Raw genomic sequence first — 136,682 nt, 5'->3', positions numbered from 1 at the left:
TCTGCCTGGTCTACTGGCCCCCTGCCGCCCCCCCCCGTCTGCTGTCCCCCCAGCAGACCAGGGAGACTCCGAGCAATGCTGCAGGGAGCAAAGCCACTCCGCGTCTCCCTGGTCCGCTGGGGGGAACCCCCAGCGGACCAGGGAGACGCGGAGCGTACTTTCTCGCTGCGGCATTGCTCTGCCTCTCCCTGGTCTCCTGGGGGAGGTTTTTCCAAAGGCAGCATTGGCAAGCCGCCGCTTTTTTTCATTTTCATTTTCCTTTATTTATTTTTTTATTTTTTTTTAAATCAGGAACGGGAGTGAGGGCTCGGAAGAGCAGAGGCAAAGACAAAAAGACTGTGGGGAGAGGGGGCGGAGCCTGTCTGCAGATGAGCCCCGGGGGCTGCCGGGAAGGGAGGAAGGCAGGAGGGAGGGAGGGAGGAGAGCTGGGCGCCGCCCAGAGGGACCCCGGCGCCCCACCACCACCTGGGCCTCCCTGGGGCGAGGGAGGGTAGGCCGGAAGAGGCACGCGGGGTGGGTGAGTCGGTCGGTCTTGCTCCGGTCGCCGTGAGCCAGGAGAGGGTGGCGGACGGTGAGCGAGCGGGCGGGACTTAGAAAATTTCTATTCCCCCGCGCTGGGGGGTGTCTTGGGAGGGGGAGAGTACGTCTGTGTGCGCCGTAAGGTGAGGTAAGCTCGAGTGTAGTATCCGCCCGGGGTCCTGTTTGAAGATCGCCTGATTAAGCAACCGCCTGGGATCGAATCCTTTGCTCCCTGGGACCCGGTCTGATCCAGCCCTTTTTAGGGCTTCTGACACCAAAACTCTGCAATCAACAGCCTTATTTCTAGGCCCCTTGGAAACCGCTTCGGAGCCTTAAAGGCTCCAGTTGTGTGCGGTTTCTTTTTTTTAGCCTGGAAGGGATTTAAACCCCTACCGCGGTTTTTCTGCCGGCCGCTCTACAGCTGATCTGCAATCAGCTGTTCAGGCCCCGCCCAGGCACGTCCTTTGAGACTGCCTATTGGCGGAGGCTCTTCTGTTGCCTTAAAGCAACAGCTGCTCTTTCCTTTTTGCTGCACTGGATCCTCTGCTATCGGCTGTGGATCTGCTCCGTTGGATCTGGATCTGGATCTGGACATTTGCTCTGCGTCTGCCTGGTCTACTGGCCCCCTGCCGCCCCCCCCCCCGTCTGCTGCCCCCCCCAGCAGACCAGGGAGACTCCGAGCAATGCTGCAGGGAGCAAAGCCACTCCGCGTCTCCCTGGTCCGCTGGGGGGAACCCCCAGCGGACCAGGGAGACGCGGAGCGTACTTTCTCGCTGCGGCATTGCTCTGCCTCTCCCTGGTCTCCTGGGGGAGGTTTTTCCAAAGGCAGCATTGGCAAGCCGCCGCTTTTTTTCATTTTCATTTTCCTTTTTTTTTTTTTTTTTTTTTTTAAATCAGGAACGGGAGTGAGGGCTCGGAAGAGCAGAGTCAAAGACAAAAAGACTGTGGGGAGAGGGGGCGGAGCCTGTCTGCAGATGAGCCCCGGGGGCTGCCGGGAAGGGAGGAAGGCAGGAGGGAGGGAGGGAGGAGAGCTGGGCGCCGCCCAGAGGGACCCCGGCGCCCCACCACCACCTGGGCCTCCCTGGGGCGAGGGAGGGTAGGCCGGAAGAGGCACGCGGGGTGGGTGAGTCGGTCGGTCTTGCTCCGGTCGCCGTGAGCCAGGAGAGGGTGGCGGACGGTGAGCGAGCGGGCGGGACTTAGAAAATTTCTATTCCCCCGCGCTGGGGGGTGTCTTGGGAGGGGGAGAGTACGTCTGTGTGCGCCGTAAGGTGAGGTAAGCTCGAGTGTAGTATCCGCCCGGGGTCCTGTTTGAAGATCGCCTGATTAAGCAACCGCCTGGGATCGAATCCTTTGCTCCCTGGGACCCGGTCTGATCCAGCCCTTTTTAGGGCTTCTGACACCAAAACTCTGCAATCAACAGCCTTATTTCTAGGCCCCTTGGAAACCGCTCCGGAGCCTTAAAGGCTCCAGTTGTGTGCGGTTTCTTTTTTTTAGCCTGGAAGGGATTTAAACCCCTACCGCGGTTTTTCTGCCGGCCGCTCTACAGCTGATCTGCAATCAGCTGTTCAGGCCCCGCCCAGGCACGTCCTTTGAGACTGCCTATTGGCGGAGGCTCTTCTGTTGCCTTAAAGCAACAGCTGCTCTTTCCTTTTTGCTGCACTGGATCCTCTGCTATCGGCTGTGGATCTGCTCCGTTGGATCTGGATCTGGATCTGGATCTGGACATTTGCTCTGCGTCTGCCTGGTCTACTGGCCCCCTGCCGCCCCCCCCCCCGTCTGCTGCCCCCCCAGCAGACCAGGGAGACTCCGAGCAATGCTGCAGGGAGCAAAGCCACTCCGCGTCTCCCTGGTCCGCTGGGGGGAACCCCCAGCGGACCAGGGAGACGCGGAGCGTACTTTCTCGCTGCAGCATTGCTCTGCCTCTCCCTGGTCTCCTGGGGGAGGTTTTTCCAAAGGCAGCATTGGCAAGCCGCCGCTTTTTTTCATTTTCATTTTCCTTTTTTTTTTTTTAAAAATCAGGAACGGGAGTGAGGGCTCGGAAGAGCAGAGGCAAAGACAAAAAGACTGTGGGGAGAGGGGGCGGAGCCTGTCTGCAGATGAGCCCAGGGGCGGCCGGGAAGGGAGGAAGGCAGGAGGGAGGGAGGGAGGAGAGCTGGGCGCCGCCCAGAGGGACCCCGGCGCCCCACCACCACCTGGGCCTCCCTGGGGCGAGGGAGGGTAGGCCGGAAGAGGCACGCGGGGTGGGTGAGTCGGTCGGTCTTGCTCCGGTCGCCGTGAGCCAGGAGAGGGTGGCGGACGGTGAGCGAGCGGGCGGGACTTAGAAAATTTCTATTCCCCCGCGCTGGGGGGTGTCTTGGGAGGGGGAGAGTACGTCTGTGTGCGCCGTAAGGTGAGGTAAGCTCGAGTGTAGTATCCGCCCGGGGTCCTGTTTGAAGATCGCCTGATTAAGCAACCGCCTGGGATCGAATCCTTTGCTCCCTGGGACCCGGTCTGATCCAGCCCTTTTTAGGGCTTCTGACACCAAAACTCTGCAATCAACAGCCTTATTTCTAGGCCCCTTGGAAACCGCTCCGGAGCCTTAAAGGCTCCAGTTGTGTGCGGTTTCTTTTTTTTAGCCTGGAAGGGATTTAAACCCCTACCGCGGTTTTTCTGCCGGCCGCTCTACAGCTGATCTGCAATCAGCTGTTCAGGCCCCGCCCAGGCACGTCCTTTGAGACTGCCTATTGGCGGAGGCTCTTCTGTTGCCTTAAAGCAACAGCTGCTCTTTCCTTTTTGCTGCACTGGATCCTCTGCTATCGGCTGTGGATCTGCTCCGTTGGATCTGGATCTGGATCTGGATCTGGACATTTGCTCTGCGTCTGCCTGGTCTACTGGCCCCCTGCCGCCCCCCCCCCCCCCGTCTGCTGCCCCCCCAGCAGACCAGGGAGACTCCGAGCAATGCTGCAGGGAGCAAAGCCACTCCGCGTCTCCCTGGTCCGCTGGGGGGAACCCCCAGCGGACCAGGGAGACGCGGAGCGTACTTTCTCGCTGCGGCATTGCTCTGCCTCTCCCTGGTCTCCTGGGGGAGGTTTTTCCAAAGGCAGCATTGGCAAGCCGCCGCTTTTTTTCATTTTCATTTTCCTTTTTTTTTTTTTTTTTTTTTTTTTAAATCAGGAACGGGAGTGAGGGCTCGGAAGAGCAGAGGCAAAGACAAAAAGACTGTGGGGAGAGGGGGCGGAGCCTGTCTGCAGATGAGCCCCGGGGGCTGCCGGGAAGGGAGGAAGGCAGGAGGGAGGGAGGGAGGAGAGCTGGGCGCCGCCCAGAGGGACCCCGGCGCCCCACCACCACCTGGGCCTCCCTGGGGCGAGGGAGGGTAGGCCGGAAGAGGCACGCGGGGTGGGTGAGTCGGTCGGTCTTGCTCCGGTCGCCGTGAGCCAGGAGAGGGTGGCGGACGGTGAGCGAGCGGGCGGGACTTAGAAAATTTCTATTCCCCCGCGCTGGGGGGTGTCTTGGGAGGGGGAGAGTACGTCTGTGTGCGCCGTAAGGTGAGGTAAGCTCGAGTGTAGTATCCGCCCGGGGTCCTGTTTGAAGATCGCCTGATTAAGCAACCGCCTGGGATCGAATCCTTTGCTCCCTGGGACCCGGTCTGATCCAGCCCTTTTTAGGGCTTCTGACACCAAAACTCTGCAATCAACAGCCTTATTTCTAGGCCCCTTGGAAACCGCTCCGGAGCCTTAAAGGCTCCAGTTGGGTGCGGTTTCTTTTTTTTAGCCTGGAAGGGATTTAAACCCCTACCGCGGTTTTTCTGCCGGCCGCTCTACAGCTGATCTGCAATCAGCTGTTCAGGCCCCGCCCAGGCACGTCCTTTGAGACTGCCTATTGGCGGAGGCTCTTCTGTTGCCTTAAAGCAACAGCTGCTCTTTCCTTTTTGCTGCACTGGATCCTCTGCTATCGGCTGTGGATCTGCTCCGTTGGATCTGGATCTGGATCTGGATCTGGACATTTGCTCTGCGTCTGCCTGGTCTACTGGCCCCCTGCCGCCCCCCCCCCCCCCGTCTGCTGCCCCCCCAGCAGACCAGGGAGACTCCGAGCAATGCTGCAGGGAGCAAAGCCACTCCGCGTCTCCCTGGTCCGCTGGGGGGAACCCCCAGCGGACCAGGGAGACGCGGAGCGTACTTTCTCGCTGCGGCATTGCTCTGCCTCTCCCTGGTCTCCTGGGGGAGGTTTTTCCAAAGGCAGCATTGGCAAGCCGCCGCTTTTTTTCATTTTCATTTTCCTTTATTTTTTTTTTTTTTTTAAATCAGGAACGGGAGTGAGGGCTCGGAAGAGCAGAGGCAAAGACAAAAAGACTGTGGGGAGAGGGGGCGGAGCCTGTCTGCAGATGAGCCCCGGGGGCTGCCGGGAAGGGAGGAAGGCAGGAGGGAGGGAGGGAGGAGAGCTGGGCGCCGCCCAGAGGGACCCCGGCGCCCCACCACCACCTGGGCCTCCCTGGGGCGAGGGAGGGTAGGCCGGAAGAGGCACGCGGGGTGGGTGAGTCGGTCGGTCTTGCTCCGGTCGCCGTGAGCCAGGAGAGGGTGGCGGACGGTGAGCGAGCGGGCGGGACTTAGAAAATTTCTATTCCCCCGCGCTGGGGGGTGTCTTGGGAGGGGGAGAGTACGTCTGTGTGCGCCATAAGGTGAGGTAAGCTCGAGTGTAGTATCCGCCCGGGGTCCTGTTTGAAGATCGCCTGATTAAGCAACCGCCTGGGATCGAATCCTTTGCTCCCTGGGACCCGGTCTGATCCAGCCCTTTTTAGGGCTTCTGACACCAAAACTCTGCAATCAACAGCCTTATTTCTAGGCCCCTTGGAAACCGCTCCGGAGCCTTAAAGGCTCCAGTTGTGTGCGGTTTCTTTTTTTTAGCCTGGAAGGGATTTAAACCCCTACCGCGGTTTTTCTGCCGGCCGCTCTACAGCTGATCTGCAATCAGCTGTTCAGGCCCCGCCCAGGCACGTCCTTTGAGACTGCCTATTGGCGGAGGCTCTTCTGTTGCCTTAAAGCAACAGCTGCTCTTTCCTTTTTGCTGCACTGGATCCTCTGCTATCGGCTGTGGATCTGCTCCGTTGGATCTGGATCTGGATCTGGATCTGGACATTTGCTCTGCGTCTGCCTGGTCTACTGGCCCCCTGCCGCCCCCCCCTCCCCCGTCTGCTGCCCCCCCAGCAGACCAGGGAGACTCCGAGCAATGCTGCAGGGAGCAAAGCCACTCCGCGTCTCCCTGGTCCGCTGGGGGGAACCCCCAGCGGACCAGGGAGACGCGGAGCGTACTTTCTCGCTGCGGCATTGCTCTGCCTCTCCCTGGTCTCCTGGGGGAGGTTTTTCCAAAGGCAGCATTGGCAAGCCGCCGCTTTTTTTCATTTTCATTTTCCTTTTTTTTTTTTTTTTTTTTTTTTAAATCAGGAACGGGAGTGAGGGCTCGGAAGAGCAGAGGCAAAGACAAAAAGACTGTGGGGAGAGGGGGCGGAGCCTGTCTGCAGATGAGCCCCGGGGGCTGCCGGGAAGGGAGGAAGGCAGGAGGGAGGGAGGGAGGAGAGCTGGGCGCCGCCCAGAGGGACCCCGGCGCCCCACCACCACCTGGGCCTCCCTGGGGCGAGGGAGGGTAGGCCGGAAGAGGCACGCGGGGTGGGTGAGTCGGTCGGTCTTGCTCCGGTCGCCGTGAGCCAGGAGAGGGTGGCGGACGGTGAGCGAGCGGGCGGGACTTAGAAAATTTCTATTCCCCCGCGCTGGGGGGTGTCTTGGGAGGGGGAGAGTACGTCTGTGTGCGCCGTAAGGTGAGGTAAGCTCGAGTGTAGTATCCGCCCGGGGTCCTGTTTGAAGATCGCCTGATTAAGCAACCGCCTGGGATCGAATCCTTTGCTCCCTGGGACCCGGTCTGATCCAGCCCTTTTTAGGGCTTCTGACACCAAAACTCTGCAATCAACAGCCTTATTTCTAGGCCCCTTGGAAACCGCTCCGGAGCCTTAAAGGCTCCAGTTGTGTGCGGTTTCTTTTTTTTAGCCTGGAAGGGATTTAAACCCCTACCGCGGTTTTTCTGCCGGCCGCTCTACAGCTGATCTGCAATCAGCTGTTCAGGCCCTGCCCAGGCACGTCCTTTGAGACTGCCTATTGGCTGTTGCCTTAAAGCAACAGCTGCTCTTTCCTTTTGCTGCACTGGATCCTCTGCTATCGGCTGTGGATCTGCTCCGTTGGATCTGGATCTGGATCTGGACATTTGCTCTGCGTCTGCCTGGTCTACTGGCCCCCTGCCGCCCCCCCCCCCCCGTCTGCTGCCCCCCCAGCAGACCAGGGAGACTCCGAGCAATGCTGCAGGGAGCAAAGCCACTCCGCGTCTCCCTGGTCCGCTGGGGGGAACCCCCAGCGGACCAGGGAGACGCGGAGCGTACTTTCTCGCTGCGGCATTGCTCTGCCTCTCCCTGGTCTCCTAGGGGAGGTTTTTCCAAAGGCAGCATTGGCAAGCCGCCGCTTTTTTTCATTTTCATTTTCATTTTCCTTTTTTTTTTTTTTTTTTTTTTTTTTAAATCAGGAACGGGAGTGAGGGCTCGGAAGAGCAGAGGCAAAGACAAAAAGACTGTGGGGAGAGGGGGCGGAGCCTGTCTGCAGATGAGCCCCGGGGGCTGCCGGGAAGGGAGGAAGGCAGGAGGGAGGGAGGGAGGAGAGCTGGGCGCCGCCCAGAGGGACCCCGGCGCCCCACCACCACCTGGGCCTCCCTGGGGCGAGGGAGGGTAGGCCGGAAGAGGCACGCGGGGTGGGTGAGTCGGTCGGTCTTGCTCCGGTCGCCGTGAGCCAGGAGAGGGTGGCGGACGGTGAGCGAGCGGGCGGGACTTAGAAAATTTCTATTCCCCCGCGCTGGGGGGTGTCTTGGGAGGGGGAGAGTACGTCTGTGTGCGCCGTAAGGTGAGGTAAGCTCGAGTGTAGTATCCGCCCGGGGTCCTGTTTGAAGATCGCCTGATTAAGCAACCGCCTGGGATCGAATCCTTTGCTCCCTGGGACCCGGTCTGATCCAGCCCTTTTTAGGGCTTCTGACACCAAAACTCTGCAATCAACAGCCTTATTTCTAGGCCCCTTGGAAACCGCTCCGGAGCCTTAAAGGCTCCAGTTGTGTGCGGTTTCTTTTTTTTAGCCTGGAAGGGATTTAAACCCCTACCGCGGTTTTTCTGCCGGCCGCTCTACAGCTGATCTGCAATCAGCTGTTCAGGCCCCGCCCAGGCACGTCCTTTGAGACTGCCTATTGGCGGAGGCTCTTCTGTTGCCTTAAAGCAACAGCTGCTCTTTCCTTTTTGCTGCACTGGATCCTCTGCTATCGGCTGTGGATCTGCTCCATTGGATCTGGATCTGGATCTGGATCTGGACATTTGCTCTGCGTCTGCCTGGTCTACTGGCCCCCTGCCGCCCCCCCCCCCCGTCTGCTGCCCCCCCAGCAGACCAGGGAGACTCCGAGCAATGCTGCAGGGAGCAAAGCCACTCCGCGTCTCCCTGGTCCGCTGGGGGGAACCCCCAGCGGACCAGGGAGACGCGGAGCGTACTTTCTCGCTGCGGCATTGCTCTGCCTCTCCCTGGTCTCCTGGGGGAGGTTTTTCCAAAGGCAGCATTGGCAAGCCGCCGCTTTTTTTCATTTTCCTTTTCCTTTTTTTTTTTTTTTTTTTTTTTTTAAATCAGGAACGGGAGTGAGGGCTCGGAAGAGCAGAGGCAAAGACAAAAAGACTGTGGGGAGAGGGGGCGGAGCCTGTCTGCAGATGAGCCCCGGGGGCTGCCGGGAAGGGAGGAAGGCAGGAGGGAGGGAGGGAGGAGAGCTGGGCGCCGCCCAGAGGGACCCCGGCGCCCCACCACCACCTGGGCCTCCCTGGGGTGAGGGAGGGTAGGCCGGAAGAGGCACGCGGGGTGGGTGAGTCGGTCGGTCTTGCTCCGGTCGCCGTGAGCCAGGAGAGGGTGGCGGACGGTGAGCGAGCGGGCGGGACTTAGAAAATTTCTATTCCCCCGCGCTGGGGGGTGTCTTGGGAGGGGGAGAGTACGTCTGTGTGCGCCGTAAGGTGAGGTAAGCTCGAGTGTAGTATCCGCCCGGGGTCCTGTTTGAAGATCGCCTGATTAAGCAACCGCCTGGGATCGAATCCTTTGCTCCCTGGGACCCGGTCTGATCCAGCCCTTTTTAAGGCTTCTGACACCAAAACTCTGCAATCAACAGCCTTATTTCTAGGCCCCTTGGAAACCGCTCCGGAGCCTTAAAGGCTCCAGTTGTGTGCGGTTTCTTTTTTTTAGCCTGGAAGGGATTTAAACCCCTACCGCGGTTTTTCTGCCGGCCGCTCTACAGCTGATCTGCAATCAGCTGTTCAGGCCCCGCCCAGGCACGTCCTTTGAGACTGCCTATTGGCGGAGGCTCTTCTGTTGCCTTAAAGCAACAGCTGCTCTTTCCTTTTTGCTGCACTGGATCCTCTGCTATCGGCTGTGGATCTGCTCCGTTGGATCTGGATCTGGATCTGGATCTGGACATTTGCTCTGCGTCTGCCTGGTCTACTGGCCCCCTGCCGCCCCCCCCCCCCGTCTGCTGCCCCCCCAGCAGACCAGGGAGACTCCGAGCAATGCTGCAGGGAGCAAAGCCACTCCGCGTCTCCCTGGTCCGCTGGGGGGAACCCCCAGCGGACCAGGGAGACGCGGAGCGTACTTTCTCGCTGCGGCATTGCTCTGCCTCTCCCTGGTCTCCTGGGGGAGGTTTTTCCAAAGGCAGCATTGGCAAGCCGCCGCTTTTTTTCATTTTCATTTTCCTTTTTTTTTAAATCAGGAACGGGAGTGAGGGCTCGGAAGAGCAGAGGCAAAGACAAAAAGACTGTGGGGAGAGGGGGCGGAGCCTGTCTGCAGATGAGCCCCGGGGGCTGCCGGGAAGGGAGGAAGGCGGGAGGGAGGGAGGGAGGAGAGCTGGGCGCCGCCCAGAGGGACCCCGGCGCCCCACCACCACCTGGGCCTCCCTGGGGCGAGGGAGGGTAGGCCGGAAGAGGCACGCGGGGTGGGTGAGTCGGTCGGTCTTGCTCCGGTCGCCGTGAGCCAGGAGAGGGTGGCGGACGGTGAGCGAGCGGGCGGGACTTAGAAAATTTCTATTCCCCCGCACTGGGGGGTGTCTTGGGAGGGGGAGAGTACGTCTGTGTGCGCCGTAAGGTGAGGTAAGCTCGAGTGTAGTATCCGCCCGGGGTCCTGTTTGAAGATCGCCTGATTAAGCGACCGCCTGGGATCGAATCCTTTGCTCCCTGGGACCCGGTCTGATCCAGCCCTTTTTAGGGCTTCTGACACCAAAACTCTGCAATCAACAGCCTTATTTCTAGGCCCCTTGGAAACCGCTCCGGAGCCTTAAAGGCTCCAGTTGTGTGCGGTTTCTTTTTTTTAGCCTGGAAGGGATTTAAACCCCTACCGCGGTTTTTCTGCCGGCCGCTCTACAGCTGATCTGCAATCAGCTGTTCAGGCCCCGCCCAGGCACGTCCTTTGAGACTGCCTATTGGCGGAGGCTCTTCTGTTGCCTTAAAGCAACAGCTGCTCTTTCCTTTTTGCTGCACTGGATCCTCTGCTATCGGCTGTGGATCTGCTCCGTTGGATCTGGATCTGGATCTGGATCTGGACATTTGCTCTGCGTCTGCCTGGTCTACTGGCCCCCTGCCACCCCACCCCCCGTCTGCTGCCCCCCCAGCAGACCAGGGAGACTCCGAGCAATGCTGCAGGGAGCAAAGCCACTCCGCGTCTCCCTGGTCCGCTGGGGGGAACCCCCAGCGGACCAGGGAGACGCGGAGCGTACTTTCTCGCTGCGGCATTGCTCTGCCTCTCCCTGGTCTCCTGGGGGAGGTTTTTCCAAAGGCAGCATTGGCAAGCCGCCGCTTTTTTTCATTTTCATTTTCCTTTTTTTTTAAATCAGGAACGGGAGTGAGGGCTCGGAAGAGCAGAGGCAAAGACAAAAAGACTGTGGGGAGAGGGGGCGGAGCCTGTCTGCAGATGAGCCCCGGGGGCTGCCGGGAAGGGAGGAAGGCAGGAGGGAGGGAGGGAGGAGAGCTGGGCGCCGCCCAGAGGGACCCCGGCGCCCCACCACCACCTGGGCCTCCCTGGGGCGAGGGAGGGTAGGCCGGAAGAGGCACGCGGGGTGGGTGAGTCGGTCGGTCTTGCTCCGGTCGCCGTGAGCCAGGAGAGGGTGGCGGACGGTGAGCGAGCGGGCGGGACTTAGAAAATTTCTATTCCCCCGCGCTGGGGGGTGTCTTGGGAGGGGGAGAGTACGTCTGTGTGCGCCGTAAGGTGAGGTAAGCTCGAGTGTAGTATCCGCCCGGGGTCCTGTTTGAAGATCGCCTGATTAAGCAACCGCCTGGGATCGAATCCTTTGCTCCCTGGGACCCGGTCTGATCCAGCCCTTTTTAGGGCTTCTGACACCAAAACTCTGCAATCAACAGCCTTATTTCTAGGCCCCTTGGAAACCGCTCCGGAGCCTTAAAGGCTCCAGTTGTGTGCGGTTTCTTTTTTTTAGCCTGGAAGAGATTTAAACCCCTACCGGGGTTTTTCTGCCGGCCGCTCTACAGCTGATCTGCAATCAGCTGTTCAGGCCCCGCCCAGGCACGTCCTTTGAGACTGCCTATTGGCGGAGGCTCTTCTGTTGCCTTAAAGCAACAGCTGCTCTTTCCTTTTGCTGCACTGGATCCTCTGCTATCGGCTGTGGATCTGCTCCGTTGGATCTGGATCTGGATCTGGATCTGGACATTTGCTCTGCGTCTGCCTGGTCTACTGGCCCCCTGCCGCCCCCCCCCCCCCGTCTGCTGCCCCCCCAGCAGACCAGGGAGACTCCGAGCAATGCTGCAGGGAGCAAAGCCACTCCGCGTCTCCCTGGTCCGCTGGGGGGAACCCCCAGCGGACCAGGGAGACGCGGAGCGTACTTTCTCGCTGCGGCATTGCTCTGCCTCTCCCTGGTCTCCTGGGGGAGGTTTTTCCAAAGGCAGCATTGGCAAGCCGCCGCTTTTTTTCATTTTCATTTTCCTTTTTTTTTAAATCAGGAACGGGAGTGAGGGCTCGGAAGAGCAGAGGCAAAGACAAAAAGACTGTGGGGAGAGGGGGCGGAGCCTGTCTGCAGATGAGCCCCGGGGGCTGCCGGGAAGGGAGGAAGGCAGGAGGGAGGGAGGGAGGAGAGCTGGGCGCCGCCCAGAGGGACCCCGGCGCCCCACCACCACCTGGGCCTCCCTGGGGCGAGGGAGGGTAGGCCGGAAGAGGCACGCGGGGTGGGTGAGTCGGTCGGTCTTGCTCCGGTCGCCGTGAGCCAGGAGAGGGTGGCGGACGGTGAGCGAGCGGGCGGGACTTAGAAAATTTCTATTCCCCCGCGCTGGGGGGTGTCTTGGGAGGGGGAGAGTACGTCTGTGTGCGCCGTAAGGTGAGGTAAGCTCGAGTGTAGTATCCGCCCGGGGTCCTGTTTGAAGATCGCCTGATTAAGCAACCGCCTGGGATCGAATCCTTTGCTCCCTGGGACCCGGTCTGATCCAGCCCTTTTTAGGGCTTCTGACACCAAAACTCTGCAATCAACAGCCTTATTTCTAGGCCCCTTGGAAACCGCTCCGGAGCCTTAAAGGCTCCAGTTGTGTGCGGTTTCTTTTTTTTAGCCTGGAAGGGATTTAAACCCCTACCGCGGTTTTTCTGCCGGCCGCTCTACAGCTGATCTGCAATCAGCTGTTCAGGCCCCGCCCAGGCACGTCCTTTGAGACTGCCTATTGGCGGAGGCTCTTCTGTTGCCTTAAAGCAACAGCTGCTCTTTCCTTTTTGCTGCACTGGATCCTCTGCTATCGGCTGTGGATCTGCTCCGTTGGATCTGGATCTGGATCTGGATCTGGACATTTGCTCTGCGTCTGCCTGGTCTACTGGCCCCCTGCCGCCCCCCCCCGTCTGCTGCCCCCCCAGCAGACCAGGGAGACTCCGAGCAATGCTGCAGGGAGCAAAGCCACTCCGCGTCTCCCTGGTCCGCTGGGGGGAACCCCCAGCGGACCAGGGAGACGCGGAGCGTACTTTCTCGCTGCGGCATTGCTCTGCCTCTCCCTGGTCTCCTGGGGGAGGTTTTTCCAAAGGCAGCATTGGCAAGCCGCCGCTTTTTTTCATTTTCATTTTCCTTTTTTTTTTTTTTTTTTTTTTTTAAAATCAGGAACGGGAGTGAGGGCTCGGAAGAGCAGAGGCAAAGACAAAAAGACTGTGGGGAGAGGGGGCGGAGCCTGTCTGCAGATGAGCCCCGGGGGCTGCCGGGAAGGGAGGAAGGCAGGAGGGAGGGAGGGAGGAGAGCTGGGCGCCGCCCAGAGGGACCCCGGCGCCCCACCACCACCTGGGCCTCCCTGGGGCGAGGGAGGGTAGGCCGGAAGAGGCACGCGGGGTGGGTGAGTCGGTCGGTCTTGCTCCGGTCGCCGTGAGCCAGGAGAGGGTGGCGGACGGTGAGCGAGCGGGCGGGACTTAGAAAATTTCTATTCCCCCGCGCTGGGGGGTGTCTTGGGAGGGGGAGAGTACGTCTGTGTGCGCCGTAAGGTGAGGTAAGCTCGAGTGTAGTATCCGCCCGGGGTCCTGTTTGAAGATCGCCTGATTAAGCAACCGCCTGGGATCGAATCCTTTGCTCCCTGGGACCCGGTCTGATCCAGCCCTTTTTAGGGCTTCTGACACCAAAACTCTGCAATCAACAGCCTTATTTCTAGGCCCCTTGGAAACCGCTCCGGAGCCTTAAAGGCTCCAGTTGGGTGCGGTTTCTTTTTTTTAGCCTGGAAGGGATTTAAACCCCTACCGCGGTTTTTCTGCCGGCCGCTCTACAGCTGATCTGCAATCAGCTGTTCAGGCCCCGCCCAGGCACGTCCTTTGAGACTGCCTATTGGCGGAGGCTCTTCTGTTGCCTTAAAGCAACAGCTGCTCTTTCCTTTTTGCTGCACTGGATCCTCTGCTATCGGCTGTGGATCTGCTCCGTTGGATCTGGATCTGGATCTGGATCTGGACATTTGCTCTGCGTCTGCCTGGTCTACTGGCCCCCTGCCGCCCCCCCTCCCCCGTCTGCTGCCCCCCCAGCAGACCAGGGAGACTCCGAGCAATGCTGCAGGGAGCAAAGCCACTCCGCGTCTCCCTGGTCCGCTGGGGGGAACCCCCAGCGGACCAGGGAGACGCGGAGCGTACTTTCTCGCTGCGGCATTGCTCTGCCTCTCCCTGGTCTCCTGGGGGAGGTTTTTCCAAAGGCAGCATTGGCAAGCCGCCGCTTTTTTTCATTTTCATTTTCCTTTTTTTTTTTTTTTTTTTTTTTTAAATCAGGAACGGGAGTGAGGGCTCGGAAGAGCAGAGGCAAAGACAAAAAGACTGTGGGGAGAGGGGGCGGAGCCTGTCTGCAGATGAGCCCCGGGGGCTGCCGGGAAGGGAGGAAGGCAGGAGGGAGGGAGGGAGGAGAGCTGGGCGCCGCCCAGAGGGACCCCGGCGCCCCACCACCACCTGGGCCTCCCTGGGGCGAGGGAGGGTAGGCCGGAAGAGGCACGCGGGGTGGGTGAGTCGGTCGGTCTTGCTCCGGTCGCCGTGAGCCAGGAGAGGGTGGCGGACGGTGAGCGAGCGGGCGGGACTTAGAAAATTTCTATTCCCCCGCGCTGGGGGGTGTCTTGGGAGGGGGAGAGTACGTCTGTGTGCGCCGTAAGGTGAGGTAAGCTCGAGTGTAGTATCCGCCCGGGGTCCTGTTTGAAGATCGCCTGATTAAGCAACCGCCTGGGATCGAATCCTTTGCTCCCTGGGACCCGGTCTGATCCAGCCCTTTTTAGGGCTTCTGACACCAAAACTCTGCAATCAACAGCCTTATTTCTAGGCCTCTTGGAAACCGCTCCGGAGCCTTAAAGGCTCCAGTTGGGTGCGGTTTCTTTTTTTTAGCCTGGAAGGGATTTAAACCCCTACCGCGGTTTTTCTGCCAGCCGCTCTACAGCTGATCTGCAATCAGCTGTTCAGGCCCCGCCCAGGCACGTCCTTTGAGACTGCCTATTGGCGGAGGCTCTTCTGTTGCCTTAAAGCAGCAGCTGCTCTTTCCTTTTTGCTGCACTGGATCCTCTGCTATCGGCTGTGGATCTGCTCCGTTGGATCTGGATCTGGATCTGGATCTGGACATTTGCTCTGCGTCTGCCTGGTCTACTGGCCCCCTGCCGCCCCCCCCCCCCCGTCTGCTGCCCCCCCAGCAGACCAGGGAGACTCCGAGCAATGCTGCAGGGAGCAAAGCCACTCCGCGTCTCCCTGGTCCGCTGGGGGGAACCCCCAGCGGACCAGGGAGACGCGGAGCGTACTTTCTCGCTGCGGCATTGCTCTGCCTCTCCCTGGTCTCCTGGGGGAGGTTTTTCCAAAGGCAGCATTGGCAAGCCGCCGCTTTTTTTCATTTTCCTTTTCCTTTTTTTTTTTTTTTTTTTTTTAAATCAGGAACGGGAGTGAGGGCTCGGAAGAGCAGAGGCAAAGACAAAAAGACTGTGGGGAGAGGGGGCGGAGCCTGTCTGCAGATGAGCCCCGGGGGCTGCCGGGAAGGGAGGAAGGCAGGAGGGAGGGAGGGAGGAGAGCTGGGCGCCGCCCAGAGGGACCCCGGCGCCCCACCACCACCTGGGCCTCCCTGGGGCGAGGGAGGGTAGGCCGGAAGAGGCACGCGGGGTGGGTGAGTCGGTCGGTCTTGCTCCGGTCGCCGTGAGCCAGGAGAGGGTTGCGGACGGTGAGCGAGCGGGCGGGACTTAGAAAATTTCTATTCCCCCGCGCTGGGGGGTGTCTTGGGAGGGGGAGAGTACGTCTGTGTGCGCCGTAAGGTGAGGTAAGCTCGAGTGTAGTATCCGCCCGGGGTCCTGTTTGAAGATCGCCTGATTAAGCAACCGCCTGGGATCGAATCCTTTGCTCCCTGGGACCCGGTCTGATCCAGCCCTTTTTAGGGCTTCTGACACCAAAACTCTGCAATCAACAGCCTTATTTCTAGGCCCCTTGGAAACCGCTCCGGAGCCTTAAAGGCTCCAGTTGGGTGCGGTTTCTTTTTTTTAGCCTGGAAGGGATTTAAACCCCTACCGCGGTTTTTCTGCCGGCCGCTCTACAGCTGATCTGCAATCAGCTGTTCAGGCCCCGCCCAGGCACGTCCTTTGAGACTGCCTATTGGCGGAGGCTCTTCTGTTGCCTTAAAGCAGCAGCTGCTCTTTCCTTTTTGCTGCACTGGATCCTCTGCTATCGGCTGTGGATCTGCTCCGTTGGATCTGGATCTGGATCTGGATCTGGACATTTGCTCTGCGTCTGCCTGGTCTACTGGCCCCCTGCCGCCCCCCCCCCCCCGTCTGCTGCCCCCCCAGCAGACCAGGGAGACTCCGAGCAATGCTGCAGGGAGCAAAGCCACTCCGCGTCTCCCTGGTCCGCTGGGGGGAACCCCCAGCGGACCAGGGAGACGCGGAGCGTACTTTCTCGCTGCGGCATTGCTCTGCCTCTCCCTGGTCTCCTGGGGGAGGTTTTTCCAAAGGCAGCATTGGCAAGCCGCCGCTTTTTTTCATTTTCCTTTTCCTTTTTTTTTTTTTTTTTTTTTTAAATCAGGAACGGGAGTGAGGGCTCGGAAGAGCAGAGGCAAAGACAAAAAGACTGTGGGGAGAGGGGGCGGAGCCTGTCTGCAGATGAGCCCCGGGGGCTGCCGGGAAGGGAGGAAGGCAGGAGGGAGGGAGGGAGGAGAGCTGGGCGCCGCCCAGAGGGACCCCGGCGCCCCACCACCACCTGGGCCTCCCTGGGGCGAGGGAGGGTAGGCCGGAAGAGGCACGCGGGGTGGGTGAGTCGGTCGGTCTTGCTCCGGTCGCCGTGAGCCAGGAGAGGGTGGCGGACGGTGAGCGAGCGGGCGGGACTTAGAAAATTTCTATTCCCCCGCGCTGGGGGGTGTCTTGGGAGGGGGAGAGTACGTCTGTGTGCGCCGTAAGGTGAGGTAAGCTCGAGTGTAGTATCCGCCCGGGGTCCTGTTTGAAGATCGCCTGATTAAGCAACCGCCTGGGATCGAATCCTTTGCTCCCTGGGACCCGGTCTGATCCAGCCCTTTTTAGGGCTTCTGACACCAAAACTCTGCAATCAACAGCCTTATTTCTAGGCCCCTTGGAAACCGCTCCGGAGCCTTAAAGGCTCCAGTTGGGTGCGGTTTCTTTTTTTTAGCCTGGAAGGGATTTAAACCCCTACCGCGGTTTTTCTGCCGGCCGCTCTACAGCTGATCTGCAATCAGCTGTTCAGGCCCCGCCCAGGCACGTCCTTTGAGACTGCCTATTGGCGGAGGCTCTTCTGTTGCCTTAAAGCAACAGCTGCTCTTTCCTTTTTGCTGCACTGGATCCTCTGCTATCGGCTGTGGATCTGCTCCGTTGGATCTGGATCTGGATCTGGATCTGGACATTTGCTCTGCGTCTGCCTGGTCTACTGGCCCCCTGCCGCCCCCCCCCCGTCTGCTGCCCCCCCAGCAGACCAGGGAGACTCCGAGCAATGCTGCAGGGAGCAAAGCCACTCCGCGTCTCCCTGGTCCGCTGGGGGGAACCCCCAGCGGACCAGGGAGACGCGGAGCGTACTTTCTCGCTGCGGCATTGCTCTGCCTCTCCCTGGTCTCCTGGGGGAGGTTTTTCCAATGGCAGCATTGGCAAGCCGCCGCTTTTTTTCATTTTCATTTTCCTTTTTTTTTTTTTTTTTTTTTTAAATCAGGAACGGGAGTGAGGGCTCGGAAGAGCAGAGGCAAAGACAAAAAGACTGTGGGGAGAGGGGGCGGAGCCTGTCTGCAGATGAGCCCCGGGGGCTGCCGGGAAGGGAGGAAGGCAGGAGGGAGGGAGGGAGGAGAGCTGGGCGCCGCCCAGAGGGACCCCGGCGCCCCACCACCACCTGGGCCTCCCTGGGGCGAGGGAGGGTAGGCCGGAAGAGGCACGCGGGGTGGGTGAGTCGGTCGGTCTTGCTCCGGTCGCCGTGAGCCAGGAGAGGGTGGCGGACGGTGAGCGAGCGGGCGGGACTTAGAAAATTTCTATTCCCCCGCGCTGGGGGGTGTCTTGGGAGGGGGAGAGTACGTCTGTGTGCGCCGTAAGGTGAGGTAAGCTCGAGTGTAGTATCCGCCCGGGGTCCTGTTTGAAGATCGCCTGATTAAGCAACCGCCTGGGATCGAATCCTTTGCTCCCTGGGACCCGGTCTGATCCAGCCCTTTTTAGGGCTTCTGACACCAAAACTCTGCAATCAACAGCCTTATTTCTAGGCCCCTTGGAAACCGCTCCGGAGCCTTAAAGGCTCCAGTTGTGTGCGGTTTCTTTTTTTTAGCCTGGAAGGGATTTAAACCCCTACCGCGGTTTTTCTGCCGGCCGCTCTACAGCTGATCTGCAATCAGCTGTTCAGGCCCCGCCCAGGCACGTCCTTTGAGACTGCCTATTGGCGGAGGCTCTTCTGTTGCCTTAAAGCAACAGCTGCTCTTTCCTTTTGCTGCACTGGATCCTCTGCTATCGGCTGTGGATCTGCTCCGTTGGATCTGGATCTGGATCTGGATCTGGACATTTGCTCTGCGTCTGCCTGGTCTACTGGCCCCCTGCCGCCCCCCCCCCCCCGTCTGCTGCCCCCCCAGCAGACCAGGGAGACTCCGAGCAATGCTGCAGGGAGCAAAGCCACTCCGCGTCTCCCTGGTCCGCTGGGGGGAACCCCCAGCGGACCAGGGAGACGCGGAGCGTACTTTCTCGCTGCGGCATTGCTCTGCCTCTCCCTGGTCTCCTGGGGGAGGTTTTTCCAAAGGCAGCATTGGCAAGCCGCCGCTTTTTTTCATTTTCATTTTCCTTTTTTTTTTTTTTTTTTTTTTTTAAATCAGGAACGGGAGTGAGGGCTCGGAAGAGCAGAGGCAAAGACAAAAAGACTGTGGGGAGAGGGGGCGGAGCCTGTCTGCAGATGAGCCCCGGGGGCTGCCGGGAAGGGAGGAAGGCAGGAGGGAGGGAGGGAGGAGAGCTGGGCGCCGCCCAGAGGGACCCCGGCGCCCCACCACCACCTGGGCCTCCCTGGGGCGAGGGAGGGTAGGCCGGAAGAGGCACGCGGGGTGGGTGAGTCGGTCGGTCTTGCTCCGGTCGCCGTGAGCCAGGAGAGGGTGGCGGACGGTGAGCGAGCGGGCGGGACTTAGAAAATTTCTATTCCCCCCGCGCTGGGGGGTGTCTTGGGAGGGGGAGAGTACGTCTGTGTGCGCCGTAAGGTGAGGTAAGCTCGAGTGTAGTATCCGCCCGGGGTCCTGTTTGAAGATCGCCTGATTAAGCAACCGCCTGGGATCGAATCCTTTGCTCCCTGGGACCCGGTCTGATCCAGCCCTTTTTAGGGCTTCTGACACCAAAACTCTGCAATCAACAGCCTTATTTCTAGGCCCCTTGGAAACCGCTCCGGAGCCTTAAAGGCTCCAGTTGTGTGCGGTTTCTTTTTTTTAGCCTGGAAGGGATTTAAACCCCTACCGCGGTTTTTCTGCCGGCCGCTCTACAGCTGATCTGCAATCAGCTGTTCAGGCCCCGCCCAGGCACGTCCTTTGAGACTGCCTATTGGCGGAGGCTCTTCTGTTGCCTTAAAGCAACAGCTGCTCTTTCCTTTTTGCTGCACTGGATCCTCTGCTATCGGCTGTGGATCTGCTCCGTTGGATCTGGATCTGGATCTGGATCTGGACATTTGCTCTGCGTCTGCCTGGTCTACTGGCCCCCTGCCGCCCCCCTCCCTCCCCCGTCTGCTGCCCCCCCAGCAGACCAGGGAGACTCCGAGCAATGCTGCAGGGAGCAAAGCCACTCCGCGTCTCCCTGGTCCGCTGGGGGGAACCCCCAGCGGACCAGGGAGACGCGGAGCGTACTTTCTCGCTGCGGCATTGCTCTGCCTCTCCCTGGTCTCCTGGGGGAGGTTTTTCCAAAGGCAGCATTGGCAAGCCGCCGCTTTTTTTCATTTTCATTTTCCTTTTTTTTTTTTTTAAAATCAGGAACGGGAGTGAGGGCTCGGAAGAGCAGAGGCAAAGACAAAAAGACTGTGGGGAGAGGGGGCGGAGCCTGTCTGCAGATGAGCCCCGGGGGCTGCCGGGAAGGGAGGAAGGCAGGAGGGAGGGAGGGAGGAGAGCTGGGCGCCGCCCAGAGGGACCCCGGCGCCCCACCACCACCTGGGCCTCCCTGGGGCGAGGGAGGGTAGGCCGGAAGAGGCACGCGGGGTGGGTGAGTCGGTCGGTCTTGCTCCGGTCGCCGTGAGCCAGGAGAGGGTGGCGGACGGTGAGCGAGCGGGCGGGACTTAGAAAATTTCTATTCCCCCGCGCTGGGGGGTGTCTTGGGAGGGGGAGAGTACGTCTGTGTGCGCCGTAAGGTGAGGTAAGCTCGAGTGTAGTATCCGCCCGGGGTCCTGTTTGAAGATCGCCTGATTAAGCAACCGCCTGGGATCGAATCCTTTGCTCCCTGGGACCCGGTCTGATCCAGCCCTTTTTAGGGCTTCTGACACCAAAACTCTGCAATCAACAGCCTTATTTCTAGGCCCCTTGGAAACCGCTCCGGAGCCTTAAAGGCTCCAGTTGTGTGCGGTTTCTTTTTTTTAGCCTGGAAGGGATTTAAACCCCTACCGCGGTTTTTCTGCCGGCCGCTCTACAGCTGATCTGCAATCAGCTGTTCAGGCCCCGCCCAGGCACGTCCTTTGAGACTGCCTATTGGCGGAGGCTCTTCTGTTGCCTTAAAGCAACAGCTGCTCTTTCCTTTTTGCTGCACTGGATCCTCTGCTATCGGCTGTGGATCTGCTCCATTGGATCTGGATCTGGATCTGGATCTGGACATTTGCTCTGCGTCTGCCTGGTCTACTGGCCCCCTGCCGCCCCCCCCCCCGTCTGCTGCCCCCCCAGCAGACCAGGGAGACTCCGAGCAATGCTGCAGGGAGCAAAGCCACTCCGCGTCTCCCTGGTCCGCTGGGGGGAACCCCCAGCGGACCAGGGAGACGCGGAGCGTACTTTCTCGCTGCGGCATTGCTCTGCCTCTCCCTGGTCTCCTGGGGGAGGTTTTTCCAAAGGCAGCATTGGCAAGCCGCCGCTTTTTTTCATTTTCCTTTTCCTTTTTTTTTTTTTTTTTTTTTTTTTTAAATCAGGAACGGGAGTGAGGGCTCGGAAGAGCAGAGGCAAAGACAAAAAGACTGTGGGGAGAGGGGGCGGAGCCTGTCTGCAGATGAGCCCCGGGGGCTGCCGGGAAGGGAGGAAGGCAGGAGGGAGGGAGGGAGGAGAGCTGGGCGCCGCCCAGAGGGACCCCGGCGCCCCACCACCACCTGGGCCTCCCTGGGGCGAGGGAGGGTAGGCCGGAAGAGGCACGCGGGGTGGGTGAGTCGGTCGGTCTTGCTCCGGTCGCCGTGAGCCAGGAGAGGGTGGCGGACGGTGAGCGAGCGGGCGGGACTTAGAAAATTTCTATTCCCCCGCGCTGGGGGGTGTCTTGGGAGGGGGAGAGTACGTCTGTGTGCGCCGTAAGGTGAGGTAAGCTCGAGTGTAGTATCCGCCCGGGGTCCTGTTTGAAGATCGCCTGATTAAGCAACCGCCTGGGATCGAATCCTTTGCTCCCTGGGACCCGGTCTGATCCAGCCCTTTTTAGGGCTTCTGACACCAAAACTCTGCAATCAACAGCCTTATTTCTAGGCCCCTTGGAAACCGCTCCGGAGCCTTAAAGGCTCCAGTTGTGTGCGGTTTCTTTTTTTTAGCCTGGAAGGGATTTAAACCCCTACCGCGGTTTTTCTGCCGGCCGCTCTACAGCTGATCTGCAATCAGCTGTTCAGGCCCCGCCCAGGCACGTCCTTTGAGACTGCCTATTGGCTGTTGCCTTAAAGCAACAGCTGCTCTTTCCTTTTTGCTGCACTGGATCCTCTGCTATCGGCTGTGGATCTGCTCCGTTGGATCTGGATCTGGATCTGGACATTTGCTCTGCGTCTGCCTGGTCTACTGGCCCCCTGCCGCCCCCCCCCCCCCCGTCTGCTGCCCCCCCAGCAGACCAGGGAGACTCCGAGCAATGCTGCAGGGAGCAAAGCCACTCCGCGTCTCCCTGGTCCGCTGGGGGGAACCCCCAGCGGACCAGGGAGACGCGGAGCGTACTTTCTCGCTGCGGCATTGCTCTGCCTCTCCCTGGTCTCCTGGGGGAGGTTTTTCCAAAGGCAGCATTGGCAAGCCGCCGCTTTTTTTCATTTTCATTTTCATTTTCCTTTTTTTTTTTTTTTTTTTTTTTTTTAAATCAGGAACGGGAGTGAGGGCTCGGAAGAGCAGAGGCAAAGACAAAAAGACTGTGGGGAGAGGGGGCGGAGCCTGTCTGCAGATGAGCCCCGGGGGCTGCCGGGAAGGGAGGAAGGCAGGAGGGAGGGAGGGAGGAGAGCTGGGCGCCGCCCAGAGGGACCCCGGCGCCCCACCACCACCTGGGCCTCCCTGGGGCGAGGGAGGGTAGGCCGGAAGAGGCACGCGGGGTGGGTGAGTCGGTCGGTCTTGCTCCGGTCGCCGTGAGCCAGGAGAGGGTGGCGGACGGTGAGCGAGCGGGCGGGACTTAGAAAATTTCTATTCCCCCGCGCTGGGGGGTGTCTTGGGAGGGGGAGAGTACGTCTGTGTGCGCCGTAAGGTGAGGTAAGCTCGAGTGTAGTATCCGCCCGGGGTCCTGTTTGAAGATCGCCTGATTAAGCAACCGCCTGGGATCGAATCCTTTGCTCCCTGGGACCCGGTCTGATCCAGCCCTTTTTAGGGCTTCTGACACCAAAACTCTGCAATCAACAGCCTTATTTCTAGGCCCCTTGGAAACCGCTCCGGAGCCTTAAAGGCTCCAGTTGTGTGCGGTTTCTTTTTTTTAGCCTGGAAGGGATTTAAACCCCTACCGCGGTTTTTCTGCCGGCCGCTCTACAGCTGATCTGCAATCAGCTGTTCAGGCCCCGCCCAGGCACGTCCTTTGAGACTGCCTATTGGCGGAGGCTCTTCTGTTGCCTTAAAGCAACAGCTGCTCTTTCCTTTTTGCTGCACTGGATCCTCTGCTATCGGCTGTGGATCTGCTCCATTGGATCTGGATCTGGATCTGGATCTGGACATTTGCTCTGCGTCTGCCTGGTCTACTGGCCCCCTGCCGCCCCCCCCCCCCCGTCTGCTGCCCCCCCAGCAGACCAGGGAGACTCCGAGCAATGCTGCAGGGAGCAAAGCCACTCCGCGTCTCCCTGGTCCGCTGGGGGGAACCCCCAGCGGACCAGGGAGACGCGGAGCGTACTTTCTCGCTGCGGCATTGCTCTGCCTCTCCCTGGTCTCCTGGGGGAGGTTTTTCCAAAGGCAGCATTGGCAAGCCGCCGCTTTTTTTCATTTTCCTTTTCCTTTTTTTTTTTTTTTTTTTTTTTTAAATCAGGAACGGGAGTGAGGGCTCGGAAGAGCAGAGGCAAAGACAAAAAGACTGTGGGGAGAGGGGGCGGAGCCTGTCTGCAGATGAGCCCCGGGGGCTGCCGGGAAGGGAGGAAGGCAGGAGGGAGGGAGGGAGGAGAGCTGGGCGCCGCCCAGAGGGACCCCGGCGCCCCACCACCACCTGGGCCTCCCTGGGGCGAGGGAGGGTAGGCCGGAAGAGGCACGCGGGGTGGGTGAGTCGGTCGGTCTTGCTCCGGTCGCCGTGAGCCAGGAGAGGGTGGCGGACGGTGAGCGAGCGGGCGGGACTTAGAAAATTTCTATTCCCCCGCGCTGGGGGGTGTCTTGGGAGGGGGAGAGTACGTCTGTGTGCGCCGTAAGGTGAGGTAAGCTCGAGTGTAGTATCCGCCCGGGGTCCTGTTTGAAGATCGCCTGATTAAGCAACCGCCTGGGATCGAATCCTTTGCTCCCTGGGACCCGGTCTGATCCAGCCCTTTTTAGGGCTTCTGACACCAAAACTCTGCAATCAACAGCCTTATTTCTAGGCCCCTTGGAAACCGCTCCGGAGCCTTAAAGGCTCCAGTTGTGTGCGGTTTCTTTTTTTTAGCCTGGAAGGGATTTAAACCCCTACCGCGGTTTTTCTGCCGGCCGCTCTACAGCTGATCTCCAATCAGCTGTTCAGGCCCCGCCCAGGCACGTCCTTTGAGACTGCCTATTGGCGGAGGCTCTTCTGTTGCCTTAAAGCAACAGCTGCTCTTTCCTTTTTGCTGCACTGGATCCTCTGCTATCGGCTGTGGATCTGCTCCGTTGGATCTGGATCTGGATCTGGATCTGGACATTTGCTCTGCGTCTGCCTGGTCTACTGGCCCCCTGCCGCCCCCCCCCCCCGTCTGCTGCCCCCCCAGCAGACCAGGGAGACTCCGAGCAATGCTGCAGGGAGCAAAGCCACTCCGCGTCTCCCTGGTCCGCTGGGGGGAACCCCCAGCGGACCAGGGAGACGCGGAGCGTACTTTCTCGCTGCGGCATTGCTCTGCCTCTCCCTGGTCTCCTGGGGGAGGTTTTTCCAAAGGCAGCATTGGCAAGCCGCCGCTTTTTTTCATTTTCCTTTTCCTTTTTTTTTAAATCAGGAACGGGAGTGAGGGCTCGGAAGAGCAGAGGCAAAGACAAAAAGACTGTGGGGAGAGGGGGCGGAGCCTGTCTGCAGATGAGCCCCGGGGGCTGCCGGGAAGGGAGGAAGGCAGGAGGGAGGGAGGGAGGAGAGCTGGGCGCCGCCCAGAGGGACCCCGGCGCCCCACCACCACCTGGGCCTCCCTGGGGTGAGGGAGGGTAGGCCGGAAGAGGCACGCGGGGTGGGTGAGTCGGTCGGTCTTGCTCCGGTCGCCGTGAGCCAGGAGAGGGTGGCGGACGGTGAGCGAGCGGGCGGGACTTAGAAAATTTCTATTCCCCCGCGCTGGGGGGTGTCTTGGGAGGGGGAGAGTACGTCTGTGTGCGCCGTAAGGTGAGGTAAGCTCGAGTGTAGTATCCGCCCGGGGTCCTGTTTGAAGATCGCCTGATTAAGCAACCGCCTGGGATCGAATCCTTTGCTCCCTGGGACCCGGTCTGATCCAGCCCTTTTTAAGGCTTCTGACACCAAAACTCTGCAATCAACAGCCTTATTTCTAGGCCCCTTGGAAACCGCTCCGGAGCCTTAAAGGCTCCAGTTGGGTGCGGTTTCTTTTTTTTAGCCTGGAAGGGATTTAAACCCCTACCGCGGTTTTTCTGCCGGCCGCTCTACAGCTGATCTGCAATCAGCTGTTCAGGCCCCGCCCAGGCACGTCCTTTGAGACTGCCTATTGGCGGAGGCTCTTCTGTTGCCTTAAAGCAACAGCTGCTCTTTCCTTTTTGCTGCACTGGATCCTCTGCTATCGGCTGTGGATCTGCTCCGTTGGATCTGGATCTGGATCTGGATCTGGACATTTGCTCTGCGTCTGCCTGGTCTACTGGCCCCCTGCCGCCCCCCCCCCCCCCGTCTGCTGCCCCCCCAGCAGACCAGGGAGACTCCGAGCAATGCTGCAGGGAGCAAAGCCACTCCGCGTCTCCCTGGTCCGCTGGGGGGAACCCCCAGCGGACCAGGGAGACGCGGAGCGTACTTTCTCGCTGCGGCATTGCTCTGCCTCTCCCTGGTCTCCTGGGGGAGGTTTTTCCAAAGGCAGCATTGGCAAGCCGCCGCTTTTTTTCATTTTCATTTTCCTTTTTTTTTAAATCAGGAACGGGAGTGAGGGCTCGGAAGAGCAGAGGCAAAGACAAAAAGACTGTGGGGAGAGGGGGCGGAGCCTGTCTGCAGATGAGCCCCGGGGGCTGCCGGGAAGGGAGGAAGGCGGGAGGGAGGGAGGGAGGAGAGCTGGGCGCCGCCCAGAGGGACCCCGGCGCCCCACCACCACCTGGGCCTCCCTGGGGCGAGGGAGGGTAGGCCGGAAGAGGCACGCGGGGTGGGTGAGTCGGTCGGTCTTGCTCCGGTCGCCGTGAGCCAGGAGAGGGTGGCGGACGGTGAGCGAGCGGGCGGGACTTAGAAAATTTCTATTCCCCCGCACTGGGGGGTGTCTTGGGAGGGGGAGAGTACGTCTGTGTGCGCCGTAAGGTGAGGTAAGCTCGAGTGTAGTATCCGCCCGGGGTCCTGTTTGAAGATCGCCTGATTAAGCGACCGCCTGGGATCGAATCCTTTGCTCCCTGGGACCCGGTCTGATCCAGCCCTTTTTAGGGCTTCTGACACCAAAACTCTGCAATCAACAGCCTTATTTCTAGGCCCCTTGGAAACCGCTCCGGAGCCTTAAAGGCTCCAGTTGTGTGCGGTTTCTTTTTTTTAGCCTGGAAGGGATTTAAACCCCTACCGCGGTTTTTCTGCCGGCCGCTCTACAGCTGATCTGCAATCAGCTGTTCAGGCCCCGCCCAGGCACGTCCTTTGAGACTGCCTATTGGCGGAGGCTCTTCTGTTGCCTTAAAGCAACAGCTGCTCTTTCCTTTTTGCTGCACTGGATCCTCTGCTATCGGCTGTGGATCTGCTCCGTTGGATCTGGATCTGGATCTGGATCTGGACATTTGCTCTGCGTCTGCCTGGTCTACTGGCCCCCTGCCACCCCACCCCCCGTCTGCTGCCCCCCCAGCAGACCAGGGAGACTCCGAGCAATGCTGCAGGGAGCAAAGCCACTCCGCGTCTCCCTGGTCCGCTGGGGGGAACCCCCAGCGGACCAGGGAGACGCGGAGCGTACTTTCTCGCTGCGGCATTGCTCTGCCTCTCCCTGGTCTCCTGGGGGAGGTTTTTCCAAAGGCAGCATTGGCAAGCCGCCGCTTTTTTTCATTTTCATTTTCCTTTTTTTTTAAATCAGGAACGGGAGTGAGGGCTCGGAAGAGCAGAGGCAAAGACAAAAAGACTGTGGGGAGAGGGGGCGGAGCCTGTCTGCAGATGAGCCCCGGGGGCTGCCGGGAAGGGAGGAAGGCAGGAGGGAGGGAGGGAGGAGAGCTGGGCGCCGCCCAGAGGGACCCCGGCGCCCCACCACCACCTGGGCCTCCCTGGGGCGAGGGAGGGTAGGCCGGAAGAGGCACGCGGGGTGGGTGAGTCGGTCGGTCTTGCTCCGGTCGCCGTGAGCCAGGAGAGGGTGGCGGACGGTGAGCGAGCGGGCGGGACTTAGAAAATTTCTATTCCCCCGCGCTGGGGGGTGTCTTGGGAGGGGGAGAGTACGTCTGTGTGCGCCGTAAGGTGAGGTAAGCTCGAGTGTAGTATCCGCCCGGGGTCCTGTTTGAAGATCGCCTGATTAAGCAACCGCCTGGGATCGAATCCTTTGCTCCCTGGGACCCGGTCTGATCCAGCCCTTTTTAGGGCTTCTGACACCAAAACTCTGCAATCAACAGCCTTATTTCTAGGCCCCTTGGAAACCGCTCCGGAGCCTTAAAGGCTCCAGTTGTGTGCGGTTTCTTTTTTTTAGCCTGGAAGAGATTTAAACCCCTACCGGGGTTTTTCTGCCGGCCGCTCTACAGCTGATCTGCAATCAGCTGTTCAGGCCCCGCCCAGGCACGTCCTTTGAGACTGCCTATTGGCGGAGGCTCTTCTGTTGCCTTAAAGCAACAGCTGCTCTTTCCTTTTTGCTGCACTGGATCCTCTGCTATCGGCTGTGGATCTGCTCCGTTGGATCTGGATCTGGATCTGGATCTGGACATTTGCTCTGCGTCTGCCTGGTCTACTGGCCCCCTGCCGCCCCCCCCCCCCCGTCTGCTGCCCCCCCAGCAGACCAGGGAGACTCCGAGCAATGCTGCAGGGAGCAAAGCCACTCCGCGTCTCCCTGGTCCGCTGGGGGGAACCCCCAGCGGACCAGGGAGACGCGGAGCGTACTTTCTCGCTGCGGCATTGCTCTGCCTCTCCCTGGTCTCCTGGGGGAGGTTTTTCCAAAGGCAGCATTGGCAAGCCGCCGCTTTTTTTCATTTTCATTTTCCTTTTTTTTTAAATCAGGAACGGGAGTGAGGGCTCGGAAGAGCAGAGGCAAAGACAAAAAGACTGTGGGGAGAGGGGGCGGAGCCTGTCTGCAGATGAGCCCCGGGGGCTGCCGGGAAGGGAGGAAGGCAGGAGGGAGGGAGGGAGGAGAGCTGGGCGCCGCCCAGAGGGACCCCGGCGCCCCACCACCACCTGGGCCTCCCTGGGGCGAGGGAGGGTAGGCCGGAAGAGGCACGCGGGGTGGGTGAGTCGGTCGGTCTTGCTCCGGTCGCCGTGAGCCAGGAGAGGGTGGCGGACGGTGAGCGAGCGGGCGGGACTTAGAAAATTTCTATTCCCCCGCGCTGGGGGGTGTCTTGGGAGGGGGAGAGTACGTCTGTGTGCGCCGTAAGGTGAGGTAAGCTCGAGTGTAGTATCCGCCCGGGGTCCTGTTTGAAGATCGCCTGATTAAGCAACCGCCTGGGATCGAATCCTTTGCTCCCTGGGACCCGGTCTGATCCAGCCCTTTTTAGGGCTTCTGACACCAAAACTCTGCAATCAACAGCCTTATTTCTAGGCCCCTTGGAAACCGCTCCGGAGCCTTAAAGGCTCCAGTTGTGTGCGGTTTCTTTTTTTTAGCCTGGAAGAGATTTAAACCCCTACCGGGGTTTTTCTGCCGGCCGCTCTACAGCTGATCTGCAATCAGCTGTTCAGGCCCCGCCCAGGCACGTCCTTTGAGACTGCCTATTGGCGGAGGCTCTTCTGTTGCCTTAAAGCAACAGCTGCTCTTTCCTTTTTGCTGCACTGGATCCTCTGCTATCGGCTGTGGATCTGCTCCGTTGGATCTGGATCTGGATCTGGATCTGGACATTTGCTCTGCGTCTGCCTGGTCTACTGGCCCCCTGCCGCCCCCCCCCCCGTCTGCTGCCCCCCCAGCAGACCAGGGAGACTCCGAGCAATGCTGCAGGGAGCAAAGCCACTCCGCGTCTCCCTGGTCCGCTGGGGGGAACCCCCAGCGGACCAGGGAGACGCGGAGCGTACTTTCTCGCTGCGGCATTGCTCTGCCTCTCCCTGGTCTCCTGGGGGAGGTTTTTCCAAAGGCAGCATTGGCAAGCCGCCGCTTTTTTTCATTTTCATTTTCCTTTTTTTTTTTTTTTTTTTTTTTAAATCAGGAACGGGAGTGAGGGCTCGGAAGAGCAGAGGCAAAGACAAAAAGACTGTGGGGAGAGGGGGCGGAGCCTGTCTGCAGATGAGCCCCGGGGGCTGCCGGGAAGGGAGGAAGGCAGGAGGGAGGGAGGGAGGAGAGCTGGGCGCCGCCCAGAGGGACCCCGGCGCCCCACCACCACCTGGGCCTCCCTGGGGCGAGGGAGGGTAGGCCGGAAGAGGCACGCGGGGTGGGTGAGTCAGTCGGTCTTGCTCCGGTCGCCGTGAGCCAGGAGAGGGTGGCGGACGGTGAGCGAGCGGGCGGGACTTAGAAAATTTCTATTCCCCCGCGCTGGGGGGTGTCTTGGGAGGGGGAGAGTACGTCTGTGTGCGCCGTAAGGTGAGGTAAGCTCGAGTGTAGTATCCGCCCGGGGTCCTGTTTGAAGATCGCCTGATTAAGCAACCGCCTGGGATCGAATCCTTTGCTCCCTGGGACCCGGTCTGATCCAGCCCTTTTTAGGGCTTCTGACACCAAAACTCTGCAATCAACAGCCTTATTTCTAGGCCCCTTGGAAACCGCTCCGGAGCCTTAAAGGCTCCAGTTGTGTGCGGTTTCTTTTTTTTAGCCTGGAAGGGATTTAAACCCCTACCGCGGTTTTTCTGCCGGCCGCTCTACAGCTGATCTGCAATCAGCTGTTCAGGCCCCGCCCAGGCACGTCCTTTGAGACTGCCTATTGGCGGAGGCTCTTCTGTTGCCTTAAAGCAACAGCTGCTCTTTCCTTTTTGCTGCACTGGATCCTCTGCTATCGGCTGTGGATCTGCTCCATTGGATCTGGATCTGGATCTGGATCTGGACATTTGCTCTGCGTCTGCCTGGTCTACTGGCCCCCTGCCGCCCCCCCCCCCCGTCTGCTGCCCCCCCCCAGCAGACCAGGGAGACTCCGAGCAATGCTGCAGGGAGCAAAGCCACTCCGCGTCTCCCTGGTCCGCTGGGGGGAACCCCCAGCGGACCAGGGAGACGCGGAGCGTACTTTCTCGCTGCGGCATTGCTCTGCCTCTCCCTGGTCTCCTGGGGGAGGTTTTTCCAAAGGCAGCATTGGCAAGCCGCCGCTTTTTTTCATTTTCATTTTCCTTTTTTTTTTTTTTTTTTTTTAAATCAGGAACGGGAGTGAGGGCTCGGAAGAGCAGAGGCAAAGACAAAAAGACTGTGGGGAGAGGGGGCGGAGCCTGTCTGCAGATGAGCCCCGGGGGCTGCCGGGAAGGGAGGAAGGCAGGAGGGAGGGAGGGAGGAGAGCTGGGCGCCGCCCAGAGGGACCCCGGCGCCCCACCACCACCTGGGCCTCCCTGGGGCGAGGGAGGGTAGGCCGGAAGAGGCACGCGGGGTGGGTGAGTCGGTCGGTCTTGCTCCGGTCGCCGTGAGCCAGGAGAGGGTGGCGGACGGTGAGCGAGCGGGCGGGACTTAGAAAATTTCTATTCCCCCGCGCTGGAGGGTGTCTTGGGAGGGGGAGAGTACGTCTGTGTGCGCCGTAAGGTGAGGTAAGCTCGAGTGTAGTATCCGCCCGGGGTCCTGTTTGAAGATCGCCTGATTAAGCGACCGCCTGGGATCGAATCCTTTGCTCCCTGGGACCCGGTCTGATCCAGCCCTTTTTAGGGCTTCTGACACCAAAACTCTGCAATCAACAGCCTTATTTCTAGGCCCCTTGGAAACCGCTCCGGAGCCTTAAAGGCTCCAGTTGTGTGCGGTTTCTTTTTTTTAGCCTGGAAGGGATTTAAACCCCTACCGCGGTTTTTCTGCCGGCCGCTCTACAGCTGATCTGCAATCAGCTGTTCAGGCCCCGCCCAGGCACGTCCTTTGAGACTGCCTATTGGCGGAGGCTCTTCTGTTGCCTTAAAGCAACAGCTGCTCTTTCCTTTTTGCTGCACTGGATCCTCTGCTATCGGCTGTGGATCTGCTCCGTTGGATCTGGATCTGGATCTGGATCTGGACATTTGCTCTGCGTCTGCCTGGTCTACTGGCCCCCTGCCGCCCTCCCCCCCCCCGTCTGCTGCCCCCCCAGCAGACCAGGGAGACTCCGAGCAATGCTGCAGGGAGCAAAGCCACTCCGCGTCTCCCTGGTCCGCTGGGGGGAACCCCCAGCGGACCAGGGAGACGCGGAGCGTACTTTCTCGCTGCGGCATTGCTCTGCCTCTCCCTGGTCTCCTGGGGGAGGTTTTTCCAAAGGCAGCATTGGCAAGCCGCCGCTTTTTTTCATTTTCCTTTTTTTTTTTTTTTTTTAAATCAGGAACGGGAGTGAGGGCTCGGAAGAGCAGAGGCAAAGACAAAAAGACTGTGGGGAGAGGGGGCGGAGCCTGTCTGCAGATGAGCCCCGGGGGCTGCCGGGAAGGGAGGAAGGCAGGAGGGAGGGAGGGAGGAGAGCTGGGCGCCGCCCAGAGGGACCCCGGCGCCCCACCACCACCTGGGCCTCCCTGGGGCGAGGGAGGGTAGGCCGGAAGAGGCACGCGGGGTGGGTGAGTCGGTCGGTCTTGCTCCGGTCGCCGTGAGCCAGGAGAGGGTGGCGGACGGTGAGCGAGCGGGCGGGACTTAGAAAATTTCTATTCCCCCGCGCTGGGGGGTGTCTTGGGAGGGGGAGAGTACGTCTGTGTGCGCCGTAAGGTGAGGTAAGCTCGAGTGTAGTATCCGCCCGGGGTCCTGTTTGAAGATCGCCTGATTAAGCAACCGCCTGGGATCGAATCCTTTGCTCCCTGGGACCCGGTCTGATCCAGCCCTTTTTAGGGCTTCTGACACCAAAACTCTGCAATCAACAGCCTTATTTCTAGGCCCCTTGGAAACCGCTCCGGAGCCTTAAAGGCTCCAGTTGTGTGCGGTTTCTTTTTTTTAGCCTGGAAGGGATTTAAACCCCTACCGCGGTTTTTCTGCCGGCCGCTCTACAGCTGATCTGCAATCAGCTGTTCAGGCCCCGCCCAGGCACGTCCTTTGAGACTGCCTATTGGCGGAGGCTCTTCTGTTGCCTTAAAGCAACAGCTGCTCTTTCCTTTTTGCTGCACTGGATCCTCTGCTATCGGCTGTGGATCTGCTCCGTTGGATCTGGATCTGGATCTGGATCTGGACATTTGCTCTGCGTCTGCCTGGTCTACTGGCCCCCTGCCGCCCCCCCCCCCGTCTGCTGCCCCCCCCAGCAGACCAGGGAGACTCCGAGCAATGCTGCAGGGAGCAAAGCCACTCCGCGTCTCCCTGGTCCGCTGGGGGGAACCAGCGGACCAGGGAGACGCGGAGCGTACTTTCTCGCTGCGGCATTGCTCTGCCTCTCCCTGGTCTCCTGGGGGAGGTTTTTCCAAAGGCAGCATTGGCAAGCCGCCGCTTTTTTTCATTTTCATTTTCCTTTTTTTTTTTTTTTAAATCAGGAACGGGAGTGAGGGCTCGGAAGAGCAGAGGCAAAGACAAAAAGACTGTGGGGAGAGGGGGCGGAGCCTGTCTGCAGATGAGCCCCGGGGGCTGCCGGGAAGGGAGGAAGGCAGGAGGGAGGGAGGGAGGAGAGCTGGGCGCCGCCCAGAGGGACCCCGGCGCCCCACCACCACCTGGGCCTCCCTGGGGCGAGGGAGGGTAGGCCGGAAGAGGCACGCGGGGTGGGTGAGTCGGTCGGTCTTGCTCCGGTCGCCGTGAGCCAGGAGAGGGTGGCGGACGGTGAGCGAGCGGGCGGGACTTAGAAAATTTCTATTCCCCCGCGCTGGGGGGTGTCTTGGGAGGGGGAGAGTACGTCTGTGTGCGCCGTAAGGTGAGGTAAGCTCGAGTGTAGTATCCGCCCGGGGTCCTGTTTGAAGATCGCCTGATTAAGCAACCGCCTGGGATCGAATCCTTTGCTCCCTGGGACCCGGTCTGATCCAGCCCTTTTTAGGGCTTCTGACACCAAAACTCTGCAATCAACAGCCTTATTTCTAGGCCCCTTGGAAACCGCTCCGGAGCCTTAAAGGCTCCAGTTGTTTGCGGTTTCTTTTTTTTAGCCTGGAAGGGATTTAAACCCCTACCGCGGTTTTTCTGCCGGCCGCTCTACAGCTGATCTGCAATCAGCTGTTCAGGCCCCGCCCAGGCACGTCCTTTGAGACTGCCTATTGGCGGAGGCTCTTCTGTTGCCTTAAAGCAACAGCTGCTCTTTCCTTTTTGCTGCACTGGATCCTCTGCTATCGGCTGTGGATCTGCTCCGTTGGATCTGGATCTGGATCTGGATCTGGACATTTGCTCTGCGTCTGCCTGGTCTACTGGCCCCCTGCCGCCCTCCCCCCCCATCTGCTGCCCCCCCAGCAGACCAGGGAGACTCCGAGCAATGCTGCAGGGAGCAAAGCCACTCCGCGTCTCCCTGGTCCGCTGGGGGGAACCCCCAGCGGACCAGGGAGACGCGGAGCGTACTTTCTTGCTGCGGCATTGCTCTGCCTCTCCCTGGTCTCCTGGGGGAGGTTTTTCCAAAGGCAGCATTGGCAAGCCGCCGCTTTTTTTCATTTTCATTTTCATTTTCCTTTTTTTTTTTTTTTTTTTTTTTTTAAATCAGGAACGGGAGTGAGGGCTCGGAAGAGCAGAGGCAAAGACAAAAAGACCGTGGGGAGAGGGGGCGGATCCTGTCTGCAGATGAGCCCCGGGGGCTGCCGGGAAGGGAGGAAGGCAGGAGGGAGGGAGGGAGGAGAGCTGGGCGCCGCCCAGAGGGACCCCGGCGCCCCACCACCACCTGGGCCTCCCTGGGGCGAGGGAGGGTAGGCCGGAAGAGGCACGCGGGGTGGGTGAGTCGGTCGGTCTTGCTCCGGTCGCCGTGAGCCAGGAGAGGGTGGCGGACGGTGAGCGAGCGGGCGGGACTTAGAAAATTTCTATTCCCCCCGCGCTGGGGGGTGTCTTGGGAGGGGGAGAGTACGTCTGTGTGCGCCGTAAGGTGAGGTAAGCTCGAGTGTAGTATCCGCCCGGGGTCCTGTTTGAAGATCGCCTGATTAAGCAACCGCCTGGGATCGAATCCTTTGCTCCCTGGGACCCGGTCTGATCCAGCCCTTTTTAGGGCTTCTGACACCAAAACTCTGCAATCAACAGCCTTATTTCTAGGCCCCTTGGAAACCGCTCCGGAGCCTTAAAGGCTCCAGTTGTGTGCGGTTTCTTTTTTTTAGCCTGGAAGGGATTTAAACCCCTACCGCGGTTTTTCTGCCGGCCGCTCTACAGCTGATCTGCAATCAGCTGTTCAGGCCCCGCCCAGGCACATCCTTTGAGACTGCCTATTGGCGGAGGCTCTTCTGTTGCCTTAAAGCAACAGCTGCTCTTTCCTTTTTGCTGCACTGGATCCTCTGCTATCGGCTGTGGATCTGCTCCGTTGGATCTGGATCTGGATCTGGACATTTGCTCTGCGTCTGCCTGGTCTACTGGCCCCCTGCCGCCCCCCCCCCCGTCTGCTGCCCCCCCAGCAGACCAGGGAGACTCCGAGCAATGCTGCAGGGAGCAAAGCCACTCCGCGTCTCCCTGGTCCGCTGGGGGGAACCCCCAGCGGACCAGGGAGACGCGGAGCGTACTTTCTCGCTGCGGCATTGCTCTGCCTCTCCCTGGTCTCCTGGGGGAGGTTTTTCCAAAGGCAGCATTGGCAAGCCGCCGCTTTTTTTCATTTTCATTTTTTTTTTTTTTTTTTTTTTTTTTTTTTTTAAATCAGGAACGGGAGTGAGGGCTCGGAAGAGCAGAGGCAAAGACAAAAAGACTGTGGGGAGAGGGGGCGGAGCCTGTCTGCAGATGAGCCCCGGGGGCTGCCGGGAAGGGAGGAAGGCAGGAGGGAGGGAGGGAGGAGAGCTGGGCGCCGCCCAGAGGGACCCCGGCGCCCCACCACCACCTGGGCCTCCCTGGGGCGAGGGAGGGTAGGCCGGAAGAGGCACGCGGGGTGGGTGAGTCGGTCGGTCTTGCTCCGGTCGCCGTGAGCCAGGAGAGGGTGGCGGACGGTGAGCGAGCGGGCGGGACTTAGAAAATTTCTATTCCCCCGCGCTGGGGGGTGTCTTGGGAGGGGGAGAGTACGTCTGTGTGCGCCGTAAGGTGAGGTAAGCTCGAGTGTAGTATCCGCCCGGGGTCCTGTTTGAAGATCGCCTGATTAAGCAACCGCCTGGGATCGAATCCTTTGCTCCCTGGGACCCGGTCTGATCCAGCCCTTTTTAGGGCTTCTGACACCAAAACTCTGCAATCAACAGCCTTATTTCTAGGCCCCTTGGAAACCGCTCCGGAGCCTTAAAGGCTCCAGTTGTGTGCGGTTTCTTTTTTTTAGCCTGGAAGGGATTTAAACCCCTACCGCGGTTTTTCTGCCGGCCGCTCTACAGCTGATCTGCAATCAGCTGTTCAGGCCCCGCCCAGGCACGTCCTTTGAGACTGCCTATTGGCTGTTGCCTTAAAGCAACAGCTGCTCTTTCCTTTTTGCTGCACTGGATCCTCTGCTATCGGCTGTGGATCTGCTCCGTTGGATCTGGATCTGGATCTGGACATTTGCTCTGCGTCTGCCTGGTCTACTGGCCCCCTGCCGCCCCCCCCCCGTCTGCTGCCCCCCCAGCAGACCAGGGAGACTCCGAGCAATGCTGCAGGGAGCAAAGCCACTCCGCGTCTCCCTGGTCCGCTGGGGGGAACCCCCAGCGGACCAGGGAGACGCGGAGCGTACTTTCTCGCTGCGGCATTGCTCTGCCTCTCCCTGGTCTCCTGGGGGAGGTTTTTCCAAAGGCAGCATTGGCAAGCCGCCGCTTTTTTTCATTTTCATTTTCCTTTTTTTTTTTTTTTTTTTTTTTTTTTTTTTTTAAATCAGGAACGGGAGTGAGGGCTCGGAAGAGCAGAGGCAAAGACAAAAAGACTGTGGGGAGAGGGGGCGGAGCCTGTCTGCAGATGAGCCCCGGGGGCTGCCGGGAAGGGAGGAAGGCAGGAGGGAGGGAGGGAGGAGAGCTGGGCGCCGCCCAGAGGGACCCCGGCGCCCCACCACCACCTGGGCCTCCCTGGGGCGAGGGAGGGTAGGCCGGAAGAGGCACGCGGGGTGGGTGAGTCGGTCGGTCTTGCTCCGGTCGCCGTGAGCCAGGAGAGGGTGGCGGACGGTGAGCGAGCGGGCGGGACTTAGAAAATTTCTATTCCCCCGCACTGGGGGGTGTCTTGGGAGGGGGAGAGTACGTCTGTGTGCGCCGTAAGGTGAGGTAAGCTCGAGTGTAGTATCCGCCCGGGGTCCTGTTTGAAGATCGCCTGATTAAGCAACCGCCTGGGATCGAATCCTTTGCTCCCTGGGACCCGGTCTGATCCAGCCCTTTTTAGGGCTTCTGACACCAAAACTCTGCAATCAACAGCCTTATTTCTAGGCCCCTTGGAAACCGCTCCGGAGCCTTAAAGGCTCCAGTTGTGTGCGGTTTCTTTTTTTTAGCCTGGAAGGGATTTAAACCCCTACCGCGGTTTTTCTGCCGGCCGCTCTACAGCTGATCTGCAATCAGCTGTTCAGGCCCCGCCCAGGCACGTCCTTTGAGACTGCCTATTGGCGGAGGCTCTTCTGTTGCCTTAAAGCAACAGCTGCTCTTTCCTTTTTGCTGCACTGGATCCTCTGCTATCGGCTGTGGATCTGCTCCGTTGGATCTGGATCTGGATCTGGATCTGGACATTTGCTCTGCGTCTGCCTGGTCTACTGGCCCCCTGCCGCCCCCCCCCCCCCCCGTCTGCTGCCCCCCCAGCAGACCAGGGAGACTCCGAGCAATGCTGCAGGGAGCAAAGCCACTCCGCGTCTCCCTGGTCCGCTGGGGGGAACCCCCAGCGGACCAGGGAGACGCGGAGCGTACTTTCTCGCTGCGGCATTGCTCTGCCTCTCCCTGGTCTCCTGGGGGAGGTTTTTCCAAAGGCAGCATTGGCAAGCCGCCGCTTTTTTTCATTTTCATTTTCATTTTCCTTTTTTTTTTTTTTTTTTTTTTTTAAATCAGGAACGGGAGTGAGGGCTCGGAAGAGCAGAGGCAAAGACAAAAAGACTGTGGGGAGAGGGGGCGGAGCCTGTCTGCAGATGAGCCCCGGGGGCTGCCGGGAAGGGAGGAAGGCAGGAGGGAGGGAGGGAGGAGAGCTGGGCGCCGCCCAGAGGGACCCCGGCGCCCCACCACCACCTGGGCCTCCCTGGGGCGAGGGAGGGTAGGCCGGAAGAGGCACGCGGGGTGGGTGAGTCGGTCGGTCTTGCTCCGGTCGCCGTGAGCCAGGAGAGGGTGGCGGACGGTGAGCGAGCGGGCGGGACTTAGAAAATTTCTATTCCCCCGCGCTGGGGGGTGTCTTGGGAGGGGGAGAGTACGTCTGTGTGCGCCGTAAGGTGAGGTAAGCTCGAGTGTAGTATCCGCCCGGGGTCCTGTTTGAAGATCGCCTGATTAAGCAACCGCCTGGGATCGAATCCTTTGCTCCCTGGGACCCGGTCTGATCCAGCCCTTTTTAGGGCTTCTGACACCAAAACTCTGCAATCAACAGCCTTATTTCTAGGCCCCTTTGAAACCGCTCCGGAGCCTTAAAGGCTCCAGTTGTGTGCGGTTTCTTTTTTTTAGCCTGGAAGGGATTTAAACCCCTACCGCGGTTTTTCTGCCGGCCGCTCTACAGCTGATCTGCAATCAGCTGTTCAGGCCCCGCCCAGGCACGTCCTTTGAGACTGCCTATTGGCTGTTGCCTTAAAGCAACAGCTGCTCTTTCCTTTTTGCTGCACTGGATCCTCTGCTATCGGCTGTGGATCTGCTCCGTTGGATCTGGATCTGGATCTGGACATTTGCTCTGCGTCTGCCTGGTCTACTGGCCCCCTGCCGCCCCCCCCCCCGTCTGCTGCCCCCCCAGCAGACCAGGGAGACTCCGAGCAATGCTGCAGGGAGCAAAGCCACTCCGCGTCTCCCTGGTCCGCTGGGGGGAACCCCCAGCGGACCAGGGAGACGCGGAGCGTACTTTCTCGCTGCGGCATTGCTCTGCCTCTCCCTGGTCTCCTGGGGGAGGTTTTTCCAAAGGCAGCATTGGCAAGCCGCCGCTTTTTTTCATTTTCATTTTCATTTTCCTTTTTTTTTTTTTTTTTTTTTTTTTTTTTAAATCAGGAACGGGAGTGAGGGCTCGGAAGAGCAGAGGCAAAGACAAAAAGACTGTGGGGAGAGGGGGCGGAGCCTGCCTGCAGATGAGCCCCGGGGGCTGCCGGGAAGGGAGGAAGGCAGGAGGGAGGGAGGGAGGAGAGCTGGGTGCCGCCCAGAGGGACCCCGGCGCCCCACCACCACCTGGGCCTCCCTGGGGCGAGGGAGGGTAGGCCGGAAGAGGCACGCGGGGTGGGTGAGTCGGTCGGTCTTGCTCCGGTCGCCGTGAGCCAGGAGAGGGTGGCGGACGGTGAGCGAGCGGGCGGGACTTAGAAAATTTCTATTCCCCCGCGCTGGGGGGTGTCTTGGGAGGGGGAGAGTACGTCTGTGTGCGCCGTAAGGTGAGGTAAGCTCGAGTGTAGTATCCGCCCGGGGTCCTGTTTGAAGATCGCCTGATTAAGCAACCGCCTGGGATCGAATCCTTTGCTCCCTGGGACCCGGTCTGATCCAGCCCTTTTTAGGGCTTCTGACACCAAAACTCTGCAATCAACAGCCTTATTTCTAGGCCCCTTGGAAACCGCTCCGGAGCCTTAAAGGCTCCAGTTGTGTGCGGTTTCTTTTTTTTAGCCTGGAAGGGATTTAAACCCCTACCGCGGTTTTTCTGCCGGCCGCTCTACAGCTGATCTGCAATCAGCTGTTCAGGCCCCGCCCAGGCACGTCCTTTGAGACTGCCTATTGGCGGAGGCTCTTCTGTTGCCTTAAAGCAACAGCTGCTCTTTCCTTTTTGCTGCACTGGATCCTCTGCTATCGGCTGTGGATCTGCTCCGTTGGATCTGGATCTGGATCTGGATCTGGACATTTGCTCTGCGTCTGCCTGGTCTACTGGCCCCCTGCCGCCCCCCCCCCCCCCGTCTGCTGCCCCCCCAGCAGACCAGGGAGACTCCGAGCAATGCTGCAGGGAGCAAAGCCACTCCGCGTCTCCCTGGTCCGCTGGGGGGAACCCCCAGCGGACCAGGGAGACGCGGAGCGTACTTTCTCGCTGCGGCATTGCTCTGCCTCTCCCTGGTCTCCTGGGGGAGGTTTTTCCAAAGGCAGCATTGGCAAGCCGACGCTTTTTTTCATTTTCATTTTCCTTTTTTTTTTTTTTTTAAATCAGGAACGGGAGTGAGGGCTCGGAAGAGCAGAGGCAAAGACAAAAAGACTGTGGGGAGAGGGGGCGGAGCCTGTCTGCAGATGAGCCCCGGGGGCTGCCGGGAAGGGAGGAAGGCAGGAGGGAGGGAGGGAGGAGAGCTGGGCGCCGCCCAGAGGGACCCCGGCGCCCCACCACCACCTGGGCCTCCCTGGGGCGAGGGAGGGTAGGCCGGAAGAGGCACGCGGGGTGGGTGAGTCGGTCGGTCTTGCTCCGGTCGCCGTGAGCCAGGAGAGGGTGGCGGACGGTGAGCGAGCGGGCGGGACTTAGAAAATTTCTATTCCCCCCGCGCTGGGGGGTGTCTTGGGAGGGGGAGAGTACGTCTGTGTGCGCCGTAAGGTGAGGTAAGCTCGAGTGTAGTATCCGCCCGGGGTCCTGTTTGAAGATCGCCTGATTAAGCAACCGCCTGGGATCGAATCCTTTGCTCCCTGGGACCCGGTCTGATCCAGCCCTTTTTAGGGCTTCTGACACCAAAACTCTGCAATCAACAGCCTTATTTCTAGGCCCCTTTGAAACCGCTCCGGAGCCTTAAAGGCTCCAGTTGGGTGCGGTTTCTTTTTTTTAGCCTGGAAGGGATTTAAACCCCTACCGCGGTTTTTCTGCCGGCCGCTCTACAGCTGATCTGCAATCAGCTGTTCAGGCCCCGCCCAGGCACGTCCTTTGAGACTGCCTATTGGCGGAGGCTCTTCTGTTGCCTTAAAGCAACAGCTGCTCTTTCCTTTTTGCTGCACTGGATCCTCTGCTATCGGCTGTGGATCTGCTCCGTTGGATCTGGATCTGGATCTGGATCTGGACATTTGCTCTGCGTCTGCCTGGTCTACTGGCCCCCTGCCGCCCTCCCCCCCGTCTGCTGCCCCCCCAGCGGACCAGGGAGACGCGGAGCGTACTTTCTCGCTGCGGCATTGCTCTGCCTCTCCCTGGTCTCCTGGGGGAGGTTTTTCCAAAGGCAGCATTGGCAAGCCGCCGCTTTTTTTCATTTTCATTTTCCTTTTTTTTTTTTTTTTTTTTTTTTTTAAATCAGGAACGGGAGTGAGGGCTCGGAAGAGCAGAGGCAAAGACAAAAAGACTGTGGGGAGAGGGGGCGGAGCCTGTCTGCAGATGAGCCCCGGGGGCTGCCGGGAAGGGAGGAAGGCAGGAGGGAGGGAGGGAGGAGAGCTGGGCGCCGCCCAGAGGGACCCCGGCGCCCCACCACCACCTGGGCCTCCCTGGGGCGAGGGAGGGTAGGCTGGAAGAGGCACGCGGGGTGGGTGAGTCGGTCGGTCTTGCTCCGGTCGCCGTGAGCCAGGAGAGGGTGGCGGACGGTGAGCGAGCGGGCGGGACTTAGAAAATTTCTATTCCCCCGCGCTGGGGGGTGTCTTGGGAGGGGGAGAGTACGTCTGTGTGCGCCGTAAGGTGAGGTAAGCTCGAGTGTAGTATCCGCCCGGGGTCCTGTTTGAAGATCGCCTGATTAAGCGACCGCCTGGGATCGAATCCTTTGCTCCCTGGGACCCGGTCTGATCCAGCCCTTTTTAGGGCTTCTGACACCAAAACTCTGCAATCAACAGCCTTATTTCTAGGCCCCTTGGAAACCGCTCCGGAGCCTTAAAGGCTCCAGTTGTGTGCGGTTTCTTTTTTTTAGCCTGGAAGGGATTTAAACCCCTACCGCGGTTTTTCTGCCGGCCGCTCTACAGCTGATCTGCAATCAGCTGTTCAGGCCCCGCCCAGGCACGTCCTTTGAGACTGCCTATTGGCGGAGGCTCTTCTGTTGCCTTAAAGCAACAGCTGCTCTTTCCTTTTTGCTGCACTGGATCCTCTGCTATCGGCTGTGGATCTGCTCCGTTGGATCTGGATCTGGATCTGGATCTGGACATTTGCTCTGCGTCTGCCTGGTCTACTGGCCCCCTGCCGCCCCCCCCCCCGTCTGCTGCCCCCCCAGCAGACCAGGGAGACTCCGAGCAATGCTGCAGGGAGCAAAGCCACTCCGCGTCTCCCTGGTCCGCTGGGGGGAACCCCCAGCGGACCAGGGAGACGCGGAGCGTACTTTCTCGCTGCGGCATTGCTCTGCCTCTCCCTGGTCTCCTGGGGGAGGTTTTTCCAAAGGCAGCATTGGCAAGCCGCCGCTTTTTTTCATTTTCATTTTCCTTTTTTTTTTTTTTTTTTTTTTAAATCAGGAACGGGAGTGAGGGCTCGGAAGAGCAGAGGCAAAGACAAAAAGACTGTGGGGAGAGGGGGCGGAGCCTGTCTGCAGATGAGCCCCGGGGGCTGCCGGGAAGGGAGGAAGGCAGGAGGGAGGGAGGGAGGAGAGCTGGGCGCCGCCCAGAGGGACCCCGGCGCCCCACCACCACCTGGGCCTCCCTGGGGCGAGGGAGGGTAGGCCGGAAGAGGCACGCGGGGTGGGTGAGTCGGTCGGTCTTGCTCCGGTCGCCGTGAGCCAGGAGAGGGTGGCGGACGGTGAGCGAGCGGGCGGGACTTAGAAAATTTCTATTCCCCCGCGCTGGGGGGTGTCTTGGGAGGGGGAGAGTACGTCTGTGTGCGCCATAAGGTGAGGTAAGCTCGAGTGTAGTATCCGCCCGGGGTCCTGTTTGAAGATCGCCTGATTAAGCAACCGCCTGGGATCGAATCCTTTGCTCCCTGGGACCCGGTCTGATCCAGCCCTTTTTAGGGCTTCTGACACCAAAACTCTGCAATCAACAGCCTTATTTCTAGGCCCCTTGGAAACCGCTCCGGAGCCTTAAAGGCTCCAGTTGTGTGCGGTTTCTTTTTTTTAGCCTGGAAGGGATTTAAACCCCTACCGCGGTTTTTCTGCCGGCCGCTCTACAGCTGATCTGCAATCAGCTGTTCAGGCCCCGCCCAGGCACGTCCTTTGAGACTGCCTATTGGCGGAGGCTCTTCTGTTGCCTTAAAGCAACAGCTGCTCTTTCCTTTTTGCTGCACTGGATCCTCTGCTATCGGCTGTGGATCTGCTCCGTTGGATCTGGATCTGGATCTGGATCTGGACATTTGCTCTGCGTCTGCCTGGTCTACTGGCCCCCTGCCGCCCCCCCCCCCCCGTCTGCTGCCCCCCCAGCAGACCAGGGAGACTCCGAGCAATGCTGCAGGGAGCAAAGCCACTCCGCGTCTCCCTGGTCCGCTGGGGGGAACCCCCAGCGGACCAGGGAGACGCGGAGCGTACTTTCTCGCTGCGGCATTGCTCTGCCTCTCCCTGGTCTCCTGGGGGAGGTTTTTCCAAAGGCAGCATTGGCAAGCCGCCGCTTTTTTTCATTTTCATTTTCCTTTTTTTTTTTTTTTTTTTTTTTTAAATCAGGAACGGGAGTGAGGGCTCGGAAGAGCAGAGGCAAAGACAAAAAGACTGTGGGGAGAGGGGGCGGAGCCTGTCTGCAGATGAGCCCCGGGGGCTGCCGGGAAGGGAGGAAGGCAGGAGGGAGGGAGGGAGGAGAGCTGGGCGCCGCCCAGAGGGACCCCGGCGCCCCACCACCACCTGGGCCTCCCTGGGGCGAGGGAGGGTAGGCCGGAAGAGGCACGCGGGGTGGGTGAGTCGGTCGGTCTTGCTCCGGTCGCCGTGAGCCAGGAGAGGGTGGCGGACGGTGAGCGAGCGGGCGGGACTTAGAAAATTTCTATTCCCCCGCGCTGGGGGGTGTCTTGGGAGGGGGAGAGTACGTCTGTGTGCGCCGTAAGGTGAGGTAAGCTCGAGTGTAGTATCCGCCCGGGGTCCTGTTTGAAGATCGCCTGATTAAGCAACCGCCTGGGATCGAATCCTTTGCTCCCTGGGACCCGGTCTGATCCAGCCCTTTTTAGGGCTTCTGACACCAAAACTCTGCAATCAACAGCCTTATTTCTAGGCCCCTTGGAAACCGCTCCGGAGCCTTAAAGGCTCCAGTTGTGTGCGGTTTCTTTTTTTTAGCCTGGAAGGGATTTAAACCCCTACCGCGGTTTTTCTGCCGGCCGCTCTACAGCTGATCTGCAATCAGCTGTTCAGGCCCTGCCCAGGCACGTCCTTTGAGACTGCCTATTGGCTGTTGCCTTAAAGCAACAGCTGCTCTTTCCTTTTTGCTGCACTGGATCCTCTGCTATCGGCTGTGGATCTGCTCCGTTGGATCTGGATCTGGATCTGGACATTTGCTCTGCGTCTGCCTGGTCTACTGGCCCCCTGCCGCCCCCCCCCCGTCTGCTGCCCCCCCAGCAGACCAGGGAGACTCCGAGCAATGCTGCAGGGAGCAAAGCCACTCCGCGTCTCCCTGGTCCGCTTGGGGGAACCCCCAGCGGACCAGGGAGACGCGGAGCGTACTTTCTCGCTGCGGCATTGCTCTGCCTCTCCCTGGTCTCCTGGGGGAGGTTTTTCCAAAGGCAGCATTGGCAAGCCGCCGCTTTTTTTCATTTTCATTTTCCTTTTTTTTTTTTTTTTTTTTTTTTTTTTTTTTTTAAATCAGGAACGGGAGTGAGGGCTCGGAAGAGCAGAGGCAAAGACAAAAAGACTGTGGGGAGAGGGGGCGGAGCCTGTCTGCAGATGAGCCCCGGGGGCTGCCGGGAAGGGAGGAAGGCAGGAGGGAGGGAGGGAGGAGAGCTGGGCGCCGCCCAGAGGGACCCCGGCGCCCCACCACCACCTGGGCCTCCCTGGGGCGAGGGAGGGTAGGCCGGAAGAGGCACGCGGGGTGGGTGAGTCGGTCGGTCTTGCTCCGGTCGCCGTGAGCCAGGAGAGGGTGGCGGACGGTGAGCGAGCGGGCGGGACTTAGAAAATTTCTATTCCCCCGCGCTGGGGGGTGTCTTGGGAGGGGGAGAGTACGTCTGTGTGCGCCGTAAGGTGAGGTAAGCTCGAGTGTAGTATCCGCCCGGGGTCCTGTTTGAAGATCGCCTGATTAAGCAACCGCCTGGGATCGAATCCTTTGCTCCCTGGGACCCGGTCTGATCCAGCCCTTTTTAGGGCTTCTGACACCAAAACTCTGCAATCAACAGCCTTATTTCTAGGCCCCTTGGAAACCGCTCCGGAGCCTTAAAGGCTCCAGTTGTGTGCGGTTTCTTTTTTTTAGCCTGGAAGGGATTTAAACCCCTACCGCGGTTTTTCTGCCGGCCGCTCTACAGCTGATCTGCAATCAGCTGTTCAGGCCCCGCCCAGGCACGTCCTTTGAGACTGCCTATTGGCGGAGGCTCTTCTGTTGCCTTAAAGCAACAGCTGCTCTTTCCTTTTTGCTGCACTGGATCCTCTGCTATCGGCTGTGGATCTGCTCCGTTGGATCTGGATCTGGATCTGGATCTGGACATTTGCTCTGCGTCTGCCTGGTCTACTGGCCCCCTGCCGCCCCCCCCCCCTCGTCTGCTGCCCCCCCAGCAGACCAGGGAGACTCCGAGCAATGCTGCAGGGAGCAAAGCCACTCCGCGTCTCCCTGGTCCGCTGGGGGGAACCCCCAGCGGACCAGGGAGACGCGGAGCATACTTTCTCGCTGCGGCATTGCTCTGCCTCTCCCTGGTCTCTTGGGGGAGGTTTTTCCAAAGGCAGCATTGGCAAGCCGCCGCTTTTTTTCATTTTCATTTTCCTTTTTTTTTTTTTTTTTTTTTTTTTTTTAAATCAGGAACGGGAGTGAGGGCTCGAAGAGCAGAGGCAAAGACAAAAAGACTGTGGGGAGAGGGGGCGGAGCCTGTCTGCAGATGAGCCCCGGGGGCTGCCGGGAAGGGAGGAAGGCAGGAGGGAGGGAGGGAGGAGAGCTGGGCGCCGCCCAGAGGGACCCCGGCGCCCCACCACCACCTGGGCCTCCCTGGGGCGAGGGAGGGTAGGCCGGAAGAGGCACGCGGGGTGGGTGAGTCGGTCGGTCTTGCTCCGGTCGCCGTGAGCCAGGAGAGGGTGGCGGACGGTGAGCGAGCGGGCGGGACTTAGAAAATTTCTATTCCCCCGCGCTGGGGGGTGTCTTGGGAGGGGGAGAGTACGTCTGTGTGCGCCGTAAGGTGAGGTAAGCTCGAGTGTAGTATCCGCCCGGGGTCCTGTTTGAAGATCGCCTGATTAAGCAACCGCCTGGGATCGAATCCTTTGCTCCCTGGGACCCGGTCTGATCCAGCCCTTTTTAGGGCTTCTGACACCAAAACTCTGCAATCAACAGCCTTATTTCTAGGCCCCTTGGAAACCGCTCCGGAGCCTTAAAGGCTCCAGTTGTGTGCGGTTTCTTTTTTTTAGCCTGGAAGGGATTTAAACCCCTACCGCGGTTTTTCTGCCGGCCGCTCTACAGCTGATCTGCAATCAGCTGTTCAGGCCCCGCCCAGGCACGTCCTTTGAGACTGCCTATTGGCGGAGGCTCTTCTGTTGCCTTAAAGCAACAGCTGCTCTTTCCTTTTTGCTGCACTGGATCCTCTGCTATCGGCTGTGGATCTGCTCCGTTGGATCTGGATCTGGATCTGGATCTGGACATTTGCTCTGCGTCTGCCTGGTCTACTGGCCCCCTGCCGCCCCCCCCCCGTCTGCTGCCCCCCCAGCAGACCAGGGAGACTCCGAGCAATGCTGCAGGGAGCAAGGCCACTCCGCGTCTCCCTGGTCCGCTGGGGGGAACCCCCAGCGGACCAGGGAGACGCGGAGCGTACTTTCTCGCTGCGGCATTGCTCTGCCTCTCCCTGGTCTCCTGGGGGAGGTTTTTCCAAAGGCAGCATTGGCAAGCCGCCGCTTTTTTTCATTTTCATTTTCCTTTTTTTTTTTTTTTTTTTTTTTTTTTTTTAAATCAGGAACGGGAGTGAGGGCTCGAAGAGCAGAGGCAAAGACAAAAAGACTGTGGGGAGAGGGGGCGGAGCCTGTCTGCAGATGAGCCCCGGGGGCTGCCGGGAAGGGAGGAAGGCAGGAGGGAGGGAGGGAGGAGAGCTGGGCGCCGCCCAGAGGGACCCCGGCGCCCCACCACCACCTGGGCCTCCCTGGGGCGAGGGAGGGTAGGCCGGAAGAGGCACGCGGGGTGGGTGAGTCGGTCGGTCTTGCTCCGGTCGCCGTGAGCCAGGAGAGGGTGGCGGACGGTGAGCGAGCGGGCGGGACTTAGAAAATTTCTATTCCCCCGCGCTGGGGGGTGTCTTGGGAGGGGGAGAGTACGTCTGTGTGCGCCGTAAGGTGAGGTAAGCTCGAGTGTAGTATCCGCCCGGGGTCCTGTTTGAAGATCGCCTGATTAAGCAACCGCCTGGGATCGAATCCTTTGCTCCCTGGGACCCGGTCTGATCCAGCCCTTTTTAGGGCTTCTGACACCAAAACTCTGCAATCAACAGCCTTATTTCTAGGCCCCTTGGAAACCGCTCCGGAGCCTTAAAGGCTCCAGTTGTGTGCGGTTTCTTTTTTTTAGCCTGGAAGGGATTTAAACCCCTACCGCGGTTTTTCTGCCGGCCGCTCTACAGCTGATCTGCAATCAGCTGTTCAGGCCCCGCCCAGGCACGTCCTTTGAGACTGCCTATTGGCGGAGGCTCTTCTGTTGCCTTAAAGCAACAGCTGCTCTTTCCTTTTTGCTGCACTGGATCCTCTGCTATCGGCTGTGGATCTGCTCCGTTGGATCTGGATCTGGATCTGGATCTGGACATTTGCTCTGCGTCTGCCTGGTCTACTGGCCCCCTGCCGCCCCCCCCCCCCCCATCTGCTGCCCCCCCAGCAGACCAGGGAGACTCCGAGCAATGCTGCAGGGAGCAAAGCCACTCCGCGTCTCCCTGGTCCGCTGGGGGGAACCCCCAGCGGACCAGGGAGACGCGGAGCGTACTTTCTCGCTGCGGCATTGCTCTGCCTCTCCCTGGTCTCCTGGGGGAGGTTTTTCCAAAGGCAGCATTGGCAAGCCGCCGCTTTTTTTCATTTTCATTTTCCTTTTTTTTTTTTTTTTTTTTTTTTTTTTTTTAAATCAGGAACGGGAGTGAGGGCTCGAAGAGCAGAGGCAAAGACAAAAAGACTGTGGGGAGAGGGGGCGGAGCCTGTCTGCAGATGAGCCCCGGGGGCTGCCGGGAAGGGAGGAAGGCAGGAGGGAGGGAGGGAGGAGAGCTGGGCGCCGCCCAGAGGGACCCCGGCGCCCCACCACCACCTGGGCCTCCCTGGGGCGAGGGAGGGTAGGCCGGAAGAGGCACGCGGGGTGGGTGAGTCGGTCGGTCTTGCTCCGGTCGCCGTGAGCCAGGAGAGGGTGGCGGACGGTGAGCGAGCGGGCGGGACTTAGAAAATTTCTATTCCCCCGCGCTGGGGGGTGTCTTGGGAGGGGGAGAGTACGTCTGTGTGCGCCGTAAGGTGAGGTAAGCTCGAGTGTAGTATCCGCCCGGGGTCCTGTTTGAAGATCGCCTGATTAAGCAACCGCCTGGGATCGAATCCTTTGCTCCCTGGGACCCGGTCTGATCCAGCCCTTTTTAGGGCTTCTGACACCAAAACTCTGCAATCAACAGCCTTATTTCTAGGCCCCTTGGAAACCGCTCCGGAGCCTTAAAGGCTCCAGTTGTGTGCGGTTTCTTTTTTTTAGCCTGGAAGGGATTTAAACCCCTACCGCGGTTTTTCTGCCGGCCGCTCTACAGCTGATCTGCAATCAGCTGTTCAGGCCCCGCCCAGGCACGTCCTTTGAGACTGCCTATTGGCGGAGGCTCTTCTGTTGCCTTAAAGCAACAGCTGCTCTTTCCTTTTTGCTGCACTGGATCCTCTGCTATCGGCTGTGGATCTGCTCCGTTGGATCTGGATCTGGATCTGGATCTGGACATTTGCTCTGCGTCTGCCTGGTCTACTGGCCCCCTGCCGCCCCCCCCCCCCGTCTGCTGCCCCCCCAGCAGACCAGGGAGACTCCGAGCAATGCTGCAGGGAGCAAAGCCACTCCGCGTCTCCCTGGTCCGCTGGGGGGAACCCCCAGCGGACCAGGGAGACGCGGAGCGTACTTTCTCGCTGCGGCATTGCTCTGCCTCTCCCTGGTCTCCTGGGGGAGGTTTTTCCAAAGGCAGCATTGGCAAGCCGCCGCTTTTTTTTCATTTTCATTTTCCTTTTTTTTTTTTTTTTTTTTTTTTTTTTTAAATCAGGAACGGGAGTGAGGGCTCGGAAGAGCAGAGGCAAAGACAAAAAGACTGTGGGGAGAGGGGGCGGAGCCTGTCTGCAGATGAGCCCCGGGGGCTGCCGGGAAGGGAGGAAGGCAGGAGGGAGGGAGGGAGGAGAGCTGGGCGCCGCCCAGAGGGACCCCGGCGCCCCACCACCACCTGGGCCTCCCTGGGGCGAGGGAGGGTAGGCCGGAAGAGGCACGCGGGGTGGGTGAGTCGGTCGGTCTTGCTCCGGTCGCCGTGAGCCAGGAGAGGGTGGCGGACGGTGAGCGAGCGGGCGGGACTTAGAAAATTTCTATTCCCCCGCGCTGGGGGGTGTCTTGGGAGGGGGAGAGTACGTCTGTGTGCGCCGTAAGGTGAGGTAAGCTCGAGTGTAGTATCCGCCCGGGGTCCTGTTTGAAGATCGCCTGATTAAGCAACCGCCTGGGATCGAATCCTTTGCTCCCTGGGACCCGGTCTGATCCAGCCCTTTTTAGGGCTTCTGACACCAAAACTCTGCAATCAACAGCCTTATTTCTAGGCCCCTTGGAAACCGCTCCGGAGCCTTAAAGGCTCCAGTTGTGTGCGGTTTCTTTTTTTTAGCCTGGAAGGGATTTAAACCCCTACCGCGGTTTTTCTGCCGGCCGCTCTACAGCTGATCTGCAATCAGCTGTTCAGGCCCCGCCCAGGCACGTCCTTTGAGACTGCCTATTGGCGGAGGCTCTTCTGTTGCCTTAAAGCAACAGCTGCTCTTTCCTTTTTGCTGCACTGGATCCTCTGCTATCGGCTGTGGATCTGCTCCGTTGGATCTGGATCTGGATCTGGACATTTGCTCTGCGTCTGCCTGGTCTACTGGCCCCCTGCTGCCCCCCCCCCGTCTGCTGCCCCCCCAGCAGACCAGGGAGACTCCGAGCAATGCTGCAGGGAGCAAAGCCACTCCGCGTCTCCCTGGTCCGCTGGGGGGAACCCCCAGCGGACCAGGGAGACGCGGAGCGTACTTTCTCGCTGCGGCATTGCTCTGCCTCTCCCTGGTCTCCTGGGGGAGGTTTTTCCAAAGGCAGCATTGGCAAGCCGCCGCTTTTTTTCATTTTCATTTTTTTTTTTTTTTTTTTTTTTTTTTTTAAATCAGGAACGGGAGTGAGGGCTCGGAAGAGCAGAGGCAAAGACAAAAAGACTGTGGGGAGAGGGGGCGGAGCCTGTCTGCAGATGAGCCCCGGGGGCTGCCGGGAAGGGAGGAAGGCAGGAGGGAGGGAGGGAGGAGAGCTGGGCGCCGCCCAGAGGGACCCCGGCGCCCCACCACCACCTGGGCCTCCCTGGGGCGAGGGAGGGTAGGCCGGAAGAGGCACGCGGGGTGGGTGAGTCGGTCGGTCTTGCTCCGGTCGCCGTGAGCCAGGAGAGGGTGGCGGACGGTGAGCGAGCGGGCGGGACTTAGAAAATTTCTATTCCCCCGCGCTGGGGGGTGTCTTGGGAGGGGGAGAGTACGTCTGTGTGTGCCGTAAGGTGAGGTAAGCTCGAGTGTAGTATCCGCCCGGGGTCCTGTTTGAAGATCGCCTGATTAAGCAACCGCCTGGGATCGAATCCTTTGCTCCCTGGGACCCGGTCTGATCCAGCCCTTTTTAGGGCTTCTGACACCAAAACTCTGCAATCAACAGCCTTATTTCTAGGCCCCTTGGAAACCGCTCCGGAGCCTTAAAGGCTCCAGTTGTGTGCGGTTTCTTTTTTTTAGCCTGGAAGGGATTTAAACCCCTACCGCGGTTTTTCTGCCGGCCGCTCTACAGCTGATCTGCAATCAGCTGTTCAGGCCCCGCCCAGGCACGTCCTTTGAGACTGCCTATTGGCGGAGGCTCTTCTGTTGCCTTAAAGCAACAGCTGCTCTTTCCTTTTTGCTGCACTGGATCCTCTGCTATCGGCTGTGGATCTGCTCCGTTGGATCTGGATCTGGATCTGGACATTTGCTCTGCGTCTGCCTGGTCTACTGGCCCCCTGCTGCCCCCCCCCGTCTGCTGCCCCCCCAGCAGACCAGGGAGACTCCGAGCAATGCTGCAGGGAGCAAAGCCACTCCGCGTCTCCCTGGTCCGCTGGGGGGAACCCCCAGCGGACCAGGGAGACGCGGAGCGTACTTTCTCGCTGCGGCATTGCTCTGCCTCTCCCTGGTCTCCTGGGGGAGGTTTTTCCAAAGGCAGCATTGGCAAGCCGCCGCTTTTTTTCATTTTCATTTTCCTTTTTTTTTTTTTTTTTTTTTTTAAATCAGGAACGGGAGTGAGGGCTCGGAAGAGCAGAGGCAAAGACAAAAAGACTGTGGGGAGAGGGGGCGGAGCCTGTCTGCAGATGAGCCCCGGGGGCTGCCGGGAAGGGAGGAAGGCAGGAGGGAGGGAGGGAGGAGAGCTGGGCGCCGCCCAGAGGGACCCCGGCGCCCCACCACCACCTGGGCCTCCCTGGGGCGAGGGAGGGTAGGCCGGAAGAGGCACGCGGGGTGGGTGAGTCGGTCGGTCTTGCTCCGGTCGCCGTGAGCCAGGAGAGGGTGGCGGACGGTGAGCGAGCGGGCGGGACTTAGAAAATTTCTATTCCCCCGCGCTGGGGGGTGTCTTGGGAGGGGGAGAGTACGTCTGTGTGCGCCGTAAGGTGAGGTAAGCTCGAGTGTAGTATCCGCCCGGGGTCCTGTTTGAAGATCGCCTGATTAAGCAACCGCCTGGGATCGAATCCTTTGCTCCCTGGGACCCGGTCTGATCCAGCCCTTTTTAGGGCTTCTGACACCAAAACTCTGCAATCAACAGCCTTATTTCTAGGTCCCTTGGAAACCGCTCCGGAGCCTTAAAGGCTCCAGTTGTGTGCGGTTTCTTTTTTTTAGCCTGGAAGGGATTTAAACCCCTACCGCGGTTTTTCTGCCGGCCGCTCTACAGCTGATCTGCAATCAGCTGCTCAGGCCCCGCCCAGGCACGTCCTTTGAGACTGCCTATTGGCGGAGGCTCTTCTGTTGCCTTAAAGCAACAGCTGCTCTTTCCTTTTTGCTGCACTGGATCCTCTGCTATCGGCTGTGGATCTGCTCCGTTGGATCTGGATCTGGATCTGGATCTGGACATTTGCTCTGCGTCTGCCTGGTCTACTGGCCCCCTGCCGCCCCCCCCCCCCGTCTGCTGCCCCCCCAGCAGACCAGGGAGACTCCGAGCAATGCTGCAGGGAGCAAAGCCACTCCGCGTCTCCCTGGTCCGCTGGGGGGAACCCCCAGCGGACCAGGGAGACGCGGAGCGTACTTTCTCGCTGCGGCATTGCTCTGCCTCTCCCTGGTCTCCTGGGGGAGGTTTTTCCAAAGGCAGCATTGGCAAGCCGCCGCTTTTTTTCATTTTCATTTTCCTTTTTTTTTTTTTTTTTTTTTTTAAATCAGGAACGGGAGTGAGGGCTCGGAAGAGCAGAGGCAAAGACAAAAAGACTGTGGGGAGAGGGGGCGGAGCCTGTCTGCAGATGAGCCCCGGGGGCTGCCGGGAAGGGAGGAAGGCAGGAGGGAGGGAGGGAGGAGAGCTGGGCGCCGCCCAGAGGGACCCCGGCGCCCCACCACCACCTGGGCCTCCCTGGGGCGAGGGAGGGTAGGCCGGAAGAGGCACGCGGGGTGGGTGAGTCAGTCGGTCTTGCTCCGGTCGCCGTGAGCCAGGAGAGGGTGGCGGACGGTGAGCGAGCGGGCGGGACTTAGAAAATTTCTATTCCCCCCCGCTGGGGGGTGTCTTGGGAGGGGGAGAGTACGTCTGTGTGCGCCGTAAGGTGAGGTAAGCTCGAGTGTAGTATCCGCCCGGGGTCCTGTTTGAAGATCGCCTGATTAAGCAACCGCCTGGGATCGAATCCTTTGCTCCCTGGGACCCGGTCTGATCCAGCCCTTTTTAGGGCTTCTGACACCAAAACTCTGCAATCAACAGCCTTATTTCTAGGCCCCTTGGAAACCGCTCCGGAGCCTTAAAGGCTCCAGTTGTGTGCGGTTTCTTTTTTTTAGCCTGGAAGGGATTTAAACCCCTACCGCGGTTTTTCTGCCGGCCGCTCTACAGCTGATCTGCAATCAGCTGTTCAGGCCCCGCCCAGGCACGTCCTTTGAGACTGCCTATTGGCGGAGGCTCTTCTGTTGCCTTAAAGCAACAGCTGCTCTTTCCTTTTTGCTGCACTGGATCCTCTGCTATCGGCTGTGGATCTGCTCCGTTGGATCTGGATCTGGATCTGGATCTGGATCTGGATCTGGACATTTGCTCTGCGTCTGCCTGGTCTACTGGCCCCCTGCCGCCCCCCCCCCCCGTCTGCTGCCCCCCCAGCAGATCAGGGAGACTCCGAGCAATGCTGCAGGGAGCAAAGCCACTCCGCGTCTCCCTGGTCCGCTGGGGGGAACCCCCAGCGGACCAGGGAGACGCGGAGAGTACTTTCTCGCTGCGGTATTGCTCTGCCTCTCCCTGGTCTCCTGGGGGAGGTTTTTCCAAAGGCAGCATTGGCAAGCCATCGCTTTATTTCATTTTCCTTTTCCTTTTTTTTTTTTTTTTAAATCAGGAACGGGAGTGAGGGCTCGGAAGAGCAGAGGCAAAGACAAAAAGACTGTGGGGAGAGGGGGCGGAGCCTGTCTGCAGATGAGCCCCGGGGGCTGCCGGGAAGGGAGGAAGGCAGGAGGGAGGGAGGGAGGAGAGCTGGGCGCCGCCCAGAGGGACCCCGGCGCCCCACCACCACCTGGGCCTCCCTGGGGCGAGGGAGGGTAGGCCGGAAGAGGCACGCGGGGTGGGTGAGTCGGTCGGTCTTGCTCCGGTCGCCGTGAGCCAGGAGAGGGTGGCGGACGGTGAGCGAGCGGGCGGGACTTAGAAAATTTCTATTCCCCCGCGCTGGGGGGTGTCTTGGGAGGGGGAGAGTACGTCTGTGTGCGCCGTAAGGTGAGGTAAGCTCGAGTGTAGTATCCGCCCGGGGTCCTGTTTGAAGATGCCTGATTAAGCAACCGCCTGGGATCGAATCCTTTGCTCCCTGGGACCCGGTCTGATCCAGCCCTTTTTAGGGCTTCTGACACCAAAACTCTGCAATCAACAGCCTTATTTCTAGGCCCCTTGGAAACCGCTCCGGAGCCTTAAAGGCTCCAGTTGTGTGCGGTTTCTTTTTTTTAGCCTGGAAGGGATTTAAACCCCTACCGCGGTTTTTCTGCCGGCCGCTCTACAGCTGATCTGCAATCAGCTGTTCAGGCCCCGCCCAGGCACGTCCTTTGAGACTGCCTATTGGCGGAGGCTCTTCTGTTGCCTTAAAGCAACAGCTGCTCTTTCCTTTTTGCTGCACTGGATCCTCTGCTATCGGCTGTGGATCTGCTCCGTTGGATCTGGATCTGGATCTGGATCTGGACATTTGCTCTGCGTCTGCCTGGTCTACTGGCCCCCTGCCGCCCCCCCCCGTCTGCTGCCCCCCCAGCAGACCAGGGAGACTCCGAGCAATGCTGCAGGGAGCAAAGCCACTCCGCGTCTCCCTGGTCCGCTGGGGGGAACCCCCAGCGGACCAGGGAGACGCGGAGCGTACTTTCTCGCTGCGGTATTGCTCTGCCTCTCCCTGGTCTCCTGGGGGAGGTTTTTCCAAAGGCAGCATTGGCAAGCCGCCGCTTTTTTTCATTTTCATTTTCCTTTTTTTTTTTTTTTTTTTTTTTTAAATCAGGAACGGGAGTGAGGGCTCGGAAGAGCAGAGGCAAAGACAAAAAGACTGTGGGGAGAGGGGGCGGAGCCTGTCTGCAGATGAGCCCCGGGGGCTGCCGGGAAGGGAGGAAGGCAGGAGGGAGGGAGGGAGGAGAGCTGGGCGCCGCCCAGAGGGACCCCGGCGCCCCACCACCACCTGGGCCTCCCTGGGGCGAGGGAGGGTAGGCCGGAAGAGGCACGCGGGGTGGGTGAGTCGGTCGGTCTTGCTCCGGTCGCCGTGAGCCAGGAGAGGGTGGCGGACGGTGAGCGAGCGGGCGGGACTTAGAAAATTTCTATTCCCCCGCGCTGGGGGGTGTCTTGGGAGGGGGAGAGTACGTCTGTGTGCGCCGTAAGGTGAGGTAAGCTCGAGTGTAGTATCCGCCCGGGGTCCTGTTTGAAGATGCCTGATTAAGCAACCGCCTGGGATCGAATCCTTTGCTCCCTGGGACCCGGTCTGATCCAGCCCTTTTTAGGGCTTCTGACACCAAAACTCTGCAATCAACAGCCTTATTTCTAGGCCCCTTGGAAACCGCTCCGGAGCCTTAAAGGCTCCAGTTGTGTGCGGTTTCTTTTTTTTAGCCTGGAAGGGATTTAAACCCCTACCGCGGTTTTTCTGCCGGCCGCTCTACAGCTGATCTGCAATCAGCTGTTCAGGCCCCGCCCAGGCACGTCCTTTGAGACTGCCTATTGGCGGAGGCTCTTCTGTTGCCTTAAAGCAACAGCTGCTCTTTCCTTTTTGCTGCACTGGATCCTCTGCTATCGGCTGTGGATCTGCTCCGTTGGATCTGGATCTGGATCTGGATCTGGACATTTGCTCTGCGTCTGCCTGGTCTACTGGCCCCCTGCCGCCCCCCCCCCCGTCTGCTGCCCCCCCCAGCAGACCAGGGAGACTCCGAGCAATGCTGCAGGGAGCAAAGCCACTCCGCGTCTCCCTGGTCCGCTGGGGGGAACCAGCGGACCAGGGAGACGCGGAGCGTACTTTCTCGCTGCGGCATTGCTCTGCCTCTCCCTGGTCTCCTGGGGGAGGTTTTTCCAAAGGCAGCATTGGCAAGCCGCCGCTTTTTTTCATTTTCCATTTTTTTTTTTTAAATCAGGAACGGGAGTGAGGGCTCGGAAGAGCAGAGGCAAAGACAAAAAGACTGTGGGGAGAGGGGGCGGAGCCTGTCTGCAGATGAGCCCCGGGGGCTGCCGGGAAGGGAGGAAGGCAGGAGGGAGGGAGGGAGGAGAGCTGGGCGCCGCCCTGAGGGACCCCGGCGCCCCACCACCACCTGGGCCTCCCTGGGGCGAGGGAGGGTAGGCCGGAAGAGGCACGCGGGGTGGGTGAGTCGGTCGGTCTTGCTCCGGTCGCCGTGAGCCAGGAGAGGGTGGCGGACGGTGAGCGAGCGGGCGGGACTTAGAAAATTTCTATTCCCCCGCGCTGGGGGGGTGTCTTGGGAGGGGGAGAGTACGTCTGTGTGCGCCGTAAGGTGAGGTAAGCTCGAGTGTAGTATCCGCCCGGGGTCCTGTTTGAAGATCGCCTGATTAAGCAACCGCCTGGGATCGAATCCTTTGCTTCCCTGGGACCCGGTCTGATCCAGCCCTTTTTAGGGCTTCTGACACCAAAACTCTGCAATCAACAGCCTTATTTCTAGGCCCCTTGGAAACCGCTCCGGAGCCTTAAAGGCTCCAGTTGTGTGCGGTTTCTTTTTTTTAGCCTGGAAGGGATTTAAATCCCTACCGCGGTTTTTCTGCCGGCCGCTCTACAGCTGATCTGCAATCAGCTGTTCAGGCCCCGCCCAGGCACGTCCTTTGAGACTGCCTATTGGCGGAGGCTCTTCTGTTGCCTTAAAGCAACAGCTGCTCTTTCCTTTTTGCTGCACTGGATCCTCTGCTATCGGCTGTGGATCTGCTCCGTTGGATCTGGATCTGGATCTGGATCTGGACATTTGCTCTGCGTCTGCCTGGTCTACTGGCCCCCTGCCGCCCCCCCGCCTCCGTCTGCTGCCCCCCCAGCAGACCAGGGAGACTCCGAGCAATGCTGCAGGGAGCAAAGCCACTCCGCGTCTCCCTGGTCCGCTGGGGGGAACCCCCAGCGGACCAGGGAGACGCGGAGCGTACTTTCTCGCTGCGGCATTGCTCTGCCTCTCCCTGGTCTCCTGGGGGAGGTTTTTCCAAAGGCAGCATTGGCAAGCCGCCGCTTTTTTTCATTTTCATTTTCCTTTTTTTTTTTTTTTTTTTTTTTTTAAATCAGGAACGGGAGTGAGGGCTCGGAAGAGCAGAGGCAAAGACAAAAAGACTGTGGGGAGAGGGGGCGGAGCCTGTCTGCAGATGAGCCCCGGGGGCTGCCGGGAAGGGAGGAAGGCAGGAGGGAGGGAGGGAGGAGAGCTGGGCGCCGCCCAGAGGGACCCTGGCGCCCCACCACCACCTGGGCCTCCCTGGGGCGAGGGAGGGTAGGCCGGAAGAGGCACGCGGGGTGGGTGAGTCGGTCGGTCTTGCTCCGGTCGCCGTGAGCCAGGAGAGGGTGGCGGACGGTGAGCGAGCGGGCGGGACTTAGAAAATTTCTATTCCCCCGCGCTGGGGGGTGTCTTGGGAGGGGGAGAGTACGTCTGTGTGCGCCGTAAGGTGAGGTAAGCTCGAGTGTAGTATCCGCCCGGGGTCCTGTTTGAAGATCGCCTGATTAAGCGACCGCCTGGGATCGAATCCTTTGCTCCCTGGGACCCGGTCTGATCCAGCCCTTTTTAGGGCTTCTGACACCAAAACTCTGCAATCAACAGCCTTATTTCTAGGCCCCTTGGAAACCGCTCCGGAGCCTTAAAGGCTCCAGTTGTGTGCGGTTTCTTTTTTTTAGCCTGGAAGGGATTTAAACCCCTACCGCGGTTTTTCTGCCGGCCGCTCTACAGCTGATCTGCAATCAGCTGTTCAGGCCCCGCCCAGGCACGTCCTTTGAGACTGCCTATTGGCGGAGGCTCTTCTGTTGCCTTAAAGCAACAGCTGCTCTTTCCTTTTTGCTGCACTGGATCCTCTGCTATCGGCTGTGGATCTGCTCCATTGGATCTGGATCTGGATCTGGATCTGGACATTTGCTCTGCGTCTGCCTGGTCTACTGGCCCCCTGCCGCCCCCCCCCCGTCTGCTGCCCCCCCAGCAGACCAGGGAGACTCCGAGCAATGCTGCAGGGAGCAAAGCCACTCCGCGTCTCCCTGGTCCGCTGGGGGAAACCCCCAGCGGACCAGGGAGACGCGGAGCGTACTTTCTCGCTGCGGCATTGCTCTGCCTCTCCCTGGTCTCCTGGGGGAGGTTTTTCCAAAGGCAGCATTGGCAAGCCGCCGCTTTTTTTCATTTTCATTTTCCTTTTTTTTTTTTTTTTTTTTTTTTAAATCAGGAACGGGAGTGAGGGCTCGGAAGAGCAGAGGCAAAGACAAAAAGACTGTGGGGAGAGGGGGCGGAGCCTGTCTGCAGATGAGCCCCGGGGGCTGCCGGGAAGGGAGGAAGGCAGGAGGGAGGGAGGGAGGAGAGCTGGGCGCCGCCCAGAGGGACCCCGGCGCCCCACCACCACCTGGGCCTCCCTGGGGCGAGGGAGGGTAGGCCGGAAGAGGCACGCGGGGTGGGTGAGTCGGTCGGTCTTGCTCCGGTCGCCGTGAGCCAGGAGAGGGTGGCGGACGGTGAGCGAGCGGGCGGGACTTAGAAAATTTCTATTCCCCCGCGCTGGGGGGTGTCTTGGGAGGGGGAGAGTACGTCTGTGTGCGCCGTAAGGTGAGGTAAGCTCGAGTGTAGTATCCGCCCGGGGTCCTGTTTGAAGATGCCTGATTAAGCAACCGCCTGGGATCGAATCCTTTGCTCCCTGGGACCCGGTCTGATCCAGCCCTTTTTAGGGCTTCTGACACCAAAACTCTGCAATCAACAGCCTTATTTCTAGGCCCCTTGGAAACCGCTCCGGAGCCTTAAAGGCTCCAGTTGTGTGCGGTTTCTTTTTTTTAGCCTGGAAGGGATTTAAACCCCTACCGCGGTTTTTCTGCCGGCCGCTCTACAGCTGATCTGCAATCAGCTGTTCAGGCCCCGCCCAGGCACGTCCTTTGAGACTGCCTATTGGCGGAGGCTCTTCTGTTGCCTTAAAGCAACAGCTGCTCTTTCCTTTTTGCTGCACTGGATCCTCTGCTATCGGCTGTGGATCTGCTCCGTTGGATCTGGATCTGGATCTGGATCTGGATCTGGACATTTGCTCTGCGTCTGCCTGGTCTACTGGCCCCCTGCCGCCCCCCCCCCCGTCTGCTGCCCCCCCAGCAGACCAGGGAGACTCCGAGCAATGCTGCAGGGAGCAAAGCCACTCCGCGTCTCCCTGGTCCGCTGGGGGGAACCCCCAGCGGACCAGGGAGACGCGGAGCGTACTTTCTCGCTGCGGCATTGCTCTGCCTCTCCCTGGTCTCCTGGGGGAGGTTTTTCCAAAGGCAGCATTGGCAAGCCGCCGCTTTTTTTCATTTTCATTTTCCTTTTTTTTTTTTTTTTTTTTTTTTTAAATCAGGAACGGGAGTGAGGGCTCGGAAGAGCAGAGGCAAAGACAAAAAGACTGTGGGGAGAGGGGGCGGAGCCTGTCTGCAGATGAGCCCCGGGGGCTGCCGGGAAGGGAGGAAGGCAGGAGGGAGGGAGGGAGGAGAGCTGGGCGCCGCCCAGAGGGACCCCGGCGCCCCACCACCACCTGGGCCTCCCTGGGGCGAGGGAGGGTAGGCCGGAAGAGGCACGCGGGGTGGGTGAGTCGGTCGGTCTTGCTCCGGTCGCCGTGAGCCAGGAGAGGGTGGCGGACGGTGAGCGAGCGGGCGGGACTTAGAAAATTTCTATTCCCCCGCGCTGGGGGGTGTCTTGGGAGGGGGAGAGTACGTCTGTGTGCGCCGTAAGGTGAGGTAAGCTCGAGTGTAGTATCCGCCCGGGGTCCTGTTTGAAGATCGCCTGATTAAGCAACCGCCTGGGATCGAATCCTTTGCTCCCTGGGACCCGGTCTGATCCAGCCCTTTTTAGGGCTTCTGACACCAAAACTCTGCAATCAACAGCCTTATTTCTAGGCCCCTTGGAAACCGCTCCGGAGCCTTAAAGGCTCCAGTTGTGTGCGGTTTCTTTTTTTTAGCCTGGAAGGGATTTAAACCCCTACCGCGGTTTTTCTGCCGGCCGCTCTACAGCTGATCTGCAATCAGCTGTTCAGGCCCCGCCCAGGCACGTCCTTTGAGACTGCCTATTGGCGGAGGCTCTTCTGTTGCCTTAAAGCAACAGCTGCTCTTTCCTTTTTGCTGCACTGGATCCTCTGCTATCGGCTGTGGATCTGCTCCGTTGGATCTGGATCTGGATCTGGATCTGGACATTTGCTCTGCGTCTGCCTGGTCTACTGGCCCCCTGCCGCCCCCCCCCCCGTCTGCTGCCCCCCCCAGCAGACCAGGGAGACTCCGAGCAATGCTGCAGGGAGCAAAGCCACTCCGCGTCTCCCTGGTCCGCTGGGGGGAACCAGCGGACCAGGGAGACGCGGAGCGTACTTTCTCGCTGCGGCATTGCTCTGCCTCTCCCTGGTCTCCTGGGGGAGGTTTTTCCAAAGGCAGCATTGGCAAGCCGCCGCTTTTTTTCATTTTCCATTTTTTTTTTTAAATCAGGAACGGGAGTGAGGGCTCGGAAGAGCAGAGGCAAAGACAAAAAGACTGTGGGGAGAGGGGGCGGAGCCTGTCTGCAGATGAGCCCCGGGGGCTGCCGGGAAGGGAGGAAGGCAGGAGGGAGGGAGGGAGGAGAGCTGGGCGCCGCCCAGAGGGACCCTGGCGCCCCACCACCACCTGGGCCTCCCTGGGGCGAGGGAGGGTAGGCCGGAAGAGGCACGCGGGGTGGGTGAGTCGGTCGGTCTTGCTCCGGTCGCCGTGAGCCAGGAGAGGGTGGCGGACGGTGAGCGAGCGGGCGGGACTTAGAAAATTTCTATTCCCCCGCGCTGGGGGGTGTCTTGGGAGGGGGAGAGTACGTCTGTGTGCGCCGTAAGGTGAGGTAAGCTCGAGTGTAGTATCCGCCCGGGGTCCTGTTTGAAGATCGCCTGATTAAGCGACCGCCTGGGATCGAATCCTTTGCTCCCTGGGACCCGGTCTGATCCAGCCCTTTTTAGGGCTTCTGACACCAAAACTCTGCAATCAACAGCCTTATTTCTAGGCCCCTTGGAAACCGCTCCGGAGCCTTAAAGGCTCCAGTTGTGTGCGGTTTCTTTTTTTTAGCCTGGAAGGGATTTAAACCCCTACCGCGGTTTTTCTGCCGGCCGCTCTACAGCTGATCTGCAATCAGCTGTTCAGGCCCCGCCCAGGCACGTCCTTTGAGACTGCCTATTGGCGGAGGCTCTTCTGTTGCCTTAAAGCAACAGCTGCTCTTTCCTTTTTGCTGCACTGGATCCTCTGCTATCGGCTGTGGATCTGCTCCATTGGATCTGGATCTGGATCTGGATCTGGACATTTGCTCTGCGTCTGCCTGGTCTACTGGCCCCCTGCCGCCCCCCCCCCGTCTGCTGCCCCCCCAGCAGACCAGGGAGACTCCGAGCAATGCTGCAGGGAGCAAAGCCACTCCGCGTCTCCCTGGTCCGCTGGGGGAAACCCCCAGCGGACCAGGGAGACGCGGAGCGTACTTTCTCGCTGCGGCATTGCTCTGCCTCTCCCTGGTCTCCTGGGGGAGGTTTTTCCAAAGGCAGCATTGGCAAGCCGCCGCTTTTTTTCATTTTCATTTTCCTTTTTTTTTTTTTTTTTTTTTTTTTAAATCAGGAACGGGAGTGAGGGCTCGGAAGAGCAGAGGCAAAGACAAAAAGACTGTGGGGAGAGGGGGCGGAGCCTGTCTGCAGATGAGCCCCGGGGGCTGCCGGGAAGGGAGGAAGGCAGGAGGGAGGGAGGGAGGAGAGCTGGGCGCCGCCCAGAGGGACCCCGGCGCCCCACCACCACCTGGGCCTCCCTGGGGCGAGGGAGGGTAGGCCGGAAGAGGCACGCGGGGTGGGTGAGTCGGTCGGTCTTGCTCCGGTCGCCGTGAGCCAGGAGAGGGTGGCGGACGGTGAGCGAGCGGGCGGGACTTAGAAAATTTCTATTCCCCCGCGCTGGGGGGTGTCTTGGGAGGGGGAGAGTACGTCTGTGTGCGCCGTAAGGTGAGGTAAGCTCGAGTGTAGTATCCGCCCGGGGTCCTGTTTGAAGATGCCTGATTAAGCAACCGCCTGGGATCGAATCCTTTGCTCCCTGGGACCCGGTCTGATCCAGCCCTTTTTAGGGCTTCTGACACCAAAACTCTGCAATCAACAGCCTTATTTCTAGGCCCCTTGGAAACCGCTCCGGAGCCTTAAAGGCTCCAGTTGTGTGCGGTTTCTTTTTTTTAGCCTGGAAGGGATTTAAACCCCTACCGCGGTTTTTCTGCCGGCCGCTCTACAGCTGATCTGCAATCAGCTGTTCAGGCCCCGCCCAGGCACGTCCTTTGAGACTGCCTATTGGCGGAGGCTCTTCTGTTGCCTTAAAGCAACAGCTGCTCTTTCCTTTTGCTGCACTGGATCCTCTGCTATCGGCTGTGGATCTGCTCCGTTGGATCTGGATCTGGATCTGGATCTGGATCTGGACATTTGCTCTGCGTCTGCCTGGTCTACTGGCCCCCTGCCGCCCCCCCCCCCGTCTGCTGCCCCCCCAGCAGACCAGGGAGACTCCGAGCAATGCTGCAGGGAGCAAAGCCACTCCGCGTCTCCCTGGTCCGCTGGGGGGAACCCCCAGCGGACCAGGGAGACGCGGAGCGTACTTTCTCGCTGCGGCATTGCTCTGCCTCTCCCTGGTCTCCTGGGGGAGGTTTTTCCAAAGGCAGCATTGGCAAGCCGCCGCTTTTTTTCATTTTCATTTTCCTTTTTTTTTTTTTTTTTTTTTTTTTTAAATCAGGAACGGGAGTGAGGGCTCGGAAGAGCAGAGGCAAAGACAAAAAGACTGTGGGGAGAGGGGGCGGAGCCTGTCTGCAGATGAGCCCCGGGGGCTGCCGGGAAGGGAGGAAGGCAGGAGGGAGGGAGGGAGGAGAGCTGGGCGCCGCCCAGAGGGACCCCGGCGCCCCACCACCACCTGGGCCTCCCTGGGGCGAGGGAGGGTAGGCCGGAAGAGGCACGCGGGGTGGGTGAGTCGGTCGGTCTTGCTCCGGTCGCCGTGAGCCAGGAGAGGGTGGCGGACGGTGAGCGAGCGGGCGGGACTTAGAAAATTTCTATTCCCCCGCGCTGGGGGGTGTCTTGGGAGGGGGAGAGTACGTCTGTGTGCGCCGTAAGGTGAGGTAAGCTCGAGTGTAGTATCCGCCCGGGGTCCTGTTTGAAGATCGCCTGATTAAGCAACCGCCTGGGATCGAATCCTTTGCTCCCTGGGACCCGGTCTGATCCAGCCCTTTTTAGGGCTTCTGACACCAAAACTCTGCAATCAACAGCCTTATTTCTAGGCCCCTTGGAAACCGCTCCGGAGCCTTAAAGGCTCCAGTTGTGTGCGGTTTCTTTTTTTTAGCCTGGAAGGGATTTAAACCCCTACCGCGGTTTTTCTGCCGGCCGCTCTACAGCTGATCTGCAATCAGCTGTTCAGGCCCCGCCCAGGCACGTCCTTTGAGACTGCCTATTGGCGGAGGCTCTTCTGTTGCCTTAAAGCAACAGCTGCTCTTTCCTTTTGCTGCACTGGATCCTCTGCTATCGGCTGTGGATCTGCTCCGTTGGATCTGGATCTGGATCTGGATCTGGACATTTGCTCTGCGTCTGCCTGGTCTACTGGCCCCCTGCCGCCCCCCCCCCCGTCTGCTGCCCCCCCCAGCAGACCAGGGAGACTCCGAGCAATGCTGCAGGGAGCAAAGCCACTCCGCGTCTCCCTGGTCCGCTGGGGGGAACCAGCGGACCAGGGAGACGCGGAGCGTACTTTCTCGCTGCGGCATTGCTCTGCCTCTCCCTGGTCTCCTGGGGGAGGTTTTTCCAAAGGCAGCATTGGCAAGCCGCCGCTTTTTTTCATTTTCCATTTTTTTTTTTTAAATCAGGAACGGGAGTGAGGGCTCGGAAGAGCAGAGGCAAAGACAAAAAGACTGTGGGGAGAGGGGGCGGAGCCTGTCTGCAGATGAGCCCCGGGGGCTGCCGGGAAGGGAGGAAGGCAGGAGGGAGGGAGGGAGGAGAGCTGGGCGCCGCCCTGAGGGACCCCGGCGCCCCACCACCACCTGGGCCTCCCTGGGGCGAGGGAGGGTAGGCCGGAAGAGGCACGCGGGGTGGGTGAGTCGGTCGGTCTTGCTCCGGTCGCCGTGAGCCAGGAGAGGGTGGCGGACGGTGAGCGAGCGGGCGGGACTTAGAAAATTTCTATTCCCCCGCGCTGGGGGGGTGTCTTGGGAGGGGGAGAGTACGTCTGTGTGCGCCGTAAGGTGAGGTAAGCTCGAGTGTAGTATCCGCCCGGGGTCCTGTTTGAAGATCGCCTGATTAAGCAACCGCCTGGGATCGAATCCTTTGCTTCCCTGGGACCCGGTCTGATCCAGCCCTTTTTAGGGCTTCTGACACCAAAACTCTGCAATCAACAGCCTTATTTCTAGGCCCCTTGGAAACCGCTCCGGAGCCTTAAAGGCTCCAGTTGTGTGCGGTTTCTTTTTTTTAGCCTGGAAGGGATTTAAATCCCTACCGCGGTTTTTCTGCCGGCCGCTCTACAGCTGATCTGCAATCAGCTGTTCAGGCCCCGCCCAGGCACGTCCTTTGAGACTGCCTATTGGCGGAGGCTCTTCTGTTGCCTTAAAGCAACAGCTGCTCTTTCCTTTTTGCTGCACTGGATCCTCTGCTATCGGCTGTGGATCTGCTCCGTTGGATCTGGATCTGGATCTGGATCTGGACATTTGCTCTGCGTCTGCCTGGTCTACTGGCCCCCTGCCGCCCCCCCGCCTCCGTCTGCTGCCCCCCCAGCAGACCAGGGAGACTCCGAGCAATGCTGCAGGGAGCAAAGCCACTCCGCGTCTCCCTGGTCCGCTGGGGGGAACCCCCAGCGGACCAGGGAGACGCGGAGCGTACTTTCTCGCTGCGGCATTGCTCTGCCTCTCCCTGGTCTCCTGGGGGAGGTTTTTCCAAAGGCAGCATTGGCAAGCCGCCGCTTTTTTTCATTTTCATTTTCCTTTTTTTTTTTTTTTTTTTTTTTTTTAAATCAGGAACGGGAGTGAGGGCTCGGAAGAGCAGAGGCAAAGACAAAAAGACTGTGGGGAGAGGGGGCGGAGCCTGTCTGCAGATGAGCCCCGGGGGCTGCCGGGAAGGGAGGAAGGCAGGAGGGAGGGAGGGAGGAGAGCTGGGCGCCGCCCAGAGGGACCCTGGCGCCCCACCACCACCTGGGCCTCCCTGGGGCGAGGGAGGGTAGGCCGGAAGAGGCACGCGGGGTGGGTGAGTCGGTCGGTCTTGCTCCGGTCGCCGTGAGCCAGGAGAGGGTGGCGGACGGTGAGCGAGCGGGCGGGACTTAGAAAATTTCTATTCCCCCGCGCTGGGGGGTGTCTTGGGAGGGGGAGAGTACGTCTGTGTGCGCCGTAAGGTGAGGTAAGCTCGAGTGTAGTATCCGCCCGGGGTCCTGTTTGAAGATCGCCTGATTAAGCGACCGCCTGGGATCGAATCCTTTGCTCCCTGGGACCCGGTCTGATCCAGCCCTTTTTAGGGCTTCTGACACCAAAACTCTGCAATCAACAGCCTTATTTCTAGGCCCCTTGGAAACCGCTCCGGAGCCTTAAAGGCTCCAGTTGTGTGCGGTTTCTTTTTTTTAGCCTGGAAGGGATTTAAACCCCTACCGCGGTTTTTCTGCCGGCCGCTCTACAGCTGATCTGCAATCAGCTGTTCAGGCCCCGCCCAGGCACGTCCTTTGAGACTGCCTATTGGCGGAGGCTCTTCTGTTGCCTTAAAGCAACAGCTGCTCTTTCCTTTTTGCTGCACTGGATCCTCTGCTATCGGCTGTGGATCTGCTCCATTGGATCTGGATCTGGATCTGGATCTGGACATTTGCTCTGCGTCTGCCTGGTCTACTGGCCCCCTGCCGCCCCCCCCCCGTCTGCTGCCCCCCCAGCAGACCAGGGAGACTCCGAGCAATGCTGCAGGGAGCAAAGCCACTCCGCGTCTCCCTGGTCCGCTGGGGGAAACCCCCAGCGGACCAGGGAGACGCGGAGCGCACTTTCTCGCTGCGGCATTGCTCTGCCTCTCCCTGGTCTCCTGGGGGAGGTTTTTCCAAAGGCAGCATTGGCAAGCCGCCGCTTTTTTTCATTTTCATTTTCCTTTTTTTTTTTTTTTTTTTTTTTTAAATCAGGAACGGGAGTGAGGGCTCGGAAGAGCAGAGGCAAAGACAAAAAGACTGTGGGGAGAGGGGGCGGAGCCTGTCTGCAGATGAGCCCCGGGGGCTGCCGGGAAGGGAGGAAGGCAGGAGGGAGGGAGGGAGGAGAGCTGGGCGCCGCCCAGAGGGACCCCGGCGCCCCACCACCACCTGGGCCTCCCTGGGGCGAGGGAGGGTAGGCCGGAAGAGGCACGCGGGGTGGGTGAGTCGGTCGGTCTTGCTCCGGTCGCCGTGAGCCAGGAGAGGGTGGCGGACGGTGAGCGAGCGGGCGGGACTTAGAAAATTTCTATTCCCCCGCGCTGGGGGGTGTCTTGGGAGGGGGAGAGTACGTCTGTGTGCGCCGTAAGGTGAGGTAAGCTCGAGTGTAGTATCCGCCCGGGGTCCTGTTTGAAGATCGCCTGATTAAGCAACCGCCTGGGATCGAATCCTTTGCTCCCTGGGACCCAGTCTGATCCAGCCCTTTTTAGGGCTTCTGACACCAAAACTCTGCAATCAACAGCCTTATTTCTAGGCCCCTTGGAAACCGCTCCGGAGCCTTAAAGGCTCCAGTTGTGTGCGGTTTCTTTTTTTTAGCCTGGAAGGGATTTAAACCCCTACCGCGGTTTTTCTGCCGGCCGCTCTACAGCTGATCTGCAATCAGCTATTCAGGCCCCGCCCAGGCACGTCCTTTGAGACTGCCTATTGGCGGAGGCTCTTCTGTTGCCTTAAAGCAACAGCTGCTCTTTCCTTTTGCTGCACTGGATCCTCTGCTATCGGCTGTGGATCTGCTCCGTTGGATCTGGATCTGGATCTGGATCTGGACATTTGCTCTGCGTCTGCCTGGTCTACTGGCCCCCTGCCGCCCCCCCCCCCCCCCCGTCTGCTGCCCCCCCAGCAGACCAGGGAGACTCCGAGCAATGCTGCAGGGAGCAAAGCCACTCCGCGTCTCCCTGGTCCGCTGGGGGGAACCCCCAGCGGACCAGGGAGACGCGGAGCCTACTTTCTCGCTGCGGCATTGCTCTGCCTCTCCCTGGTCTCCTGGGGGAGGTTTTTCCAAAGGCAGCATTGGCAAGCCGCCGCCTTTTTTCATTTTCATTTTCCTTTTTTTTTTTTTTTTTTTTTTTAAATCAGGAACGGGAGTGAGGGCTCGGAAGAGCAGAGGCAAAGACAAAAAGACTGTGGGGAGAGGGGGCGGAGCCTGTCTGCAGATGAGCCCCGGGGGCTGCCGGGAAGGGAGGAAGGCAGGAGGGAGGGAGGGAGGAGAGCTGGGCGCCGCCCAGAGGGACCCCGGCGCCCCACCACCACCTGGGCCTCCCTGGGGCGAGGGAGGGTAGGCCGGAAGAGGCCCGCGGGGTGGGTGAGTCGGTCGGTCTTGCTCCGGTCGCCGTGAGCCAGGAGAGGGTGGCGGACGGTGAGCGAGCGGGCGGGACTTAGAAAATTTCTATTCCCCCGCGCTGGGGGGTGTCTTGGAGGGGGAGAGTACGTCTGTGTGCGCCGTAAGGTGAGGTAAGCTCGAGTGTAGTATCCGCCCGGGGTCCTGTTTGAAGATCGCCTGATTAAGCGACCGCCTGGGATCGAATCCTTTGCTCCCTGGGACCCGGTCTGATCCAGCCCTTTTTAGGGCTTCTGACACCAAAACTCTGCAATCAACAGCCTTATTTCTAGGCCCCTTGGAAACCGCTCCGGAGCCTTAAAGGCTCCAGTTGTGTGCGGTTTCTTTTTTTTAGCCTGGAAGGGATTTAAACCCCTACCGCGGTTTTTCTGCCGGCCGCTCTACAGCTGATCTGCAATCAGCTGTTCAGGCCCCGCCCAGGCACGTCCTTTGAGACTGCCTATTGGCGGAGGCTCTTCTGTTGCCTTAAAGCAACAGCTGCTCTTTCCTTTTTGCTGCACTGGATCCTCTGCTATCGGCTGTGGATCTGCTCCGTTGGATCTGGATCTGGATCTGGATCTGGACATTTGCTCTGCGTCTGCCTGGTCTACTGGCCCCCTGCCGCCCCCCCCCCCCCGTCTGCTGCCCCCCCAGCAGACCAGGGAGACTCCGAGCAATGCTGCAGGGAGCAAAGCCACTCCGCGTCTCCCTGGTCCGCTGGGGGAAACCCCCAGCGGACCAGGGAGACGCGGAGCGTACTTTCTCGCTGCGGCATTGCTCTGCCTCTCCCTGGTCTCCTGGGGGAGGTTTTTCCAAAGGCAGCATTGGCAAGCCGCCGCTTTTTTTCATTTTCATTTTCATTTTCCCTTTTTTTTTTTTTTTTTTTTTTAAAATCAGGAACGGGAGTGAGGGCTCGGAAGAGCAGAGGCAAAGACAAAAAGACTGTGGGGAGAGGGGGTGGAGCCTGTCTGCAGATGAGCCCCGGGGGCTGCCGGGAAGGGAGGAAGGCAGGAGGGAGGGAGGGAGGAGAGCTGGGCGCCGCCCAGAGGGACCCCGGCGCCCCACCACCACCTGGGCCTCCCTGGGGCGAGGGAGGGTAGGCCGGAAGAGGCACGCGGGGTGGGTGAGTCGGTTGGTCTTGCTCCGGTCGCCGTGAGCCAGGAGAGGGTGGCGGACGGTGAGCGAGCGGGCGGGACTTAGAAAATTTCTATTCCCCCGCGCTGGGGGGTGTCTTGGGAGGGGAGAGTACGTCTGTGTGCGCCGTAAGGTGAGGTAAGCTCGAGTGTAGTATCCGCCCGGGGTCCTGTTTGAAGATCGCCTGATTAAGCAACCGCCTGGGATCGAATCCTTTGCTCCCTGGGACCCGGTCTGATCCAGCCCTTTTTAGGGCTTCTGACACCAAAACTCTGCAATCAACAGCCTTATTTCTAGGCCCCTTGGAAACCGCTCCGGAGCCTTAAAGGCTCCAGTTGTGTGCGGTTTCTTTTTTTTAGCCTGGAAGGGATTTAAACCCCTACCGCGGTTTTCTGCCGGCCGCTCTACAGCTGATCTGCAATCAGCTGTTCAGGCCCCGCCCAGGCACGTCCTTTGAGACTGCCTATTGGCGGAGGCTCTTCTGTTGCCTTAAAGCAACAGCTGCTCTTTCCTTTTTGCTGCACTGGATCCTCTGCTATCGGCTGTGGATCTGCTCCGTTGGATCTGGATCTGGATCTGGATCTGGACATTTGCTTTGCGTCTGCCTGGTCTACTGGCCCCCTGCCGCCCCCCCCCCCGTCTGCTGCCCCCCCAGCAGACCAGGGAGACTCCGAGCAATGCTGCAGGGAGCAAAGCCACTCCGCGTCTCCCTGGTCCGCTGGGGGGAACCCCCAGCGGACCAGGGAGACGCGGAGCGTACTTTCTCGCTGCGGCATTGCTCTGCCTCTCCCTGGTCTCCTGGGGGAGGTTTTTCCAAAGGCAGCATTGGCAAGCCGCCGCTTTTTTTCATTTTCATTTTCTTTTTTTTTTTTTTTTTTTTTTTTAAATCAGGAACGGGAGTGAGGGCTCGGAAGAGCAGAGGCAAAGACAAAAAGACTGTGGGGAGAGGGGCGGAGCCTGTCTGCAGATGAGCCCCGGGGGCTGCCGGGAAGGGAGGAAGGCAGGAGGGGGGAGGGAGGAGAGCTGGGCGCCGCCCAGAGGGACCCCGGCGCCCCACCACCACCTGGGCCTCCCTGGGGCGAGGGAGGGTAGGCCGGAAGAGGCACGCGGGGTGGGTGAGTCGGTCGGTCTTGCTCCGGTCGCCGTGAGCCAGGAGAGGGTGGCGGACGGTGAGCGAGCGGGCGGGACTTAGAAAATTTCTATTCCCCCGCGCTGGGGGGTGTCTTGGGAGGGGGAGAGTACGTCTGTGTGCGCCGTAAGGTGAGGTAAGCTCGAGTGTAGTATCCGCCCGGGGTCCTGTTTGAAGATCGCCTGATTAAGCAACCGCCTGGGATCGAATCCTTTGCTCCCTGGGACCCGGTCTGATCCAGCCCTTTTTAGGGCTTCTGACACCAAAACTCTGCAATCAACAGCCTTATTTCTAGGCCCCTTGGAAACCGCTCCGGAGCCTTAAAGGCTCCAGTTGTGTGCGGTTTCTTTTTTTTAGCCTGGAAGGGATTTAAACCCCTACCGCGGTTTTTCTGCCGGCCGCTCTACAGCTGATCTGCAATCAGCTGTTCAGGCCCCGCCCAGGCACGTCCTTTGAGACTGCCTATTGGCGGAGGCTCTTCTGTTGCCTTAAAGCAACAGCTGCTCTTCCTTTTTGCTGCACTGGATCCTCTGCTATCGGCTGTGGATCTGCTCCGTTGGATCTGGATCTGGATCTGGATCTGGACATTTGCTCTGCGTCTGCCTGGTCTACTGGCCCCCTGCCGCCCCCCCCCGTCTGCTGCCCCCCCAGCAGACCAGGGAGACTCCGAGCAATGCTGCAGGGAGCAAAGCCACTCCGCGTCTCCCTGGTCCGCTGGGGGGAACCCCCAGCGGACCAGGGAGACGCGGAGCGTACTTTCTCGCTGCGGCATTGCTCTGCCTCTCCCTGGTCTCCTGGGGGAGGTTTTTCCAAAGGCAGCATTGGCAAGCCGCCGCTTTTTTCATTTTCATTTTCCTTTTTTTTTTTTTTTTTTTTTTTTTTTAAATCAGGAACGGGAGTGAGGGCTCGGAAGAGCAGAGGCAAAGACAAAAAGACTGTGGGGAGAGGGGGCGGAGCCTGTCTGCAGATGAGCCCCGGGGGCTGCCGGGAAGGGAGGAAGGCAGGAGGGAGGGAGGGAGGAGAGCTGGGCGCCGCCCAGAGGGACCCCGGCGCCCCACCACCACCTGGGCCTCCCTGGGGCGAGGGAGGGTAGGCCGGAAGAGGCACGCGGGGTGGGTGAGTCGGTCGGTCTTGCTCCGGTCGCCGTGAGCCAGGAGAGGGTGGCGGACGGTGAGCGAGCGGGCGGGACTTAGAAAATTTCTATTCCCCCGCGCTGGGGGTGTCTTGGGAGGGGGAGAGCACGTCTGTGTGCGCCGTAAGGTGAGGTAAGCTCGAGTGTAGTATCCGCCCGGGGTCCTGTTTGAAGATCGCCTGATTAAGCAACCGCCTGGGATCGAATCCTTTGCTCCCTGGGACCCGGTCTGATCCAGCCCTTTTTAGGGCTTCTGACACCAAAACTCTGCAATCAACAGCCTTATTTCTAGGCCCCTTGGAAACCGCTCCGGAGCCTTAAAGGCTCCAGTTGTGTGCGGTTTCTTTTTTTTAGCCTGGAAGGGATTTAAACCCCTACCGCGGTTTTTCTGCCGGCCGCTCTACAGCTGATCTGCAATCAGCTGTTCAGGCCCCGCCCAGGCACGTCCTTTGAGACTGCCTATTGGCGGAGGCTCTTCTGTTGCCTTAAAGCAACAGCTGCTCTTTCCTTTTGCTGCACTGGATCCTCTGCTATCGGCTGTGGATCTGCTCCGTTGGATCTGGATCTGGATCTGGATCTGGACATTTGCTCTGCGTCTGCCTGGTCTACTGGCCCCTGCCGCCCCCCCCCCCCCCCTGCTGCCCCCCCAGCAGACCAGGGAGACTCCGAGCAATGCTGCAGGGAGCAAAGCCACTCCGCGTCTCCCTGGTCCGCTGGGGGGAACCCCCAGCGGACCAGGGAGACGCGGAGCGTACTTTCTCGCTGCGGCATTGCTCTGCCTCTCCCTGGTCTCCTGGGGGAGGTTTTTCCAAAGGCAGCATTGGCAAGCCGCCGCTTTTTTTCATTTTCATTTTCCTTTTTTTTTTTTTTTTTTTTTTTTTTTTAAATCAGGAACGGGAGTGAGGGCTCGGAAGAGCAGAGGCAAAGACAAAAAGACTGTGGGGAGAGGGGGCGGAGCCTGTCTGCAGATGAGCCCCGGGGCTGCCGGGAAGGGAGGAAGGCAGGAGGGAGGGAGGGAGGAGAGCTGGGCGCCGCCCAGAGGGACCCCGGCGCCCCACCACCACCTGGGCCTCCCTGGGGCGAGGGAGGGTAGGCCGGAAGAGGCACGCGGGGTGGGTGAGTCGGTCGGTCTTGCTCCGGTCGCCGTGAGCCAGGAGAGGGTGGCGGACGGTGAGCGAGCGGGCGGGACTTAGAAAATTTCTATTCCCCCGCGCTGGGGGGTGTCTTGGGAGGGGGAGAGTACGTCTGTGTGCGCCGTAAGGTGAGGTAAGCTCGAGTGTAGTATCCGCCCGGGGTCCTGTTTGAAGATCGCCTGATTAAGCAACCGCCTGGGATCGAATCCTTTGCTCCCTGGGACCCGGTCTGATCCAGCCCTTTTTAGGGCTTCTGACACCAAAACTCTGCAATCAACAGCCTTATTTCTAGGCCCCTTGGAAACCGCTCCGGAGCCTTAAAGGCTCCAGTTGTGTGCGGTTTCTTTTTTTTAGCCTGGAAGGGATTTAAACCCCTACCGCGGTTTTTCTGCCGGCCGCTCTACAGCTGATCTGCAATCAGCTGTTCAGGCCCCGCCCAGGCACGTCCTTTGAGACTGCCTATTGGCGGAGGCTCTTCTGTTGCCTTAAAGCAACAGCTGCTCTTTCCTTTTTGCTGCACTGGATCCTCTGCTATCGGCTGTGGATCTGCTCCGTTGGATCTGGATCTGGATCTGGATCTGGACATTTGCTCTGCGTCTGCCTGGTCTACTGGCCCCCTGCCGCCCCCCCCCCCCCCGTCTGCTGCCCCCCCAGCAGACCAGGGAGACTCCGAGCAATGCTGCAGGGAGCAAAGCCACTCCGCGTCTCCCTGGTCCGCTGGGGGGAACCCCCAGCGGACCAGGGAGACGCGGAGCGTACTTTCTCGCTGCGGCATTGCTCTGCCTCTCCCTGGTCTCCTGGGGGAGGTTTTTCCAAAGGCAGCATTGGCAAGCCGCCGCTTTTTTTCATTTTCATTTTCCTTTTTTTTTTTTTTTTTTTTTTTTTTAAATCAGGAACGGGAGTGAGGGCTCGGAAGAGCAGAGGCAAAGACAAAAAGACTGTGGGGAGAGGGGGCGGAGCCTGTCTGCAGATGAGCCCCGGGGGCTGCCGGGAAGGGAGGAAGGCAGGAGGGAGGGAGGGAGGAGAGCTGGGCGCCGCCCAGAGGGACCCCGGCGCCCCACCACCACCTGGGCCTCCCTGGGGCGAGGGAGGGTAGGCCGGAAGAGGCACGCGGGTGGGTGAGTCGGTCGGTCTTGCTCCGGTCGCCGTGAGCCAGGAGAGGGTGGCGGACGGTGAGCGAGCGGGCGGGACTTAGAAAATTTCTATTCCCCCGCGCTGGGGGGTGTCTTGGGAGGGGGAGAGTACGTCTGTGTGCGCCGTAAGGTGAGGTAAGCTCGAGTGTAGTATCCGCCCGGGGTCCTGTTTGAAGATCGCCTGATTAAGCAACCGCCTGGGATCGAATCCTTTGCTCCCTGGGACCCGGTCTGATCCAGCCCTTTTTAGGGCTTCTGACACCAAAACTCTGCAATCAACAGCCTTATTTCTAGGCCCCTTGGAAACCGCTCCGGAGCCTTAAAGGCTCCAGTTGTGTGCGGTTTCTTTTTTTTAGCCTGGAAGGGATTTAAACCCCTACCGCGGTTTTTCTGCCGGCCGCTCTACAGCTGATCTGCAATCAGCTGTTCAGGCCCCGCCCAGGCACGTCCTTTGAGACTGCCTATTGGCGGAGGCTCTTCTGTTGCCTTAAAGCAACAGCTGCTCTTTCCTTTTTGCTGCACTGGATCCTCTGCTATCGGCTGTGGATCTGCTCCGTTGGATCTGGATCTGGATCTGGATCTGGACATTTGCTCTGCGTCTGCCTGGTCTACTGGCCCCCTGCCGCCCCCCCCCCCCGTCTGCTGCCCCCCCAGCAGACCAGGGAGACTCCGAGCAATGCTGCAGGGAGCAAAGCCACTCCGCGTCTCCCTGGTCCGCTGGGGGGAACCCCCAGCGGACCAGGGAGACGCGGAGCGTACTTTCTCGCTGCGGCATTGCTCTGCCTCTCCCTGGTCTCCTGGGGGAGGTTTTTCCAAAGGCAGCATTGGCAAGCCGCCGCTTTTTTTCATTTTCATTTTCCTTTTTTTTTTTTTTTTTTTTTTTTTTTTTTTTAAATCAGGAACGGGAGTGAGGGCTCGGAAGAGCAGAGGCAAAGACAAAAAGACTGTGGGGAGAGGGGGCGGAGCCTGTCTGCAGATGAGCCCCGGGGGCTGCCGGGAAGGGAGGAAGGCAGGAGGGAGGGAGGGAGGAGAGCTGGGCGCCGCCCAGAGGGACCCCGGCGCCCCACCACCACCTGGGCCTCCCTGGGGCGAGGGAGGGTAGGCCGGAAGAGGCACGCGGGGTGGGTGAGTCGGTCGGTCTTGCTCCGGTCGCCGTGAGCCAGGAGAGGGTGGCGGACGGTGAGCGAGCGGGCGGGACTTAGAAAATTTCTATTCCCCCGCGCTGGGGGGTGTCTTGGGAGGGGGAGAGTACGTCTGTGTGCGCCGTAAGGTGAGGTAAGCTCGAGTGTAGTATCCGCCCGGGGTCCTGTTTGAAGATCGCCTGATTAAGCAACCGCCTGGGATCGAATCCTTTGCTCCCTGGGACCCGGTCTGATCCAGCCCTTTTTAGGGCTTCTGACACCAAAACTCTGCAATCAACAGCCTTATTTCTAGGCCCCTTGGAAACCGCTCCGGAGCCTTAAAGGCTCCAGTTGTGTGCGGTTTCTTTTTTTTAGCCTGGAAGGGATTTAAACCCCTACCGCGGTTTTTCTGCCGGCCGCTCTACAGCTGATCTGCAATCAGCTGTTCAGGCCCCGCCCAGGCACGTCCTTTGAGACTGCCTATTGGCGGAGGCTCTTCTGTTGCCTTAAAGCAACAGCTGCTCTTTCCTTTTTGCTGCACTGGATCCTCTACTATCGGCTGTGGATCTGCTCCGTTGGATCTGGATCTGGATCTGGATCTGGATCTGGACATTTGCTCTGCGTCTGCCTGGTCTACTGGCCCCCTGCCGCCCCCCCCCCCCGTCTGCTGCCCCCCCAGCAGACCAGGGAGACTCCGAGCAATGCTGCAGGGAGCAAAGCCACTCCGCGTCTCCCTGGTCCGCTGGGGGGAACCCCCAGCGGACCAGGGAGACGCGGAGCGTACTTTCTCGCTGCGGCATTGCTCTGCCTCTCCCTGGTCTCCTGGGGGAGGTTTTTCCAAAGGCAGCATTGGCAAGCCGCCGCTTTTTTTCATTTTCATTTTCCTTTTTTTTTTTTTTTTTTTTTTTTTTAAATCAGGAACGGGAGTGAGGGCTCGGAAGAGCAGAGGCAAAGACAAAAAGACTGTGGGGAGAGGGGGCGGAGCCTGTCTGCAGATGAGCCCCGGGGGCTGCCGGGAAGGGAGGAAGGCAGGAGGGAGGGAGGGAGGAGAGCTGGGCGCCGCCCAGAGGGACCCCGGCGCCCCACCACCACCTGGGCCTCCCTGGGGCGAGGGAGGGTAGGCCGGAAGAGGCACGCGGGGTGGGTGAGTCGGTCGGTCTTGCTCCGGTCGCCGTGAGCCAGGAGAGGGTGGCGGACGGTGAGCGAGCGGGCGGGACTTAGAAAATTTCTATTCCCCCGCGCTGGGGGGTGTCTTGGGAGGGGGAGAGTACGTCTGTGTGCGCCGTAAGGTGAGGTAAGCTCGAGTGTAGTATCCGCCCGGGGTCCTGTTTGAAGATCGCCTGATTAAGCAACCGCCTGGGATCGAATCCTTTGCTTCCCTGGGACCCGGTCTGATCCAGCCCTTTTTAGGGCTTCTGACACCAAAACTCTGCAATCAACAGCCTTATTTCTAGGCCCCTTGGAAACCGCTCCGGAGCCTTAAAGGCTCCAGTTGTGTGCGGTTTCTTTTTTTTAGCCTGGAAGGGATTTAAACCCCTACCGCGGTTTTTCTGCCGGCCGCTCTACAGCTGATCTGCAATCAGCTGTTCAGGCCCCGCCCAGGCACGTCCTTTGAGACTGCCTATTGGCGGAGGCTCTTCTGTTGCCTTAAAGCAACAGCTGCTCTTTCCTTTTTGCTGCACTGGATCCTCTGCTATCGGCTGTGGATCTGCTCCGTTGGATCTGGATCTGGATCTGGATCTGGACATTTGCTCTGCGTCTGCCTGGTCTACTGGCCCCCTGCCGCCCCCCCCCCGTCTGCTGCCCCCCCAGCAGACCAGGGAGACTCCGAGCAATGCTGCAGGGAGCAAAGCCACTCCGCGTCTCCCTGGTCCGCTGGGGGGAACCCCCAGCGGACCAGGGAGACGCGGAGCGTACTTTCTCGCTGCGGCATTGCTCTGCCTCTCCCTGGTCTCCTGGGGGAGGTTTTTCCAAAGGCAGCATTGGCAAGCCGCCGCTTTTTTTCATTTTCATTTTCCTTTTTTTTTTTTTTTTTTTTTTTTTTTAAATCAGGAACGGGAGTGAGGGCTCGGAAGAGCAGAGGCAAAGACAAAAAGACTGTGGGGAGAGGGGGCAGAGCCTGTCTGCAGATGAGCCCCGGGGGCTGCCGGGAAGGGAGGAAGACAGGAGGGAGGGAGGGAGGAGAGCTGGGCGCCGCCCAGAGGGACCCCGGCGCCCCACCACCACCTGGGCCTCCCTGGGGCGAGGGAGGGTAGGCCGGAAGAGGCACGCGGGGTGGGTGAGTCGGTCGGTCTTGCTCCGGTCGCCGTGAGCCAGGAGAGGGTGGCGGACGGTGAGCGAGCGGGCGGGACTTAGAAAATTTCTATTCCCCCGCGCTGGGGGGTGTCTTGGGAGGGGGAGAGTACGTCTGTGTGCACCGTAAGGTGAGGTAAGCTCGAGTGTAGTATCCGCCCGGGGTCCTGTTTGAAGATCGCCTGATTAAGCAACCGCCTGGGATCGAATCCTTTGCTCCCTGGGACCCGGTCTGATCCAGCCCTTTTTAGGGCTTCTGACACCAAAACTCTGCAATCAACAGCCTTATTTCTAGGCCCCTTGGAAACCGCTCCGGAGCCTTAAAGGCTCCAGTTGTGTGCGGTTTCTTTTTTTTAGCCTGGAAGGGATTTAAACCCCTACCGCGGTTTTTCTGCCGGCCGCTCTACAGCTGATCTGCAATCAGCTGTTCAGGCCCCGCCCAGGCACGTCCTTTGAGACTGCCTATTGGCGGAGGCTCTTCTGTTGCCTTAAAGCAACAGCTGCTCTTTCCTTTTTGCTGCACTGGATCCTCTGCTATCGGCTGTGGATCTGCTCCGTTGGATCTGGATCTGGATCTGGATCTGGATCTGGACATTTGCTCTGCATCTGCCTGGTCTACTGGCCCCCTGCCGCCCCCCCCCCCCGTCTGCTGCCCCCCCCAGCAGACCAGGGAGACTCCGAGCAATGCTGCAGGGAGCAAAGCCACTCCGCGTCTCCCTGGTCCGCTGGGGGAAACCCCCAGCGGACCAGGGAGACGCGGAGCGTACTTTCTCGCTGCGGCATTGCTCTGCCTCTCCCTGGTCTCCTGGGGGAGGTTTTCCAAAGGCAGCATTGGCAAGCCGCCGCTTTTTTTCATTTTCATTTTCCTTTTTTTTTTTTTTTTTTTTTTAAATCAGGAACGGGAGTGAGGGCTCGGAAGAGCAGAGGCAAAGACAAAAAGACTGTGGGGAGAGGGGGCGGAGCCTCTCTGCAGATGAGCCCCGGGGGCTGCCGGGAAGGGAGGAAGGCAGGAGGGAGGGAGGGAGGAGAGCTGGGCGCCGCCCAGAGGGACCCAAGCGCCCCACCACCACCTGGGCCTCCCTGGGGCGAGGGAGGGTAGGCCGGAAGAGGCACGCGGGGTGGGTGAGTCGGTCGGTCTTGCTCCGGTCGCCGTGAGCCAGGAGAGGGTGGCGGACGGTGAGCGAGCGGGCGGGACTTAGAAAATTTCTATTCCCCCGCGCTGGGGGGTGTCTTGGGAGGGGGAGAGTACGTCTGTGTGCGCCGTAAGGTGAGGTAAGCTCGAGTGTAGTATCCGCCCGGGGTCCTGTTTGAAGATCGCCTGATTAAGCAACCGCCTGGGATCGAATCCTTTGCTCCCTGGGACCCAGTCTGATCCAGCCCTTTTTAGGGCTTCTGACACCAAAACTCTGCAATCAACAGCCTTATTTCTAGGCCCCTTGGAAACCGCTCCGGAGCCTTAAAGGCTCCAGTTGTGTGCGGTTTCTTTTTTTTAGCCTGGAAGGGATTTAAACCCCTACCGCGGTTTTTCTGCCGGCCGCTCTACAGCTGATCTGCAATCAGCTATTCAGGCCCCGCCCAGGCACGTCCTTTGAGACTGCCTATTGGCGGAGGCTCTTCTGTTGCCTTAAAGCAACAGCTGCTCTTTCCTTTTTGCTGCACTGGATCCTCTGCTATCGGCTGTGGATCTGCTCCGTTGGATCTGGATCTGGATCTGGATCTGGACATTTGCTCTGCGTCTGCCTGGTCTACTGGCCCCCTGCCGCCCCCCCCCCCCGTCTGCTGCCCCCCCAGCAGACCAGGGAGACTCCGAGCAATGCTGCAGGGAGCAAAGCCACTCCGCGTCTCCCTGGTCCGCTGGGGGAAACCCCCAGCGGACCAGGGAGACGCGGAGCGTACTTTCTCGCTGCGGCATTGCTCTGCCTCTCCCTGGTCTCCTGGGGGAGGTTTTTCCAAAGGCAGCATTGGCAAGCCGCCGCTTTTTTTTCATTTTCATTTTCCTTTTTTTTTTTTTTTTTTTTTTTTTTTTTTTTTTAAATCAGGAACGGGAGTGAGGGCTCGGAAGAGCAGAGGCAAAGACAAAAAGACTGTGGGGAGAGGGGGCGGAGCCTGTCTGCAGATGAGCCCCGGGGGCTGCCGGGAAGGGAGGAAGGCAGGAGGGAGGGAGGGAGGAGAGCTGGGCGCCGCCCAGAGGGACCCTGGCGCCCCACCACCACCTGGGCCTCCCTGGGGCGAGGGAGGGTAGGCCGGAAGAGGCACGCGGGGTGGGTGAGTCGGTCGGTCTTGCTCCGGTCGCCGTGAGCCAGGAGAGGGTGGCGGACGGTGAGCGAGCGGGCGGGACTTAGAAAATTTCTATTCCCCCGCGCTGGGGGGTGTCTTGGGAGGGGGAGAGTACGTCTGTGTGCGCCGTAAGGTGAGGTAAGCTCGAGTGTAGTATCCGCCCGGGGTCCTGTTTGAAGATCGCCTGATTAAGCGACCGCCTGGGATCGAATCCTTTGCTCCCTGGGACCCGGTCTGATCCAGCCCTTTTTAGGGCTTCTGACACCAAAACTCTGCAATCAACAGCCTTATTTCTAGGCCCCTTGGAAACCGCTCCGGAGCCTTAAAGGCTCCAGTTGTGTGCGGTTTCTTTTTTTTAGCCTGGAAGGGATTTAAACCCCTACCGCGGTTTTTCTGCCGGCCACTCTACAGCTGATCTGCAATCAGCTGTTCAGGCCCCGCCCAGGCATGTCCTTTGAGACTGCCTATTGGCGGAGGCTCTTCTGTTGCCTTAAAGCAACAGCTGCTCTTTCCTTTTTGCTGCACTGGATCCTCTGCTATCGGCTGTGGATCTGCTCCGTTGGATCTGGATCTGGATCTGGATCTGGATCTGGACATTTGCTCTGCGTCTGCCTGGTCTACTGGCCCCCTGCCGCCCCCCCCCGTCTGCTGCCCCCCCAGCAGACCAGGGAGACTCCGAGCAATGCTGCAGGGAGCAAAGCCACTCCGCGTCTCCCTGGTCCGCTGGGGGGAACCCCCAGCGGACCAGGGAGACGCGGAGCGTACTTTCTCGCTGCGGCATTGCTCTGCCTCTCCCTGGTCTCCTGGGGGAGGTTTTTCCAAAGGCAGCATTGGCAAGCCGCCGCTTTTTTTCATTTTCATTTTCCTTTTTTTTTTTTTTTTTTTTTAAATCAGGAACGGGAGTGAGGGCTCGGAAGAGCAGAGGCAAAGACAAAAAGACTGTGGGGAGAGGGGGCGGAGCCTGTCTGCAGATGAGCCCAGGGGGCTGCCGGGAAGGGAGGAAGGCAGGAGGGAGGGAGGGAGGAGAGCTGGGCGCCGCCCAGAGGGACCCCGGCGCCCCACCACCACCTGGGCCTCCCTGGGGCGAGGGAGGGTAGGCCGGAAGAGGCACGCGGGGTGGGTGAGTCGGTCGGTCTTGCTCCGGTCGCCGTGAGCCAGGAGAGGGTGGCGGACGGTGAGCGAGCGGGCGGGACTTAGAAAATTTCTATTCCCCCGCGCTGGGGGGTGTCTTGGGAGGGGGAGAGTACGTCTGTGTGCGCCGTAAGGTGAGGTAAGCTCGAGTGTAGTATCCGCCCGGGGTCCTGTTTGAAGATCGCCTGATTAAGCAACCGCCTGGGATCGAATCCTTTGCTCCCTGGGACCCGGTCTGATCCAGCCCTTTTTAGGGCTTCTGACACCAAAACTCTGCAATCAACAGCCTTATTTCTAGGCCCCTTGGAAACCGCTCCGGAGCCTTAAAGGCTCCAGTTGTGTGCGGTTTCTTTTTTTTAGCCTGGAAGGGATTTAAACCCCTACCGCGGTTTTTCTGCCGGCCGCTCTACAGCTGATCTGCAATCAGCTGTTCAGGCCCCGCCCAGGCACGTCCTTTGAGACTGCCTATTGGCGGAGGCTCTTCTGTTGCCTTAAAGCAACAGCTGCTCTTTCCTTTTTGCTGCACTGGATCCTCTGCTATCGGCTGTGGATCTGCTCCGTTGGATCTGGATCTGGATCTGGATCTGGATCTGGACATTTGCTCTGCGTCTGCCTGGTCTACTGGCCCCCTGCCCCCCCCCCCCGTCTGCTGCCCCCCCCCAGCAGACCAGGGAGACTCCGAGCAATGCTGCAGGGAGCAAAGCCACTCCGCGTCTCCCTGGTCCGCTGGGGGGAACCCCCAGCGGACCAGGGAGACGCGGAGCGTACTTTCTCGCTGCGGCATTGCTCTGCCTCTCCCTGGTCTCCTGGGGGAGGTTTTTCCAAAGGCAGCATTGGCAAGCCGCCGCTTTTTTTCATTTTCATTTTCCTTTTTTTTTTTTTTTTTTTTTTTTTAAATCAGGAACGGGAGTGAGGGCTCGGAAGAGCAGAGGCAAAGACAAAAAGACTGTGGGGAGAGGGGGCGGAGCCTGTCTGCAGATGAGCCCCGGGGGCTGCCGGGAAGGGAGGAAGGCAGGAGGGAGGGAGGGAGGAGAGCTGGGCGCCGCCCAGAGGGACCCCGGCGCCCCACCACCACCTGGGCCTCCCTGGGGCGAGGGAGGGTAGGCCGGAAGAGGCACGCGGGGTGGGTGAGTCGGTCGGTTTTGCTCCGGTCGCCGTGAGCCAGGAGAGGGTGGCGGACGGTGAGCGAGCGGGCGGGACTTAGAAAATTTCTATTCCCCCGCGCTGGGGGGTGTCTTGGGAGGGGGAGAGCACGTCTGTGTGCGCCGTAAGGTGAGGTAAGCTCGAGTGTAGTATCCGCCCGGGGTCCTGTTTGAAGATCGCCTGATTAAGCAACCGCCTGGGATCGAATCCTTTGCTCCCTGGGACCCGGTCTGATCCAGCCCTTTTTAGGGCTTCTGACACCAAAACTCTGCAATCAACAGCCTTATTTCTAGGCCCCTTGGAAACCGCTCCGGAGCCTTAAAGGCTCCAGTTGTGTGCGGTTTCTTTTTTTTAGCCTGGAAGGGATTTAAACCCCTACCGCGGTTTTTCTGCCGGCCGCTCTACAGCTGATCTGCAATCAGCTGTTCAGGCCCCGCCCAGGCACGTCCTTTGAGACTGCCTATTGGCGGAGGCTCTTCTGTTGCCTTAAAGCAACAGCTGCTCTTTCCTTTTTGCTGCACTGGATCCTCTGCTATCGGCTGTGGATCTGCTCCGTTGGATCTGGATCTGGATCTGGATCTGGATCTGGACATTTGCTCTGCGTCTGCCTGGTCTACTGGCCCCCTGCCGCCCCCCCCCCCCCCGTCTGCTGCCCCCCCCAGCAGACCAGGGAGACTCCGAGCAATGCTGCAGGGAGCAAAGCCACTCCGCGTCTCCCTGGTCCGCTGGGGGGAACCCCCAGCGGACCAGGGAGACGCGGAGCGTACTTTCTCGCTGCGGCATTGCTCTGCCTCTCCCTGGTCTCCTGGGGGAGGTTTTTCCAAAGGCAGCATTGGCAAGCCGCCGCTTTTTTTCATTTTCATTTTCCGTTTTTTTTTTTTTTTTTTTTTTTTTTTTAAATCAGGAACGGGAGTGAGGGCTCGGAAGAGCAGAGGCAAAGACAAAAAGACTGTGGGGAGAGGGGGCGGAGCCTGTCTGCAGATGATCCCCGGGGGCTGCCGGGAAGGGAGGAAGGCAGGAGGGAGGGAGGGAGGAGAGCTGGGCGCCGCCCAGAGGGACCCCGGCGCCCCACCACCACCTGGGCCTCCCTGGGGCGAGGGAGGGTAGGCCGGAAGAGGCACGCGGGGTGGGTGAGTCGGTCGGTCTTGCTCCGGTCGCCGTGAGCCAGGAGAGGGTGGCGGACGGTGAGCGAGCGGGCGGGACTTAGAAAATTTCTATTCCCCCGCGCTGGGGGGTGTCTTGGGAGGGGGAGAGTACGTCTGTGTGCGCCGTAAGGTGAGGTAAGCTCGAGTGTAGTATCCGCCCGGGGTCCTGTTTGAAGATCGCCTGATTAAGCAACCGCCTGGGATCGAATCCTTTGCTCCCTGGGACCCGGTCTGATCCAGCCCTTTTTAGGGCTTCTGACACCAAAACTCTGCAATCAACAGCCTTATTTCTAGGCCCCTTGGAAACCGCTCCGGAGCCTTAAAGGCTCCAGTTGTGTGCGGTTTCTTTTTTTTAGCCTGGAAGGGATTTAAACCCCTACCGCGGTTTTTCTGCCGGCCGCTCTACAGCTGATCTGCAATCAGCTGTTCAGGCCCCGCCCAGGCACGTCCTTTGAGACTGCCTATTGGCGGAGGCTCTTCTGTTGCCTTAAAGCAACAGCTGCTCTTTCCTTTTTGCTGCACTGGATCCTCTGCTATCGGCTGTGGATCTGCTCCGTTGGATCTGGATCTGGATCTGGATCTGGACATTTGCTCTGCGTCTGCCTGGTCTACTGGCCCCCTGCCGCCCGCCCCCCCCGTCTGCTGCCCCCCCAGCAGACCAGGGAGACTCCGAGCAATGCTGCAGGGAGCAAAGCCACTCCGCGTCTCCCTGGTCCGCTGGGGGGAACCCCCAGCGGACCAGGGAGACGCGGAGCGTACTTTCTCGCTGCGGCATTGCTCTGCCTCTCCCTGGTCTCCTGGGGGAGGTTTTTCCAAAGGCAGCATTGGCAAGCCGCCGCTTTTTTTCATTTTCATTTTCCTTTTTTTTTTTTTTTTTTTTTTTTAAATCAGGAACGGGAGTGAGGGCTCAGAAGAGCAGAGGCAAAGACAAAAAGACTGTGGGGAGAGGGGGCGGAGCCTGTCTGCAGATGAGCCCCGGGGGCTGCCGGGAAGGGAGGAAGGCAGGAGGGAGGGAGGGAGGAGAGCTGGGCGCCGCCCAGAGGGACCCCGGCGCCCCACCACCACCTGGGCCTCCCTGGGGCGAGGGAGGGTAGGCCGGAAGAGGCACGCGGGGTGGGTGAGTCGGTCGGTCTTGCTCCGGTCGCCGTGAGCCAGGAGAGGGTGGCGGACGGTGAGCGAGCGGGCGGGACTTAGAAAATTTCTATTCCCCCGCGCTGGGGGGTGTCTTGGGAGGGGGAGAGTACGTCTGTGTGCGCCGTAAGGTGAGGTAAGCTCGAGTGTAGTATCCGCCCGGGGTCCTGTTTGAAGATCGCCTGATTAAGCAACCGCCTGGGATCGAATCCTTTGCTCCCTGGGACCCGGTCTGATCCAGCCCTTTTTAGGGCTTCTGACACCAAAACTCTGCAATCAACAGCCTTATTTCTAGGCCCCTTGGAAACCGCTCCGGAGCCTTAAAGGCTCCAGTTGTGTGCGGTTTCTTTTTTTTAGCCTGGAAGGGATTTAAACCCCTACCGCGGTTTTTCTGCCGGCCGCTCTACAGCTGATCTGCAATCAGCTGTTCAGGCCCCGCCCAGGCACGTCCTTTGAGACTGCCTATTGGCGGAGGCTCTTCTGTTGCCTTAAAGCAACAGCTGCTCTTTCCTTTTGCTGCACTGGATCCTCTGCTATCGGCTGTGGATCTGCTCCGTTGGATCTGGATCTGGATCTGGATCTGGACATTTGCTCTGCGTCTGCCTGGTCTACTGGCCCCCTGCCGCCCCCCCCCTCGTCTGCTGCCCCCCCAGCAGACCAGGGAGACTCCGAGCAATGCTGCAGGGAGCAAAGCCACTCCGCGTCTCCCTGGTCCGCTGGGGGGAACCCCCAGCGGACCAGGGAGACGCGGAGCGTACTTTCTCGCTGCGGCATTGCTCTGCCTCTCCCTGGTCTCCTGGGGGAGGTTTTTCCAAAGGCAGCATTGGCAAGCCGCCGCTTTTTTTCATTTTCATTTTCCTTTTTTTTTTTTTTTTTTTTTTTTTTAAATCAGGAACGGGAGTGAGGGCTCGGAAGAGCAGAGGCAAAGACAAAAAGACTGTGGGGAGAGGGGGCGGAGCCTGTCTGCAGATGAGCCCCGGGGGCTGCCGGGAAGGGAGGAAGGCAGGAGGGAGGGAGGGAGGAGAGCTGGGCGCCGCCCAGAGGGACCCCGGCGCCCCACCACCACCTGGGCCTCCCTGGGGCGAGGGAGGGTAGGCCGGAAGAGGCACGCGGGGTGGGTGAGTCGGTCGGTCTTGCTCCGGTCGCCGTGAGCCAGGAGAGGGTGGCGGACGGTGAGCGAGCGGGCGGGACTTAGAAAATTTCTATTCCCCCGCGCTGGGGGGTGTCTTGGGAGGGGGAGAGTACGTCTGTGTGCGCCGTAAGGTGAGGTAAGCTCGAGTGTAGTATCCGCCCGGGGTCCTGTTTGAAGATCGCCTGATTAAGCAACCGCCTGGGATCGAATCCTTTGCTCCCTGGGACCCGGTCTGATCCAGCCCTTTTTAGGGCTTCTGACACCAAAACTCTGCAATCAACAGCCTTATTTCTAGGCCCCTTGGAAACCGCTCCGGAGCCTTAAAGGCTCCAGTTGTGTGCGGTTTCTTTTTTTTAGCCTGGAAGGGATTTAAACCCCTACCGCGGTTTTTCTGCCGGCCGCTCTACAGCTGATCTGCAATCAGCTGTTCAGGCCCCGCCCAGGCATGTCCTTTGAGACTGCCTATTGGCGGAGGCTCTTCTGTTGCCTTAAAGCAACAGCTGCTCTTTCCTTTTTGCTGCACTGGATCCTCTGCTATCGGCTGTGGATCTGCTCCGTTGGATCTGGATCTGGATCTGGATCTGGATCTGGACATTTGCTCTGCGTCTGCCTGGTCTACTGGCCCCCTGCCGCCCCCCCCCCCCCGTCTGCTGCCCCCCCAGCAGACCAGGGAGACTCCGAGCAATGCTGCAGGGAGCAAAGCCACTCCGCGGCTCCCTGGTCCGCTGGGGGGAACCCCCAGCGGACCAGGGAGACGCGGAGCGTACTTTCTCGCTGCGGCATTGCTCTGCCTCTCCCTGGTCTCCTGGGGGAGGTTTTTCCAAAGGCAGCATTGGCAAGCCGCCGCTTTTTTTCATTTTCATTTTCATTTTCCTTTTTTTTTTTTTTTTTTTTTTTTTTTTTTTTTTAAATCAGGAACGGGAGTGAGGGCTCGGAAGAGCAGAGGCAAAGACAAAAAGACTGTGGGGAGAGGGGGCGGAGCCTGTCTGCAGATGAGCCCCGGGGGCTGCCGGGAAGGGAGGAAGGCAGGAGGGAGGGAGGGAGGAGAGCTGGGCGCCGCCCAGAGGGACCCCGGCGCCCCACCACCACCTGGGCCTCCCTGGGGCGAGGGAGGGTAGGCCGGAAGAGGCACGCGGGGTGGGTGAGTTGGTCGGTCTTGCTCCGGTCGCCGTGAGCCAGGAGAGGGTGGCGGACGGTGAGCGAGCGGGCGGGACTTAGAAAATTTCTATTCCCCCGCGCTGGGGGGTGTCTTGGGAGGGGGAGAGTACGTCTGTGTGCGCCGTAAGGTGAGGTAAGCTCGAGTGTAGTATCCGCCCGGGGTCCTGTTTGAAGATCGCCTGATTAAGCAACCGCCTGGGATCGAATCCTTTGCTCCCTGGGACCCAGTCTGATCCAGCCCTTTTTAGGGCTTCTGACACCAAAACTCTGCAATCAACAGCCTTATTTCTAGGCCCCTTGGAAACCGCTCCGGAGCCTTAAAGGCTCCAGTTGTGTGCGGTTTCTTTTTTTTAGCCTGGAAGGGATTTAAACCCCTACCGCGGTTTTTCTGCCGGCCGCTCTACAGCTGATCTGCAATCAGCTATTCAGGCCCCGCCCAGGCACGTCCTTTGAGACTGCCTATTGGCGGAGGCTCTTCTGTTGCCTTAAAGCAACAGCTGCTCTTTCCTTTTTGCTGCACTGGATCCTCTGCTATCGGCTGTGGATCTGCTCCGTTGGATCTGGATCTGGATCTGGATCTGGACATTTGCTCTGCGTCTGCCTGGTCTACTGGCCCCCTGCCGCCCCCCCCCCCCCCCGTCTGCTGCCCCCCCAGCAGACCAGGGAGACTCCGAGCAATGCTGCAGGGAGCAAAGCCACTCCGCGTCTCCCTGGTCCGCTGGGGGGAACCCCCAGCGGACCAGGGAGACGCGGAGCGTACTTTCTCGCTGCGGCATTGCTCTGCCTCTCCCTGGTCTCCTGGGGGAGGTTTTTCCAAAGGCAGCATTGGCAAGCCGCCGCTTTTTTTCATTTTCATTTTCCTTTTTTTTTTTTTTTTTTTTTTTTAATCAGGAACGGGAGTGAGGGCTCGGAAGAGCAGAGGCAAAGACAAAAAGACTGTGGGGAGAGGGGGCGGAGCCTGTCTGCAGATGAGCCCCGGGGGCTGCCGGGAAGGGAGGAAGGCAGGAGGGAGGGAGGGAGGAGAGCTGGGCGCCGCCCAGAGGGACCCCGGCGCCCCACCACCACCTGGGCCTCCCTGGGGCGAGGGAGGGTAGGCCGGAAGAGGCACGCGGGGTGGGTGAGTCGGTCGGTCTTGCTCCGGTCGCCGTGAGCCAGGAGAGGGTGGCGGACGGTGAGCGAGCGGGCGGGACTTAGAAAATTTCTATTCCCCCGCGCTGGGGGGTGTCTTGGGAGGGGGAGAGTACGTCTGTGTGCGCCGTAAGGTGAGGTAAGCTCGAGTGTAGTATCCGCCCGGGGTCCTGTTTGAAGATCGCCTGATTAAGCAACCGTCTGGGATCGAATCCTTTGCTCCCTGGGACCCGGTCTGATCCAGCCCTTTTTAGGGCTTCTGACACCAAAACTCTGCAATCAACAGCCTTATTTCTAGGCCCCTTGGAAACCGCTCCGGAGCCTTAAAGGCTCCAGTTGTGTGCGGTTTCTTTTTTTTAGCCTGGAAGGGATTTAAACCCCTACCGCGGTTTTTCTGCCGGCCGCTCTACAGCTGATCTGCAATCAGCTGTTCAGGCCCCGCCCAGGCACGTCCTTTGAGACTGCCTATTGGCGGAGGCTCTTCTGTTGCCTTAAAGCAACAGCTGCTCTTTCCTTTTTGCTGCACTGGATCCTCTGCTATCGGCTGTGGATCTGCTCCATTGGATCTGGATCTGGATCTGGATCTGGACATTTGCTCTGCGTCTGCCTGGTCTACTGGCCCCCTGCCGCCCCCCCCCGTCTGCTGCCCCCCCAGCAGACCAGGGAGACTCCGAGCAATGCTGCAGGGAGCAAAGCCACTCCGCGTCTCCCTGGTCCGCTGGGGGGAACCCCCAGCGGACCAGGGAGACGCGGAGCGTACTTTCTCGCTGCGGCATTGCTCTGCCTCTCCCTGGTCTCCTGGGGGAGGTTTTTCCAAAGGCAGCATTGGCAAGCCGCCGCTTTTTTTCATTTTCATTTTCCTTTTTTTTTTTTTTTTTTTTTTTTAAATCAGGAACGGGAGTGAGGGCTCGGAAGAGCAGAGGCAAAGACAAAAAGACTGTGGGGAGAGGGGGCGGAGCCTGTCTGCAGATGAGCCCCGGGGGCTGCCGGGAAGGGAGGAAGGCAGGAGGGAGGGAGGGAGGAGAGCTGGGCGCCGCCCAGAGGGACCCCGGCGCCCCACCACCACCTGGGCCTCCCTGGGGCGAGGGAGGGTAGGCCGGAAGAGGCACGCGGGGTGGGTGAGTCGGTCGGTCTTGCTCCGGTCGCCGTGAGCCAGGAGAGGGTGGCGGACGGTGAGCGAGCGGGCGGGACTTAGAAAATTTCTATTCCCCCGCGCTGGGGGGTGTCTTGGGAGGGGGAGAGTACGTCTGTGTGCGCCGTAAGGTGAGGTAAGCTCGAGTGTAGTATCCGCCCGGGGTCCTGTTTGAAGATCGCCTGATTAAGCAACCGCCTGGGATCGAATCCTTTGCTCCCTGGGACCCGGTCTGATCCAGCCCTTTTTAGGGCTTCTGACACCAAAACTCTGCAATCAACAGCCTTATTTCTAGGCCCCTTGGAAACCGCTCCGGAGCCTTAAAGGCTCCAGTTGTGTGTGGTTTCTTTTTTTTAGCCTGGAAGGGATTTAAACCCCTACCGCGGTTTTTCTGCCGGCCGCTCTACAGCTGATCTGCAATCAGCTGTTCAGGCCCCGCCCAGGCACGTCCTTTGAGACTGCCTATTGGCGGAGGCTCTTCTGTTGCCTTAAAGCAACAGCTGCTCTTTCCTTTTTGCTGCACTGGATCCTCTGCTATCGGCTGTGGATCTGCTCCGTTGGATCTGGATCTGGATCTGGATCTGGACATTTGCTTTGCGTCTGCCTGGTCTACTGGCCCCCTGCCGCCCCCCCCCCCCCCCCTGCTGCCCCCCCAGCAGACCAGGGAGACTCCGAGCAATGCTGCAGGGAGCAAAGCCACTCCGCGTCTCCCTGGTCCGCTGGGGGGAACCCCCAGCGGACCAGGGAGACGCGGAGCGTACTTTCTCGCTGCGGCATTGCTCTGCCTCTCCCTGGTCTCCTGGGGGAGGTTTTTCCAAAGGCAGCATTGGCAAGCCGCCGCTTTTTTTCTTTTTCATTTTCCTTTTTTTTTTTTTTTTTTTTTTTAAATCAGGAACGGGAGTGAGGGCTCGGAAGAGCAGAGGCAAAGACAAAAAGACTGTGGGGAGAGGGGGCGGAGCCTGTCTGCAGATGAGCCCCGGGGGCTGCCGGGAAGGGAGGAAGGCAGGAGGGAGGGAGGGAGGAGAGCTGGGCGCCGCCCAGAGGGACCCCGGCGCCCCACCACCACCTGGGCCTCCCTGGGGCGAGGGAGGGTAGGCCGGAAGAGGCACGCGGGGTGGGTGAGTCGGTCGGTCTTGCTCCGGTCGCCGTGAGCCAGGAGAGGGTGGCGGACGGTGAGCGAGCGGGCGGGACTTAGAAAATTTCTATTCCCCCGCACTGGGGGGTGTCTTGGGAGGGGGAGAGTACGTCTGTGTGCGCCGTAAGGTGAGGTAAGCTCGAGTGTAGTATCCGCCCGGGGTCCTGTTTGAAGATCGCCTGATTAAGCAACCGCCTGGGATCGAATCCTTTGCTCCCTGGGACCCGGTCTGATCCAGCCCTTTTTAGGGCTTCTGACACCAAAACTCTGCAATCAACAGCCTTATTTCTAGGCCCCTTGGAAACCGCTCCGGAGCCTTAAAGGCTCCAGTTGTGTGCGGTTTCTTTTTTTTAGCCTGGAAGGGATTTAAACCCCTACCGCGGTTTTTCTGCCGGCCGCTCTACAGCTGATCTGCAATCAGCTATTCAGGCCCCGCCCAGGCACGTCCTTTGAGACTGCCTATTGGCGGAGGCTCTTCTGTTGCCTTAAAGCAACAGCTGCTCTTTCCTTTTTGCTGCACTGGATCCTCTGCTATCGGCTGTGGATCTGCTCCGTTGGATCTGGATCTGGATCTGGATCTGGACATTTACTCTGCGTCTGCCTGGTCTACTGGCCCCCTGCCGCCCCCCCCCCCCCCCGTCTGCTGCCCCCCCAGCAGACCAGGGAGACTCCGAGCAATGCTGCAGGGAGCAAAGCCACTCCGCGTCTCCCTGGTCCGCTGGGGGGAACCCCCAGTGGACCAGGGAGACGCGGAGCGTACTTTCTCGCTGCGGCATTGCTCTGCCTCTCCCTGGTCTCCTGGGGGAGGTTTTTCCAAAGGCAGCATTGGCAAGCCGCCGCTTTTTTTCATTTTCATTTTCATTTTCCTTTTTTTTTTTTTTTTTTTTTTTAAATCAGGAACGGGAGTGAGGGCTCGGAAGAGCAGAGGCAAAGACAAAAAGACTGTGGGGAGAGGGGGCGGAGCCTGTCTGCAGATGAGCCCCGGGGGCTGCCGGGAAGGGAGGAAGGCAGGAGGGAGGGAGGGAGGAGAGCTGGGCGCCGCCCAGAGGGACCCCGGCGCCCCACCACCACCTGGGCCTCCCTGGGGCGAGGGAGGGTAGGCCGGAAGAGGCACGCGGGGTGGGTGAGTCGGTCGGTCTTGCTCCGGTCGCCGTGAGCCAGGAGAGGGTGGCGGACGGTGAGCGAGCGGGCGGGACTTAGAAAATTTCTATTCCCCCGCGCTGGGGGGTGTCTTGGGAGGGGGAGAGTACGTCTGTGTGCGCCGTAAGGTGAGGTAAGCTCGAGTGTAGTATCCGCCCGGGGTCCTGTTTGAAGATCGCCTGATTAAGCAACCGCCTGGGATCGAATCCTTTGCTCCCTGGGACCCGGTCTGATCCAGCCCTTTTTAGGGCTTCTGACACCAAAACTCTGCAATCAACAGCCTTATTTCTAGGCCCCTTGGAAACCGCTCCGGAGCCTTAAAGGCTCCAGTTGTGTGCGGTTTCTTTTTTTTAGCCTGGAAGGGATTTAATCCCCTACCGCGGTTTTTCTGCCGGCCGCTCTACAGCTGATCTGCAATCAGCTGTTCAGGCCCCGCCCAGGCACGTCCTTTGAGACTGCCTATTGGCGGAGGCTCTTCTGTTGCCTTAAAGCAACAGCTGCTCTTTCCTTTTGCTGCACTGGATCCTCTGCTATCGGCTGTGGATCTGCTCCGTTGGATCTGGATCTGGATCTGGATCTGGACATTTGCTCTGCGTCTGCCTGGTCTACTGGCCCCCTGCCGCCCCCCCCCCCGTCTGCTGCCCCCCCAGCAGACCAGGGAGACTCCGAGCAATGCTGCAGGGAGCAAAGCCACTCCGCGTCTCCCTGGTCCGCTGGGGGGAACCCCCAGCGGACCAGGGAGACGCGGAGCGTACTTTCTCGCTGCGGCATTGCTCTGCCTCTCCCTGGTCTCCTGGGGGAGGTTTTTCCAAAGGCAGCATTGGCAAGCTGCCGCTTTTTTTCATTTTCATTTTCCTTTTTTTTTAAATCAGGAACGGGAGTGAGGGCTCGGAAGAGCAGAGGCAAAGACAAAAAGACTGTGGGGAGAGGGGGCGGAGCCTGTCTGCAGATGAGCCCCGGGGGCTGCTGGGAAGGGAGGAAGGCAGGAGGGAGGGAGGGAGGAGAGCTGGGCGCCGCCCAGAGGGACCCCGGCGCCCCACCACCACCTGGGCCTCCCTGGGGCGAGGGAGGGTAGGCCGGAAGAGGCATGCGGGGTGGGTGAGTCGGTCGGTCTTGCTCCGGTCGCCGTGAGCCAGGAGAGGGTGGCGGACGGTGAGCGAGCGGGCGGGACTTAGAAAATTTCTATTCCCCCGCGCTGGGGGGTGTCTTGGGAGGGGGAGAGTACGTCTGTGTGCGCCGTAAGGTGAGGTAAGCTCGAGTGTAGTATCCGCCCGGGGTCCTGTTTGAAGATCGCCTGATTAAGCGACCGCCTCGGATCGAATCCTTTGCTCCCTGGGACCCGGTCTGATCCAGCCCTTTTTAGGGCTTCTGACACCAAAACTCTGCAATCAACAGCCTTATTTCTAGGCCCCTTGGAAACCGCTCCGGAGCCTTAAAGGCTCCAGTTGGGTGCGGTTTCTTTTTTTTAGCCTGGAAGGGATTTAAACCCCTACCGCGGTTTTTCTGCCGGCCGCTCTACAGCTGATCTGCAATCAGCTGTTCAGGCCCCGCCCAGGCACGTCCTTTGAGACTGCCTATTGGCGGAGGCTCTTCTGTTGCCTTAAAGCAACAGCTGCTCTTTCCTTTTTGCTGCACTGGATCCTCTGCTATCGGCTGTGGATCTGCTCCGTTGGATCTGGATCTGGATCTGGATCTGGACATTTGCTCTGCGTCTGCCTGGTCTACTGGCCCCCTGCCGCCCCCCCCCCCCGTCTGCTGCCCCCCCAGCAGACCAGGGAGACTCCGAGCAATGCTGCAGGGAGCAAAGCCACTCCGCGTCTCCCTGGTCCGCTGGGGGGAACCCCCAGCGGACCAGGGAGACGCGGAGCGTACTTTCTCGCTGCGGCATTGCTCTGCCTCTCCCTGGTCTCCTGGGGGAGGTTTTTCCAAAGGCAGCATTGGCAAGCCGCCGCTTTTTTTCATTTTCATTTTCCTTTTTTTTTAAATCAGGAACGGGAGTGAGGGCTCGGAAGAGCAGAGGCAAAGACAAAAAGACTGTGGGGAGAGGGGGCGGAGCCTGTCTGCAGATGAGCCCCGGGGGCTGCCGGGAAGGGAGGAAGGCAGGAGGGAGGGAGGGAGGAGAGCTGGGCGCCGCCCAGAGGGACCCCGGCGCCCCACCACCACCTGGGCCTCCCTGGGGCGAGGGAGGGTAGGCCGGAAGAGGCACGCGGGGTGGGTGAGTCGGTCGGTCTTGCTCCGGTCGCCGTGAGCCAGGAGAGGGTGGCGGACGGTGAGCGAGCGGGCGGGACTTAGAAAATTTCTATTCCCCCGCGCTGGGGGGTGTCTTGGGAGGGGGAGAGTACGTCTGTGTGCGCCGTAAGGTGAGGTAAGCTCGAGTGTAGTATCCGCCCGGGGTCCTGTTTGAAGATCGCCTGATTAAGCGACCGCCTCGGATCGAATCCTTTGCTCCCTGGGACCCGGTCTGATCCAGCCCTTTTTAGGGCTTCTGACACCAAAACTCTGCAATCAACAGCCTTATTTCTAGGCCCCTTGGAAACCGCTCCGGAGCCTTAAAGGCTCCAGTTGGGTGCGGTTTCTTTTTTTTAGCCTGGAAGGGATTTAAACCCCTACCGCGGTTTTTCTGCCGGCCGCTCTACAGCTGATCTGCAATCAGCTGTTCAGGCCCCGCCCAGGCACGTCCTTTGAGACTGCCTATTGGCGGAGGCTCTTCTGTTGCCTTAAAGCAACAGCTGCTCTTTCCTTTTTGCTGCACTGGATCCTCTGCTATCGGCTGTGGATCTGCTCCGTTGGATCTGGATCTGGATCTGGATCTGGACATTTGCTCCGCGTCTGCCTGGTCTACTGGCCCCCTGCCGCCCCCCCCCCCCCCCCGTCTGCTGCGCCCCCAGCAGACCAGGGAGACTCCGAGCAATGCTGCAGGGAGCAAAGCCACTCCGCGTCTCCCTGGTCCGCTGGGGGGAACCCCCAGCGGACCAGGGAGACGCGGAGCGTACTTTCTCGCTGCGGCATTGCTCTGCCTCTCCCTGGTCTCCTGGGGGAGGTTTTTCCAAAGGCAGCATTGGCAAGCCGCCGCTTTTTTTCATTTTCATTTTCCTTTTTTTTTTTTTTTTTTTTTTTAAATCAGGAACGGGAGTGAGGGCTCGGAAGAGCAGAGGCAAAGACAAAAAGACTGTGGGGAGAGGGGGCGGAGCCTGTCTGCAGATGAGCCCCAGGGGCTGCCGGGAAGGGAGGAAGGGAGGAGGGAGGGAGGGAGGAGAGCTGGGCGCCGCCCAGAGGGACCCCGGCGCCCCACCACCACCTGGGCCTCCCTGGGGCGAGGGAGGGTAGGCCGGAAGAGGCACGCGGGGTGGGTGAGTCGGTCGGTCTTGCTCCGGTCGCCGTGAGCCAGGAGAGGGTGGCGGACGGTGAGCGAGCGGGCGGGACTTAGAAAATTTCTATTCCCCCGCGCTGGGGGGTGTCTTGGGAGGGGGAGAGTACGTCTGTGTGCGCCGTAAGGTGAGGTAAGCTCGAGTGTAGTATCCGCCCGGGGTCCTGTTTGAAGATCGCCTGATTAAGCAACCGCCTGGGATCGAATCCTTTGCTCCCTGGGACCCGGTCTGATCCAGCCCTTTTTAGGGCTTCTGACACCAAAACTCTGCAATCAACAGCCTTATTTCTAGGCCCCTTGGAAACCGCTCCGGAGCCTTAAAGGCTCCAGTTGGGTGCGGTTTCTTTTTTTTAGCCTGGAAGGGATTTAAACCCCTACCGCGGTTTTTCTGCCGGCCGCTCTACAGCTGATCTGCAATCAGCTGTTCAGGCCCCGCCCAGGCACGTCCTTTGAGACTGCCTATTGGCGGAGGCTCTTCTGTTGCCTTAAAGCAACAGCTGCTCTTTCCTTTTTTGCTGCACTGGATCCTCTGCTATCGGCTGTGGATCTGCTCCGTTGGATCTGGATCTGGATCTGGATCTGGACATTTGCTCTGCGTCTGCCTGGTCTACTGGCCCCCTGCCGCCCCCCCCCCGCTGCTGCCCCCCCAGCAGACCAGGGAGACTCCGAGCAATGCTGCAGGGAGCAAAGCCACTCCGCGTCTCCCTGGTCCGCTGGGGGGAACCCCCAGCGGACCAGGGAGACGCGGAGCGTACTTTCTCGCTGCGGCATTGCTCTGCCTCTCCCTGGTCTCCTGGGGGAGGTTTTTCCAAAGGCAGCATTGGCAAGCCGCCGCTTTTTTTCATTTTCATTTTCCTTTTTTTTTAAATCAGGAACGGGAGTGAGGGCTCGGAAGAGCAGAGGCAAAGACAAAAAGACTGTGGGGAGAGGGGGCGGAGCCTGTCTGCAGATGAGCCCCGGGGGCTGCCGGGAAGGGAGGAAGGCAGGAGGGAGGGAGGGAGGAGAGCTGGGCGCCGCCCAGAGGGACCCCGGCGCCCCACCACCACCTGGGCCTCCCTGGGGCGAGGGAGGGTAGGCCGGAAGAGGCACGCGGGGTGGGTGAGTCGGTCGGTCTTGCTCCGGTCGCCGTGAGCCAGGAGAGGGTGGCGGACGGTGAGCGAGCGGGCGGGACTTAGAAAATTTCTATTCCCCCGCGCTGGGAGGTGTCTTGGGAGGGGGAGAGTACGTCTGTGTGCGCCGTAAGGTGAGGTAAGCTCGAGTGTAGTATCCGCCCGGGGTCCTGTTTGAAGATCGCCTGATTAAGCGACCGCCTGGGATCGAATCCTTTGCTCCCTGGGACCCGGTCTGATCCAGCCCTTTTTAGGGCTTCTGACACCAAAACTCTGCAATCAACAGCCTTATTTCTAGGCCCCTTGGAAACCGCTCCGGAGCCTTAAAGGCTCCAGTTGTGTGCGGTTTCTTTTTTTTAGCCTGGAAGGGATTTAAACCCCTACCGCGGTTTTTCTGCCGGCCGCTCTACAGCTGATCTGCAATCAGCTGTTCAGGCCCCGCCCAGGCACGTCCTTCGAGACTGCCTATTGGCGGAGGCTCTTCTGTTGCCTTAAAGCAACAGCTGCTCTTTCCTTTTGCTGCACTGGATCCTCTGCTATCGGCTGTGGATCTGCTCCGTTGGATCTGGATCTGGATCTGGATCTGGACATTTGCTCTGCGTCTGCCTGGTCTACTGGCCCCCTGCCGCCCCCCCCCCCCGTCTGCTGCCCCCCCAGCAGACCAGGGAGACTCCGAGCAATGCTGCAGGGAGCAAAGCCACTCCGCGTCTCCCTGGTCCGCTGGGGGGAACCCCCAGCGGACCAGGGAGACGCGGAGCGTACTTTCTCGCTGCGGCATTGCTCTGCCTCTCCCTGGTCTCCTGGGGGAGGTTTTTCCAAAGGCAGCATTGGCAAGCCGCCGCTTTTTTTCATTTTCATTTTCCTTTTTTTTTTTTTTTTTTTTTTAAATCAGGAACGGGAGTGAGGGCTCGGAAGAGCAGAGGCAAAGACAAAAAGACTGTGGGGAGAGGGGGCGGAGCCTGTCTGCAGATGAGCCCCGGGGGCTGCCGGGAAGGGAGGAAGGCAGGAGGGAGGGAGGGAGGAGAGCTGGGCGCCGCCCAGAGGGACCCCGGCGCCCCACCACCACCTGGGCCTCCCTGGGGCGAGGGAGGGTAGGCCGGAAGAGGCACGCGGGGTGGGTGAGTCGGTCGGTCTTGCTCCGGTCGCCGTGAGCCAGGAGAGGGTGGCGGACGGTGAGCGAGCGGGCGGGACTTAGAAAATTTCTATTCCCCCGCGCTGGGGGGTGTCTTGGGAGGGGGAGAGTACGTCTGTGTGCGCCGTAAGGTGAGGTAAGCTCGAGTGTAGTATCCGCCCGGGGTCCTGTTTGAAGATCGCCTGATTAAGCGACCGCCTCGGATCGAATCCTTTGCTCCCTGGGACCCGGTCTGATCCAGCCCTTTTTAGGGCTTCTGACACCAAAACTCTGCAATCAACAGCCTTATTTCTAGGCCCCTTGGAAACCGCTCCGGAGCCTTAAAGGCTCCAGTTGGGTGCGGTTTCTTTTTTTTAGCCTGGAAGGGATTTAAACCCCTACCGCGGTTTTTCTGCCGGCCGCTCTACAGCTGATCTGCAATCAGCTGTTCAGGCCCTGCCCAGGCACGTCCTTTGAGACTGCCTATTGGCGGAGGCTCTTCTGTTGCCTTAAAGCAACAGCTGCTCTTTCCTTTTTGCTGCACTGGATCCTCTGCTATCGGCTGTGGATCTGCTCCGTTGGATCTGGATCTGGATCTGGATCTGGACATTTGCTCTGCGTCTGCCTGGTCTACTGGCCCCCTGCCGCCCCCCCCCGTCTGCTGCCCCCCCAGCAGACCAGGGAGACTCCGAGCAATGCTGCAGGGAGCAAAGCCACTCCGCGTCTCCCTGGTCCGCTGGGGGGAACCCCCAGCGGACCAGGGAGACGCGGAGCGTACTTTCTCGCTGCGGCATTGCTCTGCCTCTCCCTGGTCTCCTGGGGGAGGTTTTTCCAAAGGCAGCATTGGCAAGCCGCCGCTTTTTTTCATTTTCATTTTCCTTTTTTTTTTTTTTTTTTTTTTAAATCAGGAACGGGAGTGAGGGCTCGGAAGAGCAGAGGCAAAGACAAAAAGACTGTGGGGAGAGGGGGCGGAGCCTGTCTGCAGATGAGCCCCGGGGGCTGCCGGGAAGGGAGGAAGGCAGGAGGGAGGGAGGGAGGAGAGCTGGGCGCCGCCCAGAGGGACCCCGGCGCCCCACCACCACCTGGGCCTCCCTGGGGCGAGGGAGGGTAGGCCGGAAGAGGCACGCGGGGTGGGTGAGTCGGTCGGTCTTGCTCCGGTCGCCGTGAGCCAGGAGAGGGTGGCGGACGGTGAGCGAGCGGGCGGGACTTAGAAAATTTCTATTCCCCCGCGCTGGGGGGTGTCTTGGGAGGGGGAGAGTACGTCTGTGTGCGCCGTAAGGTGAGGTAAGCTCGAGTGTAGTATCCGCCCGGGGTCCTGTTTGAAGATCGCCTGATTAAGCGACCGCCTGGGATCGAATCCTTTGCTCCCTGGGACCCGGTCTGATCCAGCCCTTTTTAGGGCTTCTGACACCAAAACTCTGCAATCAACAGCCTTATTTCTAGGCCCCTTGGAAACCGCTCCGGAGCCTTAAAGGCTCCAGTTGTGTGCGGTTTCTTTTTTTTAGCCTGGAAGGGATTTAAACCCCTACCGCGGTTTTTCTGCCGGCCGCTCTACAGCTGATCTGCAATCAGCTGTTCAGGCCCCGCCCAGGCACGTCCTTTGAGACTGCCTATTGGCGGAGGCTCTTCTGTTGCCTTAAAGCAACAGCTGCTCTTTCCTTTTGCTGCACTGGATCCTCTGCTATCGGCTGTGGATCTGCTCCGTTGGATCTGGATCTGGATCTGGACATTTGCTCTGCGTCTGCCTGGTCTACTGGCCCCCTGCCGCCCCCCCCCCCCCCCGTCTGCTGCCCCCCCAGCAGACCAGGGAGACTCCGAGCAATGCTGCAGGGAGCAAAGCCACTCCGCCTCTCCCTGGTCCGCTGGGGGGAACCCCCAGCGGACCAGGGAGACGCGGAGCGTACTTTCTCGCTGCGGCATTGCTCTGCCTCTCCCTGGTCTCCTGGGGGAGGTTTTTCCAAAGGCAGCATTGGCAAGCCGCCGCTTTTTTTCATTTTCATTTTCCTTTTTTTTTTTTTTTTTTTTTTTTTTTAAATCAGGAACGGGAGTGAGGGCTCGGAAGAGCAGAGGCAAAGACAAAAAGACTGTGGGGAGAGGGGGCGGAGCCTGTCTGCAGATGAGCCCCGGGGGCTGCCGGGAAGGGAGGAAGGCAGGAGGGAGGGAGGGAGGAGAGCTGGGCGCCGCCCAGAGGGACCCCGGCGCCCCACCACCACCTGGGCCTCCCTGGGGCGAGGGAGGGTAGGCCGGAAGAGGCACGCGGGGTGGGTGAGTCGGTCGGTCTTGCTCCGGTCGCCGTGAGCCAGGAGAGGGTGGCGGACGGTGAGCGAGCGGGCGGGACTTAGAAAATTTCTATTCCCCCGCGCTGGGAGGTGTCTTGGGAGGGGGAGAGTACGTCTGTGTGCGCCGTAAGGTGAGGTAAGCTCGAGTGTAGTATCCGCCCGGGGTCCTGTTTGAAGATCGCCTGATTAAGCGACCGCCTGGGATCGAATCCTTTGCTCCCTGGGACCCGGTCTGATCCAGCCCTTTTTAGGGCTTCTGACACCAAAACTCTGCAATCAACAGCCTTATTTCTAGGCCCCTTGGAAACCGCTCCGGAGCCTTAAAGGCTCCAGTTGTGTGCGGTTTCTTTTTTTTAGCCTGGAAGGGATTTAAACCCCTACCGCGGTTTTTCTGCCGGCCGCTCTACAGCTGATCTGCAATCAGCTGTTCAGGCCCCGCCCAGGCACGTCCTTCGAGACTGCCTATTGGCGGAGGCTCTTCTGTTGCCTTAAAGCAACAGCTGCTCTTTCCTTTTTGCTGCACTGGATCCTCTGCTATCGGCTGTGGATCTGCTCCGTTGGATCTGGATCTGGATCTGGATCTGGATCTGGACATTTGCTCTGCGTCTGCCTGGTCTACTGGCCCCCTGCCGCCCCCCCCCCCCCGTCTGCTGCCCCCCCAGCAGACCAGGGAGACTCCGAGCAATGCTGCAGGGAGCAAAGCCACTCCGCGTCTCCCTGGTCCGCTGGGGGGAACCCCCAGCGGACCAGGGAGACGCGGAGCGTACTTTCTCGCTGCGGCATTGCTCTGCCTCTCCCTGGTCTCCTGGGGGAGGTTTTTCCAAAGGCAGCATTGGCAAGCCGCCGCTTTTTTTCATTTTCATTTTCCTTTTTTTTTTTTTTTTTTAAATCAGGAACGGGAGTGAGGGCTCGGAAGAGCAGAGGCAAAGACAAAAAGACTGTGGGGAGAGGGGGCGGAGCCTGTCTGCAGATGAGCCCGGGGGCTGCCGGGAAGGGAGGAAGGCAGGAGGGAGGGAGGGAGGAGAGCTGGGCGCCGCCCTGAGGGACCCCGGCGCCCCACCACCACCTGGGCCTCCCTGGGGCGAGGGAGGGTAGGCCGGAAGAGGCACGCGGGGTGGGTGAGTCGGTCGGTCTTGCTCCGGTCGCCGTGAGCCAGGAGAGGGTGGCGGACGGTGAGCGAGCGGGCGGGACTTAGAAAATTTCTATTCCCCCGCGCTGGGGGATGTCTTGGGAGGGGGAGAGTACATCTGTGTGCGCCGTAAGGTGAGGTAAGCTCGAGTGTAGTATCCGCCCGGGGTCCTGTTTGAAGATCGCCTGATTAAGCGACCGCCTGGGATCGAATCCTTTGCTCCCTGGGACCCGGTCTGATCCAGCCCTTTTTAGGGCTTCTGACACCAAAACTCTGCAATCAACAGCCTTATTTCTAGGCCCCTTGGAAACCGCTCCGGAGCCTTAAACGCTCCAGTTGGGTGCGGTTTCTTTTTTTTTCGCCTGGAAGGGATTTAAACCCCTACCGCGGTTTTTCTGCCGGCCGCTCTACAGCTGATCTGCAATCAGCTGTTCAGGCCCCGCCCAGGCACGTCCTTTGAGACTGCCTATTGGCGGAGGCTCTTCTGTTGCCTTAAAGCAACAGCTGCTCTTTCCTTTTTGCTGCACTGGATCCTCTGCTATCGGCTGTGGATCTGCTCCGTTGGATCTGGATCTGGATCTGGACATTTGCTCTGCGTCTGCCTGGTCTACTGGCCCCCTGCCGCCGCCCCCCCCCCGTCTGCTGCCCCCCCAGCAGACCAGGGAGACTCCGAGCAATGCTGCAGGGAGCAAAGCCACTCCGCGTCTCCCTGGTCCGCTGGGGGGAACCCCCAGCGGACCAGGGAGACGCGGAGCGTACTTTCTCGCTGCGGCATTGCTCTGCCTCTCCCTGGTCTCCTGGGGGAGGTTTTTCCAAAGGCAGCATTGGCAAGCCGCCGCTTTTTTTCATTTTCCTTTTTTTTTTTTTTTTTTAAATCAGGAACGGGAGTGAGGGCTCGGAAGAGCAGAGGCAAAGACAAAAAGACTGTGGGGAGAGGGGGCGGAGCCTGTCTGCAGATGAGCCCCGGGGGCTGCCGGGAAGGGAGGAAGGCAGGAGGGAGGGAGGGAGGAGAGCTGGGCGCCGCCCAGAGGGACCCCGGCGCCCCACCACCACCTGGGCCTCCCTGGGGCGAGGGAGGGTAGGCCGGAAGAGGCACGCGGGGTGGGTGAGTCGGTCGGTCTTGCTCCGGTCGCCGTGAGCCAGGAGAGGGTGGCGGACGGTGAGCGAGCGGGCGGGACTTAGAAAATTTCTATTCCCCCGCGCTGGGGGGTGTCTTGGGAGGGGGAGAGTACGTCTGTGTGCGCCGTAAGGTGAGGTAAGCTCGAGTGTAGTATCCGCCCGGGGTCCTGTTTGAAGATCGCCTGATTAAGCGACCGCCTGGGATCGAATCCTTTGCTCCCTGGGACCCGGTCTGATCCAGCCCTTTTTAGGGCTTCTGACACCAAAACTCTGCAATCAACAGCCTTATTTCTAGGCCCCTTGGAAACCGCTCCGGAGCCTTAAAGGCTCCAGTTGTGTGCGGTTTCTTTTTTTTAGCCTGGAAGGGATTTAAACCCCTACCGCGGTTTTTCTGCCGGCCGCTCTACAGCTGATCTGCAATCAGCTGTTCAGGCCCCGCCCAGGCACGTCCTTTGAGACTGCCTATTGGCGGAGGCTCTTCTGTTGCCTTAAAGCAACAGCTGCTCTTTCCTTTTTGCTGCACTGGATCCTCTGCTATCGGCTGTGGATCTGCTCCGTTGGATCTGGATCTGGATCTGGATCTGGACATTTGCTCTGCGTCTGCCTGGTATACTGGCCCCCTGCCGCCCCCCCCCCCCCCGTCTGCTGCCCCCCCAGCAGACCAGGGAGACTCCGAGCAATGCTGCAGGGAGGAAAGCCACTCCGCGTCTCCCTGGTCCGCTGGGGGGAACCCCCAGCGGACCAGGGAGACGCGGAGCGTACTTTCTCGCTGCGGCATTGCTCTGCCTCTCCCTGGTCTCCTGGGGGAGGTTTTTCCAAAGGCAGCATTGGCAAGCCGCCGCTTTTTTTCATTTTCCATTTTTTTTTTAAATCAGGAACGGGAGTGAGGGCTCGGAAGAGCAGAGGCAAAGACAAAAAGACTGTGGGGAGAGGGGGCGGAGCCTGTCTGCAGATGAGCCCCGGGGGCTGCCGGGAAGGGAGGAAGGCAGGAGGGAGGGAGGGAGGAGAGCTGGGCGCCGCCCAGAGGGACCCGGCGCCCCACCACCACCTGGGCCTCCCTGGGGCGAGGGAGGGTAGGCCGGAAGAGGCACGCGGGGTGGGTGAGTCGGTCGGTCTTGCTCCGGTCGCCGTGAGCCAGGAGAGGGTGGCGGACGGTGAGCGAGCGGGCGGGACTTAGAAAATTTCTATTCCCCCGCGCTGGGGGATGTCTTGGGAGGGGGAGAGTATGTCTGTGTGCGCCGTAAGGTGAGGTAAGCTCGAGTGTAGTATCCGCCCGGGGTCCTGTTTGAAGATCGCCTGATTAAGCGACCGCCTGGGATCGAATCCTTTGCTCCCTGGGACCCGGTCTGATCCAGCCCTTTTTAGGGCTTCTGACACCAAAACTCTGCAATCAACAGCCTTATTTCTAGGCCCCTTGGAAACCGCTCCGGAGCCTTAAAGGCTCCAGTTGTGTGCGGTTTCTTTTTTTTAGCCTGGAAGGGATTTAAACCCCTACCGCGGTTTTTCTGCCGGCCGCTCTACAGCTGATCTGCAATCAGCTGTTCAGGCCCCGCCCAGGCACGTCCTTTGAGACTGCCTATTGGCGGAGGCTCTTCTGTTGCCTTAAAGCAACAGCTGCTCTTTCCTTTTTGCTGCACTGGATCCTCTGCTATCGGCTGTGGATCTGCTCCGTTGGATCTGGATCTGGATCTGGATCTGGATCTGGATCTGGACATTTGCTCTGCGTCTGCCTGGTCTACTGGCCCCCTGCCGCCCCCCCCCCCCCGTCTGCTGCCCCCCCAGCAGACCAGGGAGACTCCGAGCAATGCTGCAGGGAGCAAAGCCACTCGGCGTCTCCCTGGTCCGCTGGGGGGAACCCCCAGCGGACCAGGGAGACGCGGAGCGTACTTTCTCGCTGCGGCATTGCTCTGCCTCTCCCTGGTCTCCTGGGGGAGGTTTTTCCAAAGGCAGCATTGGCAAGCCGCCGCTTTTTTTCATTTTCCTTTTTTTTTTTTTTTTTTAAATCAGGAACGGGAGTGAGGGCTCGGAAGAGCAGAGGCAAAGACAAAAAGACTGTGGGGAGAGGGGGCGGAGCCTGTCTGCAGATGAGCCCCGGGGGCTGCCGGGAAGGGAGGAAGGCAGGAGGGAGGGAGGGAGGAGAGCTGGGCGCCGCCCAGAGGGACCCCGGCGCCCCACCACCACCTGGGCCTCCCTGGGGCGAGGGAGGGTAGGCCGGAAGAGGCACGCGGGGTGGGTGAGTCGGTCGGTCTTGCTCCGGTCGCCGTGAGCCAGGAGAGGGTGGCGGACGGTGAGCGAGCGGGCGGGACTTAGAAAATTTCTATTCCCCCGCGCTGGGGGATGTCTTGGGAGGGGGAGAGTATGTCTGTGTGCGCCGTAAGGTGAGGTAAGCTCGAGTGTAGTATCCGCCCGGGGTCCTGTTTGAAGATCGCCTGATTAAGCGACCGCCTGGGATCGAATCCTTTGCTCCCTGGGACCCGGTCTGATCCAGCCCTTTTTAGGGCTTCTGACACCAAAACTCTGCAATCAACAGCCTTATTTCTAGGCCCCTTGGAAACCGCTCCGGAGCCTTAAAGGCTCCAGTTGTGTGCGGTTTCTTTTTTTTAGCCTGGAAGGGATTTAAACCCCTACCGCGGTTTTTCTGCCGGCCGCTCTACAGCTGATCTGCAATCAGCTGTTCAGGCCCCGCCCAGGCACGTCCTTTGAGACTGCCTATTGGCGGAGGCTCTTCTGTTGCCTTAAAGCAACAGCTGCTCTTTCCTTTTTGCTGCACTGGATCCTCTGCTATCGGCTGTGGATCTGCTCCGTTGGATCTGGATCTGGATCTGGATCTGGATCTGGATCTGGACATTTGCTCTGCGTCTGCCTGGTCTACTGGCCCCCTGCCGCCCCCCCCCCCCCCCCGTCTGCTGCCCCCCCAGCAGACCAGGGAGACTCCGAGCAATGCTGCAGGGAGCAAAGCCACTCGGCGTCTCCCTGGTCCGCTGGGGGGAACCCCCAGCGGACCAGGGAGACGCGGAGCGTACTTTCTCGCTGCGGCATTGCTCTGCCTCTCCCTGGTCTCCTGGGGGAGGTTTTTCCAAAGGCAGCATTGGCAAGCCGCCGCTTTTTTTCATTTTCCTTTTTTTTTTTTTTTTTTAAATCAGGAACGGGAGTGAGGGCTCGGAAGAGCAGAGGCAAAGACAAAAAGACTGTGGGGAGAGGGGGCGGAGCCTGTCTGCAGATGAGCCCCGGGGGCTGCCGGGAAGGGAGGAAGGCAGGAGGGAGGGAGGGAGGAGAGCTGGGCGCCGCCCAGAGGGACCCCGGCGCCCCACCACCACCTGGGCCTCCCTGGGGCGAGGGAGGGTAGGCCGGAAGAGGCACGCGGGGTGGGTGAGTCGGTCGGTCTTGCTCCGGTCGCCGTGAGCCAGGAGAGGGTGCCTTTCCTTTTTGCTGCACTGGATCCTCTGCTATCGGCTGTGGATCTGCTCCGTTGGATCTGGATCTGGATCTGGATCTGGACATTTGCTCTGCGTCTGCCTGGTCTACTGGCCCCCTGCCGCCCCCCCCCCCCCCTGTCTGCCCCCCCCCCAGCAGACCAGGGAGACTCCGAGCAATGCTGCAGGGAGCAAAGCCACTCCGCGTCTCCCTGGTCCGCTGGGGGGAACCCCCAGCGGACCAGGGAGACGCGGAGCGTACTTTCTCGCTGCGGCATTGCTCAGCCTCTCCCTGGTCTCCTGGGGGAGGTTTTTCCAAAGGCAGCATTGGCAAGCCGCCGCTTTTTTTCATTTTCATTTTCCTTTTTTTTTTTTTTTTTTTTTTTTTTTAAATCAGGAACGGGAGTGAGGGCTCGGAAGAGCAGAGGCAAAGACAAAAAGACTGTGGGGAGAGGGGGCGGAGCCTGTCTGCAGATGAGCCCCGGGGGCTGCCGGGAAGGGAGGAAGGCAGGAGGGAGGGAGGGAGGAGAGCTGGGCGCCGCCCAGAGGGACCCCGGCGCCCCACCACCACCTGGGCCTCCCTGGGGCGAGGGAGGGTAGGCCGGAAGAGGCACGCGGGGTGGGTGAGTCGGTCGGTCTTGCTCCGGTCGCCGTGAGCCAGGAGAGGGTGGCGGACGGTGAGCGAGCGGGCGGGACTTAGAAAATTTCTATTCCCCCCGCGCTGGGGGGTGTCTTGGGAGGGGGAGAGTACGTCTGTGTGCGCCGTAAGGTGAGGTAAGCTCGAGTGTAGTATCCGCCCGTGGTCCTGTTTGAAGATCGCCTGATTAAGCAACCGCCTGGGATCGAATCCTTTGCTCCCTGGGACCCGGTCTGATCCAGCCCTTTTTAGGGCTTCTGACACCAAAACTCTGCAATCAACAGCCTTATTTCTAGGCCCCTTGGAAACCGCTCCGGAGCCTTAAAGGCTCCAGTTGTGTGCGGTTTCTTTTTTTTAGCCTGGAAGGGATTTAAACCCCTACCGCGGTTTTTCTGCCGGCCGCTCTACAGCTGATCTGCAATCAGCTGTTCAGGCCCCGCCCAGGCACGTCCTTTGAGACTGCCTATTGGCGGAGGCTCTTCTGTTGCCTTAAAGCAACAGCTGCTCTTTCCTTTTTGCTGCACTGGATCCTCTGCTATCGGCTGTGGATCTGCTCCGTTGGATCTGGATCTGGATCTGGATCTGGACATTTGCTCTGCGTCTGCCTGGTCTACTGGCCCCCTGCCGCCCCCCCCCCCCGTCTGCTGCCCCCCCAGCAGACCAGGGAGACTCCGAGCAATGCTGCAGGGAGCAAAGCCACTCCGCGTCTCCCTGGTCCGCTGGGGGGAACCCCCAGCGGACCAGGGAGACGCGGAGCGTACTTTCTCGCTGCGGCATTGCTCTGCCTCTCCCTGGTCTCCTGGGGGAGGTTTTTCCAAAGGCAGCATTGGCAAGCCGCCGCTTTTTTTCATTTTCATTTTCATTTTCATTTTCCTTTTTTTTTTTTTTTTTTTTTTTTTTTTTTAAATCAGGAACGGGAGTGAGGGCTCGGAAGAGCAGAGGCAAAGACAAAAAGACTGTGGGGAGAGGGGGCGGAGCCTGTCTGCAGATGAGCCCCGGGGGCTGCCGGGAAGGGAGGAAGGCAGGAGGGAGGGAGGGAGGAGAGCTGGGCGCCGCCCAGAGGGACCCCGGCGCCCCACCACCACCTGGGCCTCCCTGGGGCGAGGGAGGGTAGGCCGGAAGAGGCACGCGGGGTGGGTGAGTCGGTCGGTCTTGCTCCGGTCGCCGTGAGCCAGGAGAGGGTGGCGGACGGTGAGCGAGCGGGCGGGACTTAGAAAATTTCTATTCCCCCGCGCTGGGGGGTGTCTTGGGAGGGGGAGAGTACGTCTGTGTGCGCCGTAAGGTGAGGTAAGCTCGAGTGTAGTATCCGCCCGGGGTCCTGTTTGAAGATCGCCTGATTAAGCAACCGCCTGGGATCGAATCCTTTGCTCCCTGGGACCCGGTCTGATCCAGCCCTTTTTAGGGCTTCTGACACCAAAACTCTGCAATCAACAGCCTTATTTCTAGGCCCCTTGGAAACCGCTCCGGAGCCTTAAAGGCTCCAGTTGTGTGCGGTTTCTTTTTTTTAGCCTGGAAGGGATTTAAACCCCTACCGCGGTTTTTCTGCCGGCCGCTCTACAGCTGATCTGCAATCAGCTGTTCAGGCCCCGCCCAGGCACGTCCTTTGAGACTGCCTATTGGCGGAGGCTCTTCTGTTGCCTTAAAGCAACAGCTGCTCTTTCCTTTTTGCTGCACTGGATCCTCTGCTATCGGCTGTGGATCTGCTCCGTTGGATCTGGATCTGGATCTGGATCTGGACATTTGCTCTGCGTCTGCCTGGTCTACTGGCCCCCTGCCGCCCCCCCCCCCGTCTGCTGCCCCCCCAGCAGACCAGGGAGACTCCGAGCAATGCTGCAGGGAGCAAAGCCACTCCGCGTCTCCCTGGTCCGCTGGGGGGAACCCCCAGCGGACCAGGGAGACGCGGAGCGTACTTTCTCGCTGCGGCATTGCTCTGCCTCTCCCTGGTCTCCTGGGGGAGGTTTTTCCAAAGGCAGCATTGGCAAGCCGCCGCTTTTTTTCATTTTCATTTTCCTTTTTTTTTTTTTTTTTTTTTTTAAATCAGGAACGGGAGTGAGGGCTCGGAAGAGCAGAGGCAAAGACAAAAGACTGTGGGGAGAGGGGGCGGAGCCTGTCTGCAGATGAGCCCCGGGGGCTGCCGGGAAGGGAGGAAGGCAGGAGGGAGGGAGGGAGGAGAGCTGGGCGCCGCCCAGAGGGACCCCGGCGCCCCACCACCACCTGGGCCTCCCTGGGGCGAGGGAGGGTAGGCCGGAAGAGGCACGCGGGGTGGGTGAGTCGGTCGGTCTTGCTCCGGTCGCCGTGAGCCAGGAGAGGGTGGCGGACGGTGAGCGAGCGGGCGGGACTTAGAAAATTTCTATTCCCCCGCGCTGGGGGGTGTCTTGGGAGGGGGAGAGTACGTCTGTGTGCGCCGTAAGGTGAGGTAAGCTCGAGTGTAGTATCCGCCCGGGGTCCTGTTTGAAGATCGCCTGATTAAGCAACCGCCTGGGATCGAATCCTTTGCTCCCTGGGACCCGGTCTGATCCAGCCCTTTTTAGGGCTTCTGACACCAAAACTCTGCAATCAACAGCCTTATTTCTAGGCCCCTTGGAAACCGCTCCGGAGCCTTAAAGGCTCCAGTTGTGTGCGGTTTCTTTTTTTTAGCCTGGAAGGGATTTAAACCCCTACCGCGGTTTTTCTGCCGGCCGCTCTACAGCTGATCTGCAATCAGCTGTTCAGGCCCCGCCCAGGCACGTCCTTTGAGACTGCCTATTGGCGGAGGCTCTTCTGTTGCCTTAAAGCAACAGCTGCTCTTTCCTTTTTGCTGCACTGGATCCTCTGCTATCGGCTGTGGATCTGCTCCGTTGGATCTGGATCTGGATCTGGATCTGGACATTTGCTCTGCGTCTGCCTGGTCTACTGGCTCCCTGCCGCCCCCCCCCCCCGTCTGCTGCCCCCCCAGCAGACCAGGGAGACTCCGAGCAATGCTGCAGGGAGCAAAGCCACTCCGCGTCTCCCTGGTCCGCTGGGGGGAACCCCCAGCGGACCAGGGAGACGCGGAGCGTACTTTCTCGCTGCGGCATTGCTCTGCCTCTCCCTGGTCTCCTGGGGGAGGTTTTTCCAAAGGCAGCATTGGCAAGCCGCCGCTTTTTTTCATTTTCATTTTCCTTTTTTTTTTTTTTTTTTTTTTTTTTAAATCAGGAACGGGAGTGAGGGCTCGGAAGAGCAGAGGCAAAGACAAAAAGACTGTGGGGAGAGGGGGCGGAGCCTGTCTGCAGATGAGCCCCGGGGGCTGCCGGGAAGAGAGGAAGGCAGGAGGGAGGGAGGGAGGAGAGCTGGGCGCCGCCCAGAGGGACCCCAGCGCCCCACCACCACCTGGGCCTCCCTGGGGCGAGGGAGGGTAGGCCGGAAGAGGCACGCGGGGTGGGTGAGTCGGTCGGTCTTGCTCCGGTCGCCGTGAGGCAGGAGAGGGTGGCGGACGGTGAGCGAGCGGGCGGGACTTAGAAAATTTCTATTCCCCCGCGCTGGGGGGTGTCTTGGGAGGGGGAGAGTACGTCTGTGTGCGCCGTAAGGTGAGGTAAGCTCGAGTGTAGTATCCGCCCGGGGTCCTGTTTGAAGATCGCCTGATTAAGCAACCGCCTGGGATCGAATCCTTTGCTCCCTGGGACCCGGTCTGATCCAGCCCTTTTTAGGGCTTCTGACACCAAAACTCTGCAATCAACAGCCTTATTTCTAGGCCCCTTGGAAACCGCTCCGGAGCCTTAAAGGCTCCAGTTGTGTGCGGTTTCTTTTTTTTAGCCTGGAAGGGATTTAAACCCCTACCGCGGTTTTTCTGCCGGCCGCTCTACAGCTGATCTGCAATCAGCTGTTCAGGCCCCGCCCAGGCACGTCCTTTGAGACTGCCTATTGGCGGAGGCTCTTCTGTTGCCTTAAAGCAACAGCTGCTCTTTCCTTTTTGCTGCACTGGATCCTCTGCTATCGGCTGTGGATCTGCTCCGTTGGATCTGGATCTGGATCTGGATCTGGACATTTGCTCTGCGTCTGCCTGGTCTACTGGCCCCCTGCCGCCCCCCCCCGCTGCTGCCCCCCCAGCAGACCAGGGAGACTCCGAGCAATGCTGCAGGGAGCAAAGCCACTCCGCGTCTCCCTGGTCCGCTGGGGGGAACCCCCAGCGGACCAGGGAGACGCGGAGCGTACTTTCTCGCTGCGGCATTGCTCTGCCTCTCCCTGGTCTCCTGGGGGAGGTTTTTCCAAAGGCAGCATTGGCAAGCCGCCGCTTTTTTTCATTTTCATTTTCCTTTTTTTTTAAATCAGGAACGGGAGTGAGGGCTCGGAAGAGCAGAGGCAAAGACAAAAAGACTGTGGGGAGAGGGGGCGGAGCCTGTCTGCAGATGAGCCCCGGGGGCTGCCGGGAAGGGAGGAAGGCAGGAGGGAGGGAGGGAGGAGAGCTGGGCGCCGCCCAGAGGGACCCCGGCGCCCCACCACCACCTGGGCCTCCCTGGGGCGAGGGAGGGTAGGCCGGAAGAGGCACGCGGGGTGGGTGAGTCGGTCGGTCTTGCTCCGGTCGCCGTGAGCCAGGAGAGGGTGGCGGACGGTGAGCGAGCGGGCGGGACTTAGAAAATTTCTATTCCCCCGCGCTGGGGGGTGTCTTGGGAGGGGGAGAGTACGTCTGTGTGCGCCGTAAGGTGAGGTAAGCTCGAGTGTAGTATCCGCCCGGGGTCCTGTTTGAAGATCGCCTGATTAAGCAACCGCCTGGGATCGAATCCTTTGCTCCCTGGGACCCGGTCTGATCCAGCCCTTTTTAGGGCTTCTGACACCAAAACTCTGCAATCAACAGCCTTATTTCTAGGCCCCTTGGAAACCGCTCCGGAGCCTTAAAGGCTCCAGTTGTGTGCGGTTTCTTTTTTTTAGCCTGGAAGGGATTTAAACCCCTACCGCGGTTTTTCTGCCGGCCGCTCTACAGCTGATCTGCAATCAGCTGTTCAGGCCCCGCCCAGGCACGTCCTTTGAGACTGCCTATTGGCGGAGGCTCTTCTGTTGCCTTAAAGCAACAGCTGCTCTTTCCTTTTTGCTGCACTGGATCCTCTGCTATCGGCTGTGGATCTGCTCCGTTGGATCTGGATCTGGATCTGGATCTGGACATTTGCTCTGCGTCTGCCTGGTCTACTGGCCCCCTGCCGCCCCCCCCCCCCCGTCTGCTGCCCCCCCAGCAGACCAGGGAGACTCCGAGCAATGCTGCAGGGAGCAAAGCCACTCCGCGTCTCCCTGGTCCGCTGGGGGGAACCCCCAGCGGACCAGGGAGACGCGGAGCGTACTTTCTCGCTGCGGCATTGCTCTGCCTCTCCCTGGTCTCCTGGGGGAGGTTTTTCCAAAGGCAGCATTGGCAAGCCGCCGCTTTTTTTCATTTTCATTTTCCTTTTTTTTTAAATCAGGAACGGGAGTGAGGGCTCGGAAGAGCAGAGGCAAAGACAAAAAGACTGTGGGGAGAGGGGGCGGAGCCTGTCTGCAGATGAGCCCCGGGGGCTGCCGGGAAGGGAGGAAGGCAGGAGGGAGGGAGGGAGGAGAGCTGGGCGCCGCCCAGAGGGACCCCGGCGCCCCACCACCACCTGGGCCTCCCTGGGGCGAGGGAGGGTAGGCCGGAAGAGGCACGCGGGGTGGGTGAGTCGGTCGGTCTTGCTCCGGTCGCCGTGAGCCAGGAGAGGGTGGCGGACGGTGAGCGAGCGGGCGGGACTTAGAAAATTTCTATTCCCCCGCGCTGGGGGGTGTCTTGGGAGGGGGAGAGTACGTCTGTGTGTGCCGTAAGGTGAGGTAAGCTCGAGTGTAGTATCCGCCCGGGGTCCTGTTTGAAGATCGCCTGATTAAGCAACCGCCTGGGATCGAATCCTTTGCTCCCTGGGACCCGGTCTGATCCAGCCCTTTTTAGGGCTTCTGACACCAAAACTCTGCAATCAACAGCCTTATTTCTAGGCCCCTTGGAAACCGCTCCGGAGCCTTAAAGGCTCCAGTTGTGTGCGGTTTCTTTTTTTTAGCCTGGAAGGGATTTAAACCCCTACCGCGGTTTTTCTGCCGGCCGCTCTACAGCTGATCTGCAATCAGCTGTTCAGGCCCCGCCCAGGCACGTCCTTTGAGACTGCCTATTGGCGGAGGCTCTTCTGTTGCCTTAAAGCAACAGCTGCTCTTTCCTTTTTTGCTGCACTGGATCCTCTGCTATCGGCTGTGGATCTGCTCCGTTGGATCTGGATCTGGATCTGGACATTTGCTCTGCGTCTGCCTGGTCTACTGGCCCCCTGCCGCCCCCCCCCCCCCCGTCTGCTGCCCCCTCCAGCAGACCAGGGAGACTCCGAGCAATGCTGCAGGGAGCAAAGCCACTCCGCGTCTCCCTGGTCCGCTGGGGGGAACCCCCAGCGGACCAGGGAGACGCGGAGCGTACTTTCTCGCTGCGGCATTGCTCTGCCTCTCCCTGGTCTCCTGGGGGAGGTTTTTCCAAAGGCAGCATTGGCAAGCCGCCGCTTTTTTTCATTTTCATTTTCCTTTTTTTTTTTTTTTTTTTTTAAATCAGGAACGGGAGTGAGGGCTCGGAAGAGCAGAGGCAAAGACAAAAAGACTGTGGGGAGAGGGGGCGGAGCCTGTCTGCAGATGAGCCCCGGGGGCTGCCGGGAAGGGAGGAAGGCAGGAGGGAGGGAGGGAGGAGAGCTGGGCGCCGCCCAGAGGGACCCCGGCGCCCCACCACCACCTGGGCCTCCCTGGGGCGAGGGAGGGTAGGCCGGAAGAGGCACGCGGGGTGGGTGAGTCGGTCGGTCTTGCTCCGGTCGCCGTGAGCCAGGAGAGGGTGGCGGACGGTGAGCGAGCGGGCGGGACTTAGAAAATTTCTATTCCCCCGCGCTGGGGGGTGTCTTGGGAGGGGGAGAGTACGTCTGTGTGCGCCGTAAGGTGAGGTAAGCTCGAGTGTAGTATCCGCCCGGGGTCCTGTTTGAAGATCGCCTGATTAAGCAACCGCCTGGGATCGAATCCTTTGCTCCCTGGGACCCGGTCTGATCCAGCCCTTTTTAGGGCTTCTGACACCAAAACTCTGCAATCAACAGCCTTATTTCTAGGCCCCTTGGAAACCGCTCCGGAGCCTTAAAGGCTCCAGTTGTGTGCGGTTTCTTTTTTTTAGCCTGGAAGGGATTTAAACCCCTACCGCGGTTTTTCTGCCGGCCGCTCTACAGCTGATCTGCAATCAGCTGTTCAGGCCCCGCCCAGGCACGTCCTTTGAGACTGCCTATTGGCGGAGGCTCTTCTGTTGCCTTAAAGCAACAGCTGCTCTTTCCTTTTTGCTGCACTGGATCCTCTGCTATCGGCTGTGGATCTGCTCCGTTGGATCTGGATCTGGATCTGGATCTGGACATTTGCTCTGCGTCTGCCTGGTCTACTGGCCCCCTGCCGCCCCCCCCCCCCCCGTCTGCTGCCCCCCCAGCAGACCAGGGAGACTCCGAGCAATGCTGCAGGGAGCAAAGCCACTCCGCGTCTCCCTGGTCCGCTGGGGGGAACCCCCAGCGGACCAGGGAGACGCGGAGCGTACTTTCTCGCTGCGGCATTGCTCTGCCTCTCCCTGGTCTCCTGGGGGAGGTTTTTCCAAAGGCAGCATTGGCAAGCCGCCGCTTTTTTTCATTTTCATTTTCCTTTTTTTTTAAATCAGGAACGGGAGTGAGGGCTCGGAAGAGCAGAGGCAAAGACAAAAAGACTGTGGGGAGAGGGGGCGGAGCCTGTCTGCAGATGAGCCCCGGGGGCTGCCGGGAAGGGAGGAAGGCAGGAGGGAGGGAGGGAGGAGAGCTGGGCGCCGCCCAGAGGGACCCCGGCGCCCCACCACCACCTGGGCCTCCCTGGGGCGAGGGAGGGTAGGCCGGAAGAGGCACGCGGGGTGGGTGAGTCGGTCGGTCTTGCTCCGGTCGCCGTGAGCCAGGAGAGGGTGGCGGACGGTGAGCGAGCGGGCGGGACTTAGAAAATTTCTATTCCCCCCGCGCTGGGGGGTGTCTTGGGAGGGGGAGAGTACGTCTGTGTGTGCCGTAAGGTGAGGTAAGCTCGAGTGTAGTATCCGCCCGGGGTCCTGTTTGAAGATCGCCTGATTAAGCAACCGCCTGGGATCGAATCCTTTGCTCCCTGGGACCCGGTCTGATCCAGCCCTTTTTAGGGCTTCTGACACCAAAACTCTGCAATCAACAGCCTTATTTCTAGGCCCCTTGGAAACCGCTCCGGAGCCTTAAAGGCTCCAGTTGTGTGCGGTTTCTTTTTTTTAGCCTGGAAGGGATTTAAACCCCTACCGCGGTTTTTCTGCCGGCCGCTCTACAGCTGATCTGCAATCAGCTGTTCAGGCCCCGCCCAGGCACGTCCTTTGAGACTGCCTATTGGCGGAGGCTCTTCTGTTGCCTTAAAGCAACAGCTGCTCTTTCCTTTTTGCTGCACTGGATCCTCTGCTATCGGCTGTGGATCTGCTCCGTTGGATCTGGATCTGGATCTGGACATTTGCTCTGCGTCTGCCTGGTCTACTGGCCCCCTGCCGCCCTCCCCCCCCCGTCTGCTGCCCCCCCAGCAGACCAGGGAGACTCCGAGCAATGCTGCAGGGAGCAAAGCCACTCCGCGTCTCCCTGGTCCGCTGGGGGGAACCCCCAGCGGACCAGGGAGACGCGGAGCGTACTTTCTCGCTGCGGCATTGCTCTGCCTCTCCCTGGTCTCCTGGGGGAGGTTTTTCCAAAGGCAGCATTGGCAAGCCGCCGCTTTTTTTCATTTTCCATTTTTTTTTTTAAATCAGGAACGGGAGTGAGGGCTCGGAAGAGCAGAGGCAAAGACAAAAAGACTGTGGGGAGAGGGGGCGGAGCCTGTCTGCAGATGAGCCCCGGGGGCTGCCGGGAAGGGAGGAAGGCAGGAGGGAGGGAGGGAGGAGAGCTGGGCGCCGCCCAGAGGGACCCCGGCGCCCCACCACCACCTGGGCCTCCCTGGGGCGAGGGAGGGTAGGCCGGAAGAGGCACGCGGGGTGGGTGAGTCGGTCGGTCTTGCTCCGGTCGCCGTGAGCCAGGAGAGGGTGGCGGACGGTGAGCGAGCGGGTGGGACTTAGAAAATTTCTATTCCCCCGCGCTGGGGGGTGTCTTGGGAGGGGGAGAGTACGTCTGTGTGCGCCGTAAGGTGAGGTAAGCTCGAGTGTAGTATCCGCCCGGGGTCCTGTTTGAAGATCGCCTGATTAAGCGACCGCCTGGGATCGAATCCTTTGCTCCCTGGGACCCGGTCTGATCCAGCCCTTTTTAGGGCTTCTGACACCAAAACTCTGCAATCAACAGCCTTATTTCTAGGCCCCTTGGAAACCGCTCCGGAGCCTTAAAGGCTCCAGTTGGGTGCGGTTTCTTTTTTTTTAGCCTGGAAGAGATTTAAACCCCTACCGGGGTTTTTCTGCCGGCCGCTCTACAGCTGATCTGCAATCAGCTGTTCAGGCCCCGCCCAGGCACGTCCTTTGAGACTGCCTATTGGCGGAGGCTCTTCTGTTGCCTTAAAGCAACAGCTGCTCTTTCCTTTTTGCTGCACTGGATCCTCTGCTATCGGCTGTGGATCTGCTCCGTTGGATCTGGATCTGGATCTGGATCTGGACATTTGCTCTGCGTCTGCCTGGTCTACTGGCCCCCTGCCGCCCCCCCCCCCCGTCTGCTGCCCCCTCCAGCAGACCAGGGAGACTCCGAGCAATGCTGCAGGGAGCAAAGCCACTCCGCGTCTCCCTGGTCCGCTGGGGGGAACCCCCAGCGGACCAGGGAGACGCGGAGCGTACTTTCTCGCTGCGGCATTGCTCTGTCTCTCCCTGGTCTCCTGGGGGAGGTTTTTCCAAAGGCAGCATTGGCAAGCCGCCGCTTTTTTTCATTTTCATTATCCTTTTTTTTTTTTTTTTTTTTTTAAATCAGGAACGGGAGTGAGGGCTCGGAAGAGCAGAGGCAAAGACAAAAAGACTGTGGGGAGAGGGGGCGGAGCCTGTCTGCAGATGAGCCCCGGGGGCTGCCGGGAAGGGAGGAAGGCAGGAGGGAGGGAGGGAGGAGAGCTGGGCGCCGCCCAGAGGGACCCCGGCGCCCCACCACCACCTGGGCCTCCCTGGGGCGAGGGAGGGTAGGCCGGAAGAGGCACGCGGGGTGGGTGAGTCGGTCGGTCTTGCTCCGGTCGCCGTGAGCCAGGAGAGGGTGGCGGACGGTGAGCGAGCGGGCGGGACTTAGAAAATTTCTATTCCCCCGCGCTGGAGGGTGTCTTGGGAGGGGGAGAGTACGTCTGTGTGCGCCGTAAGGTGAGGTAAGCTCGAGTGTAGTATCCGCCCGGGGTCCTGTTTGAAGATCACCTGATTAAGCGACCGCCTGGGATCGAATCCTTTGCTCCCTGGGACCCGGTCTGATCCAGCCCTTTTTAGGGCTTCTGACACCAAAACTCTGCAATCAACAGCCTTATTTCTAGGCCCCTTGGAAACCGCTCCGGAGCCTTAAAGGCTCCAGTTGGGTGCGGTTTCTTTTTTTTTAGCCTGGAAGAGATTTAAACCCCTACCTGGGTTTTTCTGCCGGCCGCTCTACAGCTGATCTGCAATCAGCTGTTCAGGCCCCGCCTAGGCACGTCCTTTGAGACTGCCTATTGGCGGAGGCTCTTCTGTTGCCTTAAAGCAACAGCTGCTCTTTCCTTTTTGCTGCACTGGATCCTCTGCTATCGGCTGTGGATCTGCTCCGTTGGATCTGGATCTGGATCTGGATCTGGACATTTGCTCTGCGTCTGCCTGGTCTACTGGCCCCCTGCCGCCCCCCCCCCCCGTCTGCTGCCCCCCCCAGCAGACCAGGGAGACTCCGAGCAATGCTGCAGGGAGCAAAGCCACTCCGCGTCTCCCTGGTCCGCTGGGGGGAACCCCCAGCGGACCAGGGAGACGCGGAGCGTACTTTCTCGCTGCGGCATTGCTCTGCCTCTCCCTGGTCTCCTGGGGGAGGTTTTTCCAAAGGCAGCATTGGCAAGCCGCCGCTTTTTTTCATTTTCCATTTTTTTTTTAAAATCAGGAACGGGAGTGAGGGCTCGGAAGAGCAGAGGCAAAGACAAAAAGACTGTGGGGAGAGGGGGGCGGAGCCTGTCTGCAGATGAGCCCCGGGGGCTGCCGGGAAGGGAGGAAGGCAGGAGGGAGGGAGGGAGGAGAGCTGGGCGCCGCCCAGAGGGACCCCGGCGCCCCACCACCACCTGGGCCTCCCTGGGGCGAGGGAGGGTAGGCCGGAAGAGGCACGCGGGGTGGGTGAGTCGGTCGGTCTTGCTCCGGTCGCCGTGAGCCAGGAGAGGGTGGCGGACGGTGAGCGAGCGGGCGGGACTTAGAAAATTTCTATTCCCCCGCGCTGGGGGGTGTCTTGGGAGGGGGAGAGTACGTCTGTGTGCGCCGTAAGGTGAGGTAAGCTCGAGTGTAGTATCCGCCCGGGGTCCTGTTTGAAGATCGCCTGATTAAGCGACCGCCTGGGATCGAATCCTTTGCTCCCTGGGACCCGGTCTGATCCAGCCCTTTTTAGGGCTTCTGACACCAAAACTCTGCAATCAACAGCCTTATTTCTAGGCCCCTTGGAAACCGCTCCGGAGCCTTAAAGGCTCCAGTTGTGTGCGGTTTCTTTTTTTTAGCCTGGAAGGGATTTAAACCCCTACCGCGGTTTTTCTGCCGGCCGCTCTACAGCTGATCTGCAATCAGCTGTTCAGGCCCCGCCCAGGCACGTCCTTTGAGACTGCCTATTGGCGGAGGCTCTTCTGTTGCCTTAAAGCAACAGCTGCTCTTTCCTTTTTGCTGCACTGGATCCTCTGCTATCGGCTGTGGATCTGCTCCGTTGGATCTGGATCTGGATCTGGATCTGGACATTTGCTCTGCGTCTGCCTGGTCTACTGGCCCCCTGCCGCCCCCCCCCCCGTCTGCTGCCCCCCCAGCAGACCAGGGAGACTCCGAGCAATGCTGCAGGGAGCAAAGCCACTCCGCGTCTCCCTGGTCCGCTGGGGGGAACCCCCAGCGGACCAGGGAGACGCGGAGCGTACTTTCTCGCTGCGGCATTGCTCTGCCTCTCCCTGGTCTCCTGGGGGAGGTTTTTCCAAAGGCAGCATTGGCAAGCCGCCGCTTTTTTTCATTTTCCATTTTTTTTTTAAAATCAGGAACGGGAGTGAGGGCTCGGAAGAGCAGAGGCAAAGACAAAAAGACTGTGGGGAGAGGGGGCGGAGCCTGTCTGCAGATGAGCCCCGGGGGCTGCCGGGAAGGGAGGAAGGCAGGAGGGAGGGAGGGAGGAGAGCTGGGCGCCGCCCAGAGGGACCCCGGCGCCCCACCACCACCTGGGCCTCCCTGGGGCGAGGGAGGGTAGGCCGGAAGAGGCACGCGGGGTGGGTGAGTCGGTCGGTCTTGCTCCGGTCGCCGTGAGCCAGGAGAGGGTGGCGGACGGTGAGCGAGCGGGCGGGACTTAGAAAATTTCTATTCCCCCGCGCTGGGGGATGTCTTGGGAGGGGGAGAGTACGTCTGTGTGCGCCGTAAGGTGAGGTAAGCTCGAGTGTAGTATCCGCCCGGGGTCCTGTTTGAAGATCGCCTGATTAAGCGACCGCCTGGGATCGAATCCTTTGCTCCCTGGGACCCGGTCTGATCCAGCCCTTTTTAGGGCTTCTGACACCAAAACTCTGCAATCAACAGCCTTATTTCTAGGCCCCTTGGAAACCGCTCCGGAGCCTTAAAGGCTCCAGTTGTGTGCGGTTTCTTTTTTTTAGCCTGGAAGGGATTTAAACCCCTACCGCGGTTTTTCTGCCGGCCGCTCTACAGCTGATCTGCAATCAGCTGTTCAGGCCCCGCCCAGGCACGTCCTTTGAGACTGCCTATTGGCGGAGGCTCTTCTGTTGCCTTAAAGCAACAGCTGCTCTTTCCTTTTTGCTGCACTGGATCCTCTGCTATCGGCTGTGGATCTGCTCCGTTGGATCTGGATCTGGATCTGGATCTGGACATTTGCTCCGCGTCTGCCTGGTCTACTGGCCCCCTGCCGCCCCCGCCCCGTCTGCTGCCCCCCCAGCGGACCAGGGAGACGCGGAGCGTACTTTCTCGCTGCGGCATTGCTCTGCCTCTCCCTGGTCTCCTGGGGGAGGTTTTTCCAAAGGCAGCATTGGCAAGCCGCCGCTTTTTTTCATTTTCCATTTTTTTTTTTTAAATCAGGAACGGGAGTGAGGGCTCGGAAGAGCAGAGGCAAAGACAAAAAGACTGTGGGGAGAGGGGGCGGAGCCTGTCTGCAGATGAGCCCCGGGGGCTGCCGGGAAGGGAGGAAGGCAGGAGGGAGGGAGGGAGGAGAGCTGGGCGCCGCCCAGAGGGACCCCGGCGCCCCACCACCACCTGGGCCTCCCTGGGGCGAGGGAGGGTAGGCCGGAAGAGGCACGCGGGGTGGGTGAGTCGGTCGGTCTTGCTCCGGTCGCCGTGAGCCAGGAGAGGGTGGCGGACGGTGAGCGAGCGGGCGGGACTTAGAAAATTTCTATTCCCCCGCGCTGGGGGATGTCTTGGGAGGGGGAGAGTACGTCTGTGTGCGCCGTAAGGTGAGGTAAGCTCGAGTGTAGTATCCGCCCGGGGTCCTGTTTGAAGATCGCCTGATTAAGCGACCGCCTGGGATCGAATCCTTTGCTCCCTGGGACCCGGTCTGATCCAGCCCTTTTTAGGGCTTCTGACACCAAAACTCTGCAATCAACAGCCTTATTTCTAGGCCCCTTGGAAACCGCTCCGGAGCCTTAAAGGCTCCAGTTGGGTGCGGTTTCTTTTTTTTTAGCCTGGAAGGGATTTAAACCCCTACCGCGGTTTTTCTGCCGGCCGCTCTACAGCTGATCTGCAATCAGCTGTTCAGGCCCCGCCCAGGCACGTCCTTTGAGACTGCCTATTGGCGGAGGCTCTTCTGTTGCCTTAAAGCAACAGCTGCTCTTTCCTTTTTGCTGCACTGGATCCTCTGCTATCGGCTGTGGATCTGCTCCGTTGGATCTGGATCTGGATCTGGATCTGGACATTTGCTCTGCGTCTGCCTGGTCTACTGGCCCCCTGCCGCCCCCCCCCCGTCTGCTGCCCCCCCCAGCAGACCAGGGAGACTCCGAGCAATGCTGCAGGGAGCAAAGCCACTCCGCGTCTCCCTGGTCCGCTGGGGGGAACCCCCAGCGGACCAGGGAGACGCGGAGCGTACTTTCTCGCTGCGGCATTGCTCTGCCTCTCCCTGGTCTCCTGGGGGAGGTTTTTCCAAAGGCAGCATTGGCAAGCCGCCGCTTTTTTTCATTTTCATTTTCCTTTTTTTTTTTTTTTTTTTTTTAAATCAGGAACGGGAGTGAGGGCTCGGAAGAGCAGAGGCAAAGACAAAAAGACTGTGGGGAGAGGGGGCGGAGCCTGTCTGCAGATGAGCCCCAGGGGCTGCCGGGAAGGGAGGAAGGCAGGAGGGAGGGAGGGAGGAGAGCTGGGCGCCGCCCTGAGGGACCCCGGCGCCCCACCACCACCTGGGCCTCCCTGGGGCGAGGGAGGGTAGGCCGGAAGAGGCACGCGGGGTGGGTGAGTCGGTCGGTCTTGCTCCGGTCGCCGTGAGCCAGGAGAGGGTGGCGGACGGTGAGCGAGCGGGCGGGACTTAGAAAATTTCTATTCCCCCGCGCTGGGGGATGTCTTGGGAGGGGGAGAGTACGTCTGTGTGCGCCGTAAGGTGAGGTAAGCTCGAGTGTAGTATCCGCCCGGGGTCCTGTTTGAAGATCGCCTGATTAAGCGACCGCCTGGGATCGAATCCTTTGCTCCCTGGGACCCGGTCTGATCCAGCCCTTTTTAGGGCTTCTGACACCAAAACTCTGCAATCAACAGCCTTATTTCTAGGCCCCTTGGAAACCGCTCCGGAGCCTTAAAGGCTCCAGTTGTGTGCGGTTTCTTTTTTTTAGCCTGGAAGGGATTTAAACCCCTACCGCGGTTTTTCTGCCGGCCGCTCTACAGCTGATCTGCAATCAGCTGTTCAGGCCCCGCCCAGGCACGTCCTTTGAGACTGCCTATTGGCGGAGGCTCTTCTGTTGCCTTAAAGCAACAGCTGCTCTTTCCTTTTTGCTGCACTGGATCCTCTGCTATCGGCTGTGGATCTGCTCCGTTGGATCTGGATCTGGATCTGGATCTGGACATTTGCTCTGCGTCTGCCTGGTCTACTGGCCCCCTGCCGCCCCCCCCCCCCCGTCTGCTGCCCCCCCCAGCAGACCAGGGAGACTCCGAGCAATGCTGCAGGGAGCAAAGCCACTCCGCGTCTCCCTGGTCCGCTGGGGGGAACCCCCAGCGGACCAGGGAGACGCGGAGCGTACTTTCTCGCTGCGGCATTGCTCTGCCTCTCCCTGGTCTCCTGGGGGAGGTTTTTCCAAAGGCAGCATTGGCAAGCCGCCGCTTTTTTTCATTTTCCTTTTTTTTTTTTTTTTTTAAATCAGGAACGGGAGTGAGGGCTCGGAAGAGCAGAGGCAAAGACAAAAAGACTGTGGGGAGAGGGGGCGGAGCCTGTCTGCAGATGAGCCCCGGGGGCTGCCGGGAAGGGAGGAAGGCAGGAGGGAGGGAGGGAGGAGAGCTGGGCGCCGCCCAGAGGGACCCCGGCGCCCCACCACCACCTGGGCCTCCCTGGGGCGAGGGAGGGTAGGCCGGAAGAGGCACGCGGGGTGGGTGAGTCGGTCGGTCTTGCTCCGGTCGCCGTGAGCCAGGAGAGGGTGGCGGACGGTGAGCGAGCGGGCGGGACTTAGAAAATTTCTATTCCCCCGCGCTGGGGGATGTCTTGGGAGGGGGAGAGTACGTCTGTGTGCACCGTAAGGTGAGGTAAGCTCGAGTGTAGTATCCGCCCGGGGTCCTGTTTGAAGATCGCCTGATTAAGCGACCGCCTGGGATCGAATCCTTTGCTCCCTGGGACCCGGTCTGATCCAGCCCTTTTTAGGGCTTCTGACACCAAAACTCTGCAATCAACAGCCTTATTTCTAGGCCCCTTGGAAACCGCTCCGGAGCCTTAAAGGCTCCAGTTGGGTGCGGTTTCTTTTTTTTTAGCCTGGAAGGGATTTAAACCCCTACCGCGGTTTTTCTGCCGGCCGCTCTACAGCTGATCTGCAATCAGCTGTTCAGGCCCCGCCCAGGCACGTCCTTTGAGACTGCCTATTGGCGGAGGCTCTTCTGTTGCCTTAAAGCAACAGCTGCTCTTTCCTTTTTGCTGCACTGGATCCTCTGCTATCGGCTGTGGATCTGCTCCGTTGGATCTGGATCTGGATCTGGATCTGGACATTTGCTCTGCGTCTGCCTGGTCTACTGGCCCCCTGCCGCCCCCCCCCCCCGTCTGCTGCCCCCCCAGCAGACCAGGGAGACTCCGAGCAATGCTGCAGGGAGCAAAGCCACTCCGCGTCTCCCTGGTCCGCTGGGGGGAACCCCCAGCGGACCAGGGAGACGCGGAGCGTACTTTCTCGCTGCGGCATTGCTCTGCCTCTCCCTGGTCTCCTGGGGGAGGTTTTTCCAAAGGCAGCATTGGCAAGCCGCCGCTTTTTTTCATTTTCCATTTTTTTTTTAAAATCAGGAACGGGAGTGAGGGCTCGGAAGAGCAGAGGCAAAGACAAAAAGACTGTGGGGAGAGGGGGCGGAGCCTGTCTGCAGATGAGCCCCGGGGGCTGCCGGGAAGGGAGGAAGGCAGGAGGGAGGGAGGGAGGAGAGCTGGGCGCCGCCCAGAGGGACCCCGGCGCCCCACCACCACCTGGGCCTCCCTGGGGCGAGGGAGGGTAGGCCGGAAGAGGCACGCGGGGTGGGTGAGTCGGTCGGTCTTGCTCCGGTCGCCGTGAGCCAGGAGAGGGTGGCGGACGGTGAGCGAGCGGGCGGGACTTAGAAAATTTCTATTCCCCCGCGCTGGGGGATGTCTTGGGAGGGGGAGAGTACGTCTGTGTGCGCCGTAAGGTGAGGTAAGCTCGAGTGTAGTATCCGCCCGGGGTCCTGTTTGAAGATCGCCTGATTAAGCGACCGCCTGGGATCGAATCCTTTGCTCCCTGGGACCCGGTCTGATCCAGCCCTTTTTAGGGCTTCTGACACCAAAACTCTGCAATCAACAGCCTTATTTCTAGGCCCCTTGGAAACCGCTCCGGAGCCTTAAAGGCTCCAGTTGTGTGCGGTTTCTTTTTTTTAGCCTGGAAGGGATTTAAACCCCTACCGCGGTTTTTCTGCCGGCCGCTCTACAGCTGATCTGCAATCAGCTGTTCAGGCCCCGCCCAGGCACGTCCTTTGAGACTGCCTATTGGCGGAGGCTCTTCTGTTGCCTTAAAGCAACAGCTGCTCTTTCCTTTTTGCTGCACTGGATCCTCTGCTATCGGCTGTGGATCTGCTCCGTTGGATCTGGATCTGGATCTGGATCTGGACATTTGCTCTGCGTCTGCCTGGTCTACTGGCCCCCTGCCGCCCCCCCCCCCGTCTGCTGCCCCCCCAGCAGACCAGGGAGACTCCGAGCAATGCTGCAGGGAGCAAAGCCACTCCGCGTCTCCCTGGTCCGCTGGGGGGAACCCCCAGCGGACCAGGGAGACGCGGAGCGTACTTTCTCGCTGCGGCATTGCTCTGCCTCTCCCTGGTCTCCTGGGGGAGGTTTTTCCAAAGGCAGCATTGGCAAGCCGCCGCTTTTTTTCATTTTCCATTTTTTTTTTAAAATCAGGAACGGGAGTGAGGGCTCGGAAGAGCAGAGGCAAAGACAAAAAGACTGTGGGGAGAGGGGGCGGAGCCTGTCTGCAGATGAGCCCCGGGGGCTGCCGGGAAGGGAGGAAGGCAGGAGGGAGGGAGGGAGGAGAGCTGGGCGCCGCCCAGAGGGACCCCGGCGCCCCACCACCACCTGGGCCTCCCTGGGGCGAGGGAGGGTAGGCCGGAAGAGGCACGCGGGGTGGGTGAGTCGGTCGGTCTTGCTCCGGTCGCCGTGAGCCAGGAGAGGGTGGCGGACGGTGAGCGAGCGGGCGGGACTTAGAAAATTTCTATTCCCCCGCGCTGGGGGATGTCTTGGGAGGGGGAGAGTACGTCTGTGTGCGCCGTAAGGTGAGGTAAGCTCGAGTGTAGTATCCGCCCGGGGTCCTGTTTGAAGATCGCCTGATTAAGCGACCGCCTGGGATCGAATCCTTTGCTCCCTGGGACCCGGTCTGATCCAGCCCTTTTTAGGGCTTCTGACACCAAAACTCTGCAATCAACAGCCTTATTTCTAGGCCCCTTGGAAACCGCTCCGGAGCCTTAAAGGCTCCAGTTGTGTGCGGTTTCTTTTTTTTAGCCTGGAAGGGATTTAAACCCCTACCGCGGTTTTTCTGCCGGCCGCTCTACAGCTGATCTGCAATCAGCTGTTCAGGCCCCGCCCAGGCACGTCCTTTGAGACTGCCTATTGGCGGAGGCTCTTCTGTTGCCTTAAAGCAACAGCTGCTCTTTCCTTTTTGCTGCACTGGATCCTCTGCTATCGGCTGTGGATCTGCTCCGTTGGATCTGGATCTGGATCTGGATCTGGACATTTGCTCCGCGTCTGCCTGGTCTACTGGCCCCCTGCCGCCCCCGCCCCGTCTGCTGCCCCCCCAGCGGACCAGGGAGACGCGGAGCGTACTTTCTCGCTGCGGCATTGCTCTGCCTCTCCCTGGTCTCCTGGGGGAGGTTTTTCCAAAGGCAGCATTGGCAAGCCGCCGCTTTTTTTCATTTTCCATTTTTTTTTTTAAATCAGGAACGGGAGTGAGGGCTCGGAAGAGCAGAGGCAAAGACAAAAAGACTGTGGGGAGAGGGGGCGGAGCCTGTCTGCAGATGAGCCCCGGGGGCTGCCGGGAAGGCAGGAGGGAGGGAGGGAGGAGAGCTGGGCGCCGCCCAGAGGGACCCCGGTGCCCCACCACCACCTGGGCCTCCCTGGGGCGAGGGAGGGTAGGCCGGAAGAGGCACGCGGGGTGGGTGAGTCGGTCGGTCTTGCTCCGGTCGCCGTGAGCCAGGAGAGGGTGGCGGACGGTGAGCGAGCGGGCGGGACTTAGAAAATTTCTATTCCCCCGCGCTGGGGGATGTCTTGGGAGGGGGAGAGTACGTCTGTGTGCGCCGTAAGGTGAGGTAAGCTCGAGTGTAGTATCCGCCCGGGGTCCTGTTTGAAGATCGCCTGATTAAGCGACCGCCTGGGATCGAATCCTTTGCTCCCTGGGACCCGGTCTGATCCAGCCCTTTTTAGGGCTTCTGACACCAAAACTCTGCAATCAACAGCCTTATTTCTAGGCCCCTTGGAAACCGCTCCGGAGCCTTAAAGGCTCCAGTTGTGTGCGGTTTCTTTTTTTTAGCCTGGAAGGGATTTAAACCCCTACCGCGGTTTTTCTGCCGGCCGCTCTACAGCTGATCTGCAATCAGCTGTTCAGGCCCCGCCCAGGCACGTCCTTTGAGACTGCCTATTGGCGGAGGCTCTTCTGTTGCCTTAAAGCAACAGCTGCTCTTTCCTTTTTGCTGCACTGGATCCTCTGCTATCGGCTGTGGATCTGCTCCGTTGGATCTGGATCTGGATCTGGATCTGGACATTTGCTCTGCGTCTGCCTGGTCTACTGGCCCCCTGCCGCCCCCCCCCCCCGTCTGCTGCCCCCCCAGCAGACCAGGGAGACTCCGAGCAATGCTGCAGGGAGCAAAGCCACTCCGCGTCTCCCTGGTCCGCTGGGGGGAACCCCCAGCGGACCAGGGAGACGCGGAGCGTACTTTCTCGCTGCGGCATTGCTCTGCCTCTCCCTGGTCTCCTGGGGGAGGTTTTTCCAAAGGCAGCATTGGCAAGCCGCCGCTTTTTTTCATTTTCCATTTTTTTTTTTAAATCAGGAACGGGAGTGAGGGCTCGGAAGAGCAGAGGCAAAGACAAAAAGACTGTGGGGAGAGGGGGCGGAGCCTGTCTGCAGATGAGCCCCGGGGGCTGCCGGGAAGGGAGGAAGGCAGGAGGGAGGGAGGGAGGAGAGCTGGGCGCCGCCCTGAGGGACCCCGGCGCCCCACCACCACCTGGGCCTCCCTGGGGCGAGGGAGGGTAGGCCGGAAGAGGCACGCGGGGTGGGTGAGTCGGTCGGTCTTGCTCCGGCCGTGAGCCAGGAGAGGGTGGCGGACGGTGAGCGAGCGGGCGGGACTTAGAAAATTTCTATTCCCCCGCGCTGGGGGATGTCTTGGGAGGGGGAGAGTACGTCTGTGTGCGCCGTAAGGTGAGGTAAGCTCGAGTGTAGTATCCGCCCGGGGTCCTGTTTGAAGATCGCTTGATTAAGCGACCGCCTGGGATCGAATCCTTTGCTCCCTGGGACCCGGTCTGATCCAGCCCTTTTTAGGGCTTCTGACACCAAAACTCTGCAATCAACAGCCTTATTTCTAGGCCCCTTGGAAACCGCTCCGGAGCCTTAAAGGCTCCAGTTGGGTGCGGTTTCTTTTTTTTTAGCCTGGAAGGGATTTAAACCCCTACCGCGGTTTTTCTGCCGGCCGCTCTACAGCTGATCTGCAATCAGCTGTTCAGGCCCCGCCCAGGCACGTCCTTTGAGACTGCCTATTGGCGGAGGCTCTTCTGTTGCCTTAAAGCAACAGCTGCTCTTTCCTTTTTGCTGCACTGGATCCTCTGCTATCGGCTGTGGATCTGCTCCGTTGGATCTGGATCTGGATCTGGATCTGGACATTTGCTCTGCGTCTGCCTGGTCTACTGGCCCCCTGCCGCCCCCCCCCCCCGTCTGCTGCCCCCCCCAGCAGACCAGGGAGACTCCGAGCAATGCTGCAGGGAGCAAAGCCACTCCGCGTCTCCCTGGTCCGCTGGGGGGAACCCCCAGCGGACCAGGGAGACGCGGAGCGTACTTTCTCGCTGCGGCATTGCTCTGCCTCTCCCTGGTCTCCTGGGGGAGGTTTTTCCAAAGGCAGCATTGGCAAGCCGCCGCTTTTTTTCATTTTCATTTTCCTTTTTTTTTTTTTTTTTTTTTAAATCAGGAACGGGAGTGAGGGCTCGGAAGAGCAGAGGCAAAGACAAAAAGACTGTGGGGAGAGGGGGCGGAGCCTGTCTGCAGATGAGCCCCGGGGGCTGCCGGGAAGGGAGGAAGGCAGGAGGGAGGGAGGGAGGAGAGCTGGGCGCCGCCCAGAGGGACCCCGGCGCCCCACCACCACCTGGGCCTCCCTGGGGCGAGGGAGGGTAGGCCGGAAGAGGCACGCGGGGTGGGTGAGTCGGTCGGTCTTGCTCCGGTCGCCGTGAGCCAGGAGAGGGTGGCGGACGGTGAGCGAGCGGGCGGGACTTAGAAAATTTCTATTCCCCCGCGCTGGGGGGTGTCTTGGGAGGGGGAGAGTACGTCTGTGTGCGCCGTAAGGTGAGGTAAGCTCGAGTGTAGTATCCGCCCGGGGTCCTGTTTGAAGATCGCCTGATTAAGCAACCGCCTGGGATCGAATCCTTTGCTCCCTGGGACCCGGTCTGATCCAGCCCTTTTTAGGGCTTCTGACACCAAAACTCTGCAATCAACAGCCTTATTTCTAGGCCCCTTGGAAACCGCTCCGGAGCCTTAAAGGCTCCAGTTGTGTGCGGTTTCTTTTTTTTAGCCTGGAAGGGATTTAAACCCCTACCGCGGTTTTTCTGCCGGCCGCTCTACAGCTGATCTGCAATCAGCTGTTCAGGCCCCGCCCAGGCACGTCCTTTGAGACTGCCTATTGGCGGAGGCTCTTCTGTTGCCTTAAAGCAACAGCTGCTCTTTCCTTTTTGCTGCACTGGATCCTCTGCTATCGGCTGTGGATCTGCTCCGTTGGATCTGGATCTGGATCTGGATCTGGACATTTGCTCTGCGTCTGCCTGGTCTACTGGCCCCCTGCCGCCCCCCCCCCCCCGTCTGCTGCCCCCCCCAGCAGACCAGGGAGACTCCGAGCAATGCTGCAGGGAGCAAAGCCACTCCGCGTCTCCCTGGTCCGCTGGGGGGAACCCCCAGCGGACCAGGGAGACGCGGAGCGTACTTTCTCGCTGCGGCATTGCTCTGCCTCTCCCTGGTCTCCTGGGGGAGGTTTTTCCAAAGGCAGCATTGGCAAGCCGCCGCTTTTTTTCATTTTCCTTTTTTTTTTTTTTTTTTAAATCAGGAACGGGAGTGAGGGCTCGGAAGAGCAGAGGCAAAGACAAAAAGACTGTGGGGAGAGGGGGCGGAGCCTGTCTGCAGATGAGCCCCAGGGGCTGCCGGGAAGGGAGGAAGGCAGGAGGGAGGGAGGGAGGAGAGCTGGGCGCCGCCCTGAGGGACCCCGGCGCCCCACCACCACCTGGGCCTCCCTGGGGCGAGGGAGGGTAGGCCGGAAGAGGCACGCGGGGTGGGTGAGTCGGTCGGTCTTGCTCCGGTCGCCGTGAGCCAGGAGAGGGTGGCGGACGGTGAGCGAGCGGGCGGGACTTAGAAAATTTCTATTCCCCCGCGCTGGGGGATGTCTTGGGAGGGGGAGAGTACGTCTGTGTGCGCCGTAAGGTGAGGTAAGCTCGAGTGTAGTATCCGCCCGGGGTCCTGTTTGAAGATCGCCTGATTAAGCGACCGCCTGGGATCGAATCCTTTGCTCCCTGGGACCCGGTCTGATCCAGCCCTTTTTAGGGCTTCTGACACCAAAACTCTGCAATCAACAGCCTTATTTCTAGGCCCCTTGGAAACCGCTCCGGAGCCTTAAAGGCTCCAGTTGTGTGCGGTTTCTTTTTTTTAGCCTGGAAGGGATTTAAACCCCTACCGCGGTTTTTCTGCCGGCCGCTCTACAGCTGATCTGCAATCAGCTGTTCAGGCCCCGCCCAGGCACGTCCTTTGAGACTGCCTATTGGCGGAGGCTCTTCTGTTGCCTTAAAGCAACAGCTGCTCTTTCCTTTTTGCTGCACTGGATCCTCTGCTATCGGCTGTGGATCTGCTCCGTTGGATCTGGATCTGGATCTGGATCTGGACATTTGCTCTGCGTCTGCCTGGTCTACTGGCCCCCTGCCGCCCCCCCCCCCCCGTCTGCTGCCCCCCCCAGCAGACCAGGGAGACTCCGAGCAATGCTGCAGGGAGCAAAGCCACTCCGCGTCTCCCTGGTCCGCTGGGGGGAACCCCCAGCGGACCAGGGAGACGCGGAGCGTACTTTCTCGCTGCGGCATTGCTCTGCCTCTCCCTGGTCTCCTGGGGGAGGTTTTTCCAAAGGCAGCATTGGCAAGCCGCCGCTTTTTTTCATTTTCCTTTTTTTTTTTTTTTTTTAAATCAGGAACGGGAGTGAGGGCTCGGAAGAGCAGAGGCAAAGACAAAAAGACTGTGGGGAGAGGGGGCGGAGCCTGTCTGCAGATGAGCCCCAGGGGCTGCCGGGAAGGGAGGAAGGCAGGAGGGAGGGAGGGAGGAGAGCTGGGCGCCGCCCTGAGGGACCCCGGCGCCCCACCACCACCTGGGCCTCCCTGGGGCGAGGGAGGGTAGGCCGGAAGAGGCACGCGGGGTGGGTGAGTCGGTCGGTCTTGCTCCGGTCGCCGTGAGCCAGGAGAGGGTGGCGGACGGTGAGCGAGCGGGCGGGACTTAGAAAATTTCTATTCCCCCGCGCTGGGGGATGTCTTGGGAGGGGGAGAGTACGTCTGTGTGCGCCGTAAGGTGAGGTAAGCTCGAGTGTAGTATCCGCCCGGGGTCCTGTTTGAAGATCGCCTGATTAAGCGACCGCCTGGGATCGAATCCTTTGCTCCCTGGGACCCGGTCTGATCCAGCCCTTTTTAGGGCTTCTGACACCAAAACTCTGCAATCAACAGCCTTATTTCTAGGCCCCTTGGAAACCGCTCCGGAGCCTTAAAGGCTCCAGTTGTGTGCGGTTTCTTTTTTTTAGCCTGGAAGGGATTTAAACCCCTACCGCGGTTTTTCTGCCGGCCGCTCTACAGCTGATCTGCAATCAGCTGTTCAGGCCCCGCCCAGGCACGTCCTTTGAGACTGCCTATTGGCGGAGGCTCTTCTGTTGCCTTAAAGCAACAGCTGCTCTTTCCTTTTTGCTGCACTGGATCCTCTGCTATCGGCTGTGGATCTGCTCCGTTGGATCTGGATCTGGATCTGGATCTGGACATTTGCTCTGCGTCTGCCTGGTCTACTGGCCCCCTGCCGCCCCCCCCCCCGTCTGCTGCCCCCCCCAGCAGACCAGGGAGACTCCGAGCAATGCTGCAGGGAGCAAAGCCACTCCGCGTCTCCCTGGTCCGCTGGGGGGAACCCCCAGCGGACCAGGGAGACGCGGAGCGTACTTTCTCGCTGCGGCATTGCTCTGCCTCTCCCTGGTCTCCTGGGGGAGGTTTTTCCAAAGGCAGCATTGGCAAGCCGCCGCTTTTTTTCATTTTCCTTTTTTTTTTTTTTTTTTAAATCAGGAACGGGAGTGAGGGCTCGGAAGAGCAGAGGCAAAGACAAAAAGACTGTGGGGAGAGGGGGCGGAGCCTGTCTGCAGATGAGCCCCGGGGGCTGCCGGGAAGGGAGGAAGGCAGGAGGGAGGGAGGGAGGAGAGCTGGGCGCCGCCCAGAGGGACCCCGGCGCCCCACCACCACCTGGGCCTCCCTGGGGCGAGGGAGGGTAGGCCGGAAGAGGCACGCGGGGTGGGTGAGTCGGTCGGTCTTGCTCCGGTCGCCGTGAGCCAGGAGAGGGTGGCGGACGGTGAGCGAGCGGGCGGGACTTAGAAAATTTCTATTCCCCCGCGCTGGGGGATGTCTTGGGAGGGGGAGAGTACGTCTGTGTGCGCCGTAAGGTGAGGTAAGCTCGAGTGTAGTATCCGCCCGGGGTCCTGTTTGAAGATCGCCTGATTAAGCGACCGCCTGGGATCGAATCCTTTGCTCCCTGGGACCCGGTCTGATCCAGCCCTTTTTAGGGCTTCTGACACCAAAACTCTGCAATCAACAGCCTTATTTCTAGGCCCCTTGGAAACCGCTCCGGAGCCTTAAAGGCTCCAGTTGGGTGCGGTTTCTTTTTTTTTTTAGCCTGGAAGGGATTTAAACCCCTACCGCGGTTTTTCTGCCGGCCGCTCTACAGCTGATCTGCAATCAGCTGTTCAGGCCCCGCCCAGGCACGTCCTTTGAGACTGCCTATTGGCGGAGGCTCTTCTGTTGCCTTAAAGCAACAGCTGCTCTTTCCTTTTTGCTGCACTGGATCCTCTGCTATCGGCTGTGGATCTGCTCCGTTGGATCTGGATCTGGATCTGGATCTGGACATTTGCTCTGCGTCTGCCTGGTCTACTGGCCCCCTGCCGCCCCCCCCCCCGTCTGCTGCCCCCGCAGCAGACCAGGGAGACTCCGAGCAATGCTGCAGGGAGCAAAGCCACTCCGCGTCTCCCTGGTCCGCTGGGGGGAACCCCCAGCGGACCAGGGAGACGCGGAGCGTACTTTCTCGCTGCGGCATTGCTCTGCCTCTCCCTGGTCTCCTGGGGGAGGTTTTTCCAAAGGCAGCATTGGCAAGCCGCCGCTTTTTTTCATTTTCCTTTTTTTTTTTTTTTTTTAAATCAGGAACGGGAGTGAGGGCTCGGAAGAGCAGAGGCAAAGACAAAAAGACTGTGGGGAGAGGGGGCGGAGCCTGTCTGCAGATGAGCCCCGGGGGCTGCCGGGAAGGGAGGAAGGCAGGAGGGAGGGAGGGAGGAGAGCTGGGCGCCGCCCAGAGGGACCCCGGCGCCCCACCACCACCTGGGCCTCCCTGGGGCGAGGGAGGGTAGGCCGGAAGAGGCACGCGGGGTGGGTGAGTCGGTCGGTCTTGCTCCGGTCGCCGTGAGCCAGGAGAGGGTGGCGGACGGTGAGCGAGCGGGCGGGACTTAGAAAATTTCTATTCCCCCGCGCTGGGGGGTGTCTTGGGAGGGGGAGAGTACGTCTGTGTGCGCCGTAAGGTGAGGTAAGCTCGAGTGTAGTATCCGCCCGGGGTCCTGTTTGAAGATCGCCTGATTAAGCAACCGCCTGGGATCGAATCCTTTGCTCCCTGGGACCCAGTCTGATCCAGCCCTTTTTAGGGCTTCTGACACCAAAACTCTGCAATCAACAGCCTTATTTCTAGGCCCCTTGGAAACCGCTCCGGAGCCTTAAAGGCTCCAGTTGTGTGCGGTTTCTTTTTTTTAGCCTGGAAGGGATTTAAACCCCTACCGCGGTTTTTCTGCCGGCCGCTCTACAGCTGATCTGCAATCAGCTGTTCAGGCCCCGCCCAGGCACGTCCTTTGAGACTGCCTATTGGCGGAGGCTCTTCTGTTGCCTTAAAGCAACAGCTGCTCTTTCCTTTTTGCTGCACTGGATCCTCTGCTATCGGCTGTGGATCTGCTCCGTTGGATCTGGATCTGGATCTGGATCTGGACATTTGCTCTGCGTCTGCCTGGTCTACTGGCCCCCTGCCGCCCCCCCCTCCCGTCTGCTGCCCCCCCCAGCAGACCAGGGAGACTCCGAGCAATGCTGCAGGGAGCAAAGCCACTCCGCGTCTCCCTGGTCCGCTGGGGGGAACCCCCAGCGGACCAGGGAGACGCAGAGCGTACTTTCTCGCTGCGGCATTGCTCTGCCTCTCCTTGGTCTCCTGGGGGAGGTTTTTCCAAAGGCAGCATTGGCAAGCCGCCGCTTTTTTTCATTTTCATTTTCCTTTTTTTTTTTTTTTTTTTTTTAAATCAGGAACGGGAGTGAGGGCTCGGAAGAGCAGAGGCAAAGACAAAAAGACTGTGGGGAGAGGGGGCGGAGCCTGTCTGCAGATGAGCCCCGGGGGCTGCCGGGAAGGGAGGAAGGCAGGAGGGAGGGAGGGAGGAGAGCTGGGCGCCGCCCTGAGGGACCCCGGCGCCCCACCACCACCTGGGCCTCCCTGGGGCGAGGGAGGGTAGGCCGGAAGAGGCACGCGGGGTGGGTGAGTCGGTCGGTCTTGCTCCGGTCGCCGTGAGCCAGGAGAGGGTGGCGGACGGTGAGCGAGCGGGCGGGACTTAGAAAATTTCTATTCCCCCGCGCTGGGGGATGTCTTGGGAGGGGGAGAGTACGTCTGTGTGCGCCGTAAGGTGAGGTAAGCTCGAGTGTAGTATCCGCCCGGGGTCCTGTTTGAAGATCGCCTGATTAAGCGACCGCCTGGGATCGAATCCTTTGCTCCCTGGGACCCGGTCTGATCCAGCCCTTTTTAGGGCTTCTGACACCAAAACTCTGCAATCAACAGCCTTATTTCTAGGCCCCTTGGAAACCGCTCCGGAGCCTTAAAGGCTCCAGTTGTGTGCGGTTTCTTTTTTTTAGCCTGGAAGGGATTTAAACCCCTACCGCGGTTTTTCTGCCGGCCGCTCTACAGCTGATCTGCAATCAGCTGTTCAGGCCCCGCCCAGGAACGTCCTTTGAGACTGCCTATTGGCGGAGGCTCTTCTGTTGCCTTAAAGCAACAGCTGCTCTTTCCTTTTTGCTGCACTGGATCCTCTGCTATCGGCTGTGGATCTGCTCCGTTGGATCTGGATCTGGATCTGGATCTGGACATTTGCTCTGCGTCTGCCTGGTCTACTGGCCCCCTGCCGCCCCCCCCCCCGTCTGCTGCCCCCCCCAGCAGACCAGGGAGACTCCGAGCAATGCTGCAGGGAGCAAAGCCACTCCGCGTCTCCCTGGTCCGCTGGGGGGAACCCCCAGCGGACCAGGGAGACGCGGAGCGTACTTTCTCGCTGCGGCATTGCTCTGCCTCTCCCTGGTCTCCTGGGGGAGGTTTTTCCAAAGGCAGCATTGGCAAGCCGCCGCTTTTTTTCATTTTCCATTTTTTTTTTTTTTAAATCAGGAACGGGAGTGAGGGCTCGGAAGAGCAGAGGCAAAGACAAAAAGACTGTGGGGAGAGGGGGCGGAGCCTGTCTGCAGATGAGCCCCGGGGGCTGCCGGGAAGGGAGGAAGGCAGGAGGGAGGGAGGGAGGAGAGCTGGGCGCCGCCCAGGGGGACCCCGGCGCCCCACCACCACCTGGGCCTCCCTGGGGCGAGGGAGGGTAGGCCGGAAGAGGCACGCGGGGTGGGTGAGTCGGTCGGTCTTGCTCCGGTCGCCGTGAGCCAGGAGAGGGTGGCGGACGGTGAGCGAGCGGGCGGGACTTAGAAAATTTCTATTCCCCCGCGCTGGGGGGTGTCTTGGGAGGGGGAGAGTACGTCTGTGTGCGCCGTAAGGTGAGGTAAGCTCGAGTGTAGTATCCGCCCGGGGTCCTGTTTGAAGATCGCCTGATTAAGCAACCGCCTGGGATCGAATCCTTTGCTCCCTGGGACCCGGTCTGATCCAGCCCTTTTTAGGGCTTCTGACACCAAAACTCTGCAATCAACAGCCTTATTTCTAGGCCCCTTGGAAACCGCTCCGGAGCCTTAAAGGCTCCAGTTGGGTGCGGTTTCTTTTTTTTAGCCTGGAAGGGATTTAAACCCCTACCGCGGTTTTTCTGCCGGCCGCTCTACAGCTGATCTGCAATCAGCTGTTCAGGCCCCGCCCAGGCACGTCCTTTGAGACTGCCTATTGGCGGAGGCTCTTCTGTTGCCTTAAAGCAACAGCTGCTCTTTCCTTTTGCTGCACTGGATCCTCTGCTATCGGCTGTGGATCTGCTCCGTTGGATCTGGATCTGGATCTGGATCTGGACATTTGCTCTGCGTCTGCCTGGTCTACTGGCCCCCTGCCGCCCCCACCCCCCCCGTCTGCTGCCCCCCCAGCAGACCAGGGAGACTCCGAGCAATGCTGCAGGGAGCAAAGCCACTCCGCGTCTCCCTGGTCCGCTGGGGGGAACCCCCAGCGGACCAGGGAGACGCGGAGCGTACTTTCTCGCTGCGGCATTGCTCTGCCTCTCCCTGGTCTCCTGGGGGAGGTTTTTCCAAAGGCAGCATTGGCAAGCCGCCGCTTTTTTTCATTTTCATTTTCCTTTTTTTTTTTTTTTTTTTTTTAAATCAGGAACGGGAGTGAGGGCTCGGAAGAGCAGAGGCAAAGACAAAAAGACTGTGGGGAGAGGGGGCGGAGCCTGTCTGCAGATGAGCCCCGGGGGCTGCCGGGAAGGGAGGAAGGCAGGAGGGAGGGAGGGAGGAGAGCTGGGCGCCGCCCAGAGGGACCCCGGCGCCCCACCACCACCTGGGCCTCCCTGGGGCGAGGGAGGGTAGGCCGGAAGAGGCACGCGGGGTGGGTGAGTCGGTCGGTCTTGCTCCGGTCGCCGTGAGCCAGGAGAGGGTGGCGGACGGTGAGCGAGCGGGCGGGACTTAGAAAATTTCTATTCCCCCGCGCTGGGGGGTGTCTTGGGAGGGGGAGAGTACGTCTGTGTGCGCCGTAAGGTGAGGTAAGCTCGAGTGTAGTATCCGCCCGGGGTCCTGTTTGAAGATCGCCTGATTAAGCAACCGCCTGGGATCGAATCCTTTGCTCCCTGGGACCCGGTCTGATCCAGCCCTTTTTAGGGCTTCTGACACCAAAACTCTGCAATCAACAGCCTTATTTCTAGGCCCCTTGGAAACCGCTCCGGAGCCTTAAAGGCTCCAGTTGTGTGCGGTTTCTTTTTTTTAGCCTGGAAGGGATTTAAACCCCTACCGCGGTTTTTCTGCCGGCCGCTCTACAGCTGATCTGCAATCAGCTGTTCAGGCCCCGCCCAGGCACGTCCTTTGAGACTGCCTATTGGCGGAGGCTCTTCTGTTGCCTTAAAGCAACAGCTGCTCTTTCCTTTTTGCTGCACTGGATCCTCTGCTATCGGCTGTGGATCTGCTCCGTTGGATCTGGATCTGGATCTGGATCTGGACATTTGCTCTGCGTCTGCCTGGTCTACTGGCCCCCTGCCGCCCCCCCCCCCCCCGTCTGCTGCCCCCCCAGCAGACCAGGGAGACTCCGAGCAATGCTGCAGGGAGCAAAGCCACTCCGCGTCTCCCTGGTCCGCTGGGGGGAACCCCCAGCGGACCAGGGAGACGCGGAGCGTACTTTCTCGCTGCGGCATTGCTCTGCCTCTCCCTGGTCTCCTGGGGGAGGTTTTTCCAAAGGCAGCATTGGCAAGCCGCCGCTTTTTTTCATTTTCATTTTCCTTTTTTTTTTTTTTTTTTTTTTTTAAATCAGGAACGGGAGTGAGGGCTCGGAAGAGCAGAGGCAAAGACAAAAAGACTGTGGGGAGAGGGGGCGGAGCCTGTCTGCAGATGAGCCCCGGGGGCTGCCGGGAAGGGAGGAAGGCAGGAGGGAGGGAGGGAGGAGAGCTGGGCGCCGCCCAGAGGGACCCCGGCGCCCCACCACCACCTGGGCCTCCCTGGGGCGAGGGAGGGTAGGCCGGAAGAGGCACGCGGGGTGGGTGAGTCGGTCGGTCTTGCTCCGGTCGCCGTGAGCCAGGAGAGGGTGGCGGACGGTGAGCGAGCGGGCGGGACTTAGAAAATTTCTATTCCCCCGCGCTGGAGGGTGTCTTGGGAGGGGGAGAGTACGTCTGTGTGCGCCGTAAGGTGAGGTAAGCTCGAGTGTAGTATCCGCCCGGGTCCTGTTTGAAGATCGCCTGATTAAGCAACCGCCTGGGATCGAATCCTTTGCTCCCTGGGACCCGGTCTGATCCAGCCCTTTTTAGGGCTTCTGACACCAAAACTCTGCAATCAACAGCCTTATTTCTAGGCCCCTTGGAAACCGCTCCGGAGCCTTAAAGGCTCCAGTTGTGTGCGGTTTCTTTTTTTTAGCCTGGAAGGGATTTAAACCCCTACCGCGGTTTTTCTGCCGGCCGCTCTACAGCTGATCTGCAATCAGCTGTTCAGGCCCCGCCCAGGCACGTCCTTTGAGACTGCCTATTGGCGGAGGCTCTTCTGTTGCCTTAAAGCAACAGCTGCTCTTTCCTTTTTGCTGCACTGGATCCTCTGCTATCGGCTGTGGATCTGCTCCGTTGGATCTGGATCTGGATCTGGATCTGGACATTTGCTCTGCGTCTGCCTGGTCTACTGGCCCCCTGCCGCCCCCACCCCCCCCGTCTGCTGCCCCCCCAGCAGACCAGGGAGACTCCGAGCAATGCTGCAGGGAGCAAAGCCACTCCGCGTCTCCCTGGTCCGCTGGGGGGAACCCCCAGCGGACCAGGGAGACGCGGAGCGTACTTTCTCGCTGCGGCATTGCTCTGCCTCTCCCTGGTCTCCTGGGGGAGGTTTTTCCAAAGGCAGCATTGGCAAGCCGCCGCTTTTTTTCATTTTCATTTTCCTTTTTTTTTTTTTTTTTTTTTTTTTTAAATCAGGAACGGGAGTGAGGGCTCGGAAGAGCAGAGGCAAAGACAAAAAGACTGTGGGGAGAGGGGGCGGAGCCTGTCTGCAGATGAGCCCCGGGGGCTGCCGGGAAGGGAGGAAGGCAGGAGGGAGGGAGGGAGGAGAGCTGGGCGCCGCCCAGAGGGACCCCGGCGCCCCACCACCACCTGGGCCTCCCTGGGGCGAGGGAGGGTAGGCCGGAAGAGGCACGCGGGGTGGGTGAGTCGGTCGGTCTTGCTCCGGTCGCCGTGAGCCAGGAGAGGGTGGCGGACGGTGAGCGAGCGGGCGGGACTTAGAAAATTTCTATTCCCCCGCGCTGGGGGGTGTCTTGGGAGGGGGAGAGTACGTCTGTGTGCGCCGTAAGGTGAGGTAAGCTCGAGTGTAGTATCCGCCCGGGGTCCTGTTTGAAGATCGCCTGATTAAGCAACCGCCTGGGATCGAATCCTTTGCTCCCTGGGACCCGGTCTGATCCAGCCCTTTTTAGGGCTTCTGACACCAAAACTCTGCAATCAACAGCCTTATTTCTAGGCCCCTTGGAAACCGCTCCGGAGCCTTAAAGGCTCCAGTTGTGTGCGGTTTCTTTTTTTTAGCCTGGAAGGGATTTAAACCCCTACCGCGGTTTTTCTGCCGGCCGCTCTACAGCTGATCTGCAATCAGCTGTTCAGGCCCCGCCCAGGCACGTCCTTTGAGACTGCCTATTGGCGGAGGCTCTTCTGTTGCCTTAAAGCAACAGCTGCTCTTTCCTTTTTGCTGCACTGGATCCTCTGCTATCGGCTGTGGATCTGCTCCGTTGGATCTGGATCTGGATCTGGATCTGGACATTTGCTCTGCGTCTGCCTGGTCTACTGGCCCCCTGCCGCCCCCCCCCCCCCGTCTGCTGCCCCCCCAGCAGACCAGGGAGACTCCGAGCAATGCTGCAGGGAGCAAAGCCACTCCGCGTCTCCCTGGTCCGCTGGGGGGAACCCCCAGCGGACCAGGGAGACGCGGAGCGTACTTTCTCGCTGCGGCATTGCTCTGCCTCTCCCTGGTCTCCTGGGGGAGGTTTTTCCAAAGGCAGCATTGGCAAGCCGCCGCTTTTTTTCATTTTCATTTTCCTTTTTTTTTTTTTTTTTTTTTTTTAAATCAGGAACGGGAGTGAGGGCTCGGAAGAGCAGAGGCAAAGACAAAAAGACTGTGGGGAGAGGGGGCGGAGCCTGTCTGCAGATGAGCCCCGGGGGCTGCCGGGAAGGGAGGAAGGCAGGAGGGAGGGAGGGAGGAGAGCTGGGCGCCGCCCAGAGGGACCCCGGCGCCCCACCACCACCTGGGCCTCCCTGGGGCGAGGGAGGGTAGGCCGGAAGAGGCACGCGGGGTGGGTGAGTCGGTCGGTCTTGCTCCGGTCGCCGTGAGCCAGGAGAGGGTGGCGGACGGTGAGCGAGCGGGCGGGACTTAGAAAATTTCTATTCCCCCGCGCTGGGGGGTGTCTTGGGAGGGGGAGAGTACGTCTGTGTGCGCCGTAAGGTGAGGTAAGCTCGAGTGTAGTATCCGCCCGGGTCCTGTTTGAAGATCGCCTGATTAAGCAACCGCCTGGGATCGAATCCTTTGCTCCCTGGGACCCGGTCTGATCCAGCCCTTTTTAGGGCTTCTGACACCAAAACTCTGCAATCAACAGCCTTATTTCTAGGCCCCTTGGAAACCGCTCCGGAGCCTTAAAGGCTCCAGTTGTGTGCGGTTTCTTTTTTTAGCCTGGAAGGGATTTAAACCCCTACCGCGGTTTTTCTGCCGGCCGCTCTACAGCTGATCTGCAATCAGCTGTTCAGGCCCCGCCCAGGCACGTCCTTTGAGACTGCCTATTGGCGGAGGCTCTTCTGTTGCCTTAAAGCAACAGCTGCTCTTTCCTTTTTGCTGCACTGGATCCTCTGCTATCGGCTGTGGATCTGCTCCGTTGGATCTGGATCTGGATCTGGATCTGGACATTTGCTCTGCGTCTGCCTGGTCTACTGGCCCCCTGCCGCCCCCCCCCCCCCGTCTGCTGCCCCCCCAGCAGACCAGGGAGACTCCGAGCAATGCTGCAGGGAGCAAAGCCACTCCGCGTCTCCCTGGTCCGCTGGGGGGAACCCCCAGCGGACCAGGGAGACGCGGAGCGTACTTTCTCGCTGCGGCATTGCTCTGCCTCTCCCTGGTCTCCTGGGGGAGGTTTTTCCAAAGGCAGCATTGGCAAGCCGCCGCTTTTTTTCATTTTCATTTCCCTTTTTTTTTTTTTTTTTTTTTTTTTTTAAATCAGGAACGGGAGTGAGGGCTCGGAAGAGCAGAGGCAAAGACAAAAAGACTGTGGGGAGAGGGGGCGGAGCCTGTCTGCAGATGAGCCCCGGGGGCTGCCGGGAAGGGAGGAAGGCAGGAGGGAGGGAGGGGAGGAGAGCTGGGCGCCGCCCAGAGGGACCCCGGCGCCCCACCACCACCTGGGCCTCCCTGGGGCGAGGGAGGGTAGGCCGGAAGAGGCACGCGGGGTGGGTGAGTCGGTCGGTCTTGCTCCGGTCGCCGTGAGCCAGGAGAGGGTGGCGGACGGTGAGCGAGCGGGCGGGACTTAGAAAATTTCTATTCCCCCGCGCTGGGGGGTGTCTTGGGAGGGGGAGAGTACGTCTGTGTGCGCCGTAAGGTGAGGTAAGCTCGAGTGTAGTATCCGCCCGGGGTCCTGTTTGAAGATCGCCTGATTAAGCAACCGCCTGGGATCGAATCCTTTGCTCCCTGGGACCCGGTCTGATCCAGCCCTTTTTAGGGCTTCTGACACCAAAACTCTGCAATCAACAGCCTTATTTCTAGGCCCCTTGGAAACCGCTCCGGAGCCTTAAAGGCTCCAGTTGTGTGCGGTTTCTTTTTTTTAGCCTGGAAGGGATTTAAA

The sequence above is a fragment of the Pelodiscus sinensis genome, chromosome 5 (assembly GCF_052426305.1).
Source record: "Pelodiscus sinensis isolate ZL-2025 chromosome 5, ASM5242630v1, whole genome shotgun sequence".
NCBI lineage: Eukaryota > Metazoa > Chordata > Testudines > Trionychidae > Pelodiscus > Pelodiscus sinensis.
This window is presented reverse-complemented; position numbering follows the sequence as displayed.